Raw genomic sequence first — 116,648 nt, 5'->3', positions numbered from 1 at the left:
AATTCGAAAATCGGTTCACAAACGGCGGAGTAATCGTTGAACATACACAAATAAAAAAAAATATCCACAGCCGAACATATAACCTCCTCTTTTTTGGAAGTCGGTTAAAAAATGATTTTCATAGCTAAAATTAGACAGTAAAGTTTTAGAATATAAAAAAAAAGTTATGTACAGCATTTTACACAATGCAAAATGTAATAAAAATACACTAGGAAGTTTCGAATATTTATTAAGACGTATGAATTTGTAACTTGGAGAAACAAACCCTTAAGAATGTACCTCTAACATGGATAAGTACACCACACCATTGATTTCTTCCAAATCAATGCCAAATTAAAAAAAAAGTTTGGTTAAATTGATTATAGACACGATAATAATAAGAGGGTGTCCGAACAGGAAGGGTGAGCGAGCAATGACCTCAGGGTGTCCAGGCTTAAGTGCTATGTTAATTGTACCTACGAGGGTTTGTGGGTTTTTCCATTTGGACTTATAGACGACCTATAGCGACTTGCCCCGGCGTCTCGCGGGTGCAATATACTGACCTCTAAAATAAGCGTTCCTCTTTCTTTAAAAATGTTGTTTCAATGTTTGGTTGCCAGCTGATCACCTGATTCATGATTGTCTGACGAGGAAGATGATCCCCGGGTCGCATGGGCATATAAAATGTCGATACAGTGCATCTCTGACCAGTCGTATCGATTTTTAATCTCACTGGGCTACAATAATAATTAAGGAACATAAAGAATCCTTGTGTAATTGAGCACACACTTGGGCAATGGTGACTCCTTTGTAGCTGGCCTGGATTCTAGGACACCGAAATCGGTATAGAAGCTTATATTATACTAGCTCTTGCCCGCGGCTTCGCTCGCGTTAAGAAGTATTATTATAATTATATAATCTTTCATCCCCTATTTTATGCCCTTAGGGGTGGAATTTAGCAAAACCCTTTCTTAACGGATGCCTACGTCATAACATCTACCTGCATGTCAAATTTCATCCCGATCCGTCCAGTGGTTTGGGCTGTGCGTTGATAGATCCCTATGTCAGTCAGTCAGTTTATATTTTAGATAACGGAAATAATAATGTACTTAGTACTAACAGACCAAGGTCACTGTTTACAAGTTTACACTGGGCTAATGACGTATTAACGATTTAAAAAGCTTTACAAAATGTAAACGATCAAATCTACGGCTGGCCTTCAGTCTTCACAATAATTATTGTCTACTAATAAAAAATATGTGTTCGTCAGTGCTTGTTCATTTTTATTTTATTTTAGAGGTAACTAGGTATGTCATTAAGTGGGTCCGATTGTAGGCGTAGTACAATCGGACCGTGAATCGGACTCACTTGATACAGGAACCTCTAACTTATATAGTCCACAGTCCACACAATGTATACTATACAGACGCTACAGTTATGAAATGTTATGCCCTTGTCTTCTAGGTTAAAAAGTCGCTTGAAAGACATTCACAAAACTCTAATACACAGTGTAGTTCCTAATAAGTATGTTACAGAGTTGATAAGGAGTTACAAGCCAATCCACAAGACTAAACTAGCCACAAATGTCAAAGTCACAAATCACAGAATTGCATTCGGCTGATTACATGATCGCTTATCAGTCCGTCCAGTTGTTGTCTCGAAGTTTCATGAGAATAGCCCTTAAATCCTTCTCATAAAGGTGTGGTCAGAGGTAAATTAGCTCCGAATGAACTGATCGATAGTAATCGGTTCCAACATTGATGAATGAACCCTAATGACACTTGACAGTGAAGCGCCGTCTGCATTATTTATTATCGCATGCCTTTATGATTTGTTATAAAAAAGTAAAAAAAAAACTTTGATGTATCTCCATGGACGTATATAGGATAATTGTAAAAAGTATGTTCCATACTCAGTATACTGGCAGTGGCCAGTAGACAGTAGTAGACGTCATGAGTAGTGACTCATGACGTCTAGAATCGACGCCATACTGTTGATTCGTTGTTCAAATGTTCGTCAAAATTAATGTTATAATACTTGTTTCACCAGCGGCACACCAGGACAATTATAATATAGTGTAATTATAATGTAGTGTCTTAGGGCCAACCCACACGTACCACAACCACACCACGTGGTCGGGCGTATATTTCGTATTATAATAAACTTGACTATTCACACGTACCACATTTAGCAGTCGCTGTCGATCACTTGTGTGATACCGACCACAACGCAACCACAAGACGTGAACTAGTGGCCGACTACATAGCAACCACAACGTTGCGTCGATGCAATGACAGTGCGCGCACACCGCCCGCGCTCTTCCCCCCCTCCGTTTCATTGACTTTCGTACGTAACCAAATCGCAACTACTGGCGACAACGCAACCACGTCGACATTTTGTTGGTACCACAACGCAACTACAAAAAGCTGCAGCGACACCATTCACACGTAACCACTGCTTGACGGCATTTTGTCATTGCGACGTGGTTTGATTGTCGTACGTGTGGATTGGCCCTAAAGTAAGTTACATAGCCAGTATACAGGGTTTTATTTCGGAACCTAGGCAATAACTTATAACACTAAGTTATAACTTATAAGTAAAATATTAAAGAGTTGTCCACGCACTGTTACATTTTCGCGGGAAGTGACAACCATGAGTCCATGACGTGTCACCGTTTCCGCAAAATGCCCGACTAATTTGAATTTTTAAAATGTAATATTATTTAATTCGAATAAAAGTCAGTGGTTTTCAAACTTTTTTGGTGGCGGAACCCTTTTAAGGATTGACATTTATGACGGAGTTTTTTTGTCCTTCAATGGTGGCCTGTCCTTCAATGGCCTTCATACTGGTGTCTGATGAAATTTCTAAAAACCTCTGTGGAGACCCGGGGCAGGGATTCGTAGCCCTTTGCGAATGGCTGACTTAGGTAAATTCTTTATTACTTTGTACTGTAAATTCTTTAGTACTTTGTCCCACCCTTCTCGAATTTTGGAAGTTAGACCAATAAAACTTTAAAGTTTGGGCTTTCTCTTCGCCAAGATTCATCAGAGATTGGCTCTACTTCTTTCCCGAAACCAAGCCTTCAAAAATCTCTAACTTTCTAACTTTTCGATTTTTTTCTGATTCATTGCAGGACATCGGGGATACGACATTTAGGTATTGACCCTATGAGGTCATTGCTCCATTTCCCCGCTACCACGTTGTCCCCGCGGCGGAGGGGAGAGGGGAGGGGGGAGCTAACAATGACGCGTCAGCTACGGTTCGACGCCCACCGCATTTTTGATTTAACGTACTACGGGGCGACTATTTCCATTGTAAGACGGTACGAAAGTTTTAATTTTACCACACTACGTCTTAGCCAAAAGGTTTTTATATTCATATTTATTTGCTTCAAAAGTGGTACATTTTGGTGTTACAGTTACAATAATTATAGCCTTTCTTAATTTTGACTTGCAAATTCTATATTATTAGGTAGTAAATTTTCGTCTTCCATTGGTGATCCATGGTGATGGCGTCTTCCACTGGTGATCCATGGTGATGGCGTCTTCATACTCTTGACAATAAAGTTCGCCGACTATGGGTGGGTAACCGGAAGGGAATCGCGGCTCTGATACGATTGGTGTCCAATTATTTAGTTGTACAATTTAGTTGGATGCAATGTGCGAGCTGTCATAAGTCTATACTCGTACTCTATAGCTATTGGTATACTATGCGATTTAGTTGGCCAACTTGAAATTGTAAGTCTGCGGTCGCTTTAAGATTGTCCGACAAGACAGATTCACGAGTCGGATAGGTATATATTATAAAGAGTCTGCTTTGTGCCTTGTACCTTGGCTCAGCCAAGTTACGAGAGTAAGGTAAGAAAAAGTGCTCAGTGTAGCGCTCGCTAGTAGCGCTCCCTTGTAGAGAGTTCACTGTGAAAGTAGCAGCGCTGAAAGACCATTTTTTTCACTTTTGTATGGTCAAGTGCTCAGCGTCACGAGTTTCCCCATAAAAAAAGTAAAAAATATATGGTCTTTCAGCGCCGCTACTTTCACACTTAGTTTTGTTACACCCTGTATTTAAAAGCATCATAAACGCGTTGAACTCTTTTTCATTGAGAATGAATAATTAATCTTTCAATAAGGTAACATAGAGGTATAATAATAACGTAGAAGAAAGAAAGTACTATGAAGAAAGTAGGTACTATAGAAAATGTATTTAAATGAAAATTAATGTATTTAGAATAAGTACCTAAGAATTTGCATGCTATATTATTAGTGTGGTCTAAGAAAGACTTAACTGTATCATCAAAATGTACCACTTTTGAAGCAAATAAAGAAATATGAATATGCTTAGGTACAAATTAGTTAATAATGGGTAATATTACGCTGCGGTCGGAGTAGACGGCACCACTAGCACAAACAGTGAACAATCCGACCACAATCCGACATGTTGCACACGCCATATCAGAATATTGACAGGAACGTTGTCAAACGCCGAACAAAACATTTTGTTTACCGTCTTTGCTGGTGCTGCCGACTGGCGTGAAAACATTGCAGCAATATTATTACGAGGGCTGCTATTTATGTATCCGGAATTAAAAAAAGAAACAAACATATATCATTTAACATGGTTTTATTGCTTTTCAAAATATTCGCCGCGATGATCGACACACTTTTGCATACGCTGGAACCAATTTTCATAGCACTTTTTCCATTCTGATTGAGGTATCTCCAAAACGTGCATTTTGAACGCATCAACAGCCTCTTCGCGGCTCGAAAAACGTTGACCACGTAATTTGTTCTTCGCGTATGGAAATAAAAAGAAATCGTTAGGTGCCAAATCAGGGCTGTACGGCGGATGACCAGTCAATTCGATCTTTTGACCCTCCAAAAACTGAGTTGTTTCAGCTGAGGTGTGACAGCTAGCATTGTCGTGATATAATATGATTCTGCGTTGTCGGTTGTCCTTTCTTATTTCTTCAAAGACTTCTGGTAAACAAATGGTCGTATACCATTCAGAATTAACCGTTTTACGATTCTCTAATGGCACTGTAGCCACATGTCCATTAATTCCAAAAAAACAGGCGACCATTTGCTTCAAAGTACTTTTTGCACGAGTAACTTTTGTTGGTTTCGGCTCATCTTGGAACACCCACACCGTTGACTGTTGTTTAGTTTCGGGGTCATATGCATAGATCCAAGATTCATCACCTGTGTAGATATTATAAACGGCTTTTGACGTACCACGGTTGTATTTTTTTATCATTTTTTTGCACCAATCGACACGAGCCCGTTTTTGATCGATTGTCAAGTTGTGCGGAATCCAACGCGAACATATTTTTTTTACAGCCAAATGTTCGTGTAATATCTTATGTATGCTCGTCATACTTATGCCTAAGGACGCCTCTATCTCGCGATATGTAACATGACGATCACGCATTATTAGTTCCCGCACAGCATCTATATTTTGTGTGACAACAGCTGTTTTTGGGCGACCTTCTTTATTTTCATCCGTGAGCATAGACCGCCCACGATTAAACTCACTGTACCAGTGATAAACAGTGGTTTTTGATGGTGCTTCATCTCCAAAAGTTGCGGTGAGTTGAATAAAGCACTGTTGTTGATTTAGCCCACGCCGAAAATCGTAGTAAATCATTGCACGAAAATGTTCACGCGTTAAATCCATGGCAAATGAAGACACGCAATTTTCAAAATGACGCCACAATGGAAAAATAATTGACAGTCACATGAAACAAAATGTATTCTTCAACCAAAGAGTTCTATTTTCAAATGTTGTAATTACTTTTTAAATATTGTTCTTGTAAGTGGCCAGTTCCGGATACATAAATAGCAGCCCTCGTATATTCTATAACTATTTAATAGAATCAAGCGTTAATTTGCTGAAATCCATAGCTTATTAGTATGTTATTATGTCTTGACGGGCGTCATCCTGAGGATGCTCTGGTGTTGGGGCGAAACGCGCGTCGAGGTTTTCAACTTGAATGATTGTGGTGGCCTTGCATAAAGCCAACATTATTGCTTGTGTGGTGGTAGTGTTTGTAGTTTCTTGTATGCGAGTGTACGCATAGGCAGGTGGGAGAGGGAGGTGCTATAACGCATGCCTTAAATATGCGTACACTCACTCAAGTTTACAGGTTGAGGTTTATTTCGCGGAATATTGCTTAAAAATACTATTTTTTTATCCTATACCATAGTGTAAGAAAAGCTGGTTTTCTGTTTTTGAGTACTTAACCTGAGCCTTATTTTAAATTATAAGTTGATGGCTTTAAGTGTGCAATGGAAACAGTTCTCGCTGAACAATAAAGCTTCCTGTTCCTTTAAACTCGGTTGGTATTTTGGACAAATTAATATGTGTAATTTAAAATCAACATACGATAATCATCATCATCATTACTTTATAATGTTTTTTAATAAAATGAGGGGGCAAACGAGCAAACAGGGCATCTGATGGAAAGCAACTTCCGTCGCCCATGGACGCAACATCAGAAGAGTTGCAGGTGCATTGCCGGCCATTTAGGAGGGAATGGGGTAATAGGGTAGGGGAGGGTAGGGAATGGAATAGGGTAGGGTAGGGGCTTGTACCTCCGGTAAACTCACTCACTAGGCAAAACACAGCGCAAGCTCTGTTTCACGCCGGTTTTTTGCGGGCCCGTGGTATTTCTCCGGTGGAGCCGGCCCATTCTTGCCGAACCTTGGCTCTCCCACGGTTTTCAACAACATGGTATAATTAAGTCGCTTATGTATATGTATGAACACAGCGGATTTTGACAGCTTTTAGTAGTAGATATAATATAGTGTGTTAAAGGTTTGAGCTAACATTGATTTAAATAATAATTGTACAAATATTATAAATGTGAAAGTGTGTCTGTTATTTATTTCATTCCTCAAGCTAAACCGATTTTTATGAAATTTGTTCTTTTCATCAGTGAAGAAAACACCCTGGACTGTATAATATCTTATATTCACCTCAAAACTCTACATACTTTCATACCATATTTCTAATACAATAATGTCAGGGCTTGTCATAATACATAGACCATAAATACGTTATACAATCAGACATAAATTGGAGATTCGGAAAAGTCAGTGGATTTTTACTTCGTGATGATTTACCGTGATGTAGCTATAAACGAATTTGCAGGAAAAAGCATAGACTAGCTGATAATCCCTACGACTTCTTGCGTTAAGAAGGTTATGAATAAGCACCACACAAAATTAACGATCAGTCAAACTCTTCATTAAATTAAAGTTTAATCATCATTAAATGTCTTTGATTGCGAGCGTTATTGATTATTATAATTTTTTTAAAAGTGCAGGCTTAAAATCCGGTACTTTTTTTTTAAAGTGTTCATGTGTGTCCATTACTCATCTAGCATTATTATCATGTCTAGGATACATTTAAAAAGCCATAAGCATGATAATAGAGATACATTACCGTGTGCATCAATTATAAATATGAGCCATGTAATTTGGTATCTCTTTGTTCTAAAAATAATGTACACGATGACTACAACAACCTTCGGCCTGTCCACCATTAGGCCTATGGATGGACGGATGCACAAAAAACAATTACTATAATAACAAGCTGGAGCGCGACCGCGTACGACCAGTTCGAATTAAACTTTTGCACCGTGCGCAGGGGTATCGCATTAAAAAAAACAAAATGCCAAATAGTTTTTGAATTCGTTCCAAATTTGAATTGTGAAAGATGAAAGTGACATTACTTTTGGTGAGTTTTTTTGTTTCATTAAAGTGGCACAGGATGAAATGAAAATTAAATTCACTTTGTGTAAAAAACATTTCTTTTAATAGCATAAATGCTAACTGTATGGTTTTATTACTGCTTATAATAGGCTTATTTGAATAATAAAAACTAGATTTTATATTCAAAAAATATACTTACTTACTGATTTTCAAATTTGCATAATATTACTCTATTTGTAGAGCACCGACGCAATTCATAGAAAAAGCTAATTAAAAGTTGATTTGGTTTTTAAGTATAAATTAAATTCAATAATTAAAGATGAAAGTAGAAAAAGTGGCTAACTGAAATATAAAAAAAACATGTTACATACTTTAGCTGTTAGCAGCATAGCATACGAGTAGAACAAGTCACAATTTATATAAACTCTATACTTCAGTCATAAAAATTTATAACATTGGCAGAGTCTTTGATTAAAAGAAATATGAGGTATCAAGAAACGCGTCCCACTATGTAGGACGAGATTTTGCTTGACGAGTCACTTATGCCAGGCTACTCAAATGAACAGCGCGGCTCAGTGTGAGCTGCCCCTAAATACTATAAAGTAGTTTTTACAATAAAAGTAGAGCGATTAAAAAGCAATAAGGCTCAGATAAGCGGTTTCCCATGGTACTCGGTACATGGTACTTAATCTACAAGGTACATGGTACCTAATATTCAAGGTACATAGTACATTATCTACCTGGTACATTTCGGTCAAGTTCCTACCGAGGTTGTTCTCAAACATAATGGCGGAATCATAATTGTAAATCCTTGTTAACATAATTTTATCTTTATGGGTATCTGATTAATTATCATCATCGTTGGCAATTACACTTCTTTTTGGTTTTCATGGCTCATCAGCCATCAGGCGATCCGCTTGCTCGTTCATTGCTCACGCCCTTTAGGAAAATTGTAATTTGATAGACCATCATCATAATATGAATATTATACTTAATCATAGATTTATAATCTTGTCCCAGGCCCTACAATATTTGAAGAGTGGGTACTTATCGGTCTGAAAATACTGTATAAATCATCCACAATGGATGCAAAGGCCTGGTTTTTCATCATACTAGACCGTACACACACTAGAGCTGTTTCATATAACGTGAAGTAGCAAAACATGCAATACCACGTCGCACGCGCGTTAAACTCTCTGTGTTAAGCGAGGTACACATTTTGGTATAAACACGGTTCACCCTTTTCAACCCCCGACAAATAAGAGCGGTGTTATACTTATAACACCCCTTTATTGTCTTCTGTCTGTTTGTCTCTGCCAGTGTATGTGACTGTCCGTGACATCGTAGCATCCAAACAGGTGGACCAATTTTCATCTATTTTTTTGTTTGTTTAGAGTAGAGTTAGAGTGTTAATGCTCGTAAATCAGGGTTTATATGGTTCATAAAAGGACAAAATAATAATAATAATATCTATGGACGCTTCACACCACGTCAGTCTGGCCCCGTGCTAAGTACCTAAAGGACTTGTGTTACAGGTACCAGACAACGGAAATATATTTAATACTTTTATACTATAAGTACATATATTTAAGATTTTTATTATATCATACACAAATTTAATACACATCCAGACCCGGGAACATTGAAAACTTTTTGTTCCGTCGGCGGGATTCGAACCCGCGACCCCCGGCTTGAGCTACCGACGCGCTCACCACTGAGCCACAGAGGTCGTCAAAACAAAAGCAACTTAGTCGTCTATCCTATTATCTAGAAGACTGCGAGTTGTTTGTATCCTTTCATACTAGTTTCATACGATAGACTCTATCGTACAAATATCCAGCTGAGCTGGCTGGTTGTTCGCCTAAGCCGGCTTCTAGACTATCAATTTTATTGTCAATATCACGCTTCAATTTTATTGAACAGTTTATTTGACAATTAGATTGAAGGTGCGCGATGTTCAATATCAACCCTAGACGGTCAATAATATTACGCAATACGTGATATTGTTCAATAGTATTGTAGGTCTAGGGGCGCGCTGTGTTTGGCGATGCTAGGCCTATAACTCACAGCAAAAGAGTATGTTAATTCTCATGGGCACCCACAGAGACGCCGCTCATATAGGTGGATCAGCTTATCATGCTAATCTGGTCTTTATGAGGTCATAAAATGAGGGCTGACCTCTGTTCACAGTGGGGTGATGTGGGGCCTTGCCGGCGCTATTGTTTCATGCTCGAAGGCCGTCATCGTTTAGATGATTTTTGGCTCATTACCATATCATTAGGCTCAGGATCAACATCAGCATGACACTAAATCGAGTACCTAATAAGCTTTTGTGTATGAGAAGAGATCTTTGAATTTATGTAACAAAAGAACACAGATTATAACTATAGTACCAACTATACTATTCAAATGTCATCGCAGTTCGCGGTGCAAATTTTCTCCGTGGTGAGTTTGATTAGATGAGTTAGGTACTGTATAATATTTGTACCTATTTAGGGTGGTATACCGTATAATATTCCCTTTTGAGACTTTTCAGAAAGAATTTGCTCCTGAATAATATAATATACCTATTAAAGAACTAATTGGGTAAGTAGGAAGTAACTAAGACTATTGAAAAATCTGATCTGCCTCAAGTGGGAAAGTTGCTGCCCTAAAAAAGTTGCTTAATTTGCAAGAGTTTAATTTATTTAACAGAATAAATAGGCGATCAGCGTTTGCTTATAGAACTTCGTTTTAGTACCTACATTTGTACGACAAAGATAATAACAAAAGTAACTTAAGTTATTTTAGCGATAGACAACTTCATAATTTAACCCGGAAACACAACCAAATGACTATAACTAGATGCAATTGTGTCTGACGCACCTGATGGGAAGTGTAAATATTGGTCCGTTTCTCAGGCTGTACAATGGATAATTTTTTGCCCAATATTTTAAAGTTCCGTATTAGTGTAGCGTAGTAAGTGTTGTGTTTTTCTGACTTTAGAATTTAGATCACCATTTATTGTAGGATTTATTTGGTTTTATGTAATACGAAAAGAACGATTTATTAATAAACTAGCGAGCCGCCCCGGCGTCGCACGGGTATAAAATATATAGCCACTGAAAAAATGATTAAAATCGATAGCCTATGATCCTTCACGTGGTCTACTTCTTATCTGTACCAAATAACATAGAAATTGCTCCAGTTGTTCGCGAGATAAGCCCATTCAAATAATTTCCACCGTTTTTTCCACATTCTCCTATTAGTCTTGGCGTGATAAAATATAGTCTATAGCCTTCCTCAATAAATGGGCTATCTAACACTGAAATAATTTTTCCAATCGGACCAGTAGTTCCTGAGATTAGCGCGTTCAAGTTAGCCCTTTCAAATAATTTTCCCCGTTTTTTTCCACATTTTCCTGTATTTCTTCGCTCCTATTAATAGTTTTAGCGTGATAAAATATAGCCTATAGCCTTCCTCGATAAATGGGCTATCTAACTAGTTTCTATTATTCGTAGTATCTAACACTGAAAGAATCATCAAAATCCGTTGCGTAGTTTTAAAGATTAAAGGGAACAAAGGGACATGAGGGAAAAAAAGCGACTTTGTTTTATAATATGGAAGTATAGATAAAGATTATTGCGAAAGTGTATTTTTCGTCTTTACCCTGTTCCAGCGTATCTGCTCAGCGACAGCCGTTTGGCATGGACCTCTACTATTTTTACGAAAAAATTATCCAGTGCGACGTTATACACACGAGTTTCTGCACTTTAAACGTCCGGGACCGGACATCATAAAGTCCAAAATTAAACTTTGTGATATAAAAATGGTTGTTTCTTTTCCAGGTACTTTTAACTATAGTGATCTCCTGCACGGCACAATCCAAAGATGGCGGCACCGTGCTCTCCTCAGTGCTGAGACCGGAGCGCCAGAGCCGCTACTATGACCGGTACGAGGACAGGCGCTGCGGCCGGTGTGATGATGATGAGGACGACGACGACGACGACGATGATAGGGGTAGAGACGACGACAGACGGTCCAACAAACCAACCTACGGTAGCAGAAGCGACAGAAACAAGTACGACGACAACTACGACGATGACAAGAAGAAGAACGGGACGGAAGATGGTGAGGGAGATAGAAACAGGTCCAGGAAGCGAAACAAGAATAGACATAGATACGACGACAGAGACAGATATAGACTGGACTACTACGACAGGTTCCTGAGGGACCCTTACAGGGGACGATACGATCGGCCGCAAGTTCCGTACTCGAGGGGCTACGATTACGACCGGTACGACGATTTCGGTCGGAGCGACGACTATAGAAGACCGTACGACGATCGGTACGATAGATACGGCGGGTATGGACCGGGGGTGGGCAGAGGAGCTCATGATAGGTAAGTTTACTTCTGTTGTCTACGATTTCTAAAAATAAAACATGTCGCTGTCTTCGTCTTATACGAATACGTTTAAAAGATATTTGACAGACATGGATTAGTTTGGGTAAAATATATTTTTAATTAAGGCATTAAAGTTGTCAATAAGCGACTTGCTTTACAGTAGAAGTTAATGACAAATCAAGCCCTTATTTCGGTCTTCTAATAATAATTAATCGTATCACTTTATAGCAAGTGGGAATATTGAAAATATTAATAATTTATTATTACTATAGGTGCAATAAACTGTGTGTCGGAAAAACTAATTACTTAGTTCTTATACTTGTAGTAATTCGAGTTGTTTATTAGATAACTTTTGGGCCTAACTACGTAAAGTATGTTTTCGGATCAATCACTGTTTTGAATGATCTATTGACATGTTTTGATAGATCACCGTATATGGTCCCGTTTGGTCCCGTTATGGTCAATTGTGGTAGCGTCACGCTTTCAGCGATATTGACAATGAGAAGGTCATTAGTTCACTGATTGAACTGAATCAATGAATGAATTCACACACTCCAATTCACCAAAAATGCCCCAAAAAAATCAATAATTTATTTTTTAAATCACATACTTACTTGGTATAAATAAGGTACTTGGTATGTCAATAATTTCAAAAAAATCAAGTCAAAGATGGTGATAAAATGTATTATTATTTTATAAATCATAATAATAGCAAAACAAAACAATCACAAAAGTAAATAGATATTAAATATTTAAAATAGATTCAAAGAAGACTCAAAGACTTTATTAGCATCCAAGTAAAGTATACAATATACAAACTCAGCACCTTGTGCAGGCGGTTGCTTATAAAATAGTATTTAAGTAACTTAAATATTTTGGATTGTAATACCCCATTTTCTTATTGTTAAATTTCAAGACGCGTTGGTCCATTCGAAAACGTTCGTCGTTAAAATATAGAGCTAACACTTTTATCGGCTGTAAAATAGCGCTATTTCTGTGTTTTCCTCACAAAACTGCAATGCCATCAAGATAAGTCAACGATCTTACCGTCAGCGTAATTATAATCATCAATTAAATCCGCAATCATCACAAAACCAGAAACAATTGACGTTTTTACAAGATTCCTCCATGTTGTTGATATTCCTCAGATCTTGTGATAAATTATAATGGTATAATTAGGCAAATATTGTAATTAAATCTAACGAATGACTCGTCATTAATACAAGTAACAATACTAGATCCTGTTAGGATCCGCTGACTAAGAAAAAAAAGTGCCAAGAACGAGTCGGAAACGCAGACGTACTATATTATAATTATTACTACACAAGATTATTTAATCTGAAACCAAAGAAAATGCTTAAATGGAGTTCAAAGCCGATTTTGATATAAACAGCCCGCCGCGCGCCCTGCCTGCCTTGCCTCGGGGCAGTTCTAGATGCCGAAAACGTTTGTTTGTACTTGACCGATTTTAATGTAATGTGGCACAGATAAAATATTATATTTATAGGGACTAGGGTAGTCCTTGGGGAAGGTTTATCCTTTCTTTTTTGCCTTTCTAAGGGTGGCCATACACGGGACAATTATCGATGTTAAAATCGGACGACAAATTGTACGTGTGTAGCAATATCGCAAACGATTTTACGTTCAAAAGATCGATTGGACGATTTTCTTGACGATCGATCGAAACGACAATTTTTTTTTTATGCAATAAGGGGGCAAACGAGCAAACGGGTCACCTGATGGAAAGCAACTTCCGTCGCCCATGGACACTCGCAGCATCAGAAGAGCTGCATGTGCGTTGCCGGCCTTTTAAGAGGGAATAGGGTAATAGGGGAGGGTAGGGAAGGGAAGGGAATAGGGGAGGGTAGGAAAGGGAATAGGGTAGGGGATTGGGCCTCCGGTAAACTCACTCACTCGGCGAAACACAGCGCAAGCGCTGTTTCACGCCGGTTTTCTTGTCCCGTGTATGTGCCCATACACGGGACAAGAAAACCGGCCTTTAAGGTTACTTTTTTGCGGGAAAGTACTCATAGCGCGTAGGACTGAGAGTTTTTACTTTCTAACCTATTTGCAGTAAAGTAAGAGTAAACAGTATAAGTAATTCATTAATTTCATCAGTTTCAGGCCGTGGGACGAGACGTACCGCGGGCAGTCGGGGTGGGACGACGGCGGGCGAGGGTACTACTTCGCGTCCGGACGACCGGACAACACCCCCTGGGCCGCTAGGGACTACTCCAGGTAACACTTGGGACTAATCTTATGAGGTTAAAAAAACATTTTAGAAATGTGCACGCACATGAAAATTCTAAATTTGAAAGTTTGTTTTTTTCTCTACATTGTGGGCTGTGGCTACATTTATTTATTTATTTATTAAATTTATTTTATCAGGCGGCTGCGTTTGTCTACGAAATATTGGCTAGGCCTAACTATGGTGCATGCTTGTAGATAGCTTCGCAATCATGGTGGCGATATAGGTTACCTACTTTATGAGCCCTGGATTTATAAATAGACCGTATAGGCCGCGGCTTAGGGGCGCCAGCGTCCATATGGGCGGCAACGTCCTAACTGGAGGGCGGCAGCGTTCTAAGGGGGCGGCGGCAGCATCCTATATTTTTTACATAGCAGTACATAGGACGGCGGAAATAAAGAGGTCTGCACTCTGCACTCATAAAAAATATAAATCCGGCACTGTACTATGGAGTATAGACTATAAAGCAACGCGTTCCTAAATTTAAAATTAGCAACACTTCACATTGCAACGTGGATGGAAAATAAAATTAAAAACCATTTCAATCACAAAATAATAGCCACAAAGCGATACATTTTGGTTTCTTAAGAGTATGTAAAACACTATATACATGAAAAAACCTAATGCATTTCTATAACGGCCCTGGTACTTTCTTGCTTCTTTTAACCTCTCATCTCTCTTTTCTAATTTCAGACCAGTATCTGGATGGCAAAGCTCCTACCGAGATCCTGGATATTCTAGCGGGTACGGTTCCGGGGGATATGCACCTGGGTATGGAAGTTCTGGTGGATACGGGGGCTCTGCTGGATATGGGGGTTCTGCTGGATATGGGGGCTCTGCTGCGTATGGGGGCTCTGCCGGGTATGGTGGTTCTGCTGGATACGGGGGTTCTGCTGCGTATGGGGGCTCTGCCGGGTATGGAGCTTCGTATGCTGGAAGTCCGGCTGGGTAAGATTTTTTTATTATAAAATTTTACCTTTAGAACCTCATCGTTGTAATTGGCGATAACGACTTGGTCAGGCCTAAAAGAGTTTGTTACAAACCGTTTTTGTAACAATTAAAAAATATATGTTTTTCAGTGGATACGGCAGCCAATACGGTAGTTCCGGCTACGGTGGTTACTCCAGGAGCGGGTATGGAGATGCTTCACGGTACGAGCCGTACTCCAGCGGCTGGCGGAGCGTCGGGTACACCAGCAGGCCGTATAGGGATCAGAGGTTAGTTTACACAAACTGTGGCTAAGGAGTAAGGCCGCACTTAAGGTGATCGCACGCACGTACCGTACTCGTACGCGCCGCATTTTAGAATTCGTTGTATGAAATGATGTGAAACTTCACACATTCGTGATTCGTCCGGGGCACCGAATTTTGTGCACTATGCGGTGCGTTCGACGCGTACGGTGCGTACGGTGCTGACAAATGTGCAATCAGCTTTAGAATGATTTTAATTTAATTTAATAAAGATTTTGGGATAATACTCTCTTTTGTTGGTCGTAGTTTGACTCGTTGGTCGTAGATTGGAAAATGCCATGTACAAGTTTGGTCTGTACTAGGCAGGCTGATCAGTGATCACCTGCTTGTCTAAAATAAGTGGATCTATGCGTCGGATGGGCATGCAGTTATCTCAAATAGACGTTATGCCTATTACCAATCAAGAATGAAAAGCCCCCGTTGAAAAAAATGTGGAATGAGCTCTACCTTTGGGACCTACAATATTCTCTCATATTATCTGTACATTTTTCCAGCGGTGTAGCACAGCTGGACTCCAGAACACCAGACCGCAGCCAGAGCTACTCCAGCAGCACAACTCCCGGCACCAGCTACCTGTTCCAGAGGGAGGACGAGCATGTCACCAAAGACGCCACGGACACTTCGACGTAGATTATTATATATGAATAGGCCATAGTTACATTACTTTCAGAGTAACATAACATAGTGCGGTAATAGTCAAGACCGATATCTGTGGTCTTTGGGTACCCAGTGCCGTAAATAGGGCGGTGCCACCGGCGCCCAGGCATAGCTCGTAGACTCTGGGGGCGCAAGAATTGCCAGATTTATACGTGGGAGAGCCATGCTTCGGCACGAATGGGTCGGCTCGACCGGAGAAATACCACGTTCTCACAGAAAACCGGCGTGAAACAGCGCTTGCGCTGTGTTTCGCCAAGTGAGTGAGTTTACCGGAGGCCCAATCCCCTACCCTATTCCCTTCCCTACCCTCCCCAATTCCCTCCCCATCCCTACCCTCCCCTATTACCCTATTCCCTCTTAAAAGGCCGGAAACGCACCTGCAGCTCTTCTGATGCTGCGAGTGTCCATGGGCGACGGAAGTTGCTTTCCATCAGGTGACCCGTTTGCTCGTTTGCCCCCTTATTTCATAAAAAAAAAAGACCAGACAGATCCTTATTTTTCGAATTGCTCCCGATAAGTTCCCGCTGCACCCCAGAATGTAGTACAAAAACACATAACCTCCTCCTTTTTGGAAGTCGGTTAAAAAACAAAGGTGCAATTATATAGAAGCTCGCACAGGGCGCAAAGGTTATTTACGGCACTGTGGATACCTACCATCCGAAATATAATCCGTCGACGACGTCTGACACCGCCGCCATTACTGTTTATTCGTTCCGAATTATACGACAGTGCATTGACGTAATGGCTTTGTTCACTATATACGTCACACCTATCACTCGCCAGCAAACTGGGTTTTATTTCGGAATTCAGGCCCTATGGTATGTATTGTGTAAACTCCGAGGTAAAATAACTACCGTACCTATGTTCGAACTTTAGAATTATGGATTTAATAATAATAGGAATATCAGTTTATATTTTTACTGCTCAATTAACTTTATGAAATAGTCTCTACAAGGATTTCAAAATTAAAAAAAAAACGTCTAAGAATTACACAAATGTAAAATTAGTTCATGTAACGTAATATTTTGTACCCTTATTTAATATAAAACTGTGTAAAAGTGCTGTCTAAAGGCTAGGTTGAGTGACCAAAGTAGAAAATAACAAAATTAGTGGAGGAGCAATTAATTTTAAGAATACACCATAACATAGTACTTATTGTAAAACATGGTTTAATAATAAATATTTTATGTAAAAAATATGTATTTATTTTTCTTAATATTAATTAGAAACAAACCTGTATTTTTAGATAATTAGAAACAAATCTGTATTTTTAGGGTTCCGTACCCAAAGGGTAAAAATGGGTCTGTCTGTCTCCAGGCTGTATCTCAAGAAACGCTATAGCTAGACTTCTAAAATTTTCACAGATTGTGTATATATTCTGTTGCCGCTATAACAACAAATAAGTACTAAAAACCTCCAAAATAAAAATAATATTTAAGGGGAGCTCCCATACAACAAACGTGATTTTTTTGGCCTTTTTTGCTCGTAATGAATAATGGTAACAGCTAAGCACTTAAAATTTTCACAAAGTCCTTTATTATTTATATACTTACTTTAAGTAATAATAAATAATAATATTAAAATAAAATAAAAAATTAAGGGGGGCTCCCATACAAAAAACGCAATTTTTGGCGTATTTTTGCTCTATAACGGTACGGACCCCTCCGACTCGCACTTGGCTGATTATTTTTTATAATTTTATTTTACTTTACAATATAAATTAAGCGCCACCTATATCACCTATTAGAAACTATCATAGTTTTCAGATTGTCTACCAGATGGCTCCAGTTAGTTCATTTCTGAAGAATGTAGATTGTAGAGTGTACGACTCTACGGAGTACGGACTACGCCATACCAGTTGGATTGCATGGGCCCTGGAACTGATCCAGAATCCATACTTCCATACTAGTCCATTCTTCCATTCGAATATTATTAATCCGAAAGTGTGTGTGTCTGTCCATCTGTCTGTCTGTCTGTCTGTTACCTCTTCACGCCCAAACCGTTGAACCGATTTTGTTGAACGTATGGAGATACTTTGAGTCCCGGTAAAGGACATAGGATACTTTTATCCCGTAAAAATGTACGGTTCCCGCGCGATAAACGAATTTTGGCGCAACGGAGTTGCAGCGGGCGTCACCTAGTGGCTCATAAGTCATTTAATAAGGCATCGCGTGACGCGTCACCTTGCCACGTTGCAATGCGAACTGCCACATTTCAGGAATACAGCTCGACAAGGCTTTAAATGAACGTGGCGAGAAAAGGAACTAACGTTGCCATCATACAAAAACGTCATTTTTGACAGTTCCCCTTTAACTACTAGCGCCCCGTACACGTTCATTTAAAGCCTTGGAGTACTTTACTTAACTTTAGTACTTGAAGATTTTGATAGCACATTCATCATTTTGACAGAACAATATCTTGTTCTGTCAAAATGATGAATGAGCTGGAAGGATATATCTATCCTTTAATCTGACAGTCAAACGAAATTCTTAAGTAAATAAAGTTCACACACAATATACTTAATCAATGTAATCATAGCATTTACTAAATCGCTTGTTTGGGAAACATTGTTATATGTAACATCACGTAATTTGCCAATAGTTATGTATATTAAATAAGCCTGCGTTTGTCGTAGAAATAAAATTCAATAATATAATTTCGATAAAAATAAGTTTAGACAATTTAATGAAAATAAAACGAAGTGTTAATGTCTGATTTTTGACTAATCTGGAACACAATATAATCTCAAAGCTAAATAAATAGATGGTGGCGAATTGGGCCGGAGCCTCACTGGCAAGCAAGCACGTCGAGTTAACTGTGAAGTTTACCGAACGACGAATGAGTTTCGGCGGGGCCGAAAGTTTCGGCTATATTTTGGCCGAAACCGAAACTAAGGCCGAAACTAGATTTTTTGGCCGAAACTGGCCGAAACCGAAAGCGAAAGTTCGGTCGGTCACTACTAGAAACCAACCAAACCATGCCGAAGGGTTCCCATTAAGATGGTCCATATGATATCAAAATGTTTTGTTTTCCAGCATCCCGATCTGGAAAATGCGGAAGGTTGCTTTTGCATGAGTTTGGGAGATGGACCATGGTATCACTAAGAAATTGTCTCTGATGCTGGTGCTGATAAAAACACCGGTTTGAATTTCATCTGGATTTACTATAATCACGTGTTTGGATAATTCTGCGGTGTACTACTATCGTCAGCCGGGACTGGAGAGCCATTATTCGCGTCATAAGGTGTTACCATGATCAATCTCCTAAACTCATGAAAAAGCAACCTTCCGCATTTTCCAGATCGGGATGCTGGAAAACTAAATATTTTGATATCATATGGACCATCTTAATGGGAACCCCTGGGCATGGTTTGGTCTGTTTCTAGAGACTGGTTGCTCTCCTGCCGTGCTAGCATACGCCAACGAGATGTCTCACTCTACACGTTTTCTCGATGTTAACTGGTTTATCTCTTCATCTCTATTGACCCTAACATGACATACATTTTTTCTCGTACGTCTGTCGTCAAAATTAGAGACAATTTTTTTTAATGTGCTATTTTTGTCTATATTCACAGCTATATACGAAAGAGAAATTTATCTCTCGAGTCTAGACGTATGCATGTTAGCGAAAAAGAGATATATATCTATATCGACAATATCACTTCGCTCGAGAGTGAGATATCCACGAGATATCTCGTTGGCGTATGCTAGGGGGGCTGGAGCCTTTTTACTGATCGCATCGGCTTAATTTTGGGTTGATTTGACCAGATTACTCTGGTTTTCGACTGGTCTACTGGCTGTTCTGACATAAATTCGGTCCATTGTGACTAGAATAGGCAATGATGAAATCATTTAAGAGATTTTTAGTAACTTAGATAACAAGAAAAATGATTACTCGAAATTACAAAGAACATTGAGCCTCATATCGCAGAAAGACTTAAACAATGTATTTTTACGTAAAAATACTGCCTGCTAATCTATGGTTAGCCTGCACTAACCATATATTAGGATTAATTTATTATTAATTTGACTATTAGCAATAAAAATGTAGAAGATTTTTTCTCATAAGAATGAAATTTTCAATTTTATAAAACGTAACGATTAACGATTTGTAATTTTTATTTAGAAATTACCGCCCAATTAGCCTCATGTCTAGCCTATATAAACTTTTCTCATCCTGTTTACTAAACAGAATATCCTCGCAAATAGACTCTTGCCAACCCATGGAACAAGCTGGATTCAGAAGTGGATTCAGCACCATAGATCATATTCATACAGTAGAGCAAGTCATTGAAAAACATATAGAGTATGAAAACCCGCTCTACATAGCTTTTATAGATTATAAAAAAGCATTTGACTCTATTTCACATACTAGCATCTGGACAGCATTAAACAACCAAAATATAAACATAAAATACATAAATATCATCAAAAATATATATAGGAACTGCACTAGTAGAGTCAGGTTAGACAGAGTTGGCACCAAGATCAGTATTAATAGTGGCGTTCGACAAGGCGACCAAGGAAATGATTCAGGATCTCCAAGATGCTAGTGCTCGCGTGGGCCTAGAAATAAACCTAGAAAAAACAAAAGTCATGACTAACAGCGAGTTGACATCAGTACGGGTTAATGAGGTACCTCTCGAATACGTAGAGAACTATACGTACTTGGGAAAACAAATTTCATTTAATAAAGATCGAAATTTAGAGGAAATAAAGAGAAGAGTAGCTATTACATGGAAGAAATATTGGGCCCAAAAAGAAATTATGAAATCTAAACTTTCATTAAAATTAAAAAGCATTATCTTGGATACGACAATTCTACCCTGTCTCACGTGTGGATGCCAAACGTGGACTTACGACCAGAAGGCAAGGCAAAAAATCCAGACCACTCAAAGAGCAATGGAAAGAAGTTGTCTGAACATAAAATTAAAAGATAGAGTAAGGAACACAGAAATACGTAAAAGAACAAAAATAAAAGATGCTCTGCAGTTCGTTCGGTCATCTCGCCAGATACGATGATAATCGATGGACTGTCAATACCACAAAATGGAAGGGGCCGCATGGCGTGAGAAAAAGAGGCCGCCCGTGCGCCCGGTGCCGCGGCGGCAGGACGAGATTGTGGCCAGCGCAGGAAGAAATTGGCTTCGCACTGCAAAAGATAGAGAACAATGGAACAATTTGGAGGAGGCTTTTACCCTGAGGGGGTCCACGTCTAGATAAATTATAATTACAAAACTGTTTCGTAGTAAGTACTTAATTTACATTGTCGAATTAATAAAGCTGTATTATTATTTATTATTATTATTAAAGATTTGTTGGTATACGACTTTTTTATGTTTTATAAAAGACCATAAAATAAGCTATCTTTCATCTATTTACTGTCTTCAAAAATTCCTGATATTTCAGAAAATACAAATATCCTAAGGTCGTATTGATGTGTGTATATGAAAATCGACGACTTTTAGAAGCTCAGAGGTGGGTTTAGAAGCTCAGAGTAGGAGATAGATACAAAGTGTAAAAGACAAAGTTGTAGAAAATTTTATTAGCTGTTACTATGTAGTACAATAAAATTTCGTGCGGAGCACCGTTTTCGAAAATCAGGCAAAAAACCAAAAAATCGGTCCTTCTTTCCCACCCTCTCCCCTCCGGCTCACCTCGGAGGGATCAGGACTTTTAGTATGTTTATCTTCTAACTAGTCCATACAAAGTTCCGTAGTCAAAATTTCTGCTTTCCACCTTTCCAACCAGAATCATTCGTTTACTAGGCTATATGGACAAAAGACATATTATTTTTATGAACGATGCGACGCAATTTTTAAAAAAAATAGCAAACATTTTTAAAAATAATTATCGTCGCATATATGGATACAATATACAGGTAGGTACTTACACCCAGGTAGGGTACACCCAGGTAGGGGCAGGGGGGGGGCTGCTGCGACGATAAAAGATTTCGGTTCTAACTTTAATATCTGTGTTGTGTGTCTGTCTGTGTCCTGTGGCGTAGTAGCCATACGAGTAGACCGATAATTTTTATCTACTTTTTAGGGTTCCGTAGCCAAATGGCAAAAAACTGAACCCTTGTATTTATATGCCGAACATGCTTTTTGCCATGCCACAGTATCATTGCATGATACTGAATCAGACTTTTTTATCTACGGACGCAAATTATAATGACTAGTTATTGTTGATAATGTTGATTATTTGATAATGTTCATATCTCAAGTAATCGTCCACTTGGCTCCGTGGTCTTGTGAGTTTGGCCACGTATACCAGAGTAGACAGAATTATAATTATACAGACTAGTTAAAAAAGTGTTCCTAATTTAAATTCAATAAGCTGTTTTCCCTTGTTTTTCTTTCTAAAGTTATTAAATAAATATTCAATATTATTTTGCTAATATTAAATATTAATTTTATTATTAGTAGCTTTTTATTACGAAAACAGATTATTTAATTTATGTAAGTCCTGTATAGAATAGACTGTAAAAATGACGGAACAAGACTCAGTGCAAGTGTCAGACGCGCCGACTGTCAATGTTGTCAACGGAGACGAGCCCGGAGCTGTCCAAGTGGTGAATGGGGATGCTGGAGACGCCTCTGCCCCTGCTGCCCTGCAGCCACCTAAAGCGTAAGTCTTCGAAAATTTTTGTGTAAAAATAAAAATAAACACTCAAATTAATAACTACCAAACCATTTTCAAATTTGGAAAAAAATAATATAATTATTCATTTTTTTAATTACTAATGGGTAACCATGATTGACGGAATACTGATGATTATAAAAAGTACTATCAGAGAAGTTGATTCCTAGGCAGATGGGGGACCTACGTAGTTTGGTCGCGTTACGTCAAACCCAGCCGAAAGATCACAATTAATATTGAATTGACATGATCCGACCAAATGACTTTGGTTCGTCAACTGCCTAGGAATCAATTTCCTCGATGGTACATATTAAAAAAATTATCAGTCCATCAATCCGTGGGTTAGACGATCAGTTTTCCGTCAATCTTTACCAGACTGATGGATCAGATTGATGAAAAACTGATCGTGTAACCTACGTCTATGGAAAGAAATCAAATTAAAAATAGTGATGTGCATCGAATATCGATTTAACTAGTGTCAAAAAATTATATCAATGCATTTTATTAGGTACAACAAAAATATCGATAAATGCCAATAAGTTGTGGTACAGCACTACATTATCTGACGCCTGTATTTTTCTAGTTTAATAGTTTTCTATCTTTAATATTATATCTCTAATATATTTTCATTCAATATTATATAATGAAAAAACATTTACTTACATAGTTTCAAATGGCCTTGATAATTCAAATGATTTCACTTGTAAAGATATTTCTTATCGATAATAATAAATTAATAAAATGCGATAACTCACTTATCTGGAACACGTTAACCGTTATCTTATAATCTAATTAAGTTTACACATAAAATTATTACAAATTTTAATATATGTATTTATCAATAAAAATTATTACTTACACACTTTCTCTGTACTTATAAGTATAAAAAATAACGTAACATGATAATATTTTCTTAAGGCCATCCCCCGAGCAAACGACCTTGACCATACATCTGACGCGTTGCCCAGATCGCACAAAAATCCTATTTTTAACTTATCTTAGTTCAAAATTGATCAAAAACAATACAAACGGGGAATATGTAGTTAATGAAATTGTCTATCTATTGTCGTGTGTTTCAAATAAACGTAATTTGTAAATACTAGGGAGATGCTGAAAGTATGCTTCAATTTTAATAAATTGGTATTACTTTGGAAATGAGTTAAATAAACAAAAATATGAAATTAATAACGAGGAAATAATGTTGATAAACTGAAGATTATTGCTGTATTTTAATATAACTTTGTAGCTTTCAAATTATGAGTTTATAAGGCTTTAAATACGGTAAATTACGGCATCTCCGTAGGGGGAGCGCCTTAAATCAACTGTTCACCATTATAGCCGTAGCTGCGCCGGTTTATCAGGGCGAGCGAAGCGAGCCCTAGTATATCAGACAAGTCACAACTGTGAGCACTTTTGTGGTACACTTTACGGAAAAATTATCACGCCTATTGATTTGTGCACATAGTAATTTTTATTTATATGTAGATGTGTTATCAATAATTATCATCAGTCAGCCAAGGAGTGACGACGCGAGCCCTCACAAAGCTCGGCTTTTAGCTAGTGTAGCAGACATGGTACTAACTAAGTAGGTATGTCGTGACAAAATGTGTGGTCAGTTGAGACTTGAGACCTCAGACTACTAAGGGGATACTACGTATCTTGAGACTAAAAAAAATAATTAAATGATAACGTCATTTTTAACGTCTTTGTCTCTATATTGCGAGTTTCTTACGCCGGTTCTTCTCGCCGGGTTAGTTCCCGAACCGGTGGTAGGCATCTTAGTATCGACGTTCGGAAATGTTTTTGTAAAAAAAATACTCGGAATAAAAAATATTTTGATTTTGATATTAGGAGATTTTATACTTCAAAATATTCGTCGTGTCAACTTGTGCCATAAGGTACTAATTATATATTCTGTGCTTGTGCAACGTGTCATGTCCCGACTCCCGGCAAACAGGTATAAAATGGCAAAAAACTAACAATGCATAATGATGCTGGTTCGGATCATAATGAATATACTTGAGACTCATTGCTCTCATTTATTTAAATTGATCAGTCATCGCGCTCGCTCCGATACACATTCATTAATTTATCAAATTGCATTCTTATGTCGTAAGCAATAGTAGATAATGATAGGGAATTTCAAATGTGTGAATGCATATTTGAAATTTATGTAACTAACTTCCAAAATAGATGGTTATATTATGAGTTATGACCTATAACTGTGTTTTTATGTTCAACGATTACACCGCCGTTTGTGAACAGATTTTTAACTTTTTTTTTCTACGCTCTTCTATTGTTTGTCTTACAACTGGACTACCAAAAAACGAGGTTATATGTTCGGCTGTGGATATATTTTTTTTATTTTTTTATAATTGATTACTCAAGGAGTTACTTGAGACCGGCTTTTGAGGTTTTCGAACAAGAGTTTATGAAAGTATTCATGACTAACGGTTGAAAGGATAAATTTTGTACAAAAAAAACTGGTGGTTTCCAACTTTTATCATAAAATCCAAAAATTTCCAATCAAAGTGTTCATTAAATAACAACTTAAGTAATCATTAAATGCATAATAAAGTGTCGCCGTTACTTAATTCATTTCACAATGCGCGCTCGAAAACATTGCTAAATAAATTAAATAGGATAATGAAATAAAAGTAGTACCTAAGTAAGTACGTGTCCCATGGCGCTTTACGTTTCACGTGGTTGCCCGAAAACATAGTCAGGGATGCAGATGGGATGACTAATATTATCATGTTTGCTCAATTTTTGGGGCCGAAGGGTGCCTTGGGGCCTGTGTTAGTAACATCTCACTCGATAGTGATCATTATCACATCATTATCAGGCGATGTGTAGCTCCTAATTCCTATACTATAAAAAAACAGCAGGCATGTGTGGCATTAATGTATGCCACCCCAACCGTGGTCCGTGAGTGATATAATCCGATAATATTAAATTATAATTATGTGTGTCAATAACGCGTAACACACGCTTACACACAAATACAATATGGTTGTGAGCCTATGAGGTAACCCTCTAATGAAATCTAATGTGAGTCAGACGTTAGAAAACCCCCCTGAATTCCTTAATTCAATAATATTATTATGATATGGATTGGACAATATTATGATGACTAATACTTATAAAATATTTTTAACGTTTTTTACTTTGTCAACATCATGTAAATCAAAATTAATGACTTGGGGTAATTCCGAAAAAGGGGTTATTCCGAAAATATAAAATTACTACCAAGTTTTGCAATATTTTTCGTTCTGGTAAAATTGATTTCTCTTGAGACGAACATAATGGCGACAAGATCAATTTTACTAAAGCAAAAATATTTCAAATCTTGGTAGTACTGTAATATTTTCGGAATGACCCCTTTTTTGGAATTACCCTAAGACACATATTTTTTTTTAGATACAAACAAGAAACTAAGAATCGATTTTGCCAGTGACACCAATTTACGCGAGTCCTTGGCAGCAAATTATGAGATTAGCATTAGTATACTTAACGACTTGCTTTACAAAATAATTAATCAAATTCTGGTAGCTAGTAACAGAACTCCTAAAACAAAACTTTTGTTTAATAAAAATATTTGAAATGTTACCATTAAGTATACTTTTTATTATATTTTATTTTTATTTTATCTAGTTTCTGAGAATACCCCACACGCTTTATACTTAAGGACACTGGCCTAAGGATTAATTGTTTTACGAAACTGAGTCCTAGATTATATTTTGAAGCTTATTATTATGAATGATTTTTGAAGAATCACTCATTATGAGTGATTCTTCAAAAATATGATATTATCTCTGAGAAAAACCGCGAACAGACAGACGGACTGACGGACAGACGGACTGATAGACCGAAATTATAAGGGTTCCTTGTTGACTACGGAACCCTAAAATAGGATGTATTGCCATTTTTACACTGATAAAAAAATCGATAAGTAATTAATACACCCCTGTTTTGTATTTTCTTTAATAAATAAATAGAAAGTTTTCTTTTATAAAGTACTTACCGTACGTCTTATACTATCGATATCGCTAACAATTTGATACGAGTCTCTTAGTAAAGGCTAGATCGTCTAAGAGAGAGAGATAATTTTTTATGCAGTCTCAGTATTCTTTTAGGAGTCTAGTGTTCTGTGATTCTGTTCACCTTTCGTCATCACACGTGTGTCATATCGACACCGCAAGGAGCGTTTGATGCGTGCTCTCACAAGGTACGTCAGTTAACCGCCGACACTGAGACGGGTCGCCGCCGGCCGTTTAACGTTCCTCGTTTAAAATAATATGTGAGTGCGCGTTCTTTATTTGAAATCATCACGCCAAAAACTTTTTTAATAAGTAACTCACTAATAAATGATAGAAAATATCAATTTTAACTGAGTGTTATACGACTTTTCAGAAGTTTTGTGATTCTTTGAGTGCAATGTATAAACAAATTGATAATCAAGTTTTGGTTTGAGCTTTAAGGTGAGTGTTTTTGTGAATCCTGATTTTCTGACAAAAGATCTATCCACTATAATTTACTTAAATAAATAAATAAACGTTTATTCTGCCACCATTAAGTGTTACACATATAGGTCATATACAGAACTGATGTTAACAAGCATAAAAAAAATTGAATTATTAAAATACGTTACAACTTACGACTTGAAGTTCATAACTGTTATTTGCATGAAAACGTCAGTTAAGAAATACGTTAATAATAAAAATTCAATTTTTATTATTAACATATTATTTCTTAACTGAAATGCATAATTTATTTTAATGTAAATAAATTATGCAAGAAGAATTTCTTGTGACATATTATTTTAATTTTTTGTCGCCGTGCGCGTATGGTTTCGCAAGTAAGAAAACTATCGATAAGAGTATGGCACAACACTACGATAAGAGGTTGTGAAAATAATTTTGACATATTTTGTCAGAACTTCAGGGGTTACAAACCTATTTTAAATGTATTTACAATTTATTGCCGGCCAGTATTTTTTGGAAGACACGCGACAGTTAAAATTCGTCTCCAACGTGTCTCCAACCCCTGGGCTCTGACCCCTGAATCGTCCTTGAGGCGCACCGGCCAAACGGGTTTACAATATGCCAATTATTACCGTTAATGCCAACGGGCATGAATTAAGAATGTACAATGTACATCCTTTTGATGAAAACGTAATACCTATTACCTACGCTAGCGTGGTGGTGTTAGGGCCGGGACACAAAAACACGGCACGATATCGTACGACGTCGTACGGTGCCGTACGGCGCCGCGACGGACGCGCGTCGTAAAAAACCACGGCACGGCGCCGTGCGGCGTCGTGCCGAAGAAACTCATCTTGAATTTCTACGTGAGTTTCTACGGCTCGACGTCGTACGACGCCGTACGGCGCCGTGCCGTGGTTTTTTACGACGCGCGTCCGACACGGCGCCGTACGGCACCGTACGACGCCGTACGACATCGTGCCGTGTTTTTGTGTCCCGGCTCTAACGTCGCGGTCGTCTCCATGTAAAACAGGCGCTTTGCGACGGCTCATTGGAGAATTCCTTTTTGATTAATGGACACGTAAATCGTTTCTTGATTAATTCAATAAAATAATGCATTTTAGATCAGTGCAGAACTTTTATAAAGTGCACATTTTCTTTTTTCGAAGCTTCAAAGGTGCAATATTATAATATATTAAATAAAAATTAATACAAGTCTCATAAGTGATGGTGATGTTCATGGAAATGCAACCGAAGCGGGAGTTTAGTCAGCTGACGGTTGATGCACACAATATGATGTCATCCTTTTGAGCTAGATAGTTCTTTCTTCTTTTTACACCTTTCGATATATTATGTAATATGGCCAAAATAAGTAACTGCTGCACTCAGAGACGAGACTGTTAGGTAATTTAATGAAGATTTGACATAAGCCCCATATCTACATATTCTGTTAAACTCATGATTTTGGCAGTAAGCAATAAAATAAATAAGTAATTTAACGTTTTTATTATTCGTAGGTAATAAACTAATAACCTAATTACTTGTAGTTCATCGCCGAGTTATAAGTTACATTTATAACTAATGTTACAAGTAATTGCAACAAGCTTTTAACAATAGAACACTGTCTTTTGTCACACAGCACTCAGCAGGTACACTTTCATCATTGTGAACACGAAAGTGTTCCCACTAGGTGGACAGAGGACAATACCACAAAACAATAAAGTTTATCTCATGAGGTATTTATGTCAGCTGATAACTCTCAAGACTACTCGAGAGCCACATCGTAATCGACGAACACGTTCGAAATTCGAAAATTGTTTAACCATAGATTAGGATCTTTCTTTTTTTTTGTTGGACATGAATACAAATAATGTATCTAATACCTAGTCAAAAAGTAAAAACACAAAAATAATAAAATCAAGCTTGTCTCTTATCTCCTATTACACTTGTCTCTTATTACACTTGCTCTGGCGTGATGCCAAATTTAAAAGGCCTTACCTCGCACAGAAGGTGCGTCAGTGTTAGTCATTTTTCATTTTTCGAAAACGGTTCCCGCCTACTCACTTTATAAACGAGTTTATTTGTCATCGCAGCTTAACCCCAGTGACTTAAGGCTATATTTACCATACGCATTTGCAGGTTAAACTTAAAAACCATAGACAACTATGAAAAATACACAGCCGATTCAGAGGGCCTAAACTTTTTTTAACCAAATAAAAACGTGTTTGTTTTTGGTTCTTACTTCTTCAAATATTAAAATATGGAATATTTTCATCCTTTTTAGGATTCCATACCCAAAGGGTAAAAACGGGACCCTATTACTGAGACTTCGATGTCTGTCTGTCTGTCTGTCTGCAGGCTGTATCTCAAGAACCGCTATAGCTAGACTTCTGAAATTTTTATAGATTGTATATTTCTGGTGCCGCTATAACAAGAAATACTAAAAACAAAATAAAGTTAATATTTAAGGGGGGCATACAACAAACGGGATTTTTAACCTTTTCGGCTCGAAGTCCATAATGGGAATATGTAGACACTTGAAATTTTCACAAAATCTTTAATTATATGTAGACTTTAATATTCATAATAAAAATTAAAATAAAATAAGTAAATAATTAAGGGGATTATATGGGAGCTCCATACAAAAAAATATTTTTTTCCATACTTTCGCTTTATATCAGTACGGGACCCTTCGTGCGCGAGTTCGACTCGCAATTGGCCGATTTTTTTATCCATAAAGTATAAATTATAATACAGCTATATTTTAGTGAGTCAAAATCAAGACCTATCGCTATACAAATATTATAATGGCCGAAATAACAAAACTGAACAATAGACCAATCAATAAACAATTAAACAAATGCGTTACGCAATTATAATATTTATTATTTACACATGAGTCATGTCGATAATTTCATATACGCAACATGGACAGAGGCTCTTTATTCCAATATAAACGCGACCTCGCATTGATGGCGGAGCGTAATGGGCAACAAGCTATTTCGAACGTGTAGATAGGCATAATATTAGTTTTTTTTAATATAAAATAAGGGGCAAACGAGCAAACGGGTAAACCTGATGGGAAGCAACTACCGTCGCCCATGGACACTCGCAACATTAGAAGAGCTTCAGGTGCGTTGGCGGCTTTTAAATTTTGTTTTTAAGATGTTTGTGATTCGCTCACGATCGAATCAAAACGATGCTTTGGGCAACTTTTTAATCACAGATATCCATTATGGCCAAACGTAGAGAGAGCTTTATGGAAATAAGTAACTCGTTCTTTGTTCAAAACGTAAAAAAACCTCTCTAGTAAACTTTAGCAATTCTATGTACAAAATATAGAAAATACTATTTTGTAGTAAAAGAGTAAAATATTATATAAAGTTTTATTTATTATTTTATTTATTACAAAGGCTCTACTAAATTGGGAGTCCTAACTCCTAATGCAATAGTAATTTGCAGTTACAACACAATTTATAAGTACACCGTTCTCTACAATGTTAGACCGGATTTATATTAGCAGCACCTAGACACACCATAGTACACCATATAAGGTTATCGCCAAAAAAAATAAAAACTCTAAATAAAAAAGGATTTTCATTAAAAAAAAATACACTTTTTGAACGTACAAACTTTGCCGAACAAAATAATATAAGAACAGAAAAAATGAAGCCGTCCTTACTTTGAAATTGCTTTTCACAAAAACCATAGAGCACGATACAAGCGGTCTGTGGGTAATACATATCTAGTCAAAAATTTTAGAAACCTTCCCGATTTCTGAAATTTTTACTGGAGTTAGCAAGTTTACCTATCAACAACGTTTTAAAAAATAAATTATCTAACCCACCGCAAAACTTTGGAAAAAAATTTAAATTCCATTAAAAATAACAGTAAAACGAATTTAAATTTTTTATATTCATAACAGTGCGTGGCCCATTGACCCCATAATAGCATTATCGGTCGCGCGTGACTGAGGAAACCCCGCATTGTAGCGCGTACCGCCTATATAGATATACAAATCGTACGGGTTAAGGCACTATTATCACAATTCACACCATACAAAATATTATACGGTAGAGAAACTCTACCATGTCCTCGAAATCAAGCTCGCTTAACATGGCGACATGTTCTACGTGCGCGCGACGTGTGCATTGTTTTTCTACTTTAACTAAATTATAAGCATCATCATCATCAATCATCTACTTGCGAATTAGGCCATATTTTATTATAACTTGTCTATATCATCATCTAGCTTTTATACTATTGTATATTTAAAGAATTTGAATCATACGATCAGCATATTCTTAACCTTTTAATGGCATTATTAGCTACTAAATGACGCCCGCTAAGCCATTGCGCGGAAATTTCTTTATCGCATGGGAACCGTCCTATTTTGTCCGGGACAAAAACCGTCCGTTTATCCTACGTCCTTTTACGGGACTCAAAGTATCCCTATACAAAATTTAATCAAAATCGCTTCAGCGGTTGGGGCGTGAAAACGTAACAAACAAACGGACTTTCTCATTTCATTAGTATGGATTTTATATCTACGGCGGAAAGCCAAGCGAATCTGTTTTCTTTCGGTAAATCAATAAACAGGAAACGCGCTTAACTTGAAATCCGAAACTAAGGCGATAGCTAGCCTGCAGAATAAATGTGTCAATGCCACACTATTTACCTCATAGATGGAAAATACCTCGGCCATGAGTAGGATAGCTTAATCCATAATAATATTGCTTGCGATGCTAAGTTTTCCTTGAAACAGTGTTTTTCAACCTATAAGTCGCAAAAGGATAATATATTCATAAACATACATGAATTAAGTATAAAAAAGCAGAGGGTGAGTCGCGAAATATTTTTTCAAACCAGGATCATAAAAAAGGTTGAAAAACACTTCCTTCGTGACATCCCTAGATCCTGAGTTTCCAATTATAAGAATGTACTCTATGATCCTGAGAGCTGCTGAGAGCTTGAGTTTTCGACAGTCAAATAGATAATTGTTAACGAATATTGAATGAATGAATGATTTACGTAGGTGATAGGTCCTCCATCTGCCTAAAATCAATTTGTATTGCCAATTGCCATGTTGTTGTTCTACGGTTTAAGAAGATTTATAAAAATACTAGGAAAGGCGCCATCTTCCATCACTAAACCCACAGAGCTAATATTAAGACTAAACCAGTACCTACTTAATATATTTTTTAAATTATTTTACATCACACATTGACATTAGCATAGTTACATTGCATGAAGTAACGATTCCATCACCATCCTCATATATTACAAAGAATTTAATTAAAATATATTTAAATATTTTAAAATGTATAAATTTATACCAAAATTTCTCTTGTCCTAGATTTTTAATTCCTTATATATTCAGATTACTGCTGTTGTTACTACTTATTTTTATCAGAAATCTGTCTTATGTAAGTAATAACAGCTGTTTTAGCCCTAAGTAGAAATAAAACAGGCAAAATAGGTACCGTCAATTCTCGTGTTTTTTTCCTTGTAAATATGGATCCTTAAAACGATATATCAAGTAATTTACCACGTAACCGCTTTCGCAAAATAAAGAAACAGCTCAACACAAAGACCTATATTAGTAATGTATTATGTAGGTATGCTAAATAATGTAGGAAAACCTATTTAGTCTTCAGGACATGCTCATGCGGTGAATCAGTCAAGAACGATAAGCGGTTCTAATTAATTACAAGGACTGGTAGATAATGATATCTATATTATTACTTGCTGTCCCGGCGAACGTCGTTATGCCATAATTATAAGTTGTGGGAATATGTCCGAGAGCCTCGAGGAAAAATCTTTCGACCGAGCTGAGAGTCACGCTGATCTCATTAACTTCGATAGGCGCAATTTAGAAAAAAAAATATAACGAAGGTAAAAAAAAAAAACACAAATTGTAATAATTTGTATAATTACTGACGTAACAGATACTGTGAAAATCAATAACTATGATTCACCTATTGACACAGCTAAGTAAACGTGACTTATGTGAGTTGCATTCTTACAATGTTACACACTGAGAAGTAAGAACATTGTAACATTGCATTTTTTTTTATTTAAACAAGAATTTTCAGTTATATTAGAGTCAACTTTAACCCCCTAATTTAAAAAAAAAATACTTCAGGCCGACGCTTATCCATGTTGCTCTCTGTGTCTGATACATCAGTAAAGCCGCTTGACAGACAGACAGCATGGATAAGCGTAAAGGTGGATTTTTTTAAATAGACTTAATTTCACATAAGGTGGTTATTTTACGTAATTTTTCAGGTCTTTCAATTAACTTGTCATTTTTATGGGCTAAACAAAAGGTATGTCAAGAAAAAAAAATAAAAACCTATGACGTGAAAGGACAGTATCACATTTTTCTTCGTAACAATTCTAATTAAAATAATTGAATTGTGTACTAGGAAAGTACAAGTAAATAAATACTTATGTAATTAATTAGGGTTCGTTATTTATAAAATGTTTTTGCTAATAGGAAACATGATTGTTTTAGTTTAACTGTGTTTATTGGTTCCCATAGAACAATAATGGGAACAGCGATACGGAAAACGCAACACTTTCCCATGCGGTTTTGTTATGCATTCCTATTAAAACATTCTTCCTATTTCGATGAAAAAAATTTTGAAAGCACGCAAATTATTTGTGAACCCCCAAATGTTTGCAACAACTGCATTTAGGCGAATATCATTGTGACATTTAATTTTTTTTTATTTGTCACAGGGATTTATAGAAACCTTGTCTTATTTTCTAATCTTTGAATCTTTCTGTTCTTTCTCGTATCGATTTTTTTAAGTACCTACTTACTACTTATTGCTCTTGTACAATATTTTTTGTTTTCGAATGCTAATTCTGAATTCTGCACATAGTTCAAGTACTTGCTGTTTTCATCGAAAATTAGGTATTATAGAAAACATATAATGTCGATATGTGCCTATATTTTGGTACAATGTGGGTCGGCCGCGCCCTAGGGCGTGTCTTCCCTGGGCACTGCAAAACGTGTCATACTGCGCCCTTTTCGAGCCCTTTCCCTTTAGTTTAATGTCTTTAAAAAGTTGTCATATGACTTTCCTTTTTTTGCAGCCGGCCAGTACCTACCTTTAACTTTCCTTATTGAAATTCCAATTTTAAATTATATTCTATTTTTAAATGCGATAGCGCCTCATCTGGTTTAACACCTTTCTAAAATTTTTTCCAAATTACATACGCTTGTCGCTTACATAAAAATTTAAATTATTTTATAGGTTGGTCTACCAGAATCTGAGGACAAATTTTCAAAAAATATCCTTGATCATTGGATAAATTTCTGTATTTGCATGTTTCACACACAGAATAACCAGCTACTTATAAGGAAAAAAAACCGGCCAAGTGCGAGTCGGACTCGCGCACCGAGGGTTCCGACAGCTTAAAGGTATTATAGACCTGAGTATTTGGTATGAATTTCAATTTAATACCTCTACGCGTTTATGAGGAAATGGGTAGTAAGTTTAAAATTATTAAAAAAAAATATATTATGTGATGTAACTAAAAATTTATGGTTTTCGTAATTTTTCCTTTATCTATGCTATAAGACGTTGCTTCGTACCAAATTTCAAGATTCTGAGTTCACGGGAAGCAGGGTAGGTTTTGATTCCCTTGCAAGTGTCGAAAATTTGCGGCATAAACGGCTGTATCTTTTGATTGCGTTGGCTTAGAAGTTTGATTTTTTCACAGCTTCAAGGGACAGTAGACCTGAGTAATTGATATAAATTTCAGCTTCATACCTCCACGCGTTCCTGAGAAAAAGGGTCTTGACAGACGGACGGACGGACAGACGGACAACAAAGTGATCCTATAAGGGTTCCGTTTTTTCCTTTTGAGGTACGGAACCCTAAAAATGGTATCAAAATGTTTTATTCCAATCACCCCGGTATTGCTAGAGTCAATTTATTTTCTCACTTGTTGCCATCAGATTCTGGTAATCTTATACCACAGCCATACCTACTATGTTTAGTTACCATTACGATAAAAATAATTTCTTGCCTTTATCTTAGAAATACCATAAATTACCAACGGAAAACAAATTTTCATCATTAGCAGCATTTTTTTAGTAAGTAAACTTTTTTTTTCATCTCTATCCAGCATCCACCTTACATCATGAAGTATCATCGTTGCCCATATTATTTTTAATAAATTATTATAATATTAGTATAACTAGCAGTGGAGTAATCCTTTCCCATAAGACAAGACGGACATGTGGCGAATCACGAATTTGGCTGTCATTGCCCTTGCGCCTGTGTCGGTTAGTTCAAGGCCAATTTCGAAAAATGATTTAAAACTCTGCACACGATCCTCATCTCTTGACAATTGACATAGGCAGGGCCCCCGTAACGGCTATTGGCGCCTGTGTGAAAAAATGATTTTGGCGCCCCTTAAGGCAAGTTTTTTCTATTTATTTTTTATGGTAGGTAGGTGAAATAAAGCAAACAAATATCGGCCAAGTGCTAGTCCTTGGGGCTTTGGTTTTGGCGCTCCTAAAGGATGGTGATTTGGCGCCCCTAGAGGATGGCGCCCGTGTGCATTGCACACATTGCACATATTATGGTAGCGGACATAGGCTTCTAACTGCCGCATTCAGAGTGGAACATTAAGTAATTACTTAAACATATTTTAAGTAATTAAGTACTTAATTCAAAATTGTCACATAAGCGGTAAGCCCCATACATTATCTATCAAACATGGTCAAACTCTTCATTAAATTGAAGGTTAAACTTAATTAAATTTCACCGCCCGCGCCGTATTCAGACACAAGCCGCTAATTGCTAACTAATCAGTTAAAATTACTAATTAATTTTACTATATACAGGCAGGGCTCGGAAACCTGGTTAATTGTCGCGATCCTGTTCGTGAGAAGCGGCATTTACAAAAGAACGTTTTCATTTCGATTCCGCTCTGAACGGACCGAAATTATTTCTGGTTTTGTTCTAAGAGCAAAATAAAATCGCTCACTGCTCAAAATACCTGTTAGAACCGTTCGCGATATCGCTCGCCCCGCCCACTCACACACACCACAATCCTCACCCATTCCTTTTAAAAACTAGCTTTTTAGTTGAATTTATTCTTTCCTACGATTAAAGCGGTCCCCCGAGCAAACGACCTTGACCATACATTTGCCGCGTTGCCGAGGTCCAAAAAACCCTATTTTTTTACTTATCTTAGTTCAAAATTGACCCAAAAAAATTAAAACGTGAAATATGTAGTTTATGATATTGTCGATCTATTGGCGTGTGTTTCAAATAAAAGTCATTTGTAAATACTACGGAGAGGCTGAATGTTTTATGCTGGAATTTCAATAAATTGGTTTTACTTTGGAAGCTTTTATCATAAGTTTAATAAACAAAAATAGAAAATTTAAAACGTGGAAAGGAATGTTGATATACTGAAGATTATTGCTGTATTTTTATTGTAGCTTTGTAGCTTTCAGTTTATGAGTTTATAAGGCTCTAAATACGATAAATTATGGAATCTCCATAGGGGAAGGACCTTAAAGTCAAGTAGGACGTTAATTTTCAAACGATACCCAAGAATATTATAGTGTCGCCACTCCATCGAAATACAGAAAGATTTCGAAATGAATATGAATAAAAATAGAGGTAAGAAAGTGTATTGATATTATTTCCCTAAGAATAGGTAAATCTTTTTTATGGTGAGGTTGTTAAGAAACAAAAATTTAATAGATTTGGTAGTTATAAGACTGGATTACTGAACAGGATAGTGTGCAAGTCATGGTCTGGGAGCTGTCAATCTTAAAAGTGCCCTCATAGCGTGCATGGATTTTTTTGATGAAAATAGATAGTTTAGATTGATTTGCAAACTTAAAAAAATGTAAGAAAAAAATAGTGAATAAATGTTTTACTTACAATGAACAGGTCCGAAACTCAATTAATGACAAACAGCACGAGACGTAGGGTTGAGGTAGACGAGCAAGACATACACTATGTCGACGAGTCTACTTGGGCCAGTTAGTTTCTTTTCATAACAGACAAGGGAAGGAAGTCGATCGACGAATCGAAAACTCCTAGAAGAGCTACTCGTCCATGAAGACGCTGATGAAGGGAGATTTACCAATCTCCCTGATACGCAGACTCGTCGACATGTGTATTCTGCCCGTCCTAACCTACGGTACATAATGGTCACATGGTCATTGACCGATTCGCAAAAGTCCCAACTGGGCGTATGTCAAAGAGCGATGGAGCGCAGTATGTTGCGAGTAAAACTAGTCGACAAAATAAGAAACACCACACTGCGCTCCCAAACAGTTATCAAGGATGTAGGAGCCAAGACGGCAAAACTAAAATGGGATTGGGCTGGCCATGTTAGCCGAATGCACCCCGACCGCCGCGCTGGGCAAAGTTAACAACTGAATGGGTACCCGAAGACGGACGACGCAACCGTGGCCGGCCAAGAAAGAGATGGCGCGATGAGCTGGACGCATAATACCAGCCCGGCTAGCCAACGGTGGCGCAGGAGCGAGAAAAATGGAAGACCCTGGGGGAGGCCTTTGCCAAAAAATGTTTTATCGTCACCATGTGCACTGGTTTGCCTAAAGTGTATTCAATAGAAAATTTCTTTACCTTTCAGGAAAAAAATTGGTTTGCGTATTCAAAAAAAAGTTATTTTATCTAAAAAAAAAAGTATTGATTGAAGTTGAATGTAAAGTTAAAATCATCATGACACAATAGTAATTTTACAAAAACATAAATTATTATTCTAGAATCTAGATTATATACGAGTTCAGAGTCAATAAATTTCAAGGTGGTGTGCCGAACATTTCCGGCCATTTGTGAGCCCGCAAACCAAGATAATCTTAAAGTAGACATTCATCATCATCGTCATCATCAGCCTATTGCCGTCCATTGCTGAACGTAGGCCTCCCCCAATGAGTGCCAACCATCCCGATCTTGGGCAGCCCTCATCCAACCGCTGCAGCTAGCCACTTTCTTCAAATCGTCGGTCCACCGTGCTGTGGGACGTCCTACACTACGTTTGCCTAAGCGCGCTCTCCACTCTAAAACTTGTCTGCTCTATCTACCGTCTTCTCGTCTGCAGACATGACCAGCCCACTTCCACTCCAGCGAGCTAATTCTATGAGCGATGTCGGTGACTTTAGTTCTCTGGCGAATGACTATATTAGGATTTTTGTCCACCTGAAATACTCCCAACATAGCTCTTTACGCTGAGCAACCTTAAACTTGTGAACTAGTCTTACGGTGAGTGTCCACATTTCAGCTCCGAATGTCATTGCCGGTAGAATGCATTGATTAAAAACCCATAGTGGGATCGACGATTCAAAGATATCTCGGAGCTTTCCAAATGCAGCCCAGCCTAAGGGTATTCTTCTATTCGCCTCCTTCTCAAAGTTGTGCTGCCCTAGTTGAATTGTATGGCCAAGATATACGTATTATTGCAGAACTTCGAGACTAGCGCCATTAACGACGACAGGTCTCGGGAGAACATGTTTATTAAACATGACTTTGATTTTCTTTAGGTTCATCCCGAGTCCCACCCGTTCGGAAAAATTGCTTAGGCTTTTCAGCATCTCTTCCAGGTCTTGCAGAGATTCTGAAATAATGACTATGTCGTCTGCAAACCGCAAAAGTTTGCAGACGACATAGTATTAAACAGTTTCGGAGAAACAACATCTCCCTGTCTTACTCCTCGGCGTAATTGGATAGGACTTGTGCTCTTTACTTGCATGCTATTAATGTTATGTTATGTTCCTTGTATGCTATTAATGTTATTTTTTTTTTTCATTTTACATAGTAATAAATTATATCCGTTTTGTATTCGTCGTACTATAGATTTCGGTTTTATTTAAAAGCTAGTTTTTTTTAAACAGGGAGTTCAACAGGTATCAAGTATTTACATGTGTTTCTTTTGCTAGATATATTTTATAATAGTATTTTTATTTTTGTTGAATTGAAAATAGTTAGGTCCTATGGATGATATTAGACTTTTCCCGACCCATTCTTTTTAATCACAAACATACTAAATTCTGATCTGAACACGTTACCACACATTCAAAACAAATAAACAAATTATGGCCTATTGGGAAAGAAGATATCACTGCACTAGTTACTTTCCGCGAGGAATTAACCAGGTTAATGTCAGAAGCAATACCGCTCGCATCTCGATTTCGCTCCGAGCGGACACAAATCCAAAAACCGCTTAAAGAGCGCTTTAACCTGGTTGAAAAAATACCGGTTCCGAGCCCTGTATACAGGTAAACCTTAAGAAAAATTAAGATTGTAAAATTGTTGTTAATAAAAACTGGATGGACTGCAGCTGACTGCTGTCATGCCGACAAAGTACATTTTGATCCTATGCTTACTTACTAGTCTATAGGTCTGCTTGTCTTTTGTCTGGCATAATATGAATAGCATATTGGAATTGGAAAAGTCATGTCGTATGACAAATCAGCTTAGATTGAATAGTTAAATACGCTACGAAAATATTTTTATTTGTATGGGAACAAGAGGTGACTTTTCTATTTTAAATTATTTTACACAGCCATTTAACGATGTGGCTCTAGTAGACATTAGGAAATAGGAAGACTTATTGTTAGTAGATCACGAAGCGCGACCTACTAGTGTTGCCTTGACATTTGTCAATGCATTTGGAAAGTTTTGGAGCGTGCATTCTATCATGATCATCATCTTGATCGTCATCATCATTATCATCATTTGCAGGACAGATCTTGACATTGGCAGAGACGAATATTAATTATGTAACTGCAATTAAATGAAGACATAAGCTATATAATCTGTGCAATTTATTAGCGGCTGTTGATATCCGAAATCCGAAAAATACTATACGGTTCCCGCAAGATAAAAGAATACCACGAAGTTGCGACTGATTTCGAGTCCATACATAATATTATTATAAATGGAAAAGTCTGTCTGTCTGTTACCGCTTCACGGCCACACCGCTGAAACGATTTTAGTGTTTTGTAATGGAGATATTATGTGTTCTCCCTTTATTCGGGATTTACTACTGTAAAGAGAAGACATAAGATTCTTTTTATTCCGGAAAAATGTACGGTTCCGCGCGATAAACGAATTTTGGCGCAACGGAGTTGCTGGCGACATCATTAAATTTATAACTTAGAAGTGGTTGTTTTAAATATATAAACATTTAAAACAACCACTCATTACTCATATTTTTATAGTTACTTACACATTAACTTCAAAATATAGCAAACATGTAGGTGCAAAATGCTTTGTTACTCCAATTCTTTGTCTTCCTACGCTCAGTGACCATAATAATTAATAACACAACTTCAAACTTATTCGCAGAAGACCTTTTTTCGATTTTAAATGGCGGATAGTATTTTGCAATAGATGAACAGACGTTGTACAGTGCATTTTGAAGTTTTTAGCTAGGGACTAAAAAGTAGATTTTTATTTAAAAATGTTTCGCGGATTTGTCGAAGGATAATCCATAATAATCCATACTTATATTATACTGCGGAAGTGTGTCTGTTACCTTTTAAGCCTAAGACGCTGAACCAATTTTCACGGGTACGGTACCTACCGCGTACCGTTCCGAAAAAGGACAAAATATTATTTTTTTTCCCGAAAATGTACGGTCGGACTCGCGCACGAAGGGTTCCGTACTGTTATAGAGCAAAAATAAGCCAAAAATTGTGGGTTTTGTATGGGAGCCCCCCTTAAATTTTTATTTTATTTTAATATCATTATTAATTATTAAAGTATACATATATAATTTAGGCCTTTGTGAAAATTTCAAGTGCCTACCTATTGTCATTATTGATAACGAGCAAAAAAAGGCCAAAAAAATCAAGTTTGTTGTATGGAAGCCCCCCATGAATTTTATTTTTACATAATCTGTGAAAATTTTATAAGTCTAGATACAGCGGTTCTTGAGATACAGCCTGGTGACAGACAGACAGACAGACAGACGGACAGACAACGAAGTCTTAGTAATAGGGTCCCGTTTTTACCCTTTGGGTACGGAACCCTAAGAACAGGTAGTTTTTAAAGCAACCTTAATAAATATTATGTTTTTGTGCTTTGTCCAATGACTGGTACTGTCCAATCACTAATTATTGTACCCACAGATTTTAGAAGTAATTGTACCCTAGTTTTAAAAAAATACTTTGTGGAGTGTGGGAAGACTCACGTGTGTAAAAAAGTCATAACCCGTGATTTTGCAGATTTTGGCCGTGTCTTATCCGATCACCCTGGTCACTAAACTCTGAGCCGGTGTCATGTTACCCAAATTACGTTACGCAGTAGTCAGTACATGACGTCACTGTAATATGAATATATGATACACATTACACGTAGCTTTTGGATATATTCCTATCTAGTAAATATTGTGTTACGCTGTGTAATGCCGTTACGTGAATTCTTTTATGAAATGCTGCCTGCTAAAGTCCAAACTCAAAACGGCACTCGAGGCACAAAAAATTAAAATCCATAGTAATATTATAAATGCAAAAGTGTGTCTGTAACCTTTTCACGAACAAAAGACTGAACTGTTTTTGCTATTTGTTATGTAGATAATATACTTTCAGTCCCGGGATAGGCATAGAATACTTTTTATCCCGGTAAAATGTACGTTCCAAAAAAACAAAGAACAGTGGGCAAAAGTGGTCCAAGGGCCTCCACTGATGAGACTAGTGCGAAACGAAAGTATATACTTGTCTTATGATTCTGACAAAATATTATCAAAATCCATCCCGGGAAAACTTTTTTATCCTCATGTTAACCTTACTGGAAATGGTGCGTGCATGTTTAGACATATTTGTTGTTTATTTAAAGCTTTATGGGGTGGCGTTGTCGGTCAAGCGCCTTCGTAGTCCAGTGGTTTAGAGCGCGGCTCTTGACTCGGAGGTCGTGGGTTGAATTCCCGCGTTGGAAACAACAAATAGGGACATGAAATGCATTTGTAAGAGCAGCTGCTATCCTAAAATCAGCAAACATATGGGACATTGCGCTGTGAAAAAACTCCTGGCGAAATAACTTAAAGTCTCTTTTTATGCGTCCGTTTACCACTTCGACCACCCATCGAATCATTGTTATCATTCTCGATTTATTGGCGTCTGAGGTACTTAATTGAGTCTCACCAACCGCAACACTTGCTGGCATGTGTGCGTCGTAGCCGAATGCTTCTAAATCATCCATAACATCTCTGAACCCTCGATCAAGTATGAATGTATCACCTTCATCAAAATATACATGGAACGGATGTTCATCATTGTGCAGTATATCCAAAGTAATGGATGCGTCAGATATTTTGGCTCCATGTGGCCCAGTGACATCAATTATATAGCCATCGCTGGACACTACCAGGAATACTTTCAATAAGTTTCAATATTTGTGTGGGCTGTATGTTTCGATTTGAAATCCGAAGTTACTGCTCTTATGAATATATACATATGTCCCATCAATCACACTTATAAGCTTAGCATTATCAGGGTTATTAAAAAGTGAATTAGGTAAAAACAGGTTCCGCTGCAACAAACTCTCTCTTGTTATAGGGTCCCAGCCAAGATGGCGTGTTACATATTCATTTGTCAATGTCTCTCTAGCGAATTTCATTAATCGCTCAAGTTTTCTGCGACTCATATGGAAAATTAGTGCTAATCTGTTATTCGGTTCTCCGGTTGTTAGTTTAGCAAGAATTACAGCAAGAGCAGTTTTGGGTTCTCCGCATTCTTTTAATGATGGAGTTTCATTTAATATTGAAGAAATATCTTGTTTTGTACGACCTGTCCAATAATAAAGCTCATCATCATCAAAGTCTTCAAGATTTTCAAAATCGTATAAGTACTTTTCTTTTCTCTGCAACTTTTTTTGTCGTGTTAATAATATCAGTTATTTGGTGGTTATTGAAACTGTGACTAAGATTTGGTGCGTGTAATAATTCTTCGAAATCGTTAGTCTGTAAATGAAAGTCACATACACGTGCCGCATCAGGAACATAATAGTTGCAATCCATTAGCAAACGTATTTTTATAATATTTGGGATGCGGCGGCGTGTCCTATGGTCGCAGCCGAAATACATGCAGGCATTGGACGAGTTTGGTTGGCGTGAATAAGAAGGAAGCTCCATACTTAGTTCCGGACGTTCTAGATTTTGATCGGCATCGATAGGACGGTCCGCGATGATTTCAACATTTGGTGGTTGTTGTATATGACGCTGCTGACGGACGTTTTCCAAAAATCCTAGCCAACAAGGTCGACAAATGTATTCAGCGTTAGAAAATAAAATCTGAAATAATAAATAATGTTATAAAGTACTTAGTATTAAGAAATAAATGTATATTAGGTAGGAAGGTATAACTATTTATATATAATGGTAAACTAACGTCTTATACGATGTATATATTATGATAATATTTATTATTTTATATTATATAATTATTAATATGATGTATTATTGTCGCATACGGTATACGAGAATAATAGTAATATTAAGTGGTTTAATCAAAAAGCATTTTTGGTAATATTGTCAATAATAATAAGTTAAAGGTATGATTAATCCTAACGGTTGTAATAATAAAAATAATACTTTTCAATACCTGATACGGTTGCAGATTTTCTGTGATAATCACAGCAGCTTCTGGATTTGCGTCGAAAAGCGCTCGAATTATGGACATTCGTCTTTTGCGTAAAACAGAACGGTTACACAGTAAACAAAGCACTCCTGGTATTTAATTGTTATGCTAGCGGGCATAGGCTATGCCCGCTATGAAGATAACATCCATCAACCTGCCCTTTTTTAGATAATATAATAATTGACGAATAAATATAATTTGATTATTATTAGAACCTTGTTTCATTCATTCAACAGTTAAATAATATTATATTAGGCTTAGCTTATAATAAAAAAGTAGGTCTTCGGATCAAATGACTTGTAATGAATGACTATTATTAATAAGTTAATATGCTAGCTTTTTCGGAATAGTCTCTAAATGTGGATATAGTAAATGTGTGGAGAACACGTTATAAACTAGATTTGCGTCGAAAAGCGTTTGAGTTATGGACTTAACAACTCCCATCCAACTTCCAAGCTCCTATAAAGGACAAGCGTAATTGTAGACGACCACGAAATGGACATTCGTCTTTTGCATAAAACAGAACGGTTATACAGTAAACAAAGCACTCTTGCTGAGGGTGAAAACATAATATTCAGAATTAACTATTTCCAAACACAAAGAAACAAAGCAAAAGTCGGTTCGATTCATCGAAATAATAGCGGCAGTGATCAAATCCATAAAGTTCTGTCATACATGTCTTTTTTAATCAATTTATTTTAAAAGGAGTTTTGTTGGTGACCGACAATAAATAGCAATAACTCCTACTCCGGTTTCGGTGATGGTGGCCGGTTTCATAGAAACCAGGCCAGTTACGCAGAGGTAATTTTATAGTCCCCAAATGTATGCGCCAAGTGTGTGCACAGTACACTAGAGCACTCTCTATTCTTTTTACTCTTTAACCCAGTGGGACGGAAGACCGATGAAGGCGAGAGATCAGGCACAGGACCAACTTTTTACATGCCCATCCGACGCATGGATTATCTTACTTGTCAGACAATCAGGTGATCAGCCTGCATTGTCCTAACCAAACTTGGAAATATCATATTTCCAACGCGGGAATTCAACCCACGACCGAGTCAAGAGCCGCGCTCTAAACCACTGGACTACGGAGGCGCTTGACTGACAATGCCACCCTCATAAAGCTTTAAATAAACAAAATACATGTGTAAACATGCACCATTTCCAGTAAGGTTAACATGAGGGTAAATAAGTTTTCCCGGGATGAATTTTGATAATATTTTGTCAGAGTCATAAGACAAGTATATACTTTCGTTTCGCACTAGTCTCATCAGTGGAGGCTCTTGGACCAATCTCCATATATTTTTGCCCAGTGTCCTTTGCGTTTTGAGTTGCGGCCATCATCTACCTCGTAATATAAAATGTCAGAATTTGAGAGAAGAAATCCGTCGTAGACCATCGACGGACAAAGGTCAAACATATTTTATGCCAAAGAGGAATAGCCCTTATAAAATAAACAAAATCATAAGTACATAATACATAGTACATAATAGGAGTTGGGTAGTATCAACATTGGCAGTTAGCACCTCCATAGGCAAATATCACAAGGCACGCCTTACTTCATCTGTTGGTAACAACTCCCATCCAACTTCCAAACTCCTATAAAGGACAAGCGTAATTGTAGGCGACCACGAAAGTATCCTATCCCAAACGCGGGGTAACGTCCCCGCGTCCCCGGTTCGGGATAGAGCGGGAGGATGTAGCAAGTAGGCAACACAGTCCGGTGACGGTTGCTAGGCAATTGGATGTTAGGGGAATGGAGGCTCGGATCTTGGAATTGTAACATTTCTAATTTGTATTTTGTGGTAATATACGATTGTACTGTATTACATATTTAAATTCCAAAAACAGCAATAGTCATAAAAAAAACTCTCCATTCGTCGAATTTTTGATCAAGTAACGTGACCTAAGGAACAACACCGCTAAAGAAATAATTTTAACTTAAAAAACCGGCCAAGTGCGAGTCGGACTCGCGCACCGAGGGTTCCGACAGCTTAAAGGTATTATAGACCTGAGTATTTGGTATGAATTTCAATTTAATATCTCTACGCGTTTATGAGGAAATGGGTAGTAAGTTTAAAATTATTAAAAAAATATATATTATGTGATGTAACTAAAAATTTATGGTTTTCGTAATTTTTCCTTTATCTATGCTATAAGACGTTGCTTCGTACCAAATTTCAAGATTCTGAGTTCACGGGAAGCACCCTGTAGGTTTTGATTCCCTTGCAAGTGTCGAAAATTTGCGGCATAAACGGCTGTATCTTTTGATTGCGTTGGCTTAGAAGTTTGATTTTTTCACAGCTTCAAGGGACAGTAGACCTGAGTAATTGATATAAATTTCAGCTTCATACCTCCACGCGTTCCTGAGAAAAAGGGTCTTGACAGACGGACGGACGGACAGACGGACAACAAAGTGATCCTATAAGGGTTCCGTTTTTTCCTTTTGAGGTACGGAACCCTAAAAACAATAAAAATAATTTGACCGAAATGTTTAAGTTACGTAACGGCAGTGTAATCTCAATCTTACGTAATTATCGTACGTCGTTATGAATGTGTAATATTGTTTTACGATTTCAGACACACTGACCATATTTTATTCAAAATGGTTGTTATTTTTAGTTGGCTCATTACTAGAGCGCATATCAACATTTATTACGTACTCATAAATTAATATTTAATATCTAAGATATTATGTTGCCCCTTCGTTGTGCCGAAAATCTTTTATCAGGTTCAGGGGTTTAACAGACAGACACACTTTCGATTTTTTTTATTTTTTTTTAATGAAATAAGGGGGCAAACGAGCCTACGGGTCACCTGATGGAAAGCAACTTCCGTCGCCCATGGACACTCGCAGCATCAGAAGAGCTGTAGGTGCGTTGCCGACCTTTTAAGATGGAATAGGGTAGTAGGGGAGGGTAGGGATGGGAAGGGAAGGGAATTGGGTAGGGGATTGGGCCCCCGGTAAACTCACTCACTCGGCGAAACACAGCGCATGCGCTATTCACGCCGGTTTTCTGTGAGAACGTGGTATTTCTCCGGTCGAGCCGGCCCATTCGTGCCGAAGCATGGCTCTCCCACGTTAAATTAATTTATGATATTAGTAAGGATAGTTTGAAGTTTCGACATACACGAAATCTATTTTAGGCGAAAGCTTTTTGCCTAATACTTTGCATCAATAAAAAAATATTCCCCGCCATATTGTCCAATGACTTATGTTCATTCAAATTTGGAATGAGCGGAAAGAGACCGATATAGACGGGGCTGACGTCATGGTGTCAGTGACAATATCGTGTTTTGATTCTGAGACAGCGTCGCGTCGCGTCGCGCTGTAATTGTTTAGAATTATAAACAAAAAGACAGATCATTACCACGTTAGCCAGCCCCTAGACCAGCCTTTCCCAAAGTGGGCAATAACGCCCCCTTATGGGCGCTGAAGGTATAAAGGAGGCGGTGTGGGATCCAGAAAAAAATGGGGGCGTTGTGTAGAGGCTTGGGGGGTGATTTGTAATTTCATTTTAACTGGATGCATTTTAAATAGAAACAAGGGGTGGCTCTAAAACATAATTTGTTCTGAAAGTGGGCTGTAGATAAAATAAGTTTGGGAACCCCTGCCCTAGACGATCAATTTTATTGTCAATATCACGCTTCAATTTTATTGAACAGTTTATTTGACAATTAGATTGAAGGCGCGCGATGTTCAATATCAACCCTAGACGGTCAGTAATATAATTACGCACAAATTATATTCACAATCACAAAGAAGCACAAATTTACTTTAAAATCAGGCGTTCTATTACTTTAAAACAGGCAGTTTTTAAATCAACCCTAATTAATGTGTTTTTATGCTTTGTCCAATGACTGGTACCGTCTAATCACTAGGCGTTTTACCCTATCAAATAATAATTACATATATCTGTAATTAAATTAAGATTTTGACATAAGCTGTCAAACTCTCCATTAAATTTAAGTTTAATCGTCATTAAATGTGTCTGAGTGCGGGCGTAGGATAGATATTTTAGAATATTTACTGTCCTAGCTCTAATAAATGATGATTTCGAAACCAGAGATTCCAAAACTCAGGAGATACGAACATATTTGACACAAAAAATCATACCAGAAAAGGTAAGCCAATCGTTATCACGTGAATGTCGCCACATAAATGTCAAAATGGCCCCAAAACCCCAAAGTGAGGCCATTTCAAATTACCGCGCTTATAATGCAATTTCATAAATTATGACGATTAAAATGCATTTTATTTAAAAGTTACCACTCTTTGTTCCGCGTCCGTCAGTTTATAGCTAGGTATTTGTAAGAAAGCTCTTAAAATAGCAAGGTGACTGACTTTCAGCAGACAAATTTGGTTATATCCTGAAATAGCAGCAATGCAACTGTGGTTAGAGTAAACTCAAGTCCCAGTCCCAGGCCTCTTGCTTTATTGCCAATGTAATGACTAATGAGTAATGACTAATGATAATCCTGTCTCAAAACATCATATTATCTTCTCTTTTTATTATTAATAATATAATAATTAATAACAGACAATCGTAACATTATTAACTGTTTAACCTACAACTTTTTTTCCGTTTCTGAATTTTTTTCCTAGTTTGCATACTCGAGTGGTGATGAGCAAAATTGGTCTTGGTCTACCAATAAAAGGAAGACCAAGACCAATTTTTTGCTGATCAAAATGGTCGAAGGCGTTTTTTATTTTTATTTTTTTTATCTTTTTTATTTTACAGAGGCTTTCAACACTCAGTGTCAATGTCAGCCTCATAGGTGAACACAGTGTTCCCTACAAAAGGGACAGATCCAAATAACTATATAATTTGATTAGAAGGCGTTTTATACCCGCTAACATCGATATGGAGTAGAAAACATTTAAAAACCTTAAGGCCAGGTGAATGTTAGATACTTAACTTTTAATATTCAGCACTTCAACCAACAAGTGTATTTACCTTAAATTTTATTATACTTACCAAAAAAATGATTAAAATATATATTTTTCATAGTTAATATCTTCTAAGTAGACGCCTTTATTTTAAGTTGATGTGCTTGAAATAATACTGTAGCACCCTGCACTGATTTAAACAAAAAGTGGTTCCACAGTTATAATACAAGATCAGTTTTTAGTCCCAAACAAGTTGCCAATATTGTCTGCCGACTTAAATTCAGTCACCTAAATACTGGACACTCGATTCTCTGGAGTTAAACATAAAACCTGTACAAACTGCATCTGTCAAAAATATACTCGAGTTTAAGGGGGTTTGATAGTTGGCCCATGATGAGCAATTAGGCGATTACGAATATCCATATCCATACTTACTAATATATTATAAATGCGCAAATGTGTCAGTCTGTCTGTTACCTCTACCGCCCAAACCGCTGAACCGATTTTGCTGAAATTTGGTATGGACTTGGAGACCCAGGATTGAGAAATGTACCTACTGTTGCCGCGCTATAAATGAATTTTGGCCCAACGGAGTTGCGACTTGCGGGTCATCAAGTTAAGAATAATAATAATAATCTTTATTTAAAACTTTAGTTATTGTCTATAATTTGCCTATGATGATATGATGATATGATGTTGTGCATACTGAAGACTGGTCGTCCATCATGATGCATTGCGTAGAGCGGCCTTAAAATTTAAGTAAGTATACAAATAAATGTGAAATTACAATATAAATAGAAAAAATTACTAATAATATAATAAAGTTGAAAAATTATAAAATTATAGTTACTTACGAGTACTCTGGTGTTTCGTCCCAGGGTTTTTATGCCGTGGGCTCAATGACCAGATATGAATTTTTAACATTTTTTCATCTGGCGATTCTTACGTCACTTAGGTTTTCCGAGAAAACGTGACCCGAAAATCTAAACTCCGAAGTTACTTAGGAAACTTTCCCTGCTAAAGCCTTCTAACCTTCATTCTTCAGGAGTTAAAGCAGGGACGCCAAAAGTGGAAAAAAAAAACATTTTCAAGGGAAGTCCGACAAATGCAATCACTATTGTAAATTGTTGCGTGAGTCAGAATCGTTTTGTTAGCGAATATAAAAGATCGCTGCGACTCTATTGTTGGTTACCTATTTCTTTTTGTTTGAAACGATAGTAGTCATTATTAAGTCAAAAAAGGCTGTCTTTAAGCTGATCGCACATTTGTCAGCACTGTACCCGCCGAACGCGCCGCAACGTACGCGCCGCATTTCGTGTAGCTAAGGGTTGATTCAGACCGCAACGCGGCGCGTAGATACATAATATTTTCTAAATTTATATGGATTTGACAGATTCGCAAGACGTCTCACGCAATTGAAATCTGTCAAATCCATACAAATTTATGCCGCGCCGCGCCTCGCCTCGTCGCGTTGCGGTCTGAATTGACCCTAACACGAAATGCGGCGCGTACGTTCTGGACGAATGTGCGAGGTTTCTTTATGCAACGAATTCAAAAATGCAGTGCGTTTGGCGCGTGCTTGCTGATAATGTGCGTGCGATCAACTTTATACAGACTCCAAATTTTGTTTGCTCTTAGCTAAGAAGCTATGAAAGTTCCGGGTAATCTAGATTATCCTTAATTTTCATAGTTCCGTTTTTAGCTGGATAGCTGAAACTTCTACAACACCATACACCTAAGGGTAGACCTACCTAAAGCGATGAGACAATGACACAATGTCTGTGATCGAACTTTCGCAATCAGTTAAAAATGATAATGAATACCTAACATTGGCTGAAAATGCAGATCACAGTTTTGCCCTTGCAGTCGGCTAAAACGGGACTAATTCGAATGGGGCCAGTGTGTCGGCCGACCTAACGAGGATGTTTGAAATTCGAATGCAAACATGGCCGTCACATATTTAGTTCTCATTTTGAATGAGTAATTTTTTATAACCAACAATAATTATTATGTAGTTCATAAAAAAACCTGCTGCTGCAATTTGACAGCAGCAGGTTGTGACCATGAGGTAGTTTAGTCCGTATTTTACTGGGTAACACCACAGTAAAGTCGTACATAATATTTGCTTTTGGCTTTTATTCGCGTTTTTCATGAGTCATGAGTCATGACTCATGACTCATGGCCCGTATAGGTAAGTGGGTATCCCCTTTTTTTGTCACTTACCCCCACAATATAGGGTGTCACTCTTAGGGTGTCACGCACTACGGTACCTACCTCAGTCACGGTGTAGTAAGTGCTAACAGTCGTCACGCCTCACGCACTTGTCACGCGACGTCGGCCATCACTTTTATTAACCTCTACGGTCACCGGGTCTCGGAGCTCAAAATCTTCAACAACACAATAAATATGTAAAGCTTCTTAAGATACGGGTTACGGCTTCCTTTGAGCCAGCTTTTTACCTTTGCCACTACTACTATAATCTCGTACTTATTAGGATTCACCATCTACCTAATATGGAATACCTATGTATCATCCTTGATGGTAATCTTTTAACACGTGCGTCGTGTCGGTTGGGGTAAGTGGAACACGACAGTCGATTGGTGTCGCGATATTTGGTAATGTCGCGACATTATCAAATACCGCGACTTAGGGGTTCGCGGCCGAGTTGTGTTCTAATTATGTGTGGAGATCGCTTTCACACACTAGTTTTAGCCCTGGCTTCTATACTATTTACTAAAATTATAAATATGTGAAATGTGTCTGTCTGCATTAGCTTAATCATTCAACTGATCTCGGATAAGGACGTAGGATAGTTTTGCGTTCTCATTAAAAAAGTTGGTCCTTACCTGCAATAGCTCCTTAGCTCTTACACTTTCGGAATTAGGTACTTATACCAGAACAAACCCGGCGAGGAGAACCGTCTTAAAACCTTCGGCCGTCCTTTTAGCATTAATTTTTTAACCAATGTTTTTTAACTTGCATACAAAAGTATGCCCAAAACCGTAGATGAGTCAGACGATGACGATCTTGGTAAGCCTTCTCGAGAATCGTGATGCGAATTGTGATACCGAATGATAACGCCACGTTGAACCTAAGAATATTAATTAAAAAGGCTTTGAGAGAAGGATTAGTCACAGACTCACAATCAAATGCTTTGTAATAGAATTGACCCGTAATCCAATCACGAAGAATTTGCAAATAGTGGATGCTTTGATTATATAATACACGTGGATGTCTTTAAAAAAATAATTGAATGAGAACACTGAACTCTATAATACACTGGACAGGCTATGCCGTACAAAATGACAGCTATTTCTTATGCCGATTTGAAGCGCCGCGGTGAGCGTATTATGAACTAATTTATATAGAAAACTAGCTGTTGCCCGCGACTTCGTCCGCGTGGACTTCAGTTTATAGCGCGCGATGTCAACAAAATTGGTGTCAAAAGCTTTTATAAAAAAAACCCTGGTACCCCTTAAATCAAAACAGCTGTGCAGTGTGCACATAATATTTCATTTTTTAAAATTAAACTTTATATTTTATGCCAAATTTTAAAGCTTATTTAATTACACAACTTTACCCATAAACTATTTATCATTGATAGGTTTAAGGTTACGTATATAATATAAAGTACTGGCTTATTAAATAACGTAAAAAAGGAATAACAATAAAAAAAATCGAATATAATAAAGTACATAATAAATATAATACAGTATATAATAAAGTACTCTGTGATCGGAACTCAAATGTATGATGATAGCACCTCTTATAGAAAGATGTTGGGCAAGCGTTAGCGCGATGTAAGGTACGCACGGCGCCATCTAGTATGAATTTTTGGAACTAACTTAATTTGAACAAATTTTCGTATTTTCACCCCCTTACAACCCTTTTTCCAGTAAAAAAGTAGCCTTTGTCCTTTCTCAGGCTTTAGACTATCTGTATACAAAATTTCATTACAATCGGTTCGGTAGTTTTGGCGTGAAAGCGAGACAGACAGACAGACAGACAGACAGAGATACTTTCGCATTTATAATATTAGTATAGATGACAACCGCCATTTGCAAAATAGTAGTTCCAAGTACACTCACTACTGCTTTGTCATAGCAATCAGCGCCAATATGGCGACTTTCAAATGGGAACATTTTATTGATAGCGATCGCCTGTCCAGTGTATTATAGAGGTCAGTGAATGAGAATTAATCTTCTTTAGAAAATGGATCTTAACACGCTAACGATGGTCATAACTCATAAATAAAAAATTTGAAATCTATTTAAGTATATCAATATCAATATAAGTATAGAAATTATCTAAACACTATAGAATGAACACTAAAAAAAACGTTAATAAATACAAACACATACTTAACAAAAACCGTCATTATAGAGACTAGCTAGAGAGACAGCTTACGAGCAAAGTTTCTTGTTTATACGAATAAATTAACATGAATACAACAACCTTAACAACAACACACATTACACAAAACGGTTCTGTGATACTTCTGCTAATATCCTTATTAGAATAACGTCATTATATTTTGTAAGGAAATTATAAAGATTATTATATGGTATTATTACACTAAGTACTATAACACGCAGTTGATGTCGTTCGAGTGGCATCATCAGGTGGCATCGACATTTTTCATGGCATCCAAGGCTTGCAACCATAGCCCATAGGGAACTCGGAAGCTGCATTGTCTGTGTGTGTGTGTGTGTGTGTGTGTGTGTTTGTGTGTGTGTGTGTGTGTGTGTGTGTGTGTGTGTGTGTGTGTGTGTGTATGTGTGTGTGTGTGTGTGTGTGTGTGTGTGTGTGTCTCTTTCTACAATAAGTGGACGGAACCATGAAGCTACTTATTTGTTTTAGCTTCGTGGACAGAACACCAAAAATATACGTTTTTTACCCATCTAGATTCTAGCCTACTGTAGCATCATAATATTTATTCCCTACTGTGCAACTAGTATCGACCCAAGGTTGAGTTTAAACCGCAGCCGATAGCCGAATCGACTATTAACACTTCGGCCGAAGAGAAAGGTTTCATCAAAAAGAAGACCGCCGAAAGAAGAAGGTTTATTTTGGCCTAATTTGCAAGCCGAAGCCGAAACTTTTGTCAAACACTATTCATTCTGCATATATATATATACTGTTATCAAATTGTGTACAACAACGCGCGGGATAACGGCGGCGGCAGCGGCGGCTAGGCTGAATGACCACATTACGCGTAGATATACTGTTCCTAGAACACGCACAATGAGTTATTGTGTTACTTGATCAAATAAACACTGGAATCTAGATTCAGATTATAACACCTAGAAGCTTCTTAGAGTTTTTACATTATGTAATCGGCCTATCGGTCTTGTTAGAGGATATGAACCCCAGAACGGATTTTAAAATTGCAAATACAATTTCTTGTCTAATCAAAAACGAATAAAAATATCTTTACGATATACAGTTTGTTGATAAAATAAGTTTAAAACAAGACTATTTGCCAAAACCAAGTGGAAATGATGAGGAAGAAATTTTTGTGGCTAATTAAAAATATAAAAATTAAATATACAAAAACATAAACTAATAAAACAATACGATAAATTAAAAGTGCCGATTGGAGAATCCAGTCACAGAATTCCCACAAGCGCATCCTTATCAGTATAAGTATAATAATTTATAATAATAATTATTGTGTCTAGTTCATTGATATCGTTGTAATTAACATTGTTTACTGTTCTCAGGACGTTAATGATATTTATACTAATTTTAAACATTCTGTCATTGTAACTGTTTACTGTGTAGTAACTAGTAGTTAGTAGTGGCTAGTTGTTTTAGCTAAAACCAACGAGTTAGACTTGGTGTATAGCTTTAGTGGTTGTTCCCAAGCCTTAAACAGTTATAGCCTATTTAGTTTGATACTGTAAAAGTAAAAACACAAAACAAAAGCGTAAAGTGACTTTTAAAAGGGTAGTGCTAGCCTAACCAGGCCGTACGATAATAATGGACTAGGTAGCTAGTGTACGAAAAGTGCAGCTATCCAAAATGGGTTTCGGAGACGTTAAGGATTACAGCACTCTGTTTAGAATCGGTAAACAGCGGTAAGTATAAAATTGTATTCAAAAACTAAAAAGTCATAATTAATAAAGAAAAGCTTTTAATAATGTTATTCGATCCAAATCATTTGAAAAAAAAAAACAAAATTAAGAGGCCGCAAGATACCTACTTTTTTGCCCAGTTGTAGTCAATTTCCTACTTAGTTTTATTTAGTCAATTTGGCTTCGAATTTCAATAGAACGAAACACTCTACATCTGTACAATGTACTATCAGAGAAGTTGATTCCTATGCAAATCGGGGACCTAAGTAGTTTGGTTGCGTTACGTCAAACCCAGCTGACAGATCACAATTAACATTGAATTGACATATTCGACCAAATAACGTTGGTCTGTCAATTGCATAGGAATCAACTTCCTCGATGGTACATTATACAGCGCTGATGCAGTTCGTAATCCAATGTTACTGGCGTCTACTATTCTTCGAATTCCAGAACAAAATAACAAAAATTAGTTCATCTCTAAACTAGTGCAACCTTCAGAGGACGAATGACAGTGGCCGACAATGATAACGAAACTGATATTTCACCCACATAAAAATATATTGCATGATTCATATTAATTCATATAATACTTATATAATATAATACTTACACGAATATTACACAAGTACAATTACACATCTCCCAAGAATTTGTAACTCCTAAAGTCCCCGTCCACAGCACGTTGACCTAAAAAGAGTTTAGCCAAGCTGCATTGACGACGTCGCCGTAGCCGCCCTCGAAAAAGTTGGCGAAATGAGCTAGATACATACGAGCCAGGTTGCCTACGGTGGCGTTATATCGAGATTCGAGAGTGTAACTTTGGGGGAGGCCTTTGCCCAGCAGTAGCCTTTGCTCAGCAGCAAATTACTTCTGCTTCGGTGTAAAGTCTATTTTTTTATAACATAGGGAGGCAAACGAGCAAACGGGTCACGTGATGGAAAGCAACTACCGTCGCCCATAGACACTCGCAGGTGCGTTGTCGGTTGTCGGCCTTTTAAGAGGGAACACGCTCTCTTCTTGAAGGGGGGTGCAGGTCGTATTCGTCCGGAAATACTGCTGGTGACAGTTCATTCCAGAGTTTTACATAAAATAATGTTTGCCGTGCGAGTTTCTAACGCCGGTTCTTCTCGCCGGGATAGTTTTCGAACCGGTGGTAGGCATCGTAGCTAATATTAACATTCTGAAAGTATTTTCTTAAAATCTACTCAGAAATAAAACATTTTTTATTTTATTTTATAAAATATTTAAAACTTCGGTGGAAAATCTTATTTGGTACTAATTAAAAAATATTGTCCACAGCCACATCCGGCCGCTGTCGGTGGCGGGCGTGATGGAGCACGCGCTGCAGCACCGCGAGCGCGTCGGCGTGCAGGACTTCGTGCTGCTGGAGGACTACCGCTCCGAGCACGCCTTCATCGACAACCTGCGCAAGCGTTTCCACGAGAACATCATCTATGTGAGTTCTTCTTCCTCTATCTCTAAGACAGACGACGCTCTATCTGTCAGAGACAAATAGAGCTTTGTCTGTCTTTGTTGCACAGCCATCCTCCGACTGATAAGACGCAGCGACTCCACGACAGCATCTATGTGAGTTCTTCTGTTTTTTTTTTATGAAATAAGGAGGCAAACGAGAAAAAGGGTCACCTGATGGAAAGCAACTTCCGTCGCCCATGAGGCCTTTTAAGAGGGAATAGGGTAATAGCGGAGGGTAGGGAAGGGAAGGGAAGGGAATAGTTGAGGTTTTTAAAGCAAATAAATGATTGATTGATTGATTGATGAAGGTAGGGAAGGGAATAGGGTAGGGGTTAGGGGATTGGGCCTCCGGTAAACTCACTCACTCGGCGAAACACAGCGCAAGCGCTGTTTCACGCCGGTTTTCTGTGAGAACGTGGTATTTATCCGGTCGAGCCGGCCCATTCGTGCCGAAGCATGGCTCTCCCACGTATTAATATATCTGTAGTGTATGTCACACCTCCCTCCTATATAAGTTAGGTTAATTGATTATTAAGTTAGTTAATAAAGATCAGTCGCGATAAAAACATCTTTTAATTAGTCTCCCAAGCCTGCACATTGCATGGCGACCCTGCCAGGATCCATCATCTATGTGAGTTCTTCTTCCTCTAGCTCTAAGACAGACGACGCCATATCTGTCAGAGACAAAATAGCTTTGTCTGTCTTTGTTGCGCAGCCATCCTCCGACTGACCCGATGCAGTGATTCCACGAGAACGTCATTTCTATGTAAGTTCGTCTCTCTTTCCCCCTATGTGTCTCTGCCGCACAAATAAAGGACTAGACATAAGTGCTTCAAATATGCCTTCATTTTCTTTTAGCGATTCGACAAGAACTTCATCTACGTAAGTCGTCCCTCGCTAGTTTTTTTAACAGGCATTGCCCTTTGGCCCATCACACATTCCCGTTTGCAACTCCTGTAAACCAGTTTCGGACCGAGGATCGAGGTGGTAATCAACCACGAAACACCCGAGGAACGTGCTGAAACTGTCTTGGGACTTGCAAGTGAATCCATCAGTAGAAAGGTCTTTCTTTGCATTTGTTGTACCAGCGATGTGCTTCGAGCCGTTCCAAATAAAAATACGAAGCACTAAAGTTTGCTTTTGTCACAAAATTTCAGGCATAAAGTCTGAAAATTTAAAAACTCAATTTCTATTGGCTACTCCTACCAAAGAAGTAAATAATTATTGTGTTTTAATTGCAGACATACATCGGCAACGTGCTGATCTCGGTGAACCCGTACAAGAATCTGCCCATCTACACGGAGGAGAAGACCAGGCTGTACTTCAAGAAAGCCTTCTTTGAGGCCCCACCACATGTGTGAGTAACTTTATGTAAAAGTATTTACATTTTTTAGATTAAAGAAACAAATTTATATTTTTTACTAGATGTCCCGCGCGGCTTCGCCCGCGTAAATTAGGAATTTCACAGAAACCGTACATTTTCGAATAAAAATAGCTATAAATACTCCTTTCACGTGGTCTACTCTATATAAGTGCCAAATATTGCTCCAGTAGTTCGTGAGATAAACCCTTTCTAATATTTTCCCCGTTTTTACCACATTTTCCTGAGTTTCTTCGGTCGTATTAGTCTTAGCGTGATAATATAATACAATATAGGCTTAATCGATAAATGAGATATCTAACACTGAAATAACTTTTTAAATCGGACCTGTAGTTCCTGATATTAGCGCATTCAAGCAAACATACTCTTCAGGTTTATAATATTAAGTATTGTTTTTTTTAAATTATCGCTTGACAAACTCGAGCCTCGATCTAAAAGACTATAAAAAGGCTCATAATCATGGGACGATGCATGGTATAATATTATGGTAGTGATGATGATGATGATGACAACGACAACGCCGAAACTCCCAAACTTGTATCTATAAAGAATCAGGAGTTCTCTCAGCACCTTCCGAACCGGTATACCAGGCATACCTCGGTGCAAAATCTTACTTGTTTGTAGCATATGCTTAGAATACTTCTCACGAAACCGAAGTCACCACATGTTTCCCCATAAATTTTGAGGAGTTCTCTCGATTACTTATGGATCCTTCATCAGATCACCACTTTTGTGAATATAATACCAAATTGGGATGATACCCTACATACCAAAAGAAAAATTTTGAAAATCGGTTAACAAACGGCGGAGTAATCGTTGAACATAAGAAAACGAACATATCACCTCCCCATTTTGAAAGTCGGTTAAAATTGTAGCCTATGTGTTATTCTGATGTATAAGCTATATTATTGTAAAGTTTCATTAAAATCCGTTCAGTAGTTTTTGCGTGAAAGAGTAACAAACATCCATACATCCACACATCCACACATCCACACATCCACACATCTATACATCCATACATCCAAACAAACTTTCGCCTTTATAATATTAGTAGGATGAGAATAAGTCACTTTATTTCCGCCGCCCCATGTACATAATTAGAGCCTCTATGGACGCTGCCGTCCCTAGGCCGTGGCCTATAACGGCATATTTATAAAGCTGGGGCTGGTTGAGTATAAACCCGATGATGCCTTTTATAGGTATTTTTTAATATGAAGTATCGTCTCGACGCTCTGGTTCCCGAGCTTAACGCGATGATCTCTTTTTGCATGAATTCCTTGTTTCTGAGATATTTTGACGAATTTCTGAATTTATCAATTCAATGGCGTCGCTAAGGCTTCTTACAGACGAAAGGCCCTTGTCGCCGGCACGCGTCGACGGCAGTCGCTAGATTTTTTTGACACTTGTCCGTCGACAAGTGCCGTTCGTCTGTACGCGCTATAATTCGTTATGCGTTTGACGTTAGCCAATCAAAAGACCTAGAAACCGAACATGGTAATTAGTAATTACTAATTAGTTATAGTTACGGTATAGTACTCTTGGTAGTTGCTATAATATTATCGATTAAAGGTGCGCTTATACGGTCAACTAAAATTGCTCAATTCGCGTAAGCACTCGTGTAAGCTTATCTTTAGCCTTTAAGTAAGTACTAATATATATAAAGTATATTGTGCGATAGTAAATAGAGCGATGACCAATGATGTTTATACAGCCACATCTGCGAGTGGGCGCTTATCGTGTTATCATTTGATCCGTCATTTGATAAAACTATCCTACACTTGACACTAAAACTCATCCGACAAAATAACACCTGCCTTTTATGGATCCTTATTATTTGTGTCAGCGATCAATATGTTACTTGCCCTTTTGAAATTATCATTATTCGGAATCCGAAATGACAAAATTAAGAGTCCTTATTCCTAAAAATAGAGCTTTGGGAAAATACGAATCAAAAAATTAATCAAATAATGCCTTTCAGACATGGCTTGTGGAGTCAAGAAGCGTTTCCAAAGAATGGGGCACTTGGCAGTTGGGTATACTTTTTAGCCCGGGCGCGTAATAGCGGCCAAGCCGCGGCGGCCATCGAGGTAGATACGGTCTTCGTATGAAACCGCCATGATAGACGACGCGCACCTGGCCGCAACGCGACCTGCGTGGCGGCCACACCATACTTTCGATGGCCGCCGCGGCCTGGCCGTTGTGGCTTGGCCGCTAGTGCGTATCTGGGTTTAGAGTGTTTGGTACCCTTTTGACAATTTTGAAGTAACTTTTCCTTTTATGAAAAATCATCTTCACTAAAACTACATTAGAAGAGATCTACGTTTTGCTCAGCTAACCAAATCGGATACCTGATATTAATTAAGTACACACCGCTGACACAATGCGATCTGTTATCAAACAATATCAAGCCGTTATCACTGATAAGAGGTGTTATAAGTTATTGTGGCGATACAATATAATACAGTAATGATTACCTAATATGGTACTTATTCAAATTATGTTTCAAACTGTTGCAATTACAATAAGTACTGCCTTTGGCCGGCTCTGCCCAAGTTACTATTAATTTAAAGGGTTCCGTATCCAAAGAGACTTTACAAAGACTTCTCAGTTCGTCTGTCCGTTAGATATAATTACTGTATAAGGTATATCCTTGACTGTAATAGTTAGATAGTTCAGAAAGTATGGGTGTTTCAAGTTTCAATCCAAAATTCTAAAGAATTTGGCTACACACTTGCACGTTTTGTATAAAAAGCTTAGTATTTATTTAAAACGTAATTTTCTTTCCAGGTTCGCGATAGCTGACAACGCTTATCGTTCATTGGTGTATGAACACAGAGAGCAGTGCATTTTGATTTCCGGTAAAATTTTAAAGATACTTTCTTGCATTGAAAGACAAACAATGCTATCTAAATTCGAGATTCACTCTTAAAAACCATAAGAACAACGTACTATTATGCTCTTATGGAGTGAGCACACTGAGACGGGCCGTGCCGGGGCTCAGCGTGCCGGGGCTCATCGCAAAAATCCGCCTCCATACAATTTATATGGAAGCGGATGCGTGAATCGCACACGGCCCGTCTCAAAGTGCTCACTCCTTTAACAAACATCTTCCGTGTGCAGGTGAATCCGGTTCAGGAAAGACTGAAGCGTCCAAAAAGGTTCTAGAGTTCATCGCGGCGCGCACCAACCACCTCCAGAATGTGGAAACCGTCAAGGATAAGCTGCTACAGACGAATCCCCTGCTCGAGGCCTTCGGCAACGCCAAGACTCACAGGAACGACAACTCCAGCCGCTTCGGCAAGTACATGGACGTCCAGTTCAACTACGAGGGCGCCCCGGAGGGTGGACACATCCTGAACTATCTCCTGGAGAAGTCCAGGGTCGTCAGCCAGATGTCCGGCGAGAGGAACTTCCACATCTTTTACCAGCTGCTCGCGGGAGGCAGCGAGGAGCTGATGAAGAAACTCCGATTACAGGGAAGACCGGAAGTCTACAAATATACGCTAGATTCTGTGAGTGCTTATAAGTTATTTTCACGTTGATTTCTGTGGTTAAAGGAAAAAATATATCACATGGTCCAGATGGAATTGATAAGGATCAGTGACCCTTGTCCGACAAAAACTGTTCTTTAAATCCCATCTTGCTTCAACGTTCACTAAAAACGTAGAGGTTCCTTGATACGGCCAAATAAGGCTATTTCAGGTTTTTTAGCACTAAGCAGGCTTAATTAATGCCAGCCGCTAGGCCGTTGTTCAAATTAACAATTCATAACCTTGAATGACAAATATGTTCCAATAGCACCAGAAATCTAACCTAAAATCCCTTCCAGTCACCGTCAGTGGGTCAGAAGATGAACGACGCTGAACAGTTCCGGACGGTGCAGGAAGCGATGAAGGTGATCGAGATCGGCGAGCCCGAGCAGGAAGCGATCTTCGAGATCATCGCCTCGGTCCTACATCTCGGCAACGTGAAGTTCGTCCAGAATGATAAGGGCAACGCCGAGATCCTCAACCATGACGCGAACAGCGTCAATGTTGCTGAGGTAAGGTCCTTTAGATTTAAATCTAAATCTTCTGAAAGATCTCAATATTGTTTAGCTAATTAAAAAATTGTTGATTATAACGCGAAATGTTCAGAAATTTCAAGTCATCTCGAGTAAAGAAAATAGATCTTCATTTATTGTGACTGCTTGCTAGACAATCGGATATTACTCCCTAAATTCTTCAAAGGTTACTAAAAGAAATACCGGCGTGATTTGTTCATATTCACATAGACATTTTTCACAGCTACTCAAAGTGAACATCACGAAGCTTCGAGAAGCCCTAACCAGCAGAACCATTGACGCTCGCGGCGACGTCGTCACCACGCCACTCGACCTGGAGCAGGCCAAGTACGCCAGAGACGCGCTGGCCAAGGCCATCTACGACAAGCACTTCAGCTGGCTAGTCTCCAGGCTCAACTCCTCGCTCACTCCAAAGGAGAAGGACCCCAGAGCGTCCGTGATGGGAATCCTGGATATCTACGGCTTTGAAATCTTCCCCAAGAATAGGTCAGTTACGAGTTTCGTCGCAAAAACTTGTCATTATTTGATATCTCATATCAATGAACTACAAACCTAATTCTTACATAATATTTTCTATGTTGATAAACATGGTATAAGTTGTTATATTTAAGGCTAGGATCTAGATTCTAGGGAATAACACAGGCAAAAAGTACACAATTCGAATAGGATTATTTATTGACACGAGCAGAAATGTCTACAAAAACTAGTTATATGAACAACCCCAACAAGAAGCCCACAATTTTTAACAGTTCCAAACAAAACTCTTCTTTTAAAAATTCCCGACATTCCCCAGCTTCGAGCAGTTCTGCATCAACTACTGCAACGAGAAGCTGCAGCAGCTGTTCATCCAACTGACGCTGAAGTCGGAGCAGGAGGAGTACCTGCGCGAGGGCATCGAGTGGGAGCTCGTCGACTACTTCAACAACATCGTCATCTGCGACCTCATCGAGCAGAAGCACAAAGGTACGAGCTACATGTGCTACAGAAGCTGCAGCAGCCGCAGTAGCTGCCCATCCAGCTGACGCTAAAGTCGGAGCAGGAGGAGTACCGGCTAACTTCCAGCAGCTTCTGGCAGTATTTTTCCTGTTCGCTTGTTTTGCTTGTACGTAAAGCTAATAAGCGATAAAAAATAAGAACAAACACCACAATAAAATTTTAAACTCTGTACATAAAAAACTTTCTTTGAATCTTTTGGAAATTCCCATGTATCTAAACGATGCCACGAAGTTTCAGGCAGCACCACTATCATATTCACATTTGGGTGCAAATTTCTATAAAAATATCCGTAAAACCCTCCAGGCATTATCTCCATCCTGGACGATGAGTGTCTGCGTCCAGGAGACGCGACGGATGGCAGCTTCCTCGAGCGGCTGACGCAGCAGCTGGACGGCCACAGGCACATCAAGTCTCACAGGAAGGTCGACACCAGGACACAGAAGATCATGGGGAGAGATGTAAGTTAGACTGATAATTCTACATACAATTTCTAGAATTAAATGTGCGCATCCACCGGATCGGAGTCGGAGCGGACGGAGCGTCGTCATTTACGTAATGCCGTGCGTCCACTGCATTCGGAGTCAACATCAGCTAGTCATACGACAACTGTCTCAAGATTATTAATAAATAAATGGTGTCAGTTTACAGCGAGACGCAATGCATACAGTGTTAATTTTTTCTTACCACTCACAAATATACACTTGACATCGCAGGTCGCACTTGCAACTTTTAACATTCCCTCAAAACCTGTTTATCTAAACTCCGATTGTCTGTCCAGGAGTTCTGCCTGGTCCACTACGCCGGCGAGGTGACGTACAACGTGAACACTTTCCTGGAGAAGAACAACGACCTACTGTTCCGCGACCTGCAGATGCTCATGGCCTCCAGCGGGAACAAAATTGTCGGACAATGCTTCAAGGTATGGAAGACATTCCCCATTAACAGTGGGGTTTGGAAGCAGGAGGTAGACAAAAAAGCAAAATTGATTAATACCTCCATCGTAGATACGATCGTAGTCTATATGATGGAAGTGTAATCAATTCTGCTTTTTTGTCTACCTCCTGCTCCCAAATCCCACTGTTAATCGGGAATGAAAAGAATCGCAGACACAATAGATATTCAATTGTTATGCGGCAGTTTGATGGTTTAAGCTTACGAGTGTAAAATTACTATTAGGTTGTGGTTCGCAGAAAAAGATAAATAGATAAATAGACTTAAGAATATTGGGGATTACGAGTATTAACACTCTGGCACTTACGAGTGTCCCTCAATTGCGAGGGAGGCAGGAGTCGCTTACTCTGAATCCATCAGCCCTATTCCTGTCCATCTAATTATTATATTATAAATGCGAAAGTGTTACCTCTTCACACCCAAACCGCTGAACAGATTTTGCTGAAATTTGTCATGGAAGTACCTTGAGTCTCGGGAAAGGACATTGGATACTTTATATTCCTGAAAAATATACGGTTATCACGCGATAAAACAAGCTGCGGGCGCCATCTAGTTTCATAATAGAACGGTGAATTTCAGGACATGAAGCCGAACAGCAAGAAGCGTCCGGACACCGCCATCACGCAGTTTAAGGTGTCCCTCAACGAGCTGATCAAGATCCTCAGCAGCAAGGAGCCCTCCTACATCCGCTGCATCAAACCCAACGACGCCAAGGCGCCCAGTATGTACAGCCTTGTATAGCTAGCCGCTACTTTTTGCTATCGCGTAGACCAGTCTTTCCCAAAGTGGGAGATAAGGACCCATTGTGGGGGCGCTGAATACCTAAAGGGGAGCGGTGTGGGACCCATTAAAATGGGGCCGTTGTGTAGAGGTTTGGGGGGTAATTTGTAAAGTCCCTTACCTACTTTAAATAAAAATAAGAAAATAGGTAAAAATAAGTTCGGGAACCCCTGGCGTAGACCATTAATGGTCTACGCCAGGGGTTCCCGAACTTATTTTGTCTACCGCCCACATTGAGAACAAATTACTTTATAGCGCCCCCATTGTTTTACCTATTTTCTTATTAAATCCATATCCATTCTCTTACTTAATAGTATAAATGCGAAAATATGTCTCAAACCTCTGAAACGATTTTGCTGAAATTGTCACCATGAATAATTATGGTAATGTCTACTTCCAGTGCATTTCGACGACAAGCTAGTGGGACACCAGGTGAAATACCTGGGGCTGATGGAGAACCTGCGCGTGCGCCGCGCCGGTTTCGCCTACCGCAGGACCTACGAGGCCTTCCTTGAGAGGTTAGACTTTGTGACAGGCTGCAGGCCAGCTTTAATAACGCTATTATAAGGTGTTAGGAGTTTAGAACTCATCAACATGAAAGTAACCATCAACCAACCCAGTAAAAGATCGAATCCAGACGTTGAATGTGTAACTCTGCTGTTGAGAGTATCCATGAGTGACCGTTTAAACTAGATGCGGTCGGTGTGCTGGTTTTCAAATGTTTAAAAATCTCATAATAAATACGATATCGTCACCCAGGTACAAGTGCCTGAGCCCGGCGACGTGGCCGAACTACCGCGGTCCGGCGCGCGAGGGCGTGCAGAAGCTGGTCGAGACCATCCAGTACGAGAGGGAGGAGTACAGGATGGGCAAGTGAGTATATTACATTAAATACCTTTATAAACTCTACCACTAGCAGCTTTACGAAGTAGACAGAATTCAGAATAGTACATATTTTACTCCCAACTGTACTGCTATTATTTAAGAGCTTATATGCTGACAGCAAAAGTTAAAAAACTGCACTGGAACTCTTAACTGGCCTGTTCAAAGAAACAGCTTGCTTAGTTCCTGACTGATACTTTTTCAATGTTAAAAAGAGCTACAGTGTTAAATGTAGTCTACACTACTATTATAAAGAGGAAAGTTTGATTGTTTGTTTGTCTTGAATAGGCTCCGAAACTACTATCCTACATTAATTCTGCTGAACATAGGCTAAATTTTATTTTGGAAAAAAATAGAGTTCCGTAAGATATTTGGGATTTTCGGACGCAAGGTGTAAAAAATCAACCAGAAATGTCACTTTTTTCACGTACGCTGCCTAAACTATAAAAGATAGAACCATAAAATGTTCTAAGTAATTGTAGATCTTTTAAATATCTACAAAAAAGTCCGCGACACACTATACCTATCTATGTTGAGTGAGGCACAATAACCATTTTTTTATTAAAAAATCTTGAAATGTTTTTGGACTACATTTAAATGCCTTTATTTTACTCATGGCATTTATTCTTATCAAAATAAATTATTTAAAAATCAATGACCACCCGTGCGAAGCCGGGGCGGGCCGCTAGTCATAATATAAAGAAAACGAATGCCAAAAGACTTACAATCTCTTGTGACCATTCCAGCACCAAAATCTTCATCCGCTTCCCGAAGACGCTCTTCGACACGGAGGACGCTTACCAGATCAAGAAGAACGACATCGCCACCATCATCCAGTCCCGCTGGCGCGGCTACTACCAGCGCAAGCGGTACCTGCAGATGAAGCAGGCGGCCGTGGTCATCCAGAAGTGGGTGAGAAGGTTCCTGGCGCAGCGCCTCAGGGAGAGGAGGAGGAAGGCTGCTGACGTCATCAGGGCTTTCATTAAAGGTGAGACATTAATCATCATCAATGCACGGTCTGAGGGGGATTTTTAGGCTGTGTTTTCACTAGAGATGTGTTGCGAGGAATGTGTTTTAAGATTCAATAGAATCGCTGCGCTGAGCGAGGTCACGTCAATGAAGCGATTCTATTGGTTCTCAAAAACACATTCCTCGCTACACATCTCTGGTGGAAACGCAGCCTTATAGAGAAACCGCTTACGCTAATGACTAATCCATATTGTGGTCTTTGTCTAAAAAGCCAAAGACAGATTACATTTATTGCGTTGTGACTTGTGCAAGAAATGTTCTAAAAACTAGCTCCTTAACAGAATTTAGCATTTTATAGAAATGCTTCTAGACTTTCATAGCACATACTGTTTTCCCAATTGAATAGTGCAGTTCCATCAAATCTAGATAATATTAATTCGTCAACATTAAGGTTTCATCACTCGCAACGGTCCGGAGACGCCGGAGAACCGGCGATTCCTGGGCATCGCGAAGGTGCACTGGCTTAAGCGGCTCGCCACGCGGCTGCCCACGTCGCTGCTCGACCCCTCGTGGCCGACCTGCCCCGCCACCTGCACTGAGGCCTCTCAGGTAAAGCTAGCTAGTGGCGCTAAAATGCTGATGATAGTTGATAATGGATCATAACGCCTTCGTGGTCCTTTGGTTTAGAGCCTGGCTCTTGACTCGGAGGTCGTGGGTTAGATTCCGCGTTGTAACGTGTTATTTCCAAGTTTGGCTAGAACAATACATATTAATTACCTGATTGTCTGACAAGTAATATGATCCATGCGTCGGGTGGGCATGTAAAAAGGCGGTCCTGCGCCTGATCTCTCGCCAGTCATGTCGGTCTTTCGTCCCACTGGGTTATGAGAGTGAAAGGAATAGAGAGTGCTCTTGTGTATTGTGCACAAATTTGGGCACTATAAAATTACTCCTGCGTAACTGGCCTGGTTTCACCGAAACCGGTGTGGGAGTTATTATTATGGATCATACTAACATTCCTATAAAAAATCGCTTGCACGAGCATTGAATTCGAACCGAAATTTCCAGAAGTCGTATCTCTGACAACCGTTCCATCTCATTTTGTCCTCCACCTATCTCTTCTTTACTCATTGCTGTAACCATCTCAGGAGCTGCGTCGCCTGCACCGCGCGCACCTGTCCCGCAAGTACCGGCTGGCGCTCTCGCCGGCCGACAAGAAGCAGTTCGAGCTCAAGATACTCGCCGAGAAGATGTTCAAGGGTGAGTGTTATAACTGCGAGAAAAATATAACTACAAATGATAATAGCAGTAAAACCTGGAATTGCTGGTTAGGTGGTGCTAACGAGATAACGAGATAAATAAAGTGAACATCAGTCATCAATAACAGGTTTCTTTCACTGGAGCACGACTGCGTTGCTTTTGCACTGATACGCGATAGGAGCGCGATAACAATATTTTTGTACGTGACTAAAAAAAGTCTAAGCTCTTACTCAGCAACTGTACTTTTAAATGTGTACGGTTCAGTGTGTCGTTGAAATCGTACGTTTTGTCCAATCATCAGTAATTATATTATACAGTATAAAATTAAAGCAAACGTATCAAAATAAAGGCAGATCATTATCATTATCAAGCATCAACTGGTATCATTTTACTTCTTATCATCAGTATTAGCATCTTGGTAGATGCTGATACTGATGATAAGAATGCTGCCCTATCAGCAGCATCCAGCACGGTCTATCAACTATATCAAAGGGAGCACCCCTACAAAATGGTAACAAAAACCTTAAAGTAAGTATAACCTTAACCTACATCACAAATATTCCACCAGGCAAGAAGAACAGCTACCCGGGCAGCGTCCGCGAGCGGTTCGTGGACGACCGACTGTCGGAGGAGCTGCGCGTGCTGCGGAACACCTTCATGGCCTCGCCCACCTGGCCCACGGGGGAGAAGCTCATCGTGAGTACTGTGCACCATCGAATGCATTGATTCCTAAGCAGTTGACGGACCTACGTCATTTGGTCGAATTATGTCAACTGTCGGCATAATAATGTAAGTCGTCATCTGTCGGCTTGACAAAACCCGACCATTAAACGAAGGTCCGCCATCTGCCTATTGACCAACTTCTCTTATAGTACAAGTGACAGGCAAAAACATTTTTCGATGTTGTCTCTTTCGAGCTGATTTAATGAACAAGGAATTCCTCAAATAAAGTGCCGAGGCAACATTCTTCTTCTTCTTTACAAATGGCCGACTCAGTGAGTTGCCAATGTCAGAGTGGTTTGAAAGACTTTGCTCTATGAAATGAAGGTCTGGTGAAGTAACAAGTGTACGGTTAGTCAGTTACAAGATTACCTATTTACAGAAGTTGATTGACCTAAAACAAACACAAACACAAATGTTAGTAGAAACATCACAATCTAATATTGTTAACACGAATATATGTACACAAAATTTCAATAAATGGGGTATCTACATAAGGCAACATTAAATTTCCATGAAATCATTGAGCTCGGGGTTAGGGATTGCAATCCGGAAATTTGCCGGATCCGGCGTCATTTTTCGGGTACCTACCGGATCCGGTCCCAATATACCGGATCCGGAGACCGGATCCGGTGTTAGCGATTTGTGGCAATAGTCAATAGAATCAGGCGTTACTTTGCGGAAATCCATAGCTTAAAATTTTGTATATTAATATTTTAGCAAAATTCCGCGAAACAAATATCAACTTGTAAGTAAATGAGTGAGTGTATGCCGTGCTGCGCATGAATATGCGTACAGTCACTCATGTTTGCTAAAAATAATAATATACTTTAATTTGTGGCAAACTGATATGGTTGTTACATGAATAACTTACGCTAAAAGCGTTAGCTTTTTCTCACTTTTTTAGGGTTCTGTAGTGAACAATGAACCGTTATAGTTTCGGTCTGTCTGTCCGCGGTTTTGCTCAGACCTACAAAGCTGTAAATTGAAGCGGGGATGATTTTTTTTCGCGTCCACCCCGTGTGGGGTGTTCGTTGGATAGGCTTTAAAAAATATTACGAATATCCTTAGATCATTTTCCGATTCAGGGATCCAATTGTGTAATATAAAGTTTTAAAGTGGACAAAAACGTTAGAGCCCAGTGCCCCCCCCCCCCTCTACCAGCTTAACGGTTGCTTCTAGAAATGTGAAAAAATCACGGGAGTAGGAAATATGCTCAATTTAAAAGGAAAATTATCACGGCTAACAAGACTTCAAAGTTATTGAGTAATAGTCGATCAACTAAAAAAATGTATTCGACGAAGTATAATGGAACTTTTCGTTCACATTCCTTTGAACGTGACTGAGATGATGTTCTTAGTAGTGTAAAATACGTCATGAATGTATATTCATTGACTATACAAAAATTATCAAAAACTAGCGGTACTACGGAACCGCAGCAGCTCTATTAGAAGTTTTTTTCTAAGTGACGCTTTTAAATGATGAGCAACAAATAAATGTAAGTATATCGTTAAATATCAACTCGCCATTGAAAACAGCTACGTATGGTGGTGGGGAGGGTGCAATTAACCTTCTCATTCTTCTAGGCTAGGCCGACTAGGTTGCGATAATGCCGTAATGTGCTTGAGCAACCATACGGACATTTAAAATATTGGAATAATATTTTAAATGTCCGTATGGTTGCTCAAGCACATTACTCTACAGTTTTTAAAGAGTGGTTATCTCACTTTGAAAATATTGCATTAATCAGCTACAAGTGATGCATATATATGCCTTGTTTTTGAATTAGAAAACAAAAATACGATGATTTTCGGTTTTTAGTTCAATTTCATCAATCAGATTGACAGTAATCCGGTCAAATCCGGTCCGGATTGAAAATGACGCCGGATTGCAATCCCTACTCGGGGTCTGGCAAGTCCAAGAGGATTGTTGACATTTAAGAACCCGGTATTTGACTGCCGATATAGAAAAATATTGTTGTTGCTTGCCTTTTGTACGTAATCAATCTGCAGACTGTAATTTCCTGCATCTAACCGCCACATTTACTCCAGTACTCGTGCGAAGCGGTGAAATACGACCGTCGCGGGTACAAGCCGCGGGCGCGGGCGCTGCTAGCGTCGGACAAGGCGCTGTACGTGCTGGACCCGTCCAAGCGGACGTTCAAGCTGAAGCACCGCCTGCCGCTCGACCGCCTGCGCGTGGTGCTCACCACGGAGACCGACAGCCTCATACTGATCAAGATCCCGCAAGATCTCAAGAAGGATAAGGTGAGTTGACGCTTAACGTTTTCTCAGTGAATGGGTTAAAAGAAACGTGAGGATTTGTCTTGTTTTAGCTATGTATAGTAGTAAGAATAAAGGATTAACTGCACGCTGTTAAACATCCCACATAAACGTTAAGTATTGAGTTATTGATGCAGTTATGGTCTCTAGATCATTTCGATTTTAGAAAGATTTTGCATTCATAATTTAACAACAAAAATTGTGGATTAGTACACTAACGCTTAACAGCGGTCAGCGACCAACTTGGTAGAGGTATTCTGTATCAAGGAAAACAAAAACTTAACTTTATGTAGAAATGTGTGTCTTTAACAAGGCCAGGAACACATCAATAGACAATATCCCACCTAGACCACAGCACCTGAAAAAGGACAAAGTAATTATTTTTAGAAAAAATGTTAAGTCTAATTAGTTATTAATATAATTATTTTCTTTAGGAAAGCCATCCATTCCCTACCTTTGTTTAACCACTGACTATCACAGGCTTACATACCATCTTTAACAATAACGTAGCTGCCAAGACTACAGGAACCGAACTTAAAAGAAACGTATTACTTGAGCAGGAGCCAAAAAAGTTTCTGTTTAATTTAGTTATTAAAGTGTATGTCATGTTCCAATTTCCAGGGCGACCTGATCGTGTCGGTGTCTCACCTGATCGAGGCTCTCACAATCGTCACCGACCACACCGGCAAACCCGACATCGTCGAAATTGTCGACACCAACACGTGAGTACCTGCGAGGGATTTATGTATAGGCAGTAATAGGCCATGACCTATGGGCGACAACGTCCTATGGCGTCCTAGGATAGCGGCAGAGTTCGTACACAGATGCGGCAAAATTAAAGTGACATATGCCCTGGTGAGTACACGACGAACGACAGACCAATAACAGCAATCAGCACGACATTAGCGACAGTCAGAATTTGGAACACAAATTCTCAGAACTCGGCGCAAGTTAAAATTATACCATGCTTTTGAGGTTTATTGACTGAAGTTGAGAACTACAAGAAACAAGAAACTTCGAGACCATCGCTTAGGTTCAGTTAAGTTTAACATTCAAAACAACAATATCTATCACGGCGATAACTTCGCTAGCGAAATGCAACAGCCAACAATTCCTCTAAGTTTGCAAGAACAGTAAATGAAATAATATTTGACCTTCCCTTCGCAGGATCGCCCACAACCTGGTGAACGGCAAGCAGGGCGGCACCATCGAGGTGACGACGGGCGCCGCGCCCACCATACACCGCGCCAAGAGCGGCAACCTGCTCGTGGTCAGTACACTATATTTCTAGGACCTAGCAAAAATAGAAACAGTGAAAGAATATCTCTATCTCAAAGTGGGATACGCGAACCCCTAGGCTAGGTGTTCGCCATTCGACGGCAGGGGGTTCGCGACAAGATTTACGTAATGGTGGTAACAGCAGTCATTATTAGATATGTATGTAAGTAAATGAAACTCTTCAAGCTGATTTCAAAAGGATGTCTGTGTTTAGATTTCTGGGCAGCTAGACAAGCAGAGTATTTCGAACTCTCACGCGAAGCGGTGAATTCCCCTTCCTAAAGAGGAAGGTGTTCTAAAGGTGAAGGTGTGTGAATATAAGTAAGGTGTTCGCTGTCACCGTCAAGGGGTTCGTGGAGCCGAAAGTTTGAGAAACCTTGCTCTATACCATACTCAGGTGTATCTTAGGCCGTGCGCCCATTGCGACTTTTTGTAGCGATGCAGTCGCGATACTGTCGCATATTTGCATCGATACAGTCGCGATGCAGTCGCTAGGTGTGTGTTTTGTATGGAGTTGCAAATGCGTCTAACGCGCGTTAGTAGTGATGCAGTCATGCGCTTCATAGTCGCGCGACTGCATCGCTACTAAAAGTCGCAGTGGGCGAAGGCCCTTATAGAAAAATAATATAAGTTCATTGAATAATATGTAGTTAGCATACCGAACAGGCAACGGCGTACAATCTCATCACCGATTATACATGCTGGGAACATCTTCCTTTATGACCATAAAGGCAGATTTAAATTGAGACAGTAAATGACGTTAGTACACTGCCGTGTCATTGCACTGCCGTAGTGTAAATTGATTTCAAGTCAGCAGTCACTGACGACAGCCACTACTCACTGATTCAATGTAAATCTGCCTTTACACTCATAAGTCATATTCCCACAAACTTTTTTGCTACATACACATATTTCACGTTGTTTAGTAGCAGTAGCCATTATGTAAGATAATACATAACATAAAAATACCTTCCGTCCGGTTGCAACTTGCAAAGCACGCAGAAACAGCAACATGCAATGTCTTATATCACGGAGCGGAGAACATTCGTACATTCCTACCATCGATACTTGTCTAGTAACGCGCGAATTTATTGCTATTACTTATATTTCCACAGTCAAAATAAATAAAAAGTGCAAGTGAAATTGCTCCTCGACCGGCAAATAGAAAATAGTCATATACATAGTTTACGGGTAAATGGCCCACCAGTCACCACTCATTCCCACCACTGCAACTCCTGTGTCGCCAGGATCAACATGTGGTAACCAACCACGGAAACCCTGATATGATCAGGGGTGCCCACTGCCCGGTATACTATAGATAAGTAAACGTTGCGTTCACATTACGAATTATAATTTTTTTGTTGCAGGTTGCTTCACCCTAGACCAGTATTCGAGATCGACCCGAGCGCCCTCTACCTTCTTATTATAGTCATTAGTTTTAAAAGTTTATAAAGCTAAATACGTACTAACCACTAACGACATACGTATAGTCCTAGAAGACGAACAAACTTTTAATTTGAAATTCGAAACGAAAATTAAATTATTAATACATTTTATATTTTTCACATTTTGTCAATAATCATGTAAAAATGTATTTAATTTTATTGTAAGGCATCTTTTATTAGTTAATTTTACATTATAAATGTACTACAGGTATCGTACAAAGTACTTAGCATTTTCGCCATATTATTTTGACTGCCAACTTACTTTTAGTAAGCTTAACAATCGTAATTATAAAAATTTAATCAGCATAAAAAAATAAAGTTACAAACTAGAATCTTATGCGAGTAAGCCCTTATCAATAACGTACTTTAAAGGAAGACAATTTACCAAATGAGATTTATTTTGTATTTTGATGACGTGTCTTTCTATACATGTGATGACTACAGGGTCTACAGGCTAACGCGTGCCTTATACAGTAAGACAGTTCCTTTATAGTCATTTTAATAAATGTTTTGATAATACAGAATATTATTTTTATTTTTCCTTAATGTTATAATTTATAATATACAGGGTGTAACAAAAATAAGTGATAATACTTTAGGGTGTGTACGTGTTCCTTGCAAAGAGTTCACTGTGAAAGTAGCGGCGCTGAAAGACCAAATTTTTTTTTTACTTTTGTATGGGGAAACTCGTGACGCTCGGGCTCTTGCCCAGTGAAAAGTGTGTGTGAAAAAAAAAAAATTCTTTCAGCGCTGCCACTTTCACAGTAAACTCTCTACAAGGAACACGTACACACCCTAAAGTATTATCACTTATTTTTGTTACACACTGCAGATTCTACACTCTACAGCAGTCATTCCCAAGGTGGGCGATAATGCCCCCTTGTGGGAGGGTGTGGCACCCAGAAAAAATAAAGGGGGCGTTGTGTAGTGGCTTGGGGTGATTCATTTCATCAGGATGCATTTTAAATTGAAACAAGGGGGGCGCTAAAACATAATTTGTTTTTAACTGACTTCCAAAAAGGAGGAGGTTATATGTTCGGCTGTGGATATTTTCAAAGTGGGCAGTAGACAAAATAAGTTTGGGAAACCATGCTCTACAGTCAATACTAATTATGTAATGAAAAGGTTTACTGGTTTGCAACGAACAGACTCTAAAACATGCGAGTCTGGACCAACCGACAAAGGAGACCATGGAGAAAAAAATGACCCTTGATGCTGCTGCATCTCATCATACTGTAGAAAAATGATTTTTTCTTACATAATGTTAAATTGAAAGAATCAATATTTTTAACATACATTTTATTATCAATTCCTTAAAGTCAACATTTTTACAATCACAGTTTTAAAAATAACTTAAACAATATGTGATGGCTTATTGCTTCGCTAATATGTATTACAAATTATACAAATACAAAAACTAGCCGTTGGAAGAGTTTATCACTTCGCATGGGACCATCGGAGAAAAACTTACACAGATACATATATACAATATTACAATATGTACAAATTATACAATTCATATGTTACTAACGCCATGCATACTTTGGTTCGAAAAATTTTGGTTCCTAGGATTTTTTAAAACATAAAAACCTAGGGATCACATGGCATACGTCTACATATTCTCGCACATGATATATTACGTAAATGCAATTATAGGACTTCAACTTTCAACAAGTGTAAAATTACTATTGTTGGCACGAGCCAAGATTTTTTTGCCTCGAGCGCCACTTCCTCCAATCGGGGTACTGCTAATGGCATATCTAATATTTAAGTTATCTTTCATAAGTCCGAGAAGAAGAGGGATAGAGGATAAACTGCATGCTTAAATTAAATCCCGATTGGCACGAGTGGGGAGTCCCAGTGTTGCTAGTCTTTCAGTCACGTAGGACTTTTTATTTATTCTGTCATTGCTACCTGAAATTGTGTGACTGTCGTCACAATGAATAGAAAAGAACTTGAGTTGGCACTTTTACTAGTTTTTAACACTGTAAGTTTACACTTATCTTTATAACTTATTGCAAATAACTAAAACTTCACACAACTCGTTTTTTCAGCATAAAATAATTACTGACTCTGACGTAACATCGGCCTAGGTATACATTCCTCTGACACTGCACAAATATTTTAGATACAAAAATAGATATGTTATTGTACCCGATATTATTACATTAACATAATATAATTAGCATTGTCGATGGCTTAGTTTAAATAGTTTTGTATTTATTTTACATTATATTTTATAATTTACGGCCAGTGAAGCCTATATAAATTTATTTTATTTTACATAAATTGATGTTATGCTTTATTTGAGCATTAAACTAAAAAAGCAAAGCTTCAATTAATTTAATTGTAATCTATAATTTCAGCCTTTGAACTGTTTGTAAAATTTATGACCATGTCATTTTCCTATGGTCAATAATCACCGAGTCATGGCTGTGTTTGACCAACTAAAAGGTCTCCGTTTTAGCATAGGTACTAGATTCGACTACTTCTTGCCCATCTACCAAACAGAACCAAACAACAGTATAGGACGCAAAAAAATAGTTAAAAGTATATTAGCGTAGCGTGATCAAATGCATTAGGAATTTTGTGAGGAAGTAATTTTAGGAAGTTTTGAATGATTAACCTATAATTTTGTACGTCAAAATAATTATGATCATTGATTTTGTATGTATTAAGTTGCTAACAAGAGAATTTTTTGTGCCAAGAATGCTATTCAGAAAAGGTTATTTTTTTAGGTTTAAGTAAAATTTTTTTTTTTTTTTTTGCATAAGTACTACTATTTACTTAAAGTTATCTTGTGGGCCTAGTAGGAAGAGAAGGGGAAAACTATCTGCAGTTCGCTGGCTTTTGTTCCAGCAATAATTTATTTTCAAGGCACTTTTGCATTGTATATTATTTACGTGTAGAATTAATAGGGATCTCGGGACATTATTTGCTATTATGTAGTTATTTGCAACAACCCAAATAAGCGACTGGTATGGTCTAAACCACGAGGCTAGTCACAAAATTTCATATTAATTTCATTTTCGTGATTCGCTTCATAATGTGGGCCATACATAAAAAAAATATAGAAATATGATAAAATGATGTATAAATATTTTTAATAATAAATTATAGGTTTTACAATGCATTTTATTAGTACATTTTGTATAGCTTAATTTGTAGATTACCTAATATTATGAACAGCCTCAAATTCTATAATCAAACCAAATCTGCAAACACAGAGTCCCGAGCACGCGATACTTCCACACGCATTCATAATATTAAGCACATCTACTCTACATGGAATACATTTTCGGCTTTTAACGTCCGGCCAACGGAGGCACCACGCACTGGCTCGAGTCTGAACACTGAAGCACCATTATTCGTAGAATCCACATATATACATATACTATTTCACCTGTCCCACTGTCTCCTGGGATTCAGGTTTGAATCCGTCGTTTTTGTAATCACTCTTGTAGCTGGAGTCGGACTGGTTAGAGCACTCGTTCTTGTCGTCCTGGTAGCCGTAGGGCTTCGTCTTGGCGGCCTGCTCCTGCTCGCGCTGCTGCCGCCGCCGCTGCTTGGACCACAGCTCGTGACAGTCCTGCCACGTCGGCAACTCCGGCGCGGGCATTCTGAAAAGTTTACCGGAATTTTTAAAGCTAGTGAACTTCAGTAATAAATAAAGATGTGACGGTATAGTAAAAATTAAGTTTGGTCACCTAATAGAGAAATAAGGCTTTTCCAACGGAAATACATATTCGAGCGCGTGAAAAAGAAGCAGCTATAGGTTCAACATCCAAGCAACCTTGTAAAGTCTGGAGGAGTATTTCAAGTTTATTCATACTCGCTACCAAATCGTTATGTACAAAACACGATACTGACTGGTCCGGCACGACGCCCTTCAGCCAGGCGCTCTTGAGCGCGTCCTCGGCGGTGATCCTCTTCTCGGGGTCCAGCTCGAGCATGCGGTCGAGCAGCGTGAGCGCGGGCGGCGGCATGAAGGCGAACTGCTCGCGCACGCACCGCTTGTGGAAGCGTTTGGGCCGCAGCGTCGGCCACAGCGGCAGGTGCACCACGTTCGGCCACACGCCCGGCACCGGCGTCCCGCACACCCGCGAGATCATCTCCAGCTGCATCATCTCCATGTTCGCCTGGAATATACGGTATAATTAAGGTTTTATCGTAGGAGGCATGCGAGCTGACTATTTGCTTACCTGTGAATTATCGATCATTAAATGCAACACCAACTTTCCGACTCTCATATTATGCTGTCTTCCCAAATTCTTAACCTTTTTAGAATTTTAGCACTCTTAGAAAGGCTACCGTAGAAAAAAATCTTTCAAAGAAAGAATAGAAAAAGTATCACAGTACAGTAAGTTTATGCATAACGATGAACAGATAAAATTAATCTTTAAAATCTGTCAGTGTTTCTATTCTGTGGTCAGACTAAACTTGCAGCAGAAGGCAAGTTTTTTTTCATACCTGCTCACCTGCGAGAGAGAGTCGCCGCTAGTATCACGTAAAGTTGCATTGTGTTTTAAGAACTAATGTTGTTGCATGTCTCCAATTTATTTATTTATTTATTTATTTAGGACCAAAAACAGTTTTGCATGAATTACAACATTAGGTTTAGACATTTAAAAATACACGCTACAATATACTACAATATACGCGCAATAACTAATTACAATTGGTCACAGCATGCAATTACATTAAAAAGTAAACGATAAACACAATTAGAAATAAAAATAAGATACATAAAATCATCTATAAATATGCTTTTACAATAAAATACAGATTTAAAATTAAGAAAAAATAAAATAATGATACAATTCATTAACTTACAATAATTCATTAAATAAAGTTAAAATTACAATGAAAAGGGTTTAATTCAATTGTAAAATAAATTATAAAATGTTTTTTAAATATAAGTTATGTAAAAATTTAAGTTAAAAATGGTTATTAAAATACAGATTTGAAATAAAATAATAAAAAATACAATTCATTGACATACAATTCATTAAATTAAGTTAAAATAAAAAGGGTTTATTTTAAATAGTGGTAATAAAAATGAATTAATAATAGTGATTTAGAATAAGTACAATTTATAAAATCCAGTTTATACCATCATGCTATCCTGGAACGTGGTTAAATTTCTGTAATACAACAGTTTTGATTTTGGAAAGGCTATCAAAAAATACATCTATTTGATCTGAGATGCTATTGTATAAGGCAATGGTCCTAGAAATGGGAGAATTCTTGCGCAAGTTTGTGCGGCACGCACAACCTGAGAACAAGGGGACAGGATGACGTGGTGTACGGTGTGGTATCTTAAAATTTATCCTAGACAAAAGATGAGGACAGTCTATTGCTCCGTGTAGAATTTTATAGAGAACGGTCGCATCAAGCATTGCACGTCTTGACTCGAGGCTATGCATGCCGAGAATCTGTAATTTATCCTCATAAGATTTAGTGGAACCCAGGACATTTTTAAAGATATTACTTCTTAGGAATCGTTTTTGCAATCTTTCGATTCTATTGGTGTGGATCATGTAAGAAGAAGACCACACAGAACTACGATACTCGAGTTTGCTTCTTACAAGTGAGTTAAAAAGTATTATGAGAGTCTGCGGCTTCTGAAATGATTTACTATTACGGAGAATAAATCCTAGTGATTTGCCTGCAGCACATATAATATTATCGATGTGAGATGTGAAGCGAAGTTCACCATCCATAAGTACCCCTAAGTCACTTATTTCAGTGACAGGGTTGACAGTCTCGCCAGAGAGAGTATAGGATGTCTCAAGCTTGTTATGCCTTCGAGAAAACCTCATGTGGAAACACTTGGATGTATTTAGGTCCATCTTATTTAGTCGACACCAAGTTTCAAGGGAGTCCAAGTCGTGCTGAAAGAGAGCTTGATCTGATAGGCTTTTAACCACATGAGTCAATTTCAGGTCGTCCGCAAACATATATGCTTTAGAGTAAATGATGTAGTCACATAGGTCATTGATGAAAATGTCAAACAGAAGCGGGCCCCAAAATTGACCCCTGTGGCATACCAGAAGTACAGACAAAGGAATTTGATTCAAATCCATCGATAACTACAGACGACACACGAAGATGCAGGTAAGATCGAAACCACTCCAGAAGTGACCCATAAACACCGTATCCTTGTAGTTTATCAACGAGTATATCGTGATCAACCGTGTCGAAAACCTTTGAAAAATCTGTATAAATAGCGTCAACTTCAAAACCTTTATCAACAGCGTCAATCAAGTCAGTTACATAAGATAGAAGATTAGTTTGCGTTGATCTCTTAGAAATAAAACCATGCTGAACTTGACTGACGCTGTTTCTAAAGTGATTGAGCATGTAAGGATGAACTAATGATTCAAAGACTTTCGACATGGTCAACAATATTGAGATGGGCCTATAATTGGATACTGAGTCTTTTCGACCCTTTTTGAAAATTGGAACGATTCTTGCTTTTTTCCACAAGGAAGGATATTTCCCGGTTTCTAATGAAAAGTTAAAAATTATTAGAAGCGGCAGCGATATGGATTTGGCACATTTCTTCAAGAATATTGGGGGTATATTGTCCGGTCCTGAACCCTTAGTACAATCAAGTCTTTTTAATATTAAATTAACTTCACGAAAACTCAATTTTATTGATGACATACTGGAAATGCATGAATGAAAATTTTGTTCAACGTTGCTAGAAGGCCTGTTTGCTTTTGGGCGGTAAGCACAAGAGAATTGTTCCGCAAAGAGTTCACATATCTTATCTGTGTATATAGAGTCAGCGGTGTGAGAATTCAGGTGCATGCGAGATGGATAGGAGGAACTGGATTTACGCAGATTCTTAATATGAGTCCAGAAGTATTTAGGGTTATTACCGATTTGTTCTTCTAGATCATTTATATATTTCCTGTAATTGCTAGCAAGAAGAGCATCACAGTCCTTTCTCAAGTATTGGTATTCAATTTTGTCAAGGGGATTATTAAATTTTTTAAACTTTATGCGATACTTATGCTTTTGTCTCAGCATTTTTATGAGTTCTGAGGAAAACCAGACAGGTGCATTCTTTTTGCGTCGTTGCGTACGGGGCACATTGGTCTTTATAATATCATTCAGGATATCATAAAATCTAGATAGCATCGCATCCACATCTCGGAACACACTAAGCTCATCAAGCAACTGTATTTTATTAAGACTTTGGATAATAGCTTCGTAGTCAGCTGAGAAAAAAATGTTCCTTTTAGTCGTATTTTTAGACCCATAGTGAATGGAAGATAACCCCAGTGATATTTCGAGAGGTGGATGAAAAGCATCAACTGCACGTAGAGGAGTACAAGCATCCACCGAGACTATGCCTTCATCACACAATACAAGGTCCAGAGTTTTATTTGACGAATTAACGATTCCGTTATATTGGCTTAGGTGATGCAAATGGAGAAAATCAACTAAGTTGCTTTTGATTGAAGATGTTCCATAATTAGAGGGTATAAGTTGAGATTCTGGTGGTTGACATGGATGCCAAGATATGCCACCAAGATTAAAATCACCGACCAGCAATACAATGTCATCGCTCTGTAAACTCTCAATTACTTTGCTAGCATTACACAAGAACACATTCAGTGTTTCGGAAAGATGTTGGGGGGGTAAGTAAACTGAACATAAGACAAGTTTTTGGGACTTCTTTTTGTTAATAAGGTCAATGCTAACCCAGATATCTTCACAAGGACTATCGAAATCGTTTTCACGGTGAGAAACCAATCGTTTCGAGACAGCAATAAGTACGCCTCCACCATCTTTTTTTCTCTGAGCAATGGCACAGGTTTCTCTATCTCGCCTATAAACAACGTATCTATCGTCAATAAATTCGCTATCATGCACACTGTTATTTAACCACGTTTCAGTAAAAATAATTACATCAAAGTCGATGGCAGATATATTTTGATAAATATTTATAGCGTGACCACGCATACCTCTAACATTTTGATAGTAGCACGTAATGTGAGAATCGAAGAGTACTATTTGTTTTTATATACATGCGTAAAGAGCAAAAGGGCTCAGTGATATTATCCAAGTTATAGGATCCAATTGATATGAATGCTGTATAAGGACCTAATTGTTAATTATTTATGTAAGCTTGTTTTCATATTGCTGATATTCCTAAAAAAATAAAATAAAGCTGTGGATGCACGATAGCGGTTGCGTGTTCACAGTTCACAATATTATCAACGCTATCTCACCACATGTCAATCAAACGCACCTGGAACAGTGGATGTTTGAGGAACAGCTCCCCGAGTATACAGCCCATGGACCACACGTCGACGGCGGGCCCGTACCGCTCCTCGCCCAGCAGCAGCTCCGGCGGCCGGTACCACAGCGTGATCACCTTGTTGGTGTACGGCCGCGCGCGATCCTCCGCCGACCACAGCCGCGCCAGACCGAAGTCGCCCAGCTTCACCTCACCCCTGTAACATACATAATTATGACTTAGTTATACGAGGTGTAACAAAACTAAGTGATAGTACTTTGTGTTCCTATTATAAAGTTCACTGTGAAAATAGCAGCACTGAAAGAGCAAATTTTTTTTTACGGTAAAAGGACTGAAACATAGATGACTCATGACACTGATAAATAAATAAATAAAATATCTTTTTATTCAAAATGGGTATCATGATACACTTTTTGAAAGTCGAACGAAGAAACTACGTTGCCTACCACCGGTTCGGGAACTACCCCGCCGAGAAGAACCGGCGTAAGAAACTTGCACGGGTTAATGATATGATATTCCTCTGATAAAATCAGATACATAATATAATATAAAAAATATAATTCATCCACCACCACATCGTCCATACAACCACTTATACACAAATAAAACTGCACATACCTGTTGTTCATAAGTATGTTGCTGCACTTGATATCCCGATGTAGGAAGTTCTTCCTATGGCAGTACGCGAGGCCGTCGAGGAGCTGGCGCATGATGGAGGCGTTGTGGGACTCCGTGAAGTCCACCATCTTGGACTCCAGGAGACCCATCAGGTCGTGGTCCATGTACTCAAACACCAAATAGAACGACCCTTTGTCCTGTAATTATGGTTGTTTTACGTGTAAACTATGCAAGAACTGGCAGTAAATGTCGCGAATAACTTGAAGATCGCTTGACAAAAAGGAAGTGTTCAATTTTTAAGTCTCAATACAGGGGCGCGCGGTAGAGGGGCGGGTGCAAGCGCATCAAGACATAATATTATTAGATTAGTTATCAATTGGTATTTATAGATCGCGATCAGACGGTAATATTAATGGTAGCCATAGGACGTTGCTATTGCAGGTTGCCTCCTCCAGTTTTACGTAGTGACCTAAAAGGTTATAAAATAGGCCATTTAGGCGGCGGCCTAGGGGCGGCAGCATCCATAGAGCGGCAGATTTCGTACATGAGGCGGCGAAACACCAAGCAACAAAACAGTGATCAGTACGTGTTGGACTTCCGGAAGGTGAGCTAAAAGTCAGGTATTGGCCGCGCCAAACTATTGATATTTTTTATGAGTGTAAAGTGGCCTACACTCATAAAAAATATAAATTTGGCACTGCCTTAAAGTTTGGCGCGGCCAATACCTGACTGTTAGCTCACCTTCCGGAAGTCCAACGCGTCCTGCTTGTCTGTGACGATCTCCCGTAGGTTGACAATATTGCGATGGTTGAGCTGGCGCAGGATCTTGATCTCCCTGACGGCGGTGATGGGGAAGCCCTCCTTCTCGTTCTCGAGGCGCACCTTCTTCAGGGCCACGAGCTGACCCGTGTTCTTGTCTTTGGCTTTGTACACTTGACCATACGTGCCCTCGCCTATTTGCGTGAGGACCTGAAACATTTAAGTTGGTCGCTTTTTAGCATTTATATTTTTAAAAGGAAAATACTTAAAGTAAACAAAGACTGTATTAATTTGTGATAATTTGTGATAAATATGTTATGAGTTTTGACATTATGTACTTAATTATGACCTTTGTCTGTGATTTACTGGATATTATTATTATTTTGTTATTAAATTTATACACCTTATTATTTATTATTTTGTGACATTTAAATAATTATTAGGTATTTTAGATAATTGTTAACTTGTAACTTGTAAGGGACATTTTAGATATTTTTAATTTTATTATTAAGATGAATTATTGTTTTATAAAATGGCATTCTAGTAGTTAAGTTTTATTTTAATTAATAAATTAAGTTTACTTTGAATTTTAAAAATTTAAATAAAAAAATTACTTCAATTACATACCTGATTTCACTTTTTATATAATATTATAATTGTACTGACAATGTTTATATTGAATTGTAATAATAATGTTGTGCATATCTGTAATTAACATAAGCGCATAACCCTTAATCTGCGAACTGTAAATGATTGTAATGATTGTGTTTATGTTGTAGATGTGCCTTTGAAATAAATAAATAAATAAATTTATTTCACCCACCATTTTTTTTTTGTTGAATATTGAATGCAGTCTTGTTCTAAATCATCTAAAGAACTATAATAAAACTATTCATAACCCAATACATGTTTTTTGTGGGTTAGTGCAGAAATGATAAACGGTGCCAAAGTGTGCTTTAATAAAAAATCTACAGCCGAAACTATTACCTCTTTTTTGAAGGTCCGATAACAATCGAACCTTGTGTGTGTTTTAAAAACCAAATTTTTGCAATCTTTCCATTTAAATTTTAATTGCCAGTTTTAGTGTAAATGTAAAACAATGTTACCTCAAATCCATCAACGCACTTCTCGCCCCAGTCTTTGGCATGATGTGTCGGCGTAGCGACGGGTACAACTTTGGAGCCGCGACGTTTTAAAATTCGCGGCCTCTTCAGTTTCGACCCAGTCTGTAATACGGTAGCAAAATTGTTAACTTTTTAGTACTAACTTAGCACTACAAAAATCTACAGAGGTATACGTACAGCGTCCTTGTTTTTGCGTGCGAAGACGTGCGAGTAGGTCGCGTGGGACGGCGGCGGCGTCGACCCGTCCAGCTCGTCCCCGCTCAACTCCTCGGAGCCGCGTATCACTGAAAATACAATGTTTTCTTGCATCGTAATTTCATGCAATAAGGGCCTTTGATCAATTCGTTTTTTTAATGTTCACATAAAAAGCCTGAATTACTGAAATTTCGCTGTCTGTCTATTAAAAAGGAAACCATTTGTACGCTAGTGCGACTCGCACTTGGTATTTTTTTTTAAAGAAAGCCCAACTAACCAGGTGGCATTGGTAAATTCATGATGCCGGTTCTCTTTGGTTTTTCAGACTTCTTGACGGGGCTCGGCGACGGCGTACTCAGAGGACTGTCGTTGGCGAGGGTTTTGAGATCTTCCACCTGAAATATTATATAAGGGTCTATCATCAAATATACAACGAATTTTAAATCATTTATCATTTATCACTTACAGCTTCAATACATTATGTAACATATATACAGGATGTAACAAAAATTAAGTGATAATACTTTAGGGTGTGTATGTGTTCCTTGTAGAGAGTTCACTGTGAAAGTAGCAGCGCTGAAAGACCAAATTATACAAAAGTGAAAAAAAAATTTGGTCTTTCAGCGTTGCTACTTTCACAGTGAACTCTCTACAAGGAACACGTACACACCCTAAAGTATTATCACTTATTTTTGTTACACACTGTATATTTCTAATTCCCGTGATCTAATTTTTACAGGTACGCGCTAACAAACAATTAAAAATAACTCAATGTACGGTACGAATTGAATTGAAGCTCGGCAACCGGACTATTTAAATATATTTACCTGCGTGTTGGGCGGCATGGGCAGTTTCGTGAGGCTCTTGGGCTTGGGCGGGGGCGGCTGCTGATTGGCGTTGAACACGCTGTCTACCACGGAGCGGGACGACGGCGCGGTGGGCGGCGTGGGCGGGGCCTCGTCGCTGGGCGGGGCCGGCGGGACGGGCGGCGCGGGGGGCGTCGGTAGACGCGACTGTTATACAAAAACACTTCTTACTGGCTGTTTATGATACTATTATGATTACAGTGAACCTGTTTATAATATTCCCCGCGACCTTAATCGAGGAACATACTGTATCTACTTTATTACCTCTCATTTAATAAATAACTAGCAAACTTAGGCGAAAGTGCAGCAATAAAATCTACTGTGTTAAACACCCGTCCGTTATTTACATATTTAGATAAATAAACATTTGATCTTTCACATATTAGCATAATTATTTTGTGTATAAGCTACAATAATAATAAATTCAATTAAATTATAGTTATTATAATGACCTCAATTAGCATATCCGGTTTAGCGTCCCCATTAGCGGCGGGCGCGTCAGTGGGCGGCGGGGGCTGCGGGGGCGGAACCCCGGGCGACTCCGTGGCCTGAGCGTTCGGGGGCGAAGTCTGAGCGGGCTGGCTCGCTGACTGAGAGTCCTCGGCCATCGGCATAGGAATGTCTACTAGATCCGCCGGCTGACTAGTGACGCCATTTTCTTTTGAGTTTGAATTCTATGAACATAAAATAATATTAACGTATGGAATAAAATCAGGAGAAGTTACCAATAGAAAAGTCGATAAACAGTAATGTTTCTGCTGACGCTTATCTCACGCAATCACTTTCCTAACCCGTAACGATACGCGTTGTCGCAACATTATTATAGCTTCGCAATACGCTTGTTTGCATTCTCGAAATAATAAAACTCTAAACATCTGTTATATAATGTATAGCCAACTGAATCGAGGCTGTAAGTTTCACGGCGGAAATTTCGCATGATTACATCAGCAATGTCAAACGCATACAACATAACGCGTTACGCGACATAATTTTGGGCATGGCGTGTCACCGGTAATTTAAAATACAATGCAGGCGGAATTCCGCCGCGGAACTTCGGCGTGGTGTGTCTAGACACTAATACTGTTTAACACGGAATATTACGCAAAGATCGGAGTAGAGGGCGCAAGTAGTACGTATACAGTCATACAATCCGACGTTTTGTACACGTCCTATCCGATATTGACAGCAAAGTTGTCAAACTACTGGTGCAGTGGTGCTGCCGTTTAGCGTAACAACATAGCAATATTCATGGATCGGGTACTGCTTTATTGTTCCTTAGTGACCTTACTTTTTTGTTCTGTTAGTCTCACCTGAGTGATGCTGTCTGTGGTGTTGTTGGAGAGCTCATCGATGGTGAGCACCTCCTGGTTGTTGGTGCTGGTGGACAGCGCGCCCTGAGACTCCTCCTCCTTCTGGTTCAGTATCTCCTGGAGCTTCTGCAAGTTCAACACCATCATTGTAAAAGAGGGTTAAAGCGATCCCACTTGTAGGTAGGATTAACGCATTGGAGTAGAACCCAGTTTTCATGGTGGATTTTAGGTTGTCTGGATCTGGCGCATTATAAGGTACAAGTTGGAAGACGCCAGCCGGTTACGTGAAGTTGCAGCAGACGACGTGTCGTCGCGACACTACTGGTTTCTATGTATTTCTATGAAGTGTCGCTAGCTACGCAGTTTTTTATAGAAATATATACATAGAAACCAGTAGTGTCGTTGCGACACATCGTCTGCTGCAATGCCATGTTGCCCGCTGCCAACCAGCAACTTTATCGTACCCATTCAGCGAAACTTACTTTTTTAATTCACCACAGTTTTATGTATGTAATTCTAGATAAATAATACAAATTAACTTTATTTTCAAGTTCAAATATTATAAGCATGTCTTACCTTCGCCCTCTTATGTTTGTCCTTCACGAGCTCAGCAAACAGACTTGTATCGCTAATCTTCTCCTTGAAGTCAATTTTACGTTGAAGCACTGTGGTCGGCGGGCTTGGCGGCTCTTCCCTTCCCCTGATAAAAAAATTGGATTAATTTTCCGAATAATACAGAGACGCTCGCACATACGCATATGTGTACGCACGTCCGCAAAAAACGTTTGTAAAGTGACTTGACACTTGACAGACAAGGTTTAGGAGGTTGATTCATTGGCGAACAAAACCGCCGGCTCGCCAAAAAACTCGCGAACCAAAAGTCTAATAGGAGCACTTAAGTCTGCGGACTTAAACATCGGCGGGTTTGCACGCAAGCTCATGTTGTAAACGCTGTGTGCATGCTTGAATTCTAAGTCCGTGGTGCAAAAACGATGTGAGCAGAATGATTGGTACGGTAATGGATCACTAACACTTAACTAAAATTTAAACTGTTAGCTTGCCGACTCGCCAATGAATCACAGTCACAGTAAATACATACGGTCTATGTCTCTCCCGCACTGGCGAATGTCGCGCGCGATGTCGCGGCGGCGACGACGACCGGCGACGCGTCCGCGACTGCGACCGCCGCCGCTTCAGAGAACTGCGACTGTGCGACCTGTGACATCAAAAAATTTTTGACGAAAAATATGTAAAGAAATCGTCGAGGTTGTTACGGCTTTATATAACATAAAGGCGTAACAACCTCGACGATTTCTTTATTTAATATTATGCAAACCAAAAATTAAAATATCAGGAAGTTAAGAAGAGTTAAATTGCCTAAAAAAAGTTTTACAAATACGCGTTTTACAATAGCACATTTTCACAGTTGCCTGTTGTGGAAATAACAGTTATTTTTTCAGATTTAAATCATAAATTATAGGGCCAGCCCACAAAACTGCGATGTACGACGCCGCAACAGTATTGTAGCGTGGCCCATAAACCTTATATGCGTTTTGAAATTACATGCTTCTGTATTTGCTATTATGTTAAATGTTACTTAAATCATAACATTCATAAGTTATATACGGATATACCTTATACGCATTTTATAATTACAAATATTCATTGTTGCTTATTATGTCCAAAAATCGTAAGTTCTTAAAAATAACCAATCACCTGTGCACATCCCTCGTGTCGCGCGTATCCCGCGAATCCCGCGTATCCCTCAGGTCACGAGCGTCACGAGCGTCACGCACGTCGCGCGAGTCGCGGTGTCGGTCGCGGCTGCGGCGGCGACGCGGGCTGCGGCGGCGGTGGCGGCGCGGGCTGTAGTCGCGCGGCCGAGTCTCGTGCACCGGCGAATCTGTTACAAATTATTTTTATTAACATACATATTTATAACTAGATGACGCCCGCAACTCCGTTGCGCCAGAATTAAATAAATTCCTTTACTTCTATGCTCTAAGTCAGATAGTTTAGAAGTTATAACGATTTTCTTATGAAGTATTGGTCAGATTAGTTGAAGCCAGAGTCACTAAAATATTTATACATCATGACATTAAAGGATCGGACACCGGTGTCGGGACACATTGTATAATGGATGCACATTACACACTGAACAATTTTAAAACAGCGACTGTTAATGTAAATTGATCAATAACTATAGGCAATTTATTGCGAGTCTACATAAACAAGTGCATGAACAGGTTTCTGTTTGCAACTTTTGATGTTATTGCATGAACAATGTTAAAAAGGGATACATTAGACACATTGAAGACAGTTCATTAAAACACATTATTACATAAATAATATCAGAACACTCTGTTACTGTAGTAAATAATCAATCAATGTTATATATATAGTTATGTAGATAAGTAAATAAGTATATACCCGATATGACCATAACTTCGGCCTGCATCCTGTGCTGTTCGGCCCAGTACTCCCGTCTCCTCTGCTCAAATTCCTCGTTGTCGGAGTCTATCGTGACAGTATCATGGTACGGAGGCACTAGTGGTGTGTGAGGAGTTGTAGACTTCTGTCGCCTCCTGAAACAATGAATAGATATATAGTAATATTTCACAAGTCCAATAATAGTAATTTGTGATTCTATATTGGCCACTCACATGAGATGTGACGCATGTGAATGAGCCACCAAAGCCTATTTAAATTATGCCCTTTTTATTGTATTGTTTTAAATTTATTTAGTATTTTCGTTGGTAGTTAATTTTACTTGAATTTTGTTAAAACTTCCCCCATGGGTTAGTGGCTAGTGCCTAGTTTGAGGGAATATATTTTGTAAACTATGAAAACAACAATTTTGTATTAAGAATTCCAAATGCATCACACTATTGAAACTTCTTAACAAGTTAACAATAAAATATAAACATAAAATGATTACAAGCTGAACATAGTTCATAATAACAAAATGCATCAATAGTTAGCTCAATTGTCCATAGCAACCATTTATAGTTATTGTTATCATTTCAATAAAGAGTTCAACATAGATAGTGAACATACTTTTAAATCTATGTTAGTAGTTAGTTTATTATCTACAAAATTGTGTTTTGTAATATATCTTTATAAAAATAATATATTCTTTTGCTTATAAAATAATTATGTTAAAATGTAAATATTAGGAATAGTAACTGATCAGAGTTAATATAAATGCTAAGTGGTTCTTATATACAACTTGCTTAGGGTGGGTTGCACCAACTTACTTTAGCTATAACCAGCTATAACTGTAACTTTAACTATAACTACAATTCAAGATGTCAAATCGTTGGTTAAAGTCAAAAATAGACGCCATATTTAACCATAACCTTGAGCTCGACAAGGCTTTAAAATTTAAGGGTGAGTTGCACCAGAGGCATGGTTAAAGTTATGGTCAAAGTTATGGTTATAGCTGTTAACGCTAACTCTTTAACCTTAACTTTGACCACAGAATTTGACAGATGACAGCTGGTCCGACAAGGCTTGAAATGAACGTGTTTTTTTAATTTAATTTACACATTATGAGTGAGTGAGTGAGAGTGAGTATAGCTCCATGTAGAGCTTCACAAATTCGAGGGTATTCTAAGTACATAAGGAACTACTGAGAACCTAAGGTTTCATCCATATTGTGATAGTAAGTTGTCTTATCGCTCTGGGATCTGGGTCTAACAGGTAGGCACTTGACTAGGTATATGACCAAAAAATACTCAATTGTATCCATACTTTAATAATATTCACTACATGTTAGAAAGGGGAGGTACAGTCTGGATATGGACAGACAGACAGATGGACAGGCTGAAATATATTTGTTATCGGGTCCCGTTTTTACCCTTTGGGTAAGGAAAGAGGGGAAAATTATCCATCTTTGTTATTATACTATGCAGTATGGTGACACGGACAAAGTCGCGGGCAACAGCTAGTAGAAAATAAATTCTTTCAATAAAAATAATGCCTTTGAAAAAAAATTGCAACAAAGTTATTTTTAAAACGTCTGATAATAGTTTTGGTCATTGAAAAGTGTCTTACACTACATGATACTAGTTCAGAACAATAATCTAAAAATTATATATAAATACTAGCGACCCGCCCCGGCTTCGCACGGGTAAAAATATATAGCCTATGTCACTCACTGAATAAATTATTTAAATCGGTTTAGTAGTTTTTAATCTATACTAATATTAAAAAGAGGTAAACTTTGTTTGTTTACTCATAGATCTACTACAACTACTCGACTAAGAGCTGGCGACCAAATCGGTCATGTGGCTTCAGCTGTTTTAAAACTCCGTTAGCTACTTCCCTGAACAATCCTTTCTGATAATCTGCGTGCTGGCTGGCAGTGGCCCGTGGGCGGTAGGTGTGGGAGTAGTGCGGTGGGGGAAAAAAAATGTCGGTTCAGCTTTATTAAAACTCCGTTAGCTACTTCCCTGAACAACCATTTCTGATAATCTGCGTGCTGGCAGGCCGTGGGCGGTGGGTGTGGGAGTGGTGGGGTGGGTTAATGAAAAATGTATGAAAAAAATATGTTCAGCAATTTTGATTTTTTTCGTCTGTCCGTCTGTCCGCTGTTTCTCTAGGACCGCTATAGATAGACTTCTGATCATAGATTATGTATGTCTGTTGCCGCTATAAGACCAATACTAAAAACAAAATAAAATTAATATCAAAAGGCCCCATATAATAAACGTGATTTTTTTGGCTTTTTTGGCCTTTTTTGCTCGTAATCAATATTAGTAACAGCTAGGTAATAGCTATAGTAAAAAGTGGCAACATCGTCGTGTCATCCCTTTCAAATTAATCTAAGAAAAAAGGGATGACACTACGATGTTACCACTTTTTAATTTCTTCACTTTCTTGACATACTGTACTTACTTAATTTTTTTACACAATCCTTAATTATATTTGTATCTTAATAATTAATAACAAAATTAAAATAAAGTTAATATTTAAGGGGAGCTCCCATACAAAAAGCACAATTTTTTGTCTACTTTCGGTCTATACCAATACGGAACCCTACGTGCGTGAGTCCGTCTCGAACTTGGTTGATTATTCATTATTATTTATTATCCATGTGAAAAAAATATAAATTTACATTAATTTATCATCGCAAACACTATTAAGTCGCTGAAACTACATTTTTCCCAATTTTTACCCAACCCTCCCACACCGGTGGGTGTGGGAGGGTGGCCCACGACCTGCCAGCACGCAGATTATTAGACAGGGTTGTTCAGGGAAGTAGGTAGTTAACGGAGTTTTAATACAGCTGAAGCTATATGACTGATTTGGTCATCAGCTCTGCGTCGATACTACTGATAGATATATTATTACTACTCAATAGTCAATAGTTCAATACTCATAGATTTAAACTCCGCTCCCGCGAGCGCACCCCCGCCTTGGTAGCGCCCACTTCGAAACGGGCGTAAATCGCAATATTTTAATTTCGCCATAACTTCTAAACCAAACGTCCAATTTTAATAATTAAAAGACCAAATATTGTCTACATAAACTGTACTTAAAGATGAAATAATTTATTTTGATAAGAGTTATTAGCATGAGTAAAATAAATGCGTTTAAATGTAGTCCAAAAGAAATCAAGATTTTTTAATAAAAAAATGGTTGTTGTGCCTCAGTTGACATAGATAGGTATAGTGTGTCGCGGACATTTTTGTAGATATTTATAAGATCTACATTTACTTAGAACATTGTATGGTTCTATCTTTTATAGTTTAGGCAGCGTACGCAAAATAAGTAAATTTTCTGGTTGTTTCGGAAAAACTGAAATATCTTACGGAACCCTATATTTTCCAAAATAAAAAGTAGCCTATGTTACTCGTAAATAATGTAGCTTTCGAATGGTGAAAGAATTTTTTAAATCGGTCCAGTACTTTTTGAGCCTATTCATTACAATTAAACAACCAAACAAACAAAGTTTACCTCTTTATAATATTAGTATAGATTAGCCATAAGAAAATAAGTAAGACTCATTTTAAGTCAACTTTGTTACCTGGTACCTGACCAGGTGTCACACTTAGAGCTACACAAATTCGCAGGTAATTTAAGTACATGAGGCACTACCAAGAACCTATGGTTTCAGCCATCAGAAAGTTATATCTTATCCTTTTGGGATCCAGGTCTAAGAGATTTGTTAAAGTTTTCCTGGCCTTCATTAACAAGGTCAATAAAAAGACGGTAGAGTAAGAGCAAATAAAAAAGTGATTATCTCACCTTAGCACTGGAGATAATTCTCTATGTGGTGAGAATGGAATAGGATGCATCGGAGGTTCCCGGACAGGCCTATGACGCGGAGATATCTCCCGACGCTCCTGTATCATAGGCGTGGTGGATGGTGACACCGGGGAACATGACCCGTTCCTGATAGGAGAAGACCCCTTCTCCCACTCGCTTATGGGCACCTGAGTGTACCTCTGCGGTGTCACCGGCCTGTCGGGGGTAGCCGCTACCGGTAGATTGTCGTCGGGCGACACGCTCTCCAGGCTAGCGGACCGGGACCTGTGCTTGGACTTCTTCTTCTTCTTTTTCTTGTCCTTCTTACGCTTCTCCTTTTTCTTTTTATATCTGGAGTGCTCATCGTACTCCGGCTCCGGATCCTCGTACTCGACCCGCCTCTTCCTCGCTGCTGAAGAAGAATCACGAGTGAGAGCATATTCGTCAGTGGCCCGCCTGCTCGTGGTCGTCACCGATATCTTATTGTCGAGGAAGGTGCGGATGGAGTGGGACCTCCTGGTGCGGTCGAGATCGTCGGCGATGTGCCGGCCAATGGAGCTGGCCTCGCTCTCGATCTCGCCCGCCTCCGGGGCCGACAGGTCCTCCGAGCTGACGTCGGAGTACTCCACCAGGGGTTTCACTGAGTTACTAGTAGCGTATGACTGGTCGTGGGTACCGCTAGAGTGGCTCCTGTACTTCTTGTGAGAGCGCTTCTTGTGCTTCTCCTTGTGGTGCTTGCCGTGCCTCTTGTCGTGGCTCCGTTCCATGTTCGAAAGGGCGGTCGCCGCCCAGCTCTCTATTCACATCACTTCACCTGCAAAAAATACGAGAGCCCGAGTCACTATCTGTACGAACGAGCCGTCTACGTAATGAGTTCGTGTACGAGTAGGTACCTACAGTAAGTTATGACAAGTTCTTAGGTCAAATATAGTAAATTGTCATAAAATCGACTATTCACTGCTAATGCTAGTGCTTCTAAAGGTAAGGAAAGGCATTTTGCTAGGGAAATTATAAGAATTAATAACATAATGACTTCGGTGGAGCCATTATAAAAACGTTGACAAAAGCTTGAATCATTTAAATAAAATTAGTAAATAATAAAATCGACTTACCTTATGAAAGAACAGAAGAACGAACGTGGATCCATCGCAAACACAATAATAATTTCTTTATTTTTAGTCAAACGTAAAGTGGTGAAGATAGAAAATGATATAATGATGGATATAGAAGCTTTTATTCATAAAATATAGATATATTTCAGTTATTTGAGAGCTCTAGAGCTTTATTTTGCTAATCATGATCATATTAAGTGCATAATTCATGTAATAACATCGGATTATTTTGTGCGATCTCAAGAATGTCGATTTCTAAGCAGCCATTTGCTTTTCTTTTTCATAAAATTTTTCAATCATTTCGTCATATGTTAGCGGTGTTGTCATCACAAAAAAACTTTGTAAATTTGCAGTGTTGCAGAAATGACATTTATGAAATCGGTGTTGCTACCAACTAAAAATCGTGAGAAATAGGGAGATTGCTACCAACTAAAAATCGGACGAAATAGGGAGATTGCTGCCTAAATAAATCAAATTAAAACACGTGTTAAAGTTTTTCATTAGCCTCCTTCTTGCAGCTTAGACAATAGGCGTAGTTTGCATCTTTAATATTACTGCTTGCCTGTAACCACCCAGCAAACTCCGGGCGTGTTTCCCACTCTTTTTATATATTTTTGTAGTATAACTTTTTCTTTTTGTTTCGAACGTACCACTACTAGTGGTTGGAAAATCCCTGTCTGGGTCTGAACTAGACATTTGATTTGCGTTAATACAATATAGGAAGTTGCGTATCGGACGAATGATTAGAAACTGAAAAATTGAAAAATGAAAATTGAAAATTTGAAACCTGTCGCATTCATATCGACGTATTTAAAAAATATATTCCCCTACACTAATATTCAACTTTAGTGAGTATGAATTACAGCCTAAATTTGCTTGTTTATTGAAAGGCCAATCTAATGCCTTGCCCCTTGGGGAATAACCCTAACTTGGGGAATAAAATAATAATAATAAAAATGTAAAATTTGGTGTTACAAACTACAAAATGAATATAAATTAAGTTTAATGTTCTAAGATTGAGTAAATCGGGAGATTATACCCTAAAATCGTTTTATCGGTATTTGTTTGCCAAAATCGGGAGATCTACCGATAAATCGGTAACTTTTACAACACTGTAAATTTGACAGGCGAGTGGCAACCACAGAACCTGTGCACAGAACACTCCTCCTATGGTGGCGACTGGCGACCAGCTGCTGGGCTAGCACGGCCACCAGTAGAAATGCGAAAGTATAGACAAACTGTGGAGATAAACTTAAGGTGAAGATTCGACCCTTACCACTGCTAATTGCGACCGATAATCTGGAATCCACTCGTAGGTAATTTCTTAAGTCTGCTAGTTCCAAATAGTTCAGAAAGTTCATAATTCATAATTTTACGTGGAGCAAAAATTCTTTCAAAAATCTTTTTCGCCTTTTATTTATTTTTATTTTCATTGAGCCAACAGCTAAGCCTATGAGAAGACCAATTTTTTGTTGCTTTGATAGAACTGGAGCCATTAAGAAGACGTCTGACCAAAATGACAACTGATTTAGTCACAATTAGAACAAGTGGAATAAGAAGCGAACTTATTAGTCTCCTATGTAGGATCCTAGCTAGGACTTCTAAATAGGACAAGTGGAATAAGCACTTTATCCTAGCTAGGACTTCCTAGCTAGGATAAGTGGAATAAGCGCTTAAGTCAGATAGTTTAGAAGTTATAAAGATTTTCTTATGAAGTATTAGTATTGAGAAGCGAGACATTTTTTTTTCAAAAGTTGGAGAAAAAAATATTTCAAAGCCAATTTGTCACTAAAATATGCCATAAATCATGAGTTCCAATTTTTTCTCTCCAACTTTTGATAAAAAAAAAATTTCTCTGACTTCATACTAATCTGACCATTACTTCTGAATAGGAAAATCGTTATAACTTCTAAACTAGAATCTGACTTAGAGCATTGAAGTAAAGAACTTATTTAAGACGAAAACCTCCTCTGTCTTTTAAAAATAAAAAAAGAACCAGTTTAATGCGCTAGATTTTTCACAAAAAGCCATTACTTAAAAAAATACACATTTTTTTTTCTTAAACTTTGGTTTTTCTATGTTTTAATGAGGGATTTTCCTATATTTTTAATTTGATTGTCAAACAGTTTCCATTTTAGTAACTAGATGGCGTATGGGTAGACAACTATCGGTAATACCAGAGAATACCATCAATAATTGCTACAAAACTGGGCAAAAGAATGTAAAACTTGATACATTTCAACAAAAAGGCGCAATAATATTCCAATGAATAGGATAATAAAGTTATTACAACGATGTTTTAGCTTAAATTCACGAAAGAAATAGCCCTATTTACCAATATTCACACTAAATGTCGCAGGAATTATACATTTTGGTTTTGACAACATCTTACGTGCACTTGTACAAGATAACGGATATTTAATGGCTAATATTTTACCAATAATGAATATCAAACACCCAAAAAACACAATTTGGAAAAAAATTATAAAAACCACACCAAAAGTAGAAGAAGTTTGAAAGTGACATGCCCGCCAAAACTCTTTCAGTTGTCAAGTTTCAGTTTGACAAATTTTTATTATGTCAGCGTGTTCCTAAACTATTACCAGTGTACTGGCCTAATCGCTTAGGCCAATGATTGCTTAGGTTTAAGATATTTTGATTTATGTCATACTTGACAGTACACTGATATTTTTTGGAAACACAGGCCATATGTAGTCAGTGATGCCAACCTGCAGATAATTTCAGATCGATTAGGAACCAATAGAAAATCTAGAAGTGTCTATCCTTACGCCATCTAGTTAAGATTGTTAAAATTAAAATTAAAAAATATAAATGAAAATCCCTCATTCCACGAAATTTATAGCATATTGCCTATGTAAGCGTAGTCCACAAGTTTAGCTATGAAATGAGAACTTTCTTAGCTTCATAGGATATTTACATGAGAAGTACTGGTCAGATTAGTGTAAAAGCCCGAGAAAAACTAAAATGGCTGCCATTTTACAACCGTGACGGAGAAAAAAATTTGAGAGCCAATTTGTCGATAAAATATGCCATAGATCATGACATTAAAGAATCGGACACCGGTGTCGGGACACATTGTATATTGACTTTAATACAGATTTAGCAGTTCCCACTACAGATTAAAGCATATATAAATAAGTCTATGGATAAAAGGTTGAAACCATCTGGCAACACTGATTTAGTCAGTCAGAAGTATGGAGTGTAGATGGAGGAGAACTATCTCTGTATGTAAAAGTGTCCGCTGAAATGCGTTAAACTAGGGTGGCGCTACAGTAGCAACAGGGTAAATTTTAAATCATTTAGCAGCTTTTATGTCAGCTTTTTTAGGTTATATTTTAATATACTTCAATTCCATACCCTTTGCTGCAGCTAGCGCCACCCTTGGAGGATTTTTCAACGGTTATTTACTGCGTACAGCTGGACACATTTTCAAATATCCCCCATTTAAGATAGTTCTCCTCCATCTACCCTCCATAGTCAGAAGCATTGAGGTACTATAGACTGGAGTCTGGAGAGAGCCTTATATACAGTGTGTCAAAAAAGTCATGAAATTAAAAAGTGGCAACATCGTAGTGTCATCCCTTTTTTCGATTGGTTTGAAAGGGATGACACTACGATGTTGCCACTTTTTAATTTCATGACGTTTTTGACAGACTGTAGGTGTATTTAAAGCGTCAAAAGCGTGTAATGTTATGTCCTACTTACTAGGACATAACAAAGGAGTCGGTCTGCATATTTCATGTAATTAAAGTGTTAATAAAGGTTTTTAGTGTTTTCAATCGGTATTTTTGTAAGCTAAAAAGATAATTTGTAAGTTTAATACTCCCTAATTCGTGCTATATAATGCATTAGTGCTAAAAATGTCACATCAATTAACAATTTGGATACAAACATTGCATAGCTTTTTACATGTTTATGGATTCTCATTACTTGAACTATAGTTTATCGATATCATAAACTAAATGACTTTATTTTCTGGATTGTAATGCTCGATCGGATTGTAATGATCGACGAATAGAAATATTCAAGAAAATAAACGCACACTACTTGTATGAAAATAAGCACAAAATGGCCACGCGATGATGGGCTAAGGTTAGAATTCGACAAGGCTGTTTATGAACGTGGCAAGAAAAGGAACTAACGCTTCTATCCATTAATCTATAAATGCTTCTATCATACAAAAACGTCATTTTTGACAGTTCTCCTTTACCAGCAGCGCACATTGACTGATATTGACACATTCAATTAAAGCCTTGTCCAACTGTACATCTAAAAGACATAACAGGCGGGAAAATTTTCTAATATATTATTTTCTTTGTATTTTCACAGAGAACGCTTATTACATTTTAAATATTGTCACCTTGCACATTTTTATCTCGAATTAATAAACTTCTCATATTTTTTATTTAATTAAAAAAAATCCCGCCTGCCATGACTTTCTTGACATACTGTAATCTATGGTAGGGTTGTTGAGGAAGTGATTATGAGGAAGAGGAGGAGAAAGAGGAATTGTCACGTGCAAATTTAGAGGATGCGGATGAGGAATGGGATGATAGGAAATTATATATACTAGCGGACCCAAACCAAAAGCCTTTGTCCAGTCTGTACATATCTAGGTACATATATTACACAAAAAAAATAATTAAAAGGGCATTTCCCAGTGGACCAAACTATGAATCTAAACCAGTCTCAAAACACACACAATAAAGAATCATCAAAATCGGTCCAGCAGATAAGGAGGTGCTCAGTAACATACACAACACACGCACAAAAAATAATCGGCCAAGTGCGAGTCGGACTTGCGCACGAAGGGTTCCGTACCGTTCTAGAAAAAAATAGGCCAAAAATTGTGTTTTTTGTATGGGAGCCCCCCTAATTTTTTATTTTATTTTAATATTTTTATTAATCATTAAAGTACATATACAATTAAAGACTTTGTGAAAATTTTACCTGTTGCCATTATTGATTACGAGCAAAAAAGGCCAAAAAAATCAAGTTTGTTGTATGGGAGCCCCCCTTAAATATTAATTTAATGTTGTTGTTATAGCGGAAACAAAAATACACAATCTGTAAAAATTTTAGAAGGCTAGCTATAGCTGTTCTTGAGATACAGCCTGGAGACAGACTCAGTAATAGGGACTCTCTTACTGAGACTGAAATGTCTGTCCGTCTATCCTCCGTCTGTTTATCCTTTGGGTACGGAACCCTAAAAAGATGAGTAAATGATACAATTCTCGCGCTCTGGTGTGTGCGTTGCCATGATTGGATACGCGACGCGCATGCGCAGTGAAATTCCTCATAAATTCCTTTTAAATTTTCGCTTCCTTTTTTTTATTTATGAGGATACGGTAACGGTTGAGGAACCCAAAATATTGAGGAACTTCCTCATTATGAGGAAGCGGAAGAGGAATCCTCAACAACCCTAATGTATGGTTTTAATCGTTTTTAAGAGAGAGTCCTCTTAAAAAACGTCGTTTTTCCATACAAACGCTGTCCCCTGTTTCCTCCCTGGATAATGCCGGTAGAGTTATGATTTTTTTCCTGTTCATATCTATGGCCACTATTAGCATGTCCCTATGTTTTCTTTTTTTTCATATTTTTATTATTAAAAAAGATAAGAACATCCAAAAACCCAAAAAAATGGCAAGATTTTCTCTGTGTTCAAACACCCAGAAAACAAAACTGGCTAAAATATACAAAAAAAATAAAACATAGGGACACAGCTCAAGCCTTGCTTTCATTTTAAACTAGCTGTCCCGGTAAACTTCGTGTCACTTTAAAACCTTCCCTGGACTTCTACGAATATTTTAAGACTAAAATCAGCCCAAACCGTTCAGCCGTTTTCGAGTTTTAGCGCGACTAACACATTTGAATATCCATTTTTATACATATAGATTTAAAAAAAAATTGAAAATCGGTCCACAAACGGCGGAGTAGTGGTCTAACATACAAAAAAAAAATATATCCACAGCCGAATATATAACCTCCTCGCTTTTTGGAAGTCGGTTAAAAAGTACTTAAATCAGTTAAGTTTTGGAGAAGGAATCAGCGGACAACGAATCGAAGATTTTCTGTTCTTTTATTAGAACTTTTGCCGTGTTGTCTCTATTGCGCTCTGCGGTGGGAGACTTGAGATTGGTGAGACAGCGATACATTCTCAAATACCCATTTTCAATTTCTCTCGCCCCTGTGTATCCTCTTAACGCTAAATGGAACGCGGGGATAATGTCAAAAGAGTGTTGCTGCTGCTAAAAAAAGTTTCGCCAAGTTGGGCTTTGACATTTCACATTCGTGACGGACTATAGATTATAAAAGATATTTTATTCTGTGATCGCGTGTTGCGTCCTTCGATGAGCATTTTATCATAAAATTTATTTAAAAAATGGAAAGGACCTAAATTAGCTAAAATAATTAGTTGCTGTTCATACGCTAAACTCTATATTCGGATAATAATATCGAAACTACATAGGATTTATAATAATCTATCGTAACTAACGGTGTACTGTGAAGTCGCCCAATATGGAAAAGAAATTTTAATTCGGTACATAATAATTGCGTGGCTACAGTTGTTGTGATAAAATCTGTTTCCAGTGAAGCACGGCACCTTATTCTATGTGAAACCTATACAGTATACTATGTTAAGTTCGCGAATACGAAGACAGTAACGGTTGAATCAGCTTTCGGCTTTTTGGTGTCGACTCAGTTAAGTAGAAGTATGTAAATAAACATGAACGAAATAGGCTTAAAGATTGTGGAATCTCAGTTGAATGTGTCAGAAACCGGTGTACCCTCCGCACCCGAGAATGGGACCGAAAACGAGGCGGATCCTTTGTCAATGGGCACTGAAAACGTACCCTCAAACGAGCAAGAAGCAACGATCCAGGGTGACAAACGCGAGGATGACTGTGATGATAATGCCAAAGAAGAACCAATAAATGAGGTACAGGAAGGGGAGGTTGCTTCCCAACAGGCTGACATAGAAAAAGGTATGAAAGTGTCCATACAAAATGTCATATACAAACATTACCATACTGTGGAAATCCTTGGAATTCGGCGGGTACTTTAATGGCTAAGCAAAACAGTATAGACAAAATAATTCTATTGGTCTTGTCAAATATTATGTGTAATATATTTTTGTCTTGGGCTCATTTGCAAAAGTAATAGGTTAGAGAGAAAACCTATCAAGACTATTATAAAAAAGTTCATTCAGTTACCATTATTGCTACCAGTACAATATAGAAATACAACAAATCTTTCCTGATTAAATTTTTTTATGATACTTTTAAAACTTAAATTTTGTAAGTATTAATACTACAAAGGTCCACATTAATCTTGTAGTAAAACCAATCCCGTTTAGTAGAACATCTGCATAAACTTAGCTGTAAGCGTACAAGATTTTTTAAGTGTAAAAGTTTTATAAACTTGCTGTTATATTTATATTGACTTAAATAATTTAAAATTTTCAGAGGACCCCAAGGAAGCAAGACTTGAAACAATAAATGAGCCAGCTACTTCATTTATAGAGGAAGAAAGAATTGTTGAGGAGGTTAAAGAAGAAACTGAGGTTGAGGAGGAAAACGTTATGAGAGTAGAAGAAGAATTGAAAGTTGCCAAAGCTGAACCTATGGAGACTGAAGCGGAAGTATTGGAAATTCCAGACAAAATAGAAAAAAACAAGAACAGTCTACCTGTTAATGGTGATATTTGCAAGGTGCTTAAAGTATATGTGATAGCTTGATTTATTTTAATTGTTAAATTCGGGAATATTTAATTTTCACATAAAAACCTTGTAGCCACTGAAATTCAATGCGGAAGCCCTATGCTAGCATCATAAAACATTAGCTTATTATTTATTGTATGCTTTTAGTTGTAATCTTAATAAGAACATGTTAGTCATTTACACAAATTTTACAGGAGGAGCAGGCTAGTAAAAGGAGGCCTAGTCAAGACATTGACACTGAGTCTCCATTGAAGAAACTATGCCAGGAGGTTGAAAAGACATTCCCCCAACATGATTCTATGGTCAGTGATTACATACAGACGGCCACCAAGAACAATGTTGATGAAATACAGAGGCACACGGAGCAGCTGCTGTCTGAAATACAAACACTGCGAGAACTAGCACAGAAAAAGGAACATGAGTGGAACAATATTTTACACTTGAAGAAAGTGAAAGAGGAAATTCTTCTGAGGCTGTTGAGAAGAAAACAAGTGATATCCTTTGAAAAGAGTGCCGACGTGAATGGCGCGGAACGCACAGATCCGTTTGACTATTTGAACCAAGCAAAAAACCTGGCCATCGACAAAAGTGACGAAATTTCAGGTCTCGTTATAAAGCCACCGGGCCCAGTGATGAATCCCATGATGCAACCCCAGGTTATGCCTGTTACGTCACACTTTAACCCCCTATCGGGACTTCCTCCGCCGTACGACAAGGCTCATATGCAGGGCATGCCTAAACCTGTTTTCCCTCAAATGATGATGCCCGGACCCATGCCAGGTTTCCCGAGAGATATGAACGGACAGCTCCCGACGAGTTTCGGTTTACCAATGGGCCGTCAAGGTCCCACAAAAGATGTTAAGTCAATAATAGCAGACTACAGACAGAGGAATCCAGATATCACTCCAAGAAGGGGGAGACGGATGAAGTCGATGGTCAATCCCAGCATGATGAACACACCCAGGCCCATCGCTCCCAAGATGGACAACATGAACAACTTGGGCAATATCAACATGTTATTTAATAACTTGGATATGGTAAGTCCCACTTGTCTCTTACAGAAACAAAAAACAAAAATTGTGTACATGCACAAATTATATGATTTAAATACAAATATATCTACTCCCTACGAATAATAAAAACTAAGGAATCGTAACTCCCATACTATTACCGTTTTGGTTCCTTTTGATTTGTCATGTAACATCAGCCTAGTACCGCTCAAGGTCACCTAAATATTGCAAATGTATTGAAATGTGTACCTAAGGTACACTTTTTTGACAAGTATTGTGGAGCATGTTTTTTGACAGAGTTACTTTTCCTTAGTTTTTATTATTCATAGCCTACTCTTGTATGTTTGAAATACAAATATTTTAACTCTCGTGACTTCAATTGTACACTTCAAACATTTGTGTATGTTTTTGTTGTTTAAAAAAATATGTGCATTTTAATTTATGCACTATTTTTACTATTGTATTCAGATTTGCTATTTTATATTGTACCTGGAATATGATTTTTTTGGGGTCATATATCACAAGGGGTTCATGTTATCGGCCAAAAGTTGAGAAACCCTGCTATAGTAGAGCTCACTAGAGCATAGTTTATTTAATCTTAGAACAAAAACCACTCAAACCTTTTCATGAGTATTCCTTTAGCATCTCGGTTCTTGACATTAGTGCGGCCTTGATCTCTCACGCGGCCTTCGCCTCATTCACAATTATACATATTGAGCTCATGAAATTGATGCAATTGAATGCTGTACAGTGTACATACCTATTTTTATAAATAAGGTTGGTGCATGTTGCTGTGGACAATCATTTTAATTTCAATGACAATATTTTGATTTTTATTGATAATTATTATGTTTGAGGTGAAGACTATATTTGAACTACTAATACTCACTGTTGCTTACTAATAGGAAATTTATAAATGGTTTAATATGAAAGTTTGTCTGTCTGTCTACTTATTAGTATGGATGCAGGCTACTACTATGGCTGAACTTTCTAATGTTTCAGAACCAGAAAGCCATGTTGGAGAGACTGCAACAGATCCAAGCGGGCGGCCTACCCAATGGGCTCTCCTTCAAGGATGTTCTTGTACAATTTGCCAACATGCAGCAGAACAATAGCAGTATGATACCCAACAGGCCACCAGAGACGATGACGAACAGGCCGGAGCACCATATACGACCGGAGAGACCGGAGAGAAGGCGACCGGACAGGCAGGAGGAGCACAATATACCGATCAAGCAGGTAGAGCGGATGGCGTCCTCCAGTCCGAGACTGCCGCCCCCCCCGCCCTACCCCGAGATATCGCTCCTCCCCGTCACCACCGGCCAGGAGACACCGTCGCAGAGCCAACAAAACTCTCTTCTCCACGGAATACTAACTAAGGTACATAGTGGCACGTTCGGTTTCATGTTGCTTTGCCATATTTTTTTTGTTTCATTATGATTGGCTTGCATATTGGGTCCCACGGTGTGCTTTTTTGCGATTGGCCGCTTGCAAATGTGTGCGTCGATCTGTTCTAAACTTGAAGCTTGAATGAGTGTTGCCAACATTCCAGCAGGCGCCCCCCGCGCCTCAGAGTTGCTCACCGACGTTGGCTAAACTGCTCACGTCGCCGGAACGAAAACAGAGCGCACCGCTGACATTCGGTCAGGCCAAGGTATCACCTCAATGTACCAACGTTTGCCTAATTGGTGTGTTGATTGGCCTCCGTTTGATCAAAATTCTAAATTTAGTTTTTAAGTTTGCTCCGAAGAGATTTGGGGTATTCGATATTTCGTTACTCACCAACTACTGTTAAAGTTATGTCATCACTTTCGTTGCTTGTATAAATGCAAGCGAAGGAATGATATTTTGACAACACTAACGGGCATTGGTGAAATTTAGAAACACATTCACAATAATTTCGAAAGATGGTCCCCTGAAGTTATGTTTAACGAGAATGGCAATGCTCATTGACGAAATTATAGCACTTCATTCTCATTTCATTTATATTGCAATACGAGAGCTAAAGTAAATAGCTGGTTCCTAGGTATTTTGATGAATAAGTGTCGCTAGCTGCGGAGAGTGTTTTATAGAAAATAGAAATACATAGAAACCAGTAGTGTCGCGACGACACGTCGTCTGCAGTTGTCGTGTGTCGCTCGGTTCCAACTTGTACATTTAAGTAGTGCAAACTATAGTTTGCTAATTTATAACTGTTCTAACACGGGGAACGAAATTTTTGCTTGGCTTTCTAGAGCAAAGCGTTCGCTTTAAAACTTAATTGACGGGAAAAAAAATTATATCTGTTTATTTTAGAGGTTTAGATGTTAATTAGTGTTGTTTGTATACAGAGTTGCGGCGAGATAACCATCACGCCGGTGCAGCCCGCGCAGCCTGAACCGCAGCCAGAGAAACCTGAAGTTGTGCACTTGGTGAGTATACCAATATCATATTATTATACGTGTGCTAGAAAGAGACGGACGATGAGTCAATATACTAATTACTAATAACCAGTAGTCTTACTCCCGAAGGCCGAAACTGTAGGCCTACTAGGAAATCGTTTTGAGACTCGTACAATCGGACGAGAATTCCGCGTCCTGCTCTAACAACGTCATTTCACGTTTGTTAGAGTAGGACGCAACATTCTCGTACGATTATTTGAGTCTCAAAACCGTTTCGTGGTACGGGCCCTGATACGATTTTGATTTACGAGTCTGATTAGTTTCAAATTGAGCTGCAGCAAGATCGTCCGCTAGTATATATGTCGGAAGTAACAAAAACTATTGAGATCGAGCTGATTCGATTCTGATTCTGTCGGGAGTAAGGCAGCAGGTCAGCCTGAAATCGAAATATTGAGCTAAATTGATATTGTGGTACATATTTACAATTTCGTGCATTAACTCGTAGGTTTTTGTCAATTTCTCTTGTGCTATTATACACCAATGATGAAATACTCAAACCAGATATGTTACTACCGCGCGCGTTGTGAAGCTTCAAATACAGCCCAATTGGGCCGTCTGTTGTTTAGTCTGCATCAAGCGCAGTCACGAATGTGCCGCGTCTTGTCTTATCTAAATAAATTGAAAATGACGTCGTGCGTGTATGTAAAAATGTACCAATTATGACTCGAAAGTAAACAAAACACATGGAATCTCTTACCACATGTCTTGATTGCAATAAATACCTCGATTATTTACATTTTCAATTATTTTTTCGAACAATCTGGAAAAAACCGAATTTTCGTTATAGCTCAGGCGAAGAAAGAGACAGCGATACGATTCGACGTTTAAAAATAGAACTGTCTCTTTTACGTAAATGGTTTTTCGTATCTTTTGTTTCACTCATCTGTCAAATTTGTCAATGTCTGCAATTTTGAATTTGAAAATTGTTCGGAAGAGATTTAAGCCGGAAAATAGTATGGACGTAACATATCTGTTTAAGTACAATATCATTGTTATACACAATAAGATAGTGCACAAGAGGAGGAGACAAACAGCGATGTTAGCGCGGAATCCACGATCGCAAACTTCTATAACGCCTTTGTAATAAGCTGCGAGCAATTAAAAAAACCTATGTATGCACCAGCAACCCCCTGTGTCTGAACTAGGGGTTAGAGTGGCTTTCAGCTTTCTACTATATTACGAGGGCTGCTATTTATGTATCCGGAATTAAAGAAAGAAACAAACATATATCATTTAATATGGTTTTATTGCTTTTCAAAATATTCGCCGCGATGATCGACACACTTTTTCATACGCTGGAACCAATTTTCATAGCACTTTTTCCATTCTGATTGAGGTATCTCCAAAACGTGCATTTTGAACGCATCAACAGCCTCTTCGCGGCTCGAAAAACGTTGACCACGTAATTTGTTCTTCGCGTATGGAAATAAAAAGAAATCGTTAGGTGCCAAATCAGGGCTGTACGGCGGATGACCAGTCAATTCGATCTTTTGACCCTCCAAAAACTGAGTTGTTTCAGCTGAGGTGTGACAGCTAGCATTGTCGTGATGTAATATTATTCTGCGTTGTCGGTTGTCCTTTCTTATTTCTTCAAAGACTTCTGGTAAACAAATGGTCGTATACCATTCAGAATTAACCGTTTTACGATTATTTAATGGCACTGTAGCCACATGTCCATTAATTCCAAAAAAACAGGCGACCATTTGCTTCAAAGTACTTTTTGCACGAGTAACTTTTGTTGGTTTCGGCTCATCTTGGAACACCCACACCGTTGACTGTTGTTTAGTTTCGGGGTCATATGCATAGATCCAAGATTCATCACCTGTGTAGATATTATAAACGGCTTTTGACGTACCACGGTTGTATTTTTTTATCATTTTTTTGCACCAATCGACACGAGCCCGTTTTTGATCGATTGTCAAGTTGTGCGGAATCCAACGTGAACATATTATTTTTACAGCCAAATGTTCGTGTAATATCTTATGTATGCTCGTCATACTTATGCCTAAGGACGCCTCTATCTCGCGATATGTAACATGACGATCACGCATTATTAGTTCCCGCACAGCATCTATATTTTGTGGGACAACAGCTGTTTTTGGGCGACCTTCTTTATTTTCATCCGTGAGCATAGACCGCCCACGATTAAACTCACTGTACCAGTGATAAACAGTGGTTTTTGATGGTGCTTCATCTCCAAAAGTTGCGGTGAGTTGAATAAAGCACTGTTGTTGATTTAGCCCACGCCGAAAATCGTAGTAAATCATTGCACGAAAATGTTCACGCGTTAAATCCATGGCAAATGAAGACACGCAATTTTCAAAATGACGCCACAATGGAAAAATAATTGACAGTCACATGAAACAAAATGTATTCTTCAACCAAAGAGTTCTATTTTCAAATGTTGTAATTACTTTTTAAATATTGTTCTTGTAAGTGGCCAGTTCCGGATACATAAATAGCAGCCCTCGTATGCAACGCTGTAGTCTCGTTCTATGCGTAACTACAAGTATAGCCTTTTTTATTATGTGTAGGAGGAGGAGGAGAGTGGCGCGTCGGAGGAGAGCGGCGGGTCGGGCGGGGGCGGAGCTAACGCGGGGGTCGGGGCCGGGGGCGGGCGGCTCGTGATCGACGAGGGCGGGGACGACGCCCCCACGTGCCAGGGCTGCCGCGCCCGCACCGCCAAGTTCGTGTGCGCCGGCTGCGCCAACCAGTGGTACTGCTCGCGCGACTGTCAGGTACGAGATATTACATCAAGTAATGTAGATTTAAAGTGCGCGTCTACCGGATCGGAATCGGAGCGGACGGATTTGTTGCTTTGTATTAGAGATGTGCCGATCATGACTTTGGCCGACTAGCCGATTAGTCGGCTGCAAAGAAGCCGACTAATTGGCCGACGAGTCGGCCAAGCCGATCATGGTTTCCGTAACACTTTTTTACTGCTGTTTCGCCGGTAAGTCGCACACGCCACCTGCAAACGTGTCGAATCGTGTTATGTTTACTTCGCGTACGTTATTTTATTTTGTTTCTATGATACAGTAATAATTGATGGTTTTCATCAAAATAATATTTCATGTAAATACATGAAATCTCGATTTAATAATACATACTTAATTTGTTGTAAAATGATATTTATAAAAATAATGTCATTACTAGCAAGTTATTTCAGAAAAGCTTCATTTAATTTTGAAATGACGAAAATTATGAAATGTTCATATCATACTGATTGAGTGTGATATGAACATTTAATAGCTAAAAAGTAAAAAGACGATTAGTCGGCGCTTTTTGCCGACTAGTCGCCGACTACAAAAGTGGCCGGATGCCGGGGCCGGACCGACTAGTCGGCACTTCTCTATTTTGTATTGATTTGTAATTTGTATGGTACTGCGTGTACTGGAACGTCATTTCTGCGCCTGACGAATTATAAATGACGACGCTCCGTTCGCACCCGCTCCGATTCCGACCCGGTGGACGCGCAGCTTTAGAGCGCGCGGCAGAGTAGAAAATTTTATTGATGTCGCCACCTGTCGTCGGTATCCGTCGACGAGTCGACGTCAGCCGACAAGAAATAGTATCGCTCGTGTATAAGCAATCGGCTAGCTCTTAAGCGTTGCGACGAATGTGTTTTCAAAAAAACAAAAATCGCAGCGCTGAGCGAGGTCAGGCAAATGAAGTAATTTTCAGAAACCACCACCTCGGTGTCAATGGAACGTGATGTGGTTATGCACTTTAAAATAAACCCTTTAAAATTGTGCGAAGTTGGGGTACTTCAAATACCGTATAAATATTCCACGACGGATGTACAGGCCAAAGGGCATAGCTAACTCGACGCTTCGTTATTTATTTACTAGATGTTGAAATTGAATGCGTTGAAATTGGTTTATCGCTCGATTAACCTTACATTTTTCCAAGATAAAAACTATCAAAAGATTTTATATAGGGACTTAAAATACGCCTATATAAAACTGTCAAAATTGGGTCTAAGGTTTAACCACAGACATAGATCAAGATAGGTACCGCATTCTGCATGTCGCTCCATTTCTATGAAAACGAGCGTGCCATTTTTTTATAGCTACTGTGATGTACCGATGATAAGAAAAGTGCCCATTATCTAATCCACCGTTTCTATTTCAATTTCTACAGCTCAATACACTTTTAGGCATTTAGGCATTTTAAAAATAGCGATTGAGGTCCGATTCCTATAGCAGACTAAAGAACAGACTTTCGAAAGACGAGCATTGCTCGTCGTTTGGGAGCGCGATATGGCACGCGAAGTACATACACATGTGGTATCTATCATGATCTATGTCTGTGGGTTTAACCGTAAAGAGTACAGACTTATAATACTAGTATAAATACTATAATAGACCTGCCCTAGTGTAGACAACTAAAATAATAAACATTTTAATTTGATATATTACTGATAAACTCAAAAGGTCTCTCTTATTACCAAAATCCGCTAGACCCTAGCTACCAGGGTCATGGAGATAACCGGCCAAGATAAACACCCTTTAGATAACAAATATTTTACATTAAAATAACGAAACTACCATAAAAATCCTATAAGAATGAATATAGACTCAATTATTGTTGTTTCCAAGTTCGGTTACGACAAAGTAAACTTTTAATGTTCGTTTGTTGATCTATTTATTGGGTGAGCATGTAGAAAGTTCTGTATGCGGTCTTTTGCCAGTCGATTCGGTTATCCGTTCCACTCAATTACGAGAGAATAGGTTATGTTATGGTTTTGAATAATTTTTACTCTTATGTTATGTGAGGGAACAGTAATAACTAATAAGTATTGACCGACACGACTGATGAAAGGTCAGGCACAGGACCGACTTTTTACGTGCCCGTCCTTTACTTTTCAGACAATCAGGTGATCGGCCTGCATTGTCCTTATGGGGGTAAATAAATATAAACATTTAAACTTTTTGGTAATCATATTGTGTTTGAATTTCAGGTGGCGGCGTGGGACGACCACTCGGAGATGTGCTCGGGCTGAGCTCGCTGTAGTCTGTTGCCTTATACACGTTACACGTAGGTGAATCTCCTAGTTAGCTCGCACGAGTGGAGTCATCTTTGGACTGAATCTAGCTTATATTTTATACATAAATTTCATCATGGTTTACACCTTCAAGAAAGGTAAAAAGCATCTTAAAATGTAAAACTTATTTAATGTTTAAAGCCAACCTCATATCAATATCAAAAAGGAATTTAAATATGATGTACAGTAAAATTAATGCACAGGTTTTGACAATCGTCTGCGGACAGACAATCTGCAAATTGCATTCTAACCCATTTTTCTTGTGCAAGATGGTTAAATATAATTTATATCGATTGAAGTATGTATATTCTTGTTTATGGACGCATGAAAATATTTCGTGACGTATACGTTGTTTCTTTTTTTAATTCAAATTGCGCAAACGCTCTCAAAAAAAAAACTAAATTCTATGTTTCGTAAATTCTGCTTTGTATGAAATAGTAAGGTTAGGTAGTAGTACTACTTAGTACTTACTAGGCGCGCCGCGCGCTATATTAGGAGATGACTTCACTCGACATTTAGATGTAGTTGTAATCGGTGATCATAAATTCTCTAAGCTAAATTTTGTGTTCCTATTTTATATTATTATGTTCGATTTTTGAAATTGACATTTTTGGCAAAGACATTTGTGTATAACTCATAAAGTTAATATACCTAGCGGAATAGATAAACAAAGGCCTGAGCGAGCGAGATGTCACTATCAGTAACACTGCGTGGTAAAAAGAGACGTGTGATATATGACAGCGGAACTCTTTTTTTGACGTCCAGTCGGCACGTGCCGCACATTGACAATTTAATCTCATAGAATTCATATTCAATCGTGCTTGTGTAAGTGTATACGTACTCATATTTTTCACACAGATGAAAACCAATTTCGGTTTCGTTTGACAGCTCGAGATTGTTGCTCTATTCCGCTAGGTATATTAACTTTATGTTATAACTACGATTTTAGAAAGTATAACGACTCTCGTACACCGACGTTGCGAAACGCGAAACAACTGCGAAACTTGTGCGAAACTGTAATAGAGCGAGATGCAATATAACGCATTGTCGTGTGGCGGGTGAGACAGTAAATCGGTTCGCCGCTGTTTCGCAGTTCGCATCGCCGGTGGACTAGAGTAAGTAAGGTACAGAACTATTAAACTTTTCTAAATGTGCCTACGAAACAATAAAGATTTTTTTGCCCGGCCTCAAAATTATAAAACAAAATTCGTTAAAACTAGTTTTCAATCACTCCTTATTTTACATTTATACACCTCGTTTACACATTATATTTACTCGATTTTTGTAAATACTTTTGAAATGAACTCTTTCATAATAATTTTTTGTAAACAGTTTTTAGTCCGGTGTAATATTCCTAATCGGAATTAAGTATTTAAGAGACGTATACCGTTCTGAATTAATTGCATATATCCAACCGTAAATATAGATCATTCAGAGATGTATAGAATAACTGACCACAAAAATATCGATTATATGTTAATATAGATATACGGCCTTCTCGATATCACTCTCTAACCCCCTTACTAAAAATATATTTACGTCGCGTTTAAAGGTGATCGCAGCACGCACGCACCGAACGCGCCGCATTTTACAATTCGTTGTATAAAATGGTGTAAAACCTCGCACATTCGTCCGCACCGTACGCGCCGCATTTCGTGTACTATGCGGCGCGTTCGACGCGTACGGTGTTGACAAATGCCATCAGCTTAAGTTTACGAAGTCTGCATCACCTTGCCTAAAAAGACAGTTTACTTTGAATACGCTGCGTAAAAATATTTATTAGTAGGAATATTTCTTAAACTCCATATAAAGTATTACCCTGACAAAAATATAGTGTGCCTTTTTTATTATTAAGAAATGTCACAAATAATTCAGAACGTATATATTTATATAAATTATGTATAAACTTAAACGCTCTGCTGTGTTGCTATACTTCAATAAATAACTTGTTTTCTACTTTTAAATAATACGGTTGCAATATTTTTTGCATAATATTTTTTAACTTACCTACTATTAGGGTTGTGCCAACAAACTAGTTTGAGATGTCACAAAATAATTTAAAAACTTTCTTTTGTAAACTCCTAGCTTTAAGATCTTTCTTAATTGTGCCATTACTTTTTTTATTTATAGATTATAAAGATCGGCTTGTATAAAGATGTATAAAGATCGTTTTGTTGACGGTACTATAAGGCTCAAGTCACACTGGGGCAGAATCGACGCGTCGCTTCGACTCTGTGCCAATGTGGATTGAGCCTAAGTCTCCTTGCAGTGTATTATATTAGCGCAGATGCCAAAATTGACATTTAAAAATAACAGAATAGCCAGGGTTCGTCACATTTGTAAGGTTGTTATGTGAAATGCTGAGCACATAATATTATCTTAATTTCTGTTATAAAACACAGCAGTGGTGTAGCTATAATATAAATATAATCGCAAATATAGTGTAGTAGGTACAGATATATTTATGTATTACAACATGGCAATCTATTAGTGATATAATTAAAAAATATCTTTATCTATCTATAATAAACATAGTCACTAGGCATAATATAGTTTTACTAATATCGAGTACATTTGCTATTTTTCCGTAAGGTAACATTATATAAAAATAATATTTGAAATAAAATTATAAGTAAACTTTTTAACGAACTCTTGTTAAAGCTATGTGAACTATGTTAAAAGGAAACTAGCAACCGCTACAGTGGAGCGACACGACACGTCGCAGCCAAATAATATGTGACATGAGGTAAGCCACCTCATATGATTTCGTACAACGGTACGCGGTAGCGATGCTTCGCTTCTGTGGAACGTGACGCGTCACGTCGCGGCGCCGCCGCGTTGCGTTCGCGTCGCTCGGTGCGGTCTCACTTTTATGCTTAATAAGACATTCCGTTGTCATAGACGAAGATATAAAGAGACTGATAGTGCCCCTAACACTCGTATTTCAATATGTATTATGAATTATAAAGTGAGCGCTTACTTATAACACTTCATTCTTGAGACACATACAGTACATAATACAAAATATATAAAGATTTATTTATTTTGTATTTAAATCCTTTAAACAATACAAGATACGTGTATGCGCATAGTTCAAGCACAATGTCGTATAGAATTAGCTCTCTAAACTTGTGACTTTTAAACGTATCTCGTACAAAAGTCTGTTGTGTCCTAAGTGTGCGATCGTTTACTAATCGGCTGCAAGTTAGGCTCAAGTCTCAACTCACTAACACACTACTACTAAAGCATATTCATCTCTATTATTCTATCATTTAGGCACAAATTTCTGCAATGAAAATGTGGGAGCGAGGGGCGACGCGCTTATACTTAAATAATAAAACAATAGAGATGAATTTTTGTCTCTGACTTATTTCTTCGTCTATGGTGACACTAAAATCGAGCTATCTGGCAGCAAAAAAAGAAATTGAGTAAATAAAGTTTTTTTGGTTGTTGTAACTCTCAATCCAGGTTTAAAAAATGCTACATTATAATATTATTTGAACGTAATTACTTTTGCCATTTGCCACAATATTATAAACAAGGTTGCCATGTATAAAATTGAACATTTGTTAGCGACGACAACGAATTTGTTGAATGATTTTATAGCGGCAGAAAGTTTTAATTTATAAAACTGTATTTTATTCTATTTTACACTCGTAGATTTCTTTTTACCGAAATGTATATAAAAATTACCTGTATTTTGTATACCGTGTGCCAAAATATATCGGTAACAGAAAAAATAAGTAATATTCACAGAAGTGAAATCTGTTTCTTTTTAAACTACTATTTTCTTCAATGGTTCCTAACTTCGTATATGCTGCGGGCGCTTCAGTATTTTTATAATTTTGATAATAAAATGTTTCAACGGAGCACGAGTAAATGTATTTATGAGGGTGTAAATAGCTTTTGAACAAGGGTATGTACACACGCTTCAGTCAATATATTATTCTGGGTTGCCATATTTACGGGAATGGATTTTAGAACCATGTTTTACCTCCTTACTAATAAAAATATTTCAACAGCGAATACGAGGTCTGCAGTCTCTGTCTGGCACATTGAAAAATTTACGTGATAGACAAGGACGGCGAACCGGGAAAAAGCTGCGTAAATATTATGTTTATTAGTGGGAGTGTTTGTGTTTTGTTATTTATATAATCTGTACTTTTTCTTGATTTTTTTTTAGTTTTAAGTCGACAAAGACCCGATCCGTCTACGCTTACTGAAAACTGGGCAACTATATTATTATTCTTTGTCTACCTGTCACATGTTTAGATGAGTATATCATAGACGAAACGATGGCGCCAAATAAATATGGCGCTTTAACATTGTAAATGTCGAAATGTTTGTAATCGAATACCACAGTTTTCATTTTATTTATTTTTCTTACAATATTATATTGTCTGATTTTATATGAATAAAATAATGTAGATTGCATATTGTAGTTTTATTAATCCTTTTAATCTATATATATATATAAAACTCAAGGGTGACTGACTGATTGACATAGTGATCTATCAACGCACAGCCCAAACCACTGGACGGATCGGGCTGAAATTTGGCATACAGCTAGATGTTATGACGTAGGCATCTGTTAAAAAAGGATTTTGATCAATTCCAACTCCAAGGGGTTAAAATAGGGGATGAAAGTTTGTATATAATAATTCTTCTTAACGCGAGCGAAGCCGCGGGCAAAAGCTCGTCGATTATAATATGAATTCCGAGTCTTTTCTATGTTATATAAACAAAAGAAGGGTATATTTAGTTTATTTAACAACAAAGATTTATAGAAAAATAATATTTATTATGTCGCTTATACACAAAATAACAATATTATATTGAGTCCGAAATTCGTACCTAACATAAAATAGCGAAAATGTGTAAATATAACATGCAGAAATATAACATTATTAAAATTACATAATTTAACAAAAATGATTTGAAGGCACAACGAAAAAGTTTTGACTAGCGATGTACTTGACGTTAGATTATTGTTATTCCTGAACTAGCTTTAAAAGGGCCGTGTTAAGGTAGCATTCGAATCAAGACGACCGCGACCGGCAACCGGTCGCAGGTCGCGGGGCGACAGCTACCTACGAATCTACGCGACCGAGTCGTGCGACCCATACGAAACTCGTAAAACAATCTTCTTCGTGCGAAAAAAACGCGGCCATTTTGTATCGGTCACGCCACGGCACTGCCCTGTGAGCGACTGGGTCGCGTGACGCAAGTCGCCGGCAGGCCACGCCCACACGTCGCACGACTCGGTCGCTTGCATTCGTCAGCACCTCCTATTAATTCATAATATAAAGCAATGGGTCGCGGTCGCCGCTCGCGGCCTCGCGTCGCGGTCGTCTTGATTCGAATGCTACCTTTAGGTTTTTTTCGGATTTCGTTGTATTCAACAATTGCAACTTTTCTACTTCACATTGAATCTTGTCATTACAACTAAGTACATATATTTGAGTATAATAAAGTATTAGTGATAAAGCAAAGGGCCAGTCATAGGGAGATGCGACGCGACCGTACCTGCATATGCTGTAATAATATGCAGCGCTGCGTTTAGCGTCGCGTCGCGCGTTTGTATCGCCACTGTGAATGACCCTAACGTTACATATATGGTATAAGCATGAACTTAATACAAATAACAAAATATTGTGAAGACCAAGACATCATTAAAGTCTTCTAAGCTGGTTAAAACAAAGATATCGGTGGGATACTCTTGGGACTAAATTCCTCATATTATATGCATAAAAATACCCTCTTACCAAGAAAAAGACTCACTGTATGTACAGAAGTTACAGTTAAAATGTTTTGTCCGTGTCTTAATGTAACTTAAACGTAACTAAAACATCTGTGGTGTTAGTGGTTAGGTATACAGCGTGAAATTTTATTAAGGGAGTTATAAAACGAAACATCGGTCTAACCAATTTTAACTTGAAAACATCCATTTCACGACACAACCCTTCAGCCGCCAAGGTCGGAATAATCCGACAAATATTTTCGTGCCCATTTCGCCAAGGTCGGATATTTACGACCAGTACCACTACTCGGTTAATCTGCCTTTTTTGTTAGATAGCACTGTATTATATTAAAATAATGTTTATATTTAGTAAATAGTTAACGAAGTAATCATTTACAATTGATTACACTTTAGTTTCTTAATTAGAAGACCTAAAAATAATGTCTTAAGTTAAATAAATTACCGAAAATATTCTTAGAAAAGTGTATTCATGTCCAACGCCCGAGTCGGAAAAATCGGACAGTAGGGACGGGACATAAGCAATGATTTACTGATACAAAAATCCACATACATTAAAACATTTCTGTTTTTACTAACTAATGTATTATAAAACAAATAAAGCAATGGTTACTGAACAAATAAACGTGTTTGTTTTACTTAATTTATAATAAATATAGTATAAAAAATTCAGTGATTGAATTGACGATTCCCAT

General features: G+C 38.2%; 4 protein-coding genes across 7 annotated transcripts; 3 read left to right on the top strand and 1 right to left on the bottom strand.

Annotated features, from left to right (window-relative positions):
* Positions 1–7,611: 7,611 nt before the first annotated feature.
* On the top strand, positions 7,612–16,252 carry LOC121732883 (prisilkin-39-like). Its single transcript, XM_042122901.1, has 6 exons — positions 7,612–7,713; positions 11,516–12,069; positions 14,191–14,310; positions 15,014–15,268; positions 15,400–15,537; positions 16,065–16,252. Exons 1-6 carry the CDS (start codon positions 7,693–7,695, stop codon positions 16,198–16,200), a joined length of 1,224 nt encoding a protein of 407 aa, XP_041978835.1. The 5' UTR covers positions 7,612–7,692; the 3' UTR covers positions 16,201–16,252.
* A 6,417-nt stretch (positions 16,253–22,669) lies between these two features.
* Positions 22,670–73,969, top strand: LOC121732869 (unconventional myosin IC). Of its 3 annotated transcripts, none has more exons than XM_042122865.1 (21): positions 22,670–22,856; positions 56,265–56,421; positions 57,680–57,795; positions 60,607–60,677; positions 60,940–61,331; positions 61,649–61,861; positions 62,106–62,368; positions 62,676–62,845; positions 63,182–63,336; positions 63,657–63,797; positions 64,409–64,550; positions 65,010–65,127; positions 65,369–65,482; positions 66,238–66,479; positions 66,912–67,069; positions 67,609–67,720; positions 68,289–68,416; positions 70,492–70,707; positions 71,344–71,444; positions 71,890–71,992; positions 73,368–73,969. In XM_042122865.1, the coding sequence occupies exons 1-21, from the start codon at positions 22,717–22,719 to the stop codon at positions 73,380–73,382; spliced, it is 3,267 nt and encodes a 1,088-aa protein (XP_041978799.1). In that variant the 5' UTR covers positions 22,670–22,716; the 3' UTR covers positions 73,383–73,969. The 3 variants fall into 3 exon arrangements, with proteins under 3 accessions (XP_041978799.1, XP_041978801.1, XP_041978800.1); XM_042122867.1 differs by lacking the exon at positions 22,670–22,856 and adding an exon at positions 27,102–27,349; XM_042122866.1 differs by lacking the exon at positions 22,670–22,856 and adding an exon at positions 54,898–54,968.
* Positions 73,970–75,131: 1,162 nt separating this feature from the next.
* On the bottom strand, positions 75,132–94,272 carry LOC121732868 (cyclin-dependent kinase 12). Of its 2 annotated transcripts, XM_042122863.1 has the most exons (18): positions 93,957–94,272; positions 93,521–93,658; positions 92,845–93,253; positions 89,023–89,177; positions 88,309–88,495; positions 87,692–87,808; positions 87,169–87,292; positions 86,593–86,718; positions 85,735–85,956; positions 85,244–85,429; positions 84,694–84,811; positions 84,399–84,505; positions 84,204–84,323; positions 83,080–83,307; positions 82,339–82,535; positions 81,712–81,916; positions 77,316–77,584; positions 75,132–77,065 (listed from the first exon to the last, which is right to left on the bottom strand). In XM_042122863.1, exons 2-18 carry the CDS (start codon positions 93,609–93,611, stop codon positions 76,840–76,842), a joined length of 3,087 nt encoding a protein of 1,028 aa, XP_041978797.1. In that variant the 5' UTR covers positions 93,612–93,658; positions 93,957–94,272; the 3' UTR covers positions 75,132–76,839. The 2 variants fall into 2 exon arrangements, with proteins under 2 accessions (XP_041978797.1, XP_041978796.1); XM_042122862.1 differs by having other exon boundaries at positions 92,845–93,658; positions 93,957–94,271.
* A 6,045-nt stretch (positions 94,273–100,317) lies between these two features.
* Positions 100,318–110,875, top strand: LOC121732897. The gene is made up of 8 exons (XM_042122923.1): positions 100,318–100,963; positions 101,444–101,688; positions 101,892–102,734; positions 103,710–104,087; positions 104,260–104,361; positions 105,038–105,118; positions 107,683–107,886; positions 110,112–110,875. The coding sequence occupies exons 1-8, from the start codon at positions 100,705–100,707 to the stop codon at positions 110,151–110,153; spliced, it is 2,154 nt and encodes a 717-aa protein (XP_041978857.1). The 5' UTR covers positions 100,318–100,704; the 3' UTR covers positions 110,154–110,875.
* The last annotated feature ends 5,773 nt before the right edge of the window (positions 110,876–116,648 follow it).

Source organism: Aricia agestis, chromosome 13 (genome assembly GCF_905147365.1).
Source record: "Aricia agestis chromosome 13, ilAriAges1.1, whole genome shotgun sequence".
NCBI lineage: Eukaryota > Metazoa > Arthropoda > Insecta > Lepidoptera > Lycaenidae > Aricia > Aricia agestis.
Note: the sequence above shows the minus strand (reverse complement) of the source record. Positions and strands in the feature narration are given on the sequence as shown.

Coding starts and splice junctions, on each gene's coding strand:
- LOC121732868 (XM_042122862.1), bottom strand. CDS start 93,611: ATGGAACGGAGCCACGACAAGAGGCACGGCAAGCACCACAAGGAGAAG. Junction 87,809..88,308: donor GACACGAGGGATGTGCACAG/GTGATTGGTTAT, acceptor TTGATGTCACAG/GTCGCACAGTCGCAGTTCTC. Junction 85,957..86,592: donor CCACAGACAGCATCACTCAG/GTGAGACTAACA, acceptor TTATGTTCATAG/AATTCAAACTCAAAAGAAAA.
- LOC121732869 (XM_042122865.1), top strand. CDS start 22,717: ATGACGGAACAAGACTCAGTGCAAGTGTCAGACGCGCCGACTGTCAAT. Junction 56,422..57,679: donor TCCACGAGAACATCATCTAT/GTGAGTTCTTCT, acceptor TTTTAATTGCAG/ACATACATCGGCAACGTGCT. Junction 57,796..60,606: donor TTTGAGGCCCCACCACATGT/GTGAGTAACTTT, acceptor TTTTCTTTCCAG/GTTCGCGATAGCTGACAACG.
- LOC121732897 (XM_042122923.1), top strand. CDS start 100,705: ATGAACGAAATAGGCTTAAAGATTGTGGAATCTCAGTTGAATGTGTCA. Junction 105,119..107,682: donor AACCTGAAGTTGTGCACTTG/GTGAGTATACCA, acceptor TATTATGTGTAG/GAGGAGGAGGAGAGTGGCGC. Junction 107,887..110,111: donor ACTGCTCGCGCGACTGTCAG/GTACGAGATATT, acceptor TTTGAATTTCAG/GTGGCGGCGTGGGACGACCA.
- LOC121732883 (XM_042122901.1), top strand. CDS start 7,693: ATGAAAGTGACATTACTTTTG. Junction 7,714..11,515: donor TGAAAGTGACATTACTTTTG/GTGAGTTTTTTT, acceptor TTTCTTTTCCAG/GTACTTTTAACTATAGTGAT. Junction 15,269..15,399: donor TATGCTGGAAGTCCGGCTGG/GTAAGATTTTTT, acceptor TATGTTTTTCAG/TGGATACGGCAGCCAATACG.